Here is a 135,864-nt window from a genome sequence, read left to right on the forward strand (position 1 = left end):
ATTTTTTCAATGCAGTGACGTTTCCACCACTTTGCCAATAGCCATGCGGTCCAGTTGTCATTATTCTGTATAGCTAACATCACCTCATTGATAAAATAGGGTTCTGCTGTGGGCGGCCTTAGGCAGGTGTGAAAAAATGTTGTAAAGTGGAAACTAGAAATGTTAAGTTTATTTTTATTAAAGGGACAGTAAAACTTTCATGATTCACATATGCAATTTTAAACAATTTTTCAATTTACTTTTATCATCAAATTTGCTTTGTTCTCTTGGTATTCTTTGTTGAAGGCTAAACCTAGGTAGGCTCATATGCTAATTATCTACCATATAGATAGCATTGTGCTCACTCCTGTGGAGTTATGCACTGATTGGCTAAAATGCAAGTTTGTAATTAGCACCGAGATAAGGGGACAGTCTGTGGAAGCTTAGATACAAGGTAATCACAAAGTTAAAAAGTGTATTAAGATAAGTGTTGCTTATGCAAAACTGGGGAATGGGTAATAAAGGGATTATCTATCTTTTAAACAAAATCATTTTTCAAGTAGACTGTCTCTTTTATTAACAAAATGCAAAGTGAGTCAACAGAAGAAAAAAACTAAATCAAATCATTTGCTGTGACCACCCTTTTTCTTTAAAAGAGCATCAATTCTTTTAGGTACACTAGCACACACATTTTTAAGGAATTCTGCAGTTAGGTTGTTCCAAACATCTTGGAGAACTAATCAAAGTTGTTCTGTGGATTTAGGCCGCCTTATATGCTTCTGTCTTTTCATGTAATCCCAGACAGACTTGATGATATAAAGAAGCTGTGAATGCAGCTGTTTCCGTGCCAGCCATAGGGCTCGCCAGAAACAAAAGTTTAGAAGCAGCGGTCGTAAGGAATAAGAAAGATATACTTAACTTTTTGTTACGGTAAACATACCGCTAGCTAATCTTCCACCCACATTTCAGACTGTATTGAGCAGATTGATGACGAATCCAGCTTCCTCCAATCTTTGCGTGCCTCCTTTGGCGTCCAGCTTGGAGGGAGCCAGATTCATCATTGATATGCAAAATACAGTCTGAGATGCGGGCGGAGGATCGGCGGTATGTTTACCGTAACAAAAAGGTAAGTATTTAAAAAAAAATAAAAGTGTCATTGTAAGGTTTAATGATTTAACGTGCCCCTATTTTTAAGATTGTTTTAAATACTGGGCTTTAAAATTATTAAACTTTACAATCACTTTAAGGGTACAGATTATTGCAATCATTTTCACAATTTTTTTAGGTTCCATTGATTAATAGAAATATTAGCTATCTCATTTTTAGAATGATAGCTTCCAATTTTATATAAAACAACCAACATCACCAGTATTTGTTTTCAAATACATATTATTTCTCCAACATTGGTGTGTCCGGTCCACGGCGTCATCCATTACTTGTGGGAATATTCTCTTCCCCAACAGGAAATGGCAAAGAGCACAGCAAAAACTGCCCATATAGCCCCTCCTCAGGCTCTGCCCCCCAGTCATTCTCTTTGCCACTCTGAACAAGTAGCATCTCCACAGAGATGGTGAAGAGTATGTGGTGTTTAGTTGTAGTTTTTTATTCTTCTATCAAGAGTTTGTTATTTTAAAATAGTGCCGGTTTGTACTATTTACTCTAAAACAGAAAGGGATGAAGAGTTCTGTTTAAAAGAGGAGTATGATTTTAGCAGCAGTAACTAAAATCAATTGCTGTTCCCACGCAGGACTGTTGAGCCCAGAGAACTTCAGTTGGGGGGAACAGTTTGCAGACTTTTCTGCTCAAGGTATGACTAGTCCATTTTCTAACAAGACTGTGTAATGCTAGAAGACTGTCATTTTCCCTCTTGGGGATCGGTAAGCCATTTTCTTAGACTCTTAACAGAATGAAGGCTTATTATGGGCTATACACTGGTTGACACTCTTGTGGGCTAAATCGATTGCTTTATTTAAGTTTTTTATGAAGTTTGAAGTGATTTCTAAACTTTTAGTGTTGGGGAACGTTTTTAAGCGCCAGGCAGTCGTTTAGACACCTTCCCAGTCAGGAAGGGCCTTTCACTATAGTAGGCAGAGCCTCATTTTCGTGCCATAATTGCGCAGTTTCTTTTGGATGCAGTGCATGCAGCTGCATGTGAGAGGGTCTGGTGATCATTGAAAACGTTCCTGGAAGGCTTAATTTGGTATCGTATAACCCCCAAGGACAGGTGAAGTCGCAGCAAACGCTGTGGCTGGGACTGTAGTGGGGTTAAAATTGCTAATTGATTAAACGGCTCCGGTTTCCTCATTTAAGGGGTTAAAAGCTTGAAAATTGGGGTGCAATACTTTTAAAGCATTAAGACACTGTGGTGAAAATTTGGTAAAGATTGGATATTTCCTTCATAGTTTTTCACACATTCAGAAATAAAGTGTGCTCTGTTTAACATTTAAAGAGACAGTAACGGTTTTGTTAAAAACGTTTTTTTTTTGCATTATTAGACTGTTTAAGCCTTTCTAACATGTCTGTACCTTCAGATAGAACATGTTCTGTATGTATGGAGGCCAAGGTGGTCCCCCCTTCAAATGTATGTGATAATTGTGCCATGGCGTCCAGACAAAATAAGGACAGTACTGTCACATTTAATAAGGTTGCCCAAGATGATTCCTCAAATGAAGGTAGTGGGGATAGTTCTTCATCCTCTCCTTCTGTGTCAATACCAGTTATGCCCGCGCAGGCGACCCCTAGTACATCTAGCGTGCCAATGCTTGTTACTATGCAACAATTAACGGCAGTAATGGATAATTCCATAGCTAATATTTTATCCAAAATGCCAGCATTTCAAAGAAAGCGTGATTGCTCAGTTTTAAATACAGTGGAGCAAGATGACGCTGACGATAATTTATCTGTCATACCCTCACACCAGTCAGAAGTGGCAGTGAGGGAGGGTTTGTCGGAGGGAGAACTTTCTGATTCAGGAAGAATTTCTCAACAGGCAGAACCTGATGTTGTGACGTTTAAATTTAAGTTAGAGCATCTCCGCGCATTACTTAAGGAGGTGCTAACTACACTGGATGATTGTGACTCTTTGGTCATTCCAGAAAAATTGTGCAAGATGGACAAATTCCTAGAGGTCCCAGTGCACCCTGATGCCTTTCCGATACCTAAAAGGGTGGCGGACATAGTGAATAAGGAGTGGGAGAAACCAGTTTTACCTTTTGTCCCACCTCCTATATTTAAGAAATTGTTCCCCATGGTCGACCCAAGGAAGGACACATGGCAAACAGTCCCTAAGGTTGAGGGGGCAGTTTCTACGCTAGCCAAACGCACGACTATTCCCATTGAGGACAATTGTGCTTTCAAAGATCCTATGGATAAAAAATTGGAGGGTTTGCTTAAAAAGATTTTTGTTCAGCAAGGTTACCTCCTCCAACCAATTTTGTGCATTATTCCTGTCACTACGGCGGCGTGTTTCTGGTTCGATGAACTAGAAAAGTTGCTCAATAAGGAGACTCCATATGAGGAAGTCATGGACAGAATTCACGCACTTAAGTTAGCTAATTCCTTTATTTTAGATGCCGCTTTGCAATTAGCGAGATTAGCGGCGAAAAATTCAGGGTTTGCAATTGTGGCGCGCAGAGTGCTCTGGCTAAAGTCTTGATCGGCGGATGTATCTTCCAAGACAAAATTGCTTAATATCCCTTTCAAAGGTAAGACCCTTTTTGGGCCAGAATTGAAAGAAATTATTTCAGACATCACTGGGGGGAAGGGCCATGCCCTCCCACAGGATAGGCCTTTCAAGGCTAAGAATAAGTCAAATTTTCGTTCCTTTCGTAATTTCAGGAACGGACCGGCTTCTAACTCTGCAGCCTCTAGACAAGAGGGTAACGCTTCCCAGGCTAAACCAGCTTGGAAACCAATGCAAGGCTGGAACAAGGGTAAACAGGCCAAGAAGCCTGCTGCTGCTACCAAGACAGCATGAAGGGGTAGTCCCCGATCCGGGACCGGATCTAGTAGGGGGCAGACTCTCTCTCTTTGCTCAGGCTTGGGCAAGAGATGTTCCGGATCCCTGGGCACTAGAAATAGTCTCTCAGGGTTATCTCTAGAATTCAAGGAACTTCCTCCAAGGGGAAGGTTCCACATGTCTCGCTTATCTTCAGACCAAATAAAGAGACAGGCATTCTTACATTGTGTAGAAGACCTGTTAAAGATGGGAGTGATACACCCAGTTCCAACAGTGGAACAAGGTCAGGGGTTTTACTCAAACCTGTTTGTAGTTCCCAAAAAAGAGGGAACTTTCAGACCAATTCTGGATTTAAAAATTCTAAACAAATTTCTCAGAGTTCCATCGTTCAAAATGGAAACCATTCGAACAATTTTACCTACAATCCAGGAGGGTCAATATATGACTACCGTGGATTTAAAGGATGCGTACCTACATATTCCTATCCACAAAGATCATCATCAGTTCCTAAGGTTCGCCTTTCTGGACAAACATTACCAGTTCGTGGCTCTTCCGTTCGGTTTAGCCACTGCTCCCAGAATTTTCACAAAGGTGCTAGGGTCCCTTCTGGCGGTTCTAAGACTGAGGGGCATTGCAGTGGCACCTTATCTAGACGACATTCTAATTCAAGCGTCGTCTCTTTCCAAGGCAAAGGCTCATACAGACATTGTTCTAGCCTTTCTCAGATCTCACGGGTGGAAGGTGAACGTAGAAAAGAGTTCCCTGTCTCCGTCAACAAGAGTTCCCTTTTTGGGAACAATAATAGATTCTTTAGAAATGAAGATCTTCCTGACAGAAGTCAGAAAGTCAAAGCTTCTAAACGCTTGTTAAGTTCTTCACTCTATTCTGCAGCCTTCCATAGCTCAGTGCATGGAAGTAGTAGGATTGATGGTTGCAGCAATGGACATAGTTCCTTTTGCTCGAATTCATCTAAGACCATTACAACTGTGCATGCTCAATCAGTGGAATGGGGACTATGCAGACTTGTCTCCCCAGATTCAAGTAGACCAGGTAACCAGAGACTCACTCCGTTGGTGGTTGACTCAGGATCACCTGTCTCAGGGAATGAGTTTCCGCAGACCAGAGTGGGTCATTGTCATGACCGACGCCAGTCTATTAGGCTGGGGCGTGGTCTGGGATTCCCTGAAAGCTCAGGGTCTATGGTCTCGGGAAGAGTCTCTTCTCCCGATAAACATCCTGGAACTGAGAGCGATATTTAATGCGCTCCGGGCTTGGCCTCAACTAGCGAAGGCCGGATTCATAAGATTCCAGTCAGACAACATGACGACTGTAGCTTACATCAACCATCAGGGAGGAACAAAGAGTTCCTTGGCGATGAGAAAGGTATCCAAGATCATCAAATGGGCGGAGGATCACTCCTGCCATCTATCTGCAATTCACATCCCAGGAGTAGACAACTGGGAGGCGGATTATTTGAGTCGTCAGACTTTCCATCCGGGGGAGTGGGAACTCCACCCGGAGGTCTTTGCCCAGTTAACTCAATTATGGGGCATTTCAGACATGGATCTGATGGCGTCTCGTCAGAACTTCAAGGTTCCTTGCTACGGGTCCAGATCCAGGGATCCCAAGGCGACTCTAGTGGATGCATTAGTGGCGCCTTGGTCGTTCAACCTAGCTTATGTGTTTCCACCGTTTCCTCTCCTTCCCGGGCTCGTAGCCAGGATCAAACAGGAGAAGGCCTCGGTGATTCTGATAGCTCCTGCGTGGCCACGCAGGACTTGGTATGCAGACCTGGTGAATATGTCATCGGCTCCACCATGGAAGCTACCTTTGAGACAGGATCTTCTAGTACAAGGTCCATTCGAACATCCAAATCTAGTTTCTCTGCAGCTGACTGCTTGGAAATTGAACGCTTGATTTTATCCAAGCGTGGGTTTTCAAATTCAGTGATAGATACTCTGGTCCAAGCCAGAAAACCTGTGACTAGAAAGATTTACCATAAAATATGGAAAAAATATATCTGTTGGTGTGAATCCAAGGGATTCTCCTAGAGTAAGATTAAAATTCCTAAGATTCTCTCCTTTCTCCAAGAGGATAAAGGGTTGTCAGCGAGTTCCCTAAAAGGACAGATTTCTGCTTTATCTGTTTTGTTACACAAACGACTGGCAGCTGTGCCAGATGTACAAGCTTTTGTACAGGCTTTGGTCAGAATCAAGCCTGTTTACAGACCCATGACTCCTCCTTGGAGTCTAAATTTAGTTCTTTCAGTTCTTAGAGGGGTTCCGTTTGAACCTTTACATTCCATAGATATCAAGCTACTATCTTGGAAAGTTCTGTTTTTGGTTGCTATTTCTTCTGCTAGAAGAGTTTCCGAATTATCTGCTTTGCAGTGTGATCCACCCTATCTGGTGTTCCATTCAGATAAGGTTGTTTTGCGTACTAAACCTGGTTTTCTTTCAAAAGTAGTTTCCAACAAGAATATTAACCAGGAAATAGTTGTTCCTTCTCTGTGTCCAAATCCAGTTTCAGAGAAGGAACGTTTGTTACACAATTTAGATGTGGTCCGTGCTTTAAAGTTCTATTTAGACGCAACAAAGGATTTCAGACAAACTTCATCTTTGTTTGTTGTTTATTCTGGTAAGAGGAGAGGACAAAAAGCTACTGCTACCTCTCTTTCTTTCTGGCTGAAAAGCATCATCCGATTGGCTTATGAGACTGCCGGACGGCAGCCTCCTGAACGAATGACAGCTCACTCTACTAGGGCTGTGGCTTCCACATGGGCCTTCAAGAACGAGGCTTCTGTTGATCAGATATGTAAGGCAACGACTTGGTCTTCTCTGCACACTTTTGCCAAATTCTACAAATTTGATACTTATGCTTCTTCGGAGGCTATTTTTGGGAGAAAGGTTTTGCAAGCCGTGGTGCCTTCCGTTTATGTAACCTGATTTGCTCCCTCCCTTCATCCGTGTCCTAAAGCTTTGGTATTGGTTCCCAAAAGTAATGGATGACGCCGTGGACTGGACACACCAATGTTGGAGAAAACAGAATTTATGCTTACCTGATAAATTACTTTCTCCAACGGTGTGTCCGGTCCACGGCCCACCCTGGTTTTTTAATTAGGTTTGAAAAATTTCTTTCTCTATACACTACAGTCACCACGGCACCCTATAGTTTCTCCTTTTTTTTTTTTCTCCTAACCGTCGGTCGAATGACTGGGGGGCGGAGCCTGAGGAGGGGCTATATAAGCAGCTTTTGCTGTGCTCTTTGCCATTTCCTGTTGGGGAAGAGAATATTCCCACAAGTAATGGATGACGCCGTGGACCGGACACACCGTTGGAAAAAGTAATTTATCAGGTAAGCATAAATTCTGTTTTTTTTTAATAACTATAATTAATACTACACACCGAATATTATTATTATGACTGTGTTTCATGAAATGGTTTTGCTAGGGCTATACATGCTATTTCATTTTTGTGTCCCTTAAACAGATTATTAATTATTTGTGTATGTATTAATTACATAGATCTAACAGTTTACTTTAGTAATAATCCAAAAATGTTAACAAACTTGTTTCCTTAGCTTGAAATTAAAGATGAAATTGAGGAAGAGGAAAAGACTTTGCAAGAATATGTTGACAAAAAAATGGGAGATGTAGATCCAGATACACTAGAAACAATGTACACCTTAGCAAGTCAGTGTTTACATCAAATGAAGAACAAGAGACCAAACATTACAACGGTATGATTTTATATTTTTACTTCCTGATTGATTTTTATCTTAATAAGATCAGAATTAAACAAAGGTTTTGTTGTTTTGTTTTACAGGTTCAGCAAACTCTGGTGAAAATAAAATCTGCTTTAATTCCTGATAGTCAATGATGTTACAACTTCAACTTAAGTTATGTTGACACATACTAATTTAATTATGGTCACCCAGTTTGCAGTGATGGGCACATACTGTATATACTGCTCACAAAAGCCATACTGAAAATATAAAGATAAAAATAAAGTAAAGATATTGGTTTGTGTACAAACATTTACACATCAGTTACGGTAAAGTACTTATCACAGCAAAACCCTCTACCCCCACCACCACTATTGCCCCTTTAGCAATGGCATTCTGGAAATATAATGTAGAATGTTACTCAAATTATTTACTTTTGATCAAAATACAGCGTGAGGAGGGTTGATATTTTAACTGAGGTTCCATATCTGGTCTTCTGCTTTGTAAAAATGGGACATATGTATTCACATAATTGTTTGCAGGTTCCTGCACACATAGATTTATATGCCAGAGGATCAGCAGGGCGCCTTCCTTGAACCCCTCAAGCAGAGGCAAAGAAAACTTAAATTATGCTTACCTGATAATTTTCTTTTCTTCTGAACGGGGAGAGTCCACAGTTGCATTCATTACTTTTGGGAATACTGAACCTGGACACCAGGAGGAGGCAAAGACACACCAGCCAAAGTCTTAAATACCTCCCCCACTTTCCTCATCCCCCAGTCATTCTGCCAAGGGAACAAGGAACAGCATGAGAAATATCAGGGTGAAAAAAAGGTGCCAGAAGAACGAAGAAAAAAGAATTTAAAGCCGTCCACAGAAAAAACGTGCGGGAGCTGTGGCCTCTCCCCGTTCAGAAGAAAAGAAAATTATCAGGTAAGCATAATTTAAGTTTTTCTTCTTAAAATGGGGAGAGTCCACAGCTGCATTAATTACTTTTGGCTTATAGAGGACACTAAATACAAACGGGCGGCCCAATCTGAGTGCACCACAGCCTGACACAACCCGGATACCTGATAAAAAAACTACTTCAACAGAAGCAGGAAGAACAAAAATATGGAAAGAGAACAAGGTAACTGCCCATCAGTTAAAACCATAAGGATCCCAGTTAAACATCACTCAAAATTCTGGACTCTACTTGAGCACCATAGCCTCTGAGGAGACCAAAGTTCCAATCCCTAGTAGCATACAATTAAAAATCTCTCCATGAACAACGGCAAGGGGAACAACAAATCAAGTCCTACACCACATTCTCCCTAACTGAAGAAGGGAAGAATCAGACGGAAAAAAAGAACCTCCAGAATCAATCTCGAATATTCAAAGACAAAACAGAGAGAGAAGCCCCTAGCATAACTCGATAAAAAAAGAGCTACAAGTCCCGTACGGAGGAGAGCAAAGAAAGGGAAAATTCCAGATCACCTCCTACACGGATCCAAAAGGAACCAATGTAAAGCCTTAACCAGAACCGAAGTCCCAGAAGGACAAAAGGTAGAACAAGACTACCTTACCATATCAGCTAACTAGCGCAGAGAAAACTGAACACCCGTAGGTCAGAAAAAAACCCCGGGAGCAGAACAGGAACGGAATAGTAACATCCGTTTACTCCACAAAAACGAAAGCTGCAGGCCTCCATCGATAGGCAGTCAGACTAATTTTCAAACCATTGGAACTAGCCACCAAGTAGCTAGCAAACTTGCACCAGGGCATTTCTTGAAGGAACAAGAGAAAAAAACTCAGAAAGCAGGGGGGACCAACTCCCCCCCCCTGCAAGAAAACGGGATAAGGGAGGACAACACCCTGACCATAAGGAAGAACCGACTACCGCTAAGAGAAGGTTCCCGAACTCACTGCAAGGTCTCCCAACCCAAGGAAGGATCCTTCGGGAGACAAAATACCTGGTCGATGTCCAAACAGAGCAGTCAGAAATCCTGACCCCTACTCCGAACGAACAGTCCTATCACAGAAGCAGCTGTCAATATCCCAAAGGACAAAGAGATTAAAAAGAATCCCCCGCATCGACAAGGCTCAGAGATCAGACAACGAATCTCTAACCACGAGTATCTCAGAAAAAAAAAACCAGGAAGGAGGCACCGAAAAATCGGAGGAATAGGTGGGAATAATTGCCCCCTTCACCAGGTACTGGAGATTTCAATGCAGGAAACTACAACATACTGCCATAGCAGAATTCTTTACCCCAGCAAACCACGTAAGTAAGGCAGGGAACATCGGGCGCCCCACCAAGTTGATATAAAGTAGGACCATCTGATATCAAGGATAGAAGGGCCCCAATAACTTGTAGTAAACAAGAAACAAAATAACCTCGGAACTAGAGGAAAGCAAACTTAGTACCCAAAACAGAGCCAGCCTGTTGTCAAGGATACAACATGTCTGATATAACCTCAGCGAACAGAGTGAACCAGTACCCAACCAGGACCAGCCTGCTGACTAGGGTACAAACAAACTGTTCAAGGGTTAACCAAAAGTTTGAAATCTTAACAGGTCTCGAATAAACAACAGACAAACAGCAGCCAATAAAAGCTCTAAGGCTCAAACCTTGTCTTCTTAACCTTTTTATTTAATTATTGCTTTATTCGACAACCATCGCGACCATACATTGCTAGTATCAAAATCCCAGAAAGAAAAGTTTCCGTAAAGGAAAGATACAAACAGTCTCAAGCTCTGGAATTAAAATAAACACATCCTAACCGGATCAAAAGAAGTAAGGCCGCACCCACAGGTGAATGCCAAGAAAAGGAATAGAAAAACTAACAGGGCCAGCCTGTCAGAGACCTGATTCCTAAAAACTCATAACTGGGAATAGATACACAACAAAGACAATTAGGAGTATGATCCACATTCCTCCACTCGTCTAGCGCTGTTCGCCATCAGAATCAGAATATTGAGGATCCGGTGGCAAATGAAGACTGAAGTCCTCCAGGACCTGCCTCAGCAGTACACGCAGGCACGTCAGACTGATTCTAAAGGCAAAACTCATCCTCGGCGGTGCATCGGAGGGCTCTGATCCCGACTGCCGTACCCCTGAAGCCTCAGAGGGAACCGCTCCCCCAAAGGAAAGGCCCATCTCACCTGGCGCCCCCAGTAAAAGAGGGCACGGATAAGCTCTACGCTAGCCATCAAGAAGCTGTAAATGCGCCAACGCCACCAATATGGCTATGCGCAACCGAGCAGCATCCTCTGGTGGAAAGAAACCTCCTTCCGGAGAAGGGGTAACAGCATTTGGGACAACTGCCTGTGTAGGAACAGAAAAGAAACAGGCAACACACCTCATGGAACACAGAATCCTCAGAGGCTGACGGCTTAGTGGTCTCAAATCTTGCCCCAGAGGGAGAGAAGAGCACTCTATTACGGCACACGGAACATAAATGATTGGGCTGGATTACCCGGGCCTCCGTGCAATCTAAGCAGGGAACAGAATCTGAATCCGAGAAATCCTCTTCAGAAAAATCAGAATCCCCCATAACTTGACCAGGAAAATTTGGACAAAGACAACTGGCACCTCACACCCCCAATGGCTGGGGCACTCACCACCTCCTATGACCCAGACAAGTAGAGAACAGACCCTCTCCACCGACACTCGGGCAAAAATACGGAAATGGAAAACAAAACATGACCACTCCCGGTCACGAGGTGCAACCCACAGGCCAAGGAAAAGCACGCCAGTCCTATCCAAAACTGCATAGCTGTAAAATCCTATATGTTCCGTAAAAGCCATGCGCCAACATCACTACACATACGCAGACAGAATCACATAACAAACATGATTAAAGTCCCCCACTGTTCAATAACCCCCCTCAGGAGATATTAACCCTAGATTCCATAAAGATAAAGGAGTCCCACTGAGACCCTGTGTTCTATCATTGCATTGTATTCCCACAGAAAAAGGAAAATGAAACGATCTTACCGGAATCTATGCCGTGGAACAGTAACACGGTCCTTCAAGTTTGACAGATAATAGCGTCACTTCTGACATGGACTTGAGTGAAGAAAGCAGGCAGCCAAACTCGTCAACACCGATTGCTTATTGAGCTGTTAATACGAGTCGGGATGGCTTCACAGAAAGACTCTCCCTGCATCTCTGGACTCTAACTTTCATCCATGCTCTCACTGAGAGGCTGACAGGACTACTTAAAACTCCCGTCCCATCTCGAAGAGTACTGCTCCGTAATCTTCTGTCACTTTTCTGCCAACCTTCTGTGACGAAAGGCAAAGAATGACTGGGGGATGAGGGAAGTGGGGGGGGTATTTAAGCCTTTGGGTGGGGTGTCTTTGCCTCCTCCTGGTGGCCAGGTTCAGTATTCCCAAAAGTAATGAATGCAAGCTGTGGACTCTCCCCACTTTAAGAAGAAAATAGTGTAGATGGCAGAGTAACAGTACATTAGGCTTTACCCACAGCAGCTTGGGTAATGTCCGTTTTACCCAGGTAATCCTAGGATTACCCGGATTTCTTACATTACCCATAACACACACACACACACATATATATAAAATCAAGCATGTTAAACATTTTTTTTACCTTTGTATTATAGTGTGCAAAATACATTTCTTCTATTTTAATCAAAAATATAACTTTAAATTTGTCTAACCACTCTTTTAAGTGTTATGTTATAAATGGGTCAGGATCAACTCTTTGTTACAGAATGATTCAGTCTACACCAATAGTGCCACAGTGTTTTGTTTTTTTCCCTCTTTCTGGGCCGCTGAACTTTTTTTTTTGGACATTATAATAAAAAGGACAGTATACTGTGATTTACATACTATTATATTTGTAATAATATAAGGGCTCAAAATTCCCATTTTCTCACTCGCCCTGGGCGAGTAAAAATTGAACTGGAATCAATAGAAGGGAGATAAATGCTGAATATAAACTGTGCAAAATGACCAGTAAATTTATATATTTGTAATAGTTCTATTAACCCTTTCATGACAGAGGCAATTGTCCAAGTTCTGAACGTAAACAAAACCTTGAATTTCAGCTATATGTCTTTTCAACCATAGTTTACCCCTTTCACATTAAGTGCACCCACACTAATTATATATTGTTTTTTAGAGGACAGATAGGGCTTTCTTTTGGCATCTAATATTTATTTCTAAACTATAATTTTATATGAAAATAATCTAAGTGTGAGAAATTAAGAAATTGTAAGTTTTCCAAACGATTTTATTGTGAATATCATCACCTTGATATATATTACTGCAATAAAACACCCATACTTGTGTTCAGCGATGTCCCATGAGTATAACGATAACCCCCATGTACAGGTTTTCTGAGATTTCTGGAATTTACAAGGCCCATTTACATAGAAATCTGGCACATTCATTTTCTGGGCTTAAGTCGCCATTCATACATTATAGCAGCCCAGGAATGAAAATTACCCCATCATGGCATACCATTTACAAAAGTAGACACCCCAGGGTATTCCAAAAGGGCCATGTCACGTCTTTTTGTGAAGCCCCTTAGTCACAACATCTGGCCAAATGTATTGGTCATTTTTGTTGTATGCAGGTTTTTTTACACAAACACTGCACTTTGGCTGTTTCTGCCATCAACCTTTTATGTTTTGCTGCTTTAAAACACACATATTTGTGTTTGTCAATGTCCTATGAGTACAACAGTACACCCATGTATAGGTTTTATGGGGTTTACAGAAGTTACAGGGCCAAATATAGTGTCAGCCCATTTACATGGAAATTTGGCACATTCATTTTCTGGGCCTATGTCCTCTTTGAGACATTATAGCAGACCAGGAATGAAAATTACCCCATCATGGCATACCATTTACAAAAGTAGACACCCCAGGGTATTCCAAAAAGGCCATGTCACAACACCTGGCCAAATGTATTGGTCATTTTTGTTGTATGCGTTTTTTACACAAACACTGCACTTTGGCTGTTTCTGTCATCAAACCTTTATGTTTTGCTGCTATAAAACACACATATTTGTGTTTGTCAATGTTCTACGAGTACAACAGTACCCCATATGTACAGGTTTTATGGGGTTTACAGACATTACAGGGCCAAATATAAGGTCTGCCCATTTAAATGGAAATTTGGCACATTCAATTTCTGGGCCTATGTCCTCTTTGAGACATTATAGCAGCCCAGGGATGAAAATTACCCCATCATGGCATACCATTTGCAAAAGTAGACATCCCAGGGTATTGAAAAAGGACTATGTTTAGTCTTTTTTGTAGCCACTTAGTTACAACATCTGGCCAAATGTAATGTTCATATATATATGTTTATATCACCCTTCTATGTTTTACTGTTATAATACACCCATATTTGTGTTCAGTGATGTCCCAGGAGTACAACAATACCCCCCATGCACAGGTTTTATGAGGTTTCAGGAAGTTACAGGGCCCAATATAGGGTCTGCCAATTTACATGGAAATTTGGCACATTGATTTTCTGGACCTATGTTGCCTTTGAGACAGTATGGCAGCCCAGGAATGAAAATGACCCCCCTCATGACATACCATTTGCAAAAGTGGATAACTCAGGATATTCTAAAAAGAGTATCTTAGTTGTTTTGTATAACTTATAATGGCCTTAACATATAAAGGGGCAGGACAAGGTCAGGGGATTTATGAAGTTAGGAATACAGCATAATAAAATAAAATAAATTAGGAACACATACAGGTTGCTTTTAAATTAAAAGTGTAACTCTGTGTGATAAATTCGAAAGCAATTAGTGATACAGAGGCCAGGTAGAGAGGGGCAGTCAGGGAAATGGTAACTAGAATCCCTCCTCCCTCCTTTTTTATAGCAGACTCTGCATCTTTTCTGGGGTGTTAATTTGCAGGCAGAGGGGGGGATCCTAGAGGGAAAATGCCTACCGCAGAGTCACTCAACATTTTCAGATTGAACAGTGGGAGGATTAGGGTTGTGGTTAAACAAAATATCAGATCTTACATTTAACACAAATTCCAAAAAAGTATAAGGTTTCCCTGTGCTTGATTTTTTGTAGAGCACATATGCATTATATACTGCGATCTGCTTAATTTAAAAAGCTACTTTTTTGTACCAAGTTCTAGTTTTTCTTTGAATTAGATATGGCTGCAGGCACCGGTCAGCTAAATCTACCCCCCCCCCCCATGTTTTTGTTGTTGTCCACAATGCACTTTGGCTTTAGGATCTGTGCAGATCTTCCCTTCACAGAAACTGGCACTGTTGCTTCATTGTGCATTGTGGAGAGCATGTACACATCTTTTTTATCAGTGTACCGAAGGGCCAGTAGTTCATTGTGGCGTAAAGCCCCTACTTTTTTTTTTTTCCATACGTCAGCTTCTGGGGGAAACCTTGCGATTTTTTTCTTGTTGTGCCACAGGACACGGTTTCAAAATAAAATTAAAAATGTAATAGCTCTGTGCTGGTGTAAAAATTATCGAGCCACAAATGGTACCCTTTATTTAGTAGGAGATCCCACACAATTTTCCCACTTGTGCCAACTGAATCTGGGCAGCCAGGTGGATCCAAGTGGCTATCTTTTTCCTGGTAGATGCGATATGCCCAGGTATACCCAGTACTGCATTCACAGAGTTTATAAAATTTTACCCCATAGCGGGACCTCTTGGATGGTATATATTGCTTGAAAAGCAATCTTCCCTTAAATTTCATGAGGGACTCATCAATGCAAATGTCCTGCTCAAGGATGTAAACGTCTTTAAATTTTTGGGACAGGTGGCTTATCAGGGGCCTTAGTTTACATAACCTGTCATGCAGGGGGGGCACTGGGTATTATCATTAAAATTGAGAAACCGCAATAACTGTTCATATCTGTCACTCTTCTTTACGCCTGGAAAAAGAGGGGTAGCCAGGATAGGGTTCTGGCTCCAGTATGAACGTATGCTGGGTTTCTTCACAATCCCCATTATTCATGTCAGGGCCAAAAACGTTTTAATCTCCGGTATGTCAGTGGAGTGCCAGGTATTTTTTCTGACATACAGAGATTGGGGATTTTTTTGACAGATACTGGCTGGCATATAAATTTGTTTGCAACTATATGCTCAAACATGGTATCTGTCAGAATCAGGGATATATAGTTTACTGGCTCACATACTGGAACATCAGTTGTGATACCAGGAGTCTCAGTAAATTCTGGCATTTCTGGGGCAATAAAATTTGGGGTAGCCAATTTTGTTCATTTGTGCAACACCTCCTTTCAGGTGGCCTGCTGGGAGCAACAGCATTACATGCATCACTCAGGGGCTCTATATCTGATGCCGTAAGGGTTGCGCTGTCAGACATTGCAGAGAGGGTTTCACTCCCTGAATCTTCAGCAAGAATGGCATAAGTATCTTTTGCTGAATAGCGTGCCATAAGGGATTCTTTTCAATACAAATTCCCACTTCACCACCACCAATTCCCACTTCACCTTCCCCAAAATCCCACTAAACCACCCCAATTACCACCCACCCTATTCCCTCAGATTTTTTTTTTTTATAAAATAAAAAAAGCACTGGGAAGGGTAGTAATTGTGAACAGCAGGGAAGGGGTTAACAATAACTAAAGATCCCCACAAATAAACTTTTGCACACTGATCAAAGTCCTAACAGGCTAACCAAAGTTATATTAGGCTGATCACAGTAGCAGCTCTGTGATCAGCAGCAAAAAAATATGTATTTTGTTTGTATTTATATTTTTTTCTCTCCTCTCTAGCTTTCTACAGCACACACCCCCAGAGACAGAACTTTTTTTCACTTTCTGCAATGAGATTTTTTTTTTTAGTGAAAAATTTTCTGCAGCTCATTTTCAAATTTAATTTTAAATTAGGCAGTTACACTAAAGCACCAGTTCAATTGCAACGTGTTAGTTAAATGGAGAATAAAGCAATATTTAAAGTTTTATAATATAGTGCAGTAGTTGAAAATTGCATTGCAAATTAGAAGTAGTAATAAAAAAAGGTGCATTGCTCATACAAACGTCTTACATTCAGAAAAAAACAGCTTTGCAGACAGTTAAATGCTAGGGGATGGGCTTGAGACAATATCTGAGAGCCAGTCAGTCAATGCTCTACTGCTTTGCAGCGCTACTGCATATTTCACTGATCACTTAAACCAGCACTTTGCTCTGGATGAACTGTGATAAGGAAAACTTACACAGACAGAGAACAGATCTGTTTGAAAAGAACAGCCTAATGTGGGGCAGCGCTGAAAAGTTAAATCGCTAAGAATTCCTGCAAGTATCCTGTTCTTTCTGCAGACATGCTGCATTTTCTGCGATGACATCTCAGATCACTGGATGTTCTGCCTTGGGGCACACACCAACACTAAACTGTCTTCCTCTCTCTCTCAGATCGCACTGAGGGAAGAGAGGAAGCGGATACCCTTGTAACAGCTAATGATTCCACTCATTGGCTGCTACAGTGTTACAGGGGACAATCGATACACCCCCCCCCCCCCCATGCTGATTGGATCCTGGGGGAGTGCCTGAGGTGCTAGACACATCCCCCAACCGGATCCAGAACTAAAAAAATAACGGAGGGGTCACATGAGCTACAAACCGTTATGACGTTCTATTCCGTCATAACGTCTCTAAACCCCAGTGTAATTATGACGGAATAGAACGGCATAACGGCGTTAAAAGGTTAAGATGACTTAACTTGTTATGTTTAAAATAAAAAAAGAAGACGGCATAATAAGGTGTTTTACAAAGGCTAAACATATGCAAAGGGAGGGGTGGGGAAGTGGGTGTGGTGTGAACAGGATCAGAGGTGTAATTTTGGCATGGCTATTTGCTTAGGATTTGAAATTTTAAGTCCTGATAATTATCTTTAAATAAAATATCAGCATTTAAACGATACTTGGCTCTGGTGTTGTCAGCAGTTTACAAAACAGATCAGCATCAAAGCTTACCAGGGCAACACTATTGTCTTTCCTTGAAAAGTGTGCACCATGGTCAAGCACAAGAAAGCCTTAGTTGTGATATAGATCTCATCTTACTAATGGAGTATGTAGAAACGAGTCCCATAAATCCAGTAATGGGTGAATCCCCATATATTCCTCCTCTTCCTGATTGATTTCACATAAAGCCATTCAACAACTTATCAATAGGAGGGGCAAAACATTTGACTGTGAAAAGTCAATAGTTATGCTGGGGCCTGACATTTCATTACCAAAACACACTTTTTTATGAAGTTAATTACTAAGATATTACACGAAAAACAGAATTTATGTTTACCCGATAAATTTCTTTCTCCTACGGTGTGTCCGGTCCACGGCTTCATCCTTACTTGTGGGATATTCTCTTCCCCAACAGGAAATGGCAAAGAGAGCACAGCAAAAGCTGTCCATATAGCTCCCCCTCTGGCTCCGCCCCCCAGTCATTCGACCGACGGTTAGGAGAAAAAGGAGAAACCATAGGGTGCCGTGGTGACTGTAGTGAACAGAATAAAAAAATTTAAACCTGACTAAAAGCCAGGGCGGGCCGTGGACCAGACACACCGTAGGAGAAAGAAATTGATCAGGTAAACATAAATTCTGTTTTCTCCTACATTGGTGTGTCCGGTCCACGGCTTCATCCTTACTTGTGGGAACCAATACCAAAGCTTTAGGACACGGATGAAGGGAGGGAACAAGTCAGGTTACCTAAACGGAAGGCACCACGGCTTGCAAAACCTTTCTCCCAAAAACAGCCTCCGAAGAAGCATAAGTATCGAATTTGTAAAATTTGGCAAAAGTATGCAGAGAAGACCAAGTCGCTGCCTTACATATCTGATCAACAGAAGCCTCGTTCTTGAAGGCCCATGTGGAAGCCACAGCTCTAGTAGAGTGAGCTGTAATTCGTTCAGGAGGCTGCCGTCTGGCAGTCTCATAAGCCAATCGGATGATGCTTTTCAGCCAAAAAGAAAGAGAGGTAGCAGTAGCTTTCTGCCCTCTCCTCTTACCAGAATAAACGACAAACAAGGATGATGTCTGTCTGAAATCCTTTGTTGCTTCTAAATAGAATTTTAAAGCACGGACCACATCTAGGTTGTGTAACAAACGTTCCTTCTTCGAAACTGGATTCGGACACAGAGAAGGAACAACTATCTCCTGGTTAATATTCCTGTTGGAAACCACCATTGGAAGAAAACCAGGCTTGGTAAGTAAAACTACCTTATCTGTATGGAATACCAGATAGGGAGAAGTACACTGCAAAGCAGATAATTCAGAAACTCTTCTAGCAGAAGAAATAGCAACCAAAAACAGAACTTTCCAAGATAGTAACTTAATATCTATGGAATGCATGGGTTCAAACGGAACCCCCTTAAGAACTGAAAGAACTAAATTTAGACTCCAAGAAGGAGTCATAGGTCTGTAGACAGGCTTAATTCTAACTAACGCCTGTACAAACGCCTGTACATCTGGCACGGCTGCCAGACGTTTGCGTAACAAAACAGACAGAGCAGATATCTGTCCTTTTAAAGAACTAGCTGACAAACCTTTATCCAAACCCTCTTGGAGAAAGGAAAGAATCCTAGGAATTTTAATTTTACTCTAAGAGAATCCCTTGGATTCACACCAACGGATATATTTTTGCCATATTTTATGGTAAATTTTCCTAGTTACAGGTTTTCTGGCTTGAACCAGAGTATCTATAACTGCATCTGAAAACCCACGCTTAGATAGAATCAAGCGTTCAATTTCCAAGCAGTCAGTTGCAGAGAGACTAGATTTGGATGTTCAAATGGACCTTGTACTAGAAGATCCTGTCTCAAAGGTAGCTTCCATGGTGGAGCCGATGACATATTCTCCAGGTCTGCATACCAAGTCCTGCGTGGACATGCAGGAGCTATTGGAATCACCGAGGCCTTCTCCTGTTTGATCCTGGCTACAAGCCTGGGAAGGAGAGGGAACGGTGGAAACACATAAGCTAGATTGAACGACCAAGGTGCCACTAATGCATCCACTAGTGTCGCCCTTGGATCCCTGGATCTGGACCCGTATACAGGGAGTGCAGAATTATTAGGCAAATGAGTATTTTGACCACATCATCCTCTTTATGCATGTTGTCTTACTCCAAGCTGTATAGGCTCGAAAGCCTACTACCAATTAAGCATATTAGGTGATGTGCATCTCTGTAATGAGAAGGGGTGTGGTCTAATGACATCAACACCCTATATCAGGTGTGCATAATTATTAGGCAACTTCCTTTCCTTTGGCAAAATGGGTCAAAAGAAGGACTTGACAGGCTCAGAAAAGTCAAAAATAGTGAGATATCTTGCAGAGGGATGCAGCACTCTTAAAATTGCAAAGCTTCTGAAGCGTGATCATCGAACAATCAAGCGTTTCATTCAAAATAGTCAACAGGGCCGCAAGAAGCGTGTGGAAAAACCAAGGCGCAAAATAACTGCCCATGAACTGAGAAAAGTCAAGCGTGCAGCTGCCAAGATGCCACGTGCCACCAGTTTGGCCATATTTCAGAGCTGCAACATCACTGGAGTGCCCAAAAGCACAAGGTGTGCAATACTCAGAGACATGGCCAAGGTAAGAAAGGCTGAAAGACAACCACCACTGAATAAGACACACAAGCTGAAACGTCAAGACTGGGCCAAGAAATATCTCAAGACTGATTTTTCTAAGGTTTTATGGACTGATGAAATGAGAGTGAGTCTTGATGGGCCAGATGGATGGGCCCGTGGCTGGATTGGTAAAGGGCAGAGAGCTCCAGTCCGACTCAGACACCAGCCAGGTGGAGGTGGAGTACTGGTTTGGGCTGGTATCATCAAAGATGAGCTTGTGGGGCCTTTTCAGGTTGAGGATGGAGTCAAGCTAAACTCCCAGTCCTACTGCCAGTTTCTGGAAAACACCTTCTTCAAGCAGTGGTACAGGAAGAAGTCTGCATCCTTCAAGAAAAACATGATTTTCATGCAGGACAATGCTCCATCACACGCGTCCAAGTACTCCATAGCGTGGCTGGCAAGAAAGGGTATAAAAGAAGAAAATCTAATGACATGGCCTCCTTGTTCACCTGATCTGAACCCCATTGAGAACCTGTGGTCCATCATCAAATGTGAGATTTACAAGGAGGGAAAACAGTACACCTCTCTGAACAGTGTCTGGGAGGCTGTGGTTGCTGCTGCACGCAATGTTGATGGTGAACAGATCAAAACACTGACAGAATCCATGGATGGCAGGCTTTTGAGTGTCCTTGCAAAGAAAGGTGGCTATATTGGTCACTGATTTGTTTTTGTTTTGTTTTTGAATGTCATAAATGTATATTTGTGAATGTTGAGATGTTATATTGGTTTCACTGGTAAAAATAAATAATTGAAATGGGTATATATTTGTTTTTTGTTAAGTTGCCTAATAATTATGCACAGTAATAGTCACCTGCACACACAGATACCCCCCTAAAATAGCTATAACTAAAAACAAACTAAAAACTACTTCCAAAACTATTCAGCTTTGATATTAATTAGTTTTTTGGGTTCATTGAGAACATGGTTGTTGTTCAATAATAAAATTAATCCTCAAAAATACAACTTGCCTAATAATTCTGCACTCCCTGTAGAGGAACCTTGAAGTTCTGACGAGACGCCATCAGATCCATATCTGGAGTGCCCCATAGTTGAGTTAACTGGGCAAAGACCTCCGGGTGGAGTTCCCACTCCCCCGGATGGAAAGTCTGACGAATCAGATAATCCGCCTCCCAGTTGTCTACTCCTGGGATGTGAATTGCAGATAGGTGGCAGGAGTGATCCTCAGCCCATTTGATGATCTTGGATACCTCTCTCATCGCCAAGGAACTCTTTGTTCCCCCCTGATGATTGATGTACGCTACAGTCGTCATGTTGTCCGACTGAAATCTTATGAATCTGGCCTTCGCTAGGTGAGGCCAGGCCAGGAGCGCATTGAATATCGCTCTCAGTTCCAAAATGTTTATAGGGAGGAGAGATTCTTCCCGAGACCATAGACCCTGAGCTTTCAGGGCGTCCCAGACCGCGCCCCAGCCTAAGAGACTGGCGTCGGTCGTGACGATGACCCACTCTGGTCTGCGGAAACTGATTCCCTGAGACGGGTGATCCTGAGTCAACCACCAGCGGAGTGAGTCTCTGGTTACCTGGTCTACTTGAATCTGGGGAGACAAGTCTGCATACATTCCACTGTTTGAGCATGCACAGTTGTAATGGTCTTAGATGAATTCGAGCAAAAGGAACCACGTCCATTGCTGCAACCATTAATCCTATTACCTCCATGCACTGAGCTATGGAAGGGTGAGGAATAGATTGAAGAACTTGACAAGCGTTTAGAAGCTTTAATTTTCTGCCCTCTGTCAGGAAAATCTTCATTTCTACAGAATCTATTATTGTTCCTAGAAAAGGAACCCTTGTGGACCGGGACAGGGAACTTTTTTCTACGTTCACCTTCCACCCGTGAGACCTGAGAAAGGCTAAAACAATGTCTGTATGAGTCCTTGCTTTGGAAAGGGACGACGCTTGGATTAGAATGTCGTCTAGGTAAGGTGCTACAGCAATGCCCCTCGGCCTTAGAACCGCTAGAAGGGACCCTAGCACCTTTGTGAAAAATCTGTAAGCAGTGGCTAAACCGAATGGAAGAGCCACGAACTGGTAATGTTTGTCCAGAAAGGCGAACCTCAGGAACTGATGATGATCTTTGTGGATAGGAATATGCAGGTACGCATCCTTTAAGTCCACGGTAGTCATATATTGACCCTCCTGGATTCTTGGTAAGATCGTCCGAATGGTTTCCATTTTGAATGATGGAACTCTGAGGAATTTGTTTAGAATTTTTAAATCCAGAATTGGCCTGAAATTTCCCTCTTTTTTGGGAACTACAAACAGGTTTGAGTAAAAACCCAGACCTTGTTCCACTGTTGGAACTGGGTGTATCACTCCCATCTTTAATAGGTCTCCTACGCAATGTAAGAATGCCTGTCTCTTTATCTGGTCTGAAGATAAGCAAGACATGTGGAACCTTCCCCTTGGAGGAAGTTCCTTGAACTCTAGAAGATACCCCTGAGAGACTATTTCTAGTGCCCAGGGATCCGGAACATCTCTTGCCCAAGCCTGAGCAAAGAGAGAAAGTCTGCCCCCTACTAGATCCGGTCCCGGATCGGGGACTACCCCTTCATGCTGTCTTGGTAGCAGCAGCAGGCTTCTTGGCCTGTTTACCCTTGTTCCAGCCTTGCAATGGTTTCCATGCTGGTTTAGGCTGGGAAGTGTTACCCTCTTGTCTAGAGGCTGCAGAGTTAGTAGACGGTCCGTTCCTGAAATTGCGAAAGGAACGAAAATTAGATTTGTTCTTGGCCTTGAAAGGCCTATCCTGAGGGAGGGCATGGCCCTTTCCCCCAGTGATGTCTGAAATAATCTCCTTCAATTCCGGCCCAAAAAGGGTCTTACCCTTGAAAGGAATATTAAGCAATTTTGTTTTGGACGACACATCCGCCGACCAAGATTTTAGCCAAAGCGCTCTGCGCGCCACTATTGCAAAACCTGAATTTTTCGCCGCTAATTTAGCCAGTTGAAAAGCGGCATCCAAAATAAAGGAATTAGCCAACTTTAGTGCGTGAATTCTGTCCATGACTTCATCATATGGAGTCTCCTTTTGGAGCGAATTTTCTAGTTCCTCGAACCAAAAAGACGCTGCCGTGGTGACAGGAATAATGCAAGAAATTGGTTGAAGAAGGACAATCCTTCCAATTTTTTATCCATAGGATCTTTGAAAGTGCAACTGTCCTCAATGGGAATAGTTGTGCGCTTGGCCAACGTAGAAACTGCCCCCTCAACCTTAGGGACTGTTTGCCATGCGTCCCTTCTGGGGTCGACAATGGGGAACATTTTCTTAATATAGGAGGTGGGACAAAAGGTATACCTGGTTTCTCCCACTCCTTGGTCACTATGTCCGCCACCCTCTTGGGTATCGGAAAGGCATCAGCGTGCACAGGGACCTCTAAGAATTTGTCCATTTTGCACAATTTCTCTGGAATCACCAAAGAATCACAATCATCAAGAGTAGTTAGCACCTCCTTAAGCAGGGCGCGGAGATGTACTAACTTAAATTTAAATGCCACGATATCAGGTTCTTTTCCTGAATCAGAAATTTCTCCCTCAGACAGACCCTCCCTCACTGCCAATTCAGATTGGTGTGAGGGTATAACAGATAAATTATCGTCAGCGCCCACTTGCTCATCCTCTGTATTTAACACTGAGCAATCACGCTTTCTGGGAAATGCTGGCAGTTTGGATAAGAGATTTGCTATAGAATTATCCATTACTGCAGTTAATTGTTGCATAGTAACAAGCATTGGCGCGCTAGATGTACTAGGTATCGCCTGCGCGGGGAAAACTGGTGTTGACACAGAAGGAGAGGATGATGAACTATCCCCACTACCTTCATTTGAAGAATCATCTTGGGCAACCTTATTAAATGTGACAGTACTGTCCTTACTTTGTTTGGATGCCATGGCACAATTTGAACATACATTTAAAGGGGGAACCACCTTGGCCTCCATACACACAGAACATATGCTATCTGAAGGTATAGACATGTTAGACAGACTTTGGCAGGCTATTAATGCAATAAAACTGTTTTTAAACAAAACCGTTACTGTCTCTTTAAATAATAAAAAGAGCACACTTTATTTCTGAATGTCTGAAAAACTATGAAGGAATTATCCGATCTTTATAAAATTTGCACCCTAGTGTCCTAATGCTTTGAAAGTATTGCACACCAAATTTCAAGTCTTTAACCCCTTAAATGATTATTCAATTTACCAGTTTAAACCCACTACAGTCCCTGCCACAGCCTTTGCTGCGGCTTTTACCTTCCTTTGGGGGTTATTCACCACAGAAATAAGCCTTCTGAATTCGTTTTTATGGCCACAGGACCCTCTCACATGAAGCTGCATGCACTGCTTCTAGAAGTAACTGCGCAACTGAGGCGCAAAAATGAGGCCTCCTCCCTCTGCATACCAGAGTGAAGGGGCCTTCCTGACACAATTAGGTGTCTAAACAACTGCCAGGCATAATAACAACGTTCCCAAAAGTGTTTGAAAGTCACAAAACACTCCAAAAGTCATATAAATAATATATAAATCAATCGATTTAGCCCACAATAGTGTCAACCAGTATAGAGCCCATTTATAAGCCTTCATTCTGTTATGAGTCTAAGAAAATGGCTTACCGATCCCAAAAATGACAGTCTTCTAGCATTACTATGTCTTGTTAGAAAAGAGACTAGTCATACCTGGACCAGAAAAGTCTGCAAACTGTTCCCCCCAACTGAAGTTCTCTGGTTTCAACAGTCCTGCGTGGGAACAGCAATGGATTTTAGTTACTGGTGCTAAAATCATACTCCTCTTTTAAGAGAAATCTTCTTCACTTTCTGTTGTAGAGTAAATAGTACAAACCGGCACTATTTTAAAATAACAAACTCTTGATAGAAGAAATAAAACTACAACTAACACCACATACTCTTTACCATCCCCGTAGAGATGCTACTTGTTCAGAGCGGCAAAGAGAATGACTAGGGGGCGGAGCCAGAGGGGGAGCTATATGGACAGCTTTTGCTGTGCTCTCTTTGCCATTTCCTGTTGGGGAAGAGAATATTCCCACAAGTAAGGATGAAGCCGTGGACCGGACACACCAATGTAGGAGAAAACTGTCAAGCATTCAATTTATAGGTGGGCCGATAAAATTCTTCTGTGAGTGCTGAAAACACTTTTTTGTTAAGCAAAAAAAAAAATATTGTTTGGGGGTGTTTGCCGTAGACTTTGGATAGTTACGCTGTTAATTTATATTGACATTTACATATGGCAAATTACCAAATCACTATAATCAAATCAGACAAAGGATAGGAAGAATAAAAACAAAACAAATTCATTCAAGTGGCTTTATTTGTATCAGGTATTGAAAGACAGTCTACATACAGAGCATTTCACAAAATCAAATCACATTCTGAAAAGATTATTGTATAGAAGTAGTGTCTTGCATAAATTTGTCATATAAATTCATTTTAACATTCACGTTTTATGAAAATGTCTCATAAAAATATAAAGCGTTTTGTAAGAATTTGCAGAATCTACCAATAGATCTGGTTTTACAAAATATTTTCTTGAAAGATCTATTTAGAGTATAGAAACCTATGACTGGTTCCAAGACATCATTATGTGCTGTGAACTTATTCATGCAAATGTCATATTCATACTGGCTTTAAGGCTTAAGGTTTATGTGAATAGACTTGCAAACATAAATATCTCTTTTCCACCATATCTTAGCATTGTGCAGAATGGTTGGGAGACTGTGTGCGAATTTCAGCTCAGTGTACACTACAGATTTCATCCCCATTATATAACATAGAAAGTGTTTTCATAGATCCGTTTTTACTCACTAACAAAGTGTAAACATCAGACAGACAAATATGATGATAAAACAACGGTTTTGAAGATGCTACATTTTCATTTAATATCTCCCAATATTTCAATTTTTTTAATCAGACACCAGCATTAAGGGGACAAGATATCCGAAATTCTCACACCAACATGATACATATGTTTAATAAAAAAAATGAAAAATCATCAATGTTAAAGCTGATATGAAACCCAAAGTTTTTCTTTCATGATTCAGATAGAGCTTGGGATTTTAAACAACTTTCTAGTTTACTTCTATTATCAATTTTTCTTCATTTTAATTGTATCTTTTGTTGAGCAGCAAGGACATTTCTGCAGCACTACATGGCAGTTTTGCAAGAATCTTATTCATTTGCAAAAGCACTAGATGGTAGCACTATTTCCTGCCATGTGATGCTCCAGATGCCCATCTAGGTATTTCTTTAACACAGAATATCATGTGAACTAAGCAAATTTGATAATAAGTAAATTGGAAAATGGTATGCTCCGATTTAAGACAGAAAATGTTGGGGTTTCATATCCCTTTAATTATTTTGTAATTAACCTGTTTGTTGAATGGCATGATTGCACTTTACATATGAAATGACCCAGGACACAGAACAAAATAGTTCTTATTCTAGAGCAAAATCTCTCTTCCACCAAAAATCTATTGTCCTACCAACAAACGAGAACAGAAAGGTCTCAGCTATGTTCTCCAAGCTACTGATCTAAAGACATTAAAGCAAGCACATCAGTAATGTGGGATATTCTGAAGCTTGAGAAAAACCAATAAGACGGCTCTCAAGCTTTTTTGTTATCAAATATGATATAATCATTGTGCTAAATAATAGTTAACACTTCCAAGTTTAGATTGGGAAGCTTAATTCTTGGTTACTTCAATGCACTAAATATGTATCTTGTTTTTCTAAAACACTAGACAAATACATCATGAACTAAAACGCATTATATGGCTTTTTATATTTATTGAATTAACTTATACTCGAGAGCCAACATATCAATTGGAAAACTAGTAATGGCAATCTTCAAAGTCAGCTGCAAGGGTTAAAAGATGCATAGCTTTAACAGGTTCAGAAATGTGCTTAGCTAAAAAAAGTATAATGCCACAGCATTCCAAAATCACAAACAACAACTCACTTTCATGTCATTAGAAAATGTATCTGATTGGACTGCAAGTCACAAAACTGACTCCTCTAATTGTTTTACATTTGAATTACATTTTAAAACTTCACATTACTACTTACCAAAGCTGCACAGCTAAACATTATCTGTCAACAATGATTCTATTGCTAGTGTTTTCTCACCTAGTAACAATACAATTTAATTTATATACCACCATGTTTTATTGCCATTTGTCTCTAAATCTTCCCTTTCCACAACCCCTTCCAACACAGCCTGGAGTTGACAGAGTAACTGGCTGGAAAATGTAAGTTCTCTTTATCTAGGTGATCTACCTGAGCTGCATATGTAGATAAGAGTTTGTATAGTGTAAAGAGAGAGGTAGTGTGATCATTTTGCTGTCTGGGGAGGTTTCTCTTTATGATGGTAAAAGGAAATAAAAAAACAACATCAAATAAAATGTGTTTATTAAAACTTTGCTTTTATGTCCATGTCTCCACCACTGTCACTTCTAGTGTAATATCCATAATTCCCATTAAAGCTCAACCTTTCAGGAATACACATTCACTTAAAAGGATAGTCTAGTCAAAATTAAACTTTCATGATTCAGATAGAGCATGCAATTTTAAACAACTTTCTAATTAAGTCCTATTATCATTTTATCTTTGTTTTCTTGGTAAATTAGAAAATTGCTAATACGACACAACAAACGTGTTACTGAGGTTGTAAAGAAACAGGGACTTATGTCCATATGTGGTGGACTTGCTCAGAGGTTAAAAAACTGTGGACCCAGACTAATAAGTCTTTGACAGTCACGCAGATTTGAGTATGGAGCAAGCCCTATTGCACTTTCCAATAGAAGGCCTCTCCAGAAAATTGATTACATTAGTGGGTATAGTTTGTACAGCAGTCAAAACAACTATAGAAAAATTCTGGAACATCACTACCACATTTTGATATAATTATAAACAAAATTAAATATTACCACCAGATTGCTTTTATTGCTTCCACAATATTAGATCAAAGATCTGAATATATAGAAATATGGAGGAATGGATAATCTGGTAAGATAAACAAAGGATGCTAAATAGACAAAGCATAAGACGACAACACCAGAAACCTCTCTCACTTGGACGGAGAACACAAGTGACCACCCCTCTCTCTTTTTTCTTTATGCTTGATTCACCTCTGCCACTTTACATTTCTACCTTTTACCTACTACTTTATCTTCTATTTCTTGTCCTTTAGACTCTTTGAATTTAAAGAATCCTTTTTTGCAAGAGTTTTTCACCTTCTTCTGTCTCTTGGGGAAAGATTCCCCGATTTAAAGATATATATTTAAGATCTAGCAACAAAAAAATATTTTTAGTATGGTAGTATTTACTCTTGCCATTTCACAGAAGTGATAACATTTTATTATGTATGTTGACTTTCTTCAATTTGTTTGTAATGCTATCTCATTGAAAACTCTAATAAAAATATTTCAACATAAATTAGAAAATTGCATGCTCTATCTGAATCATGAAAGTTTAATTTTGACTAGACTATCCCTTTAACAACTTAATCATTCAATACGTGATTACAACCAAGTAGAAAAAAAACTTGTTGTTCTGGCTGTTTGCTCAAAACATACTGAAGGGTCACAACCCCATAACTGCCCTGAGAGCAAAACTGTAAATTTTGCTAGCAAACTATTTTACATGCTTATAAAACTTTTTTTTGAATGCAAATATTTTGCCATTTTAATTGTTGATAGCTACAGTAAAAAAAAAATAGTACACAATGGTTAATGCAGCTATTTCATGCATGACAATCAAATGACAATACCTATTCAAGTTCACACATAACTTGTGTCCCCTAAAGTTTTCACACAGTTCAAGTAATTTCTGTAACAAGAGCCTTACATGTCATATATAATATTGGACTTACAACTGGCCTCAAAAGAGTAATTGTATTTAGAGACTCTCCATTTCAAAATGATTAAATCAGATTAGATATAGTTGATAATAATGTTCTAAGCAACAAAATTATTCTTTCATTTTTTATGCCTTTTGCTTAGCAGCAGAGAGGCAGATACTGACTCGCATTGAATGCTGACATTTCACCCAGCTGCACCAGGCAGCCTAACATTATATTACATTTTATATTTTTTATCAATTGGTTGCCAACATGGGCAACACATGAGATATTCCTTCCCTGGCATCCAAGGGTTAATTCTAGTTAGCAGATTATGCACAAATATATTAAGTAGTGTAAAATGCTAATTTTATGATTCCTATGTAGTGACATTGTTTATCCACAAGTAAATGCTGTAAATTATTTCATTTCAGATATTGCTTATCTGCCAGAAAGTAATGAAAATCGCTGCCTGTTATTTTATGTCCATTAACTGAACTACACAGTTCAATTTACACAATTATGCATAGACACAGCAAATCTTATACAACCTAATATGGTGTGTAACCAAGGCATCAAACGTTACGGTTATAGAACACACAAATCCCTTTCCAAAAATCTTTCAAAACCATGAATCACAGACCAGACAACTGTATATTGGAAATTCCCAGCATTTTTTAAAAGTAATTAAAAGTCAATCAAATCAATGATCCTCTCAATATTTGTGTAGGTTCACGTGCTTAGAAATACTTCTTATAAAATTACTTCAATGCCACTTATACAGACACTTTGTGGTAGTTTGTTGTAAAATTATTTCTGCTACAAAGTTTAAAAGAATTAGACAGGACTACAAAACTACACATAAAATCCAAAAAAAAAAATTACATTGTCCACTTATTTCATCCAGACAATGAATCTTGAAAACAACTTGTGTGGTGTCTTTTCCAGAAGTGCTAATACTAAATCTAAGGATGCATCTAGATTTCCGCACCTCTGCTCTAGAGCAGTGTTTTTCAACCAGTGTGCCATGGCACACTAGTGTGCCGTGAGAGATCCTCAGGTGTGCCACGGCAGACATATTTTTTAAACTTTGCTTGTTTTTTACTCCCAGTGCAGGGGTAGTTTGTAGGAGGCATGGCATAACAGCACAATACATACAGTATGTGTGTATTTGTGTGTATGTGTATATATATATATGCTGTATTAGGCTACAATGTGTGATTTTTTTTAATTTTGGGATGGTGGTGTGCCACAGGATTTTTTAATGTAAAAAAGTGTGCCACGGCAAAAAAAAGGTTAAAAATCACTGCTCTAGAGCAATACTCATTTGCAATGCCTAATGTGACATAACCATTATATGAAAATACCCCTTCCTTAACTCAGCATTTTGTATAAAAGTACAATTACTGTATTTCTAAGTTTTTCTTCCTTCTGACAAATATTATTTCATAGCCTTTCTGGACTACTGGGGAGTTACAAAAAAAACAACAACAAAAAACACGTAAAACGCATTTGCAGAAAGTGGCCAAAATAACTTATAGAATATGCTAAGACACAGGTGTTCGTAAAAACAAATGTTTCTCATAACCCCTAAAGTATTTCCAAATGTTTTCTCTTACTTATTTTATTTGCGTATCTCTGTTATATTTAATATTGCTTGGCCTAACCCTAGATGTATTGCACCCAGTTTATAGAGGTATGGATTTTAATTATCTATGTGGTAATTAAAAAGCTATGTCATCACAATCTACTGCTTCTATGTACAATTTGTTGCAGAATAATAGTTGCAATATTTGATACTTAGCTACACCCATCCGACTACTAGTGGGTGCATAAGTGGCAAAACTAGTATCTAACAGGAATGTTAAATTGATAGAATCTTTTGATATTTTTTTTCTCCATTCAAGAACACAGGCATGGAATGATTACAGTTTGTATTCTCAGCATGATGTGTGGTGTGGGGCTCTAATCATTAGCCGTTTCAGCTTCTGCTGGTCCTCTGATTAGTCGCCGGATGCCTCTTTTCCCATTTGGACCCTTTGGTTTAGCAAACTGCTGTTTATGTGCATGCTGCTTTGGGTGTACTTCATCATACAGAAATTCTGAAGTCAGCTCGTCTCCATTATCGATTTCGATCTGTTGAAAAAAAAAATATATATATCAACAAATATAATATGTTTAGGACATATCCCAATGTTCCTTTAAAACATGAGAGAGCTGAGAACATATTGTTTACTATTACACCTTAGATAACTCACATGTGACATAGCTGGAATGGGTAGAAGTGAAAGGAAACAAAAATAAGCCAACTGGTCACAAGCAAGGATGGATAAAGTAGGTTTTAGAGATGGTCTTACTCAAGGAATATTGGTATCAAACACATGTTTTTATAGACTTATAAGCATTTTTTTATAAAGTGCCCTATTAATCCTCCATTGGTATCTTAAATACAAATCACAATATAATATACAACAACATTCTTTGGGTTTTCATATTCATTAACAATAAGATCTTTATTACATCTATTTTAGTGTTTAATGTCATTAAGCAATGTCGTTACATTTGGTAGGCATGGGAAATACATTAACACATGTATAGGACAAGTACATCCACTATCCCTTCTTCTCTCACAGATTAACCTTATATACTTCTACTTTCAGACGTATATAAATCAGTCCAAGCATTTAGAAAACTAACTACATTGTACGTTACAGAAATCCACATTGAACACCTCTCTGATGCAGTTATGATCAAATGATAGTGATAGTACTTTTATAGTTATATATAGATTCCTTTCTCTGTTTAGATTTACTGTGTTTATATAACATGCTCAAAAAGTTATCGAACTTGAAAGAAATTAAAACAAAAACATACTAACAACAACATTTAAATAAACTAAAAAAGGCTTGGTATTAAAAATGAGTTACCCCCTGTTCTGTGTACTACAGAAGACAAAATGTGTGTATGAGATATACGTACAGTAGCAGAAGGTCGAGTAAAAGCAGAATAGGACTAACCTTTTTTACTACTTCCATATTGAGTTGATTCTCAATAATATTTAGTAGAGGGTTCTTGCAGCTGGAATAAAGCATCCGTTCCCTTATACTGCATGTGTATCCAGGCATTGAATAAATAAACACTGGGGGTGAAAAAAATGCATTTAGTATTGAAAAGTAAGGTATATTATACTCATTTAAACTATTATGGAATCAGACAAATTACATCTATAAAACTAGTACAAGTTGAAAATTTGGATGTCTAATAAAAAAAGAAAATTTATGCTTACCTGATAAATTTGATTCTTTTTAGACACAATGAGTCCACGGATCACCATCCTTACTTGTGGGATTACACCTCCTGGTCAGCAGGAGGAGGCAAAGAGCACCACAGCAGAGCTGTTAAATAGCTCCTCCCTTCCCTCCCAATCCAGTCATTCGGCCGAAGTTAGGAAGAGAAAGGAAAAGACAAGGTGCAGAGGTGCCTGAAGTTTACAAAAAAATAACCACCTGTCTTGCAAGAACAGGGCGGGCCGTGGACTTATTGTGTCTAAAAAGAAACAAATTTATCAGGTAAACATAAATTTTCTTTTCTTTTTAAAGACACGATGAGTCCACGGATCATCATCCTTACTTGTGGGATACAATACCAAAGCTTAGAGTACACGGATGATAAGGGAGGGACAAGACAGGGAACCTAAACGGAAGGCACCACTGCTTGAAGAACCTTTCTCCTAAAAGCAGCCTCTGCCGAGGCAAAAGTATCACATTTGTAAAATTTAGAAAAAGTATGAAGAGAAGACCAAGTTGCAGCCTTGCAAATCTGTTCTACAGAAGCTTCATTTTTGAATGCCCATGAAGAAGCAACAGCCCTACTGGAATAAGCCGTAACTCTTTCAGGAGGCTGCTGTCCAGCAGTTTCATATGCAAAGCGGATGATACCTTTCAACCAAAAAGAAAGAGAGGTAGCCGTAGCTTTCTGACCCTTACGTTTTCCCGAGAAAATTATAAACAGAGAAGAAGACTGACGAAAGTCTTTAGTAGCTGGTAAGTAAAACTTTAAAAGAACGAACTACGTCCAAATTGTGCAGAAGACGTTGCTTCTGAGGAGGAGGATTAGGACACAACAAAGGAACCACAATCTCCTGATTAATGTTCCTGTCTGAAACAACATTAGGAAGTAACCCTAGTCTAGTACGTAAGACTACCTTATCCAAATGGAAAATAAGGTAAGGCAAATTGTATTGCAGCGCCGAAAGCTCAGACACTCTTCGAGCTGAAGAAATGGCAACAAGAAATAAAACTTTCCAAAATAACAACTTAATATCTAAGGAATGCATAGGCTCAAACGGAGCCCCTTGAAGAACTTTAAGAACTAAATTCAGACTCCATGGAGGAGTAATTGGCTTGAACACAGGCCTGATCCTAACCAAGGCCTGACAAAAAGATTGAACATCTGGGACATCTGCCAGACGTTTGTGTAACAAAATAGATAAGGCAGAGATCTGACCCTTTAGGGAACTTGCCGATAAACCCTTCTCCAAACATTCTTGGAGAAAAGACAAAATTCTGGGAATCCTAACCCTACTCCATGAGTAGCCCTTGGATTCACACCAATTAAGATATTTACGCCATATCTTAGGGTAAATCTTTCTAGTTACAGGTTTACGCAACTGAATTAAGGTCTCTATGACCAAATCAGAGAAACCCCGCTTGGATAGGATTAAGCGTTCAATCTCCAGTCAGCTTCAGAGAATCTAGATTTGGGTGAAGGAAGGGTCCTTGAATGAGAAGGTCCTTCCTCAATGGAAGTTTCCAAGGTGGCAGGGATGACATGTCCACCAGATCGGCATACCAAATCCTGCGAGGCAACGCAGGAGCGATGAGGATCACTGATGCCTTCTCCTGTTTGATTCGAGCAATGACCCGAGGAAGAAGAGCAAACGGGGGAAATAGATATGCTAGGCTGAAGGACCAAGGAACTGCGAAAGCATCTATCAGTTCCGCCTGGGGATCCCTGGACCTGGACCCGTATCTTAGGAGCTTGGCATTCTGACGAGATGCCATGAGATCTAACTCCGGCCGACCCCATTTGAGAATTAGGTTGGATAATATTTCCGGATGGAGTTTCCACTCTCCCGGATGAAAAGTCTGCCTACTCAGAAAGTCCGCCTCCCAGTTGTCCACACCTGAGATGTGGATCGCTGACAGATGGCAAGAATGGGCCTCCGCCCACCGGATTATCTTGGCTACCTCGGTCATCGCTAAGGAACTCCTCGTTCCTCCTTGATGATTGATGTAAGACACTGTCGTTATGTTGTCCGACTGGAATCTGATGAACTGCATTGAAGATCGCTCTTAGCTCCAGGATGTTTATAGGAAGAAGAGACTCCATACTCGAGTCCATACTCCCTGAGCCTTTAGAGAGCCCCAGACTGCTCCCCATCCTAAAAGTCTGGCGTCCGTTGTCACAATCACCCATGAAGGTCTGCAAAAGTATGTCCCCTGGGATAGATGATCCAGAGACAACCACCATTGGAGCCCCTCGTCTCCTGTTCCAGGGTTATTCGAGGAGACAAATCTGTATAATCTCCATTCCACTGCCTGAGCATGTTTAACTGCAGAGGTCTGAGGTGAAACCGAGCAAACGGTATGATGTCCATTGCCGCCACCATCAATCCGATTACCTCCCTTCACTGAGCCACTGACAGCCGAGGAGTGGACTGAAGGGCTCGACAGGTATCCAGAATCTTTGATTTCCTGACCTCTGTCAGAAAAATTCTCATGGATATAGAATCGATTAGAGTTCCCATGAAGGTCACCCTTGTCTTCGGAATTAAGGAACTCTTTTCCAGATTTACCTTCCACCCGTGAGTTCTCAGGAAGGATAGCACAATGTCGGTATGGGACCTTTGCCTGCTGACAAGATGACGTCTGGATTAGAATATCATCCAGATAAGGCGCCAACGCAATGCCCCGCGGTTTTAGAACCGCCAACAGCGACCCCAGAACCTTTGTGAAAATTCTGGGTGCCGTGGCCAGACCGAAAAGGAAGAGCCACGAACAAAGTGTTCATCCAGAAAGGCAAACCTTAGGAACGTGTGATGATCTCTGTAGATAGGAACATAAAGATATGCATCCTTTAAATCCACTGTTGTCATAAATTGACCCTCCTGGATCAATGGAACGAATAGTCTCCATCTTGAATGATGGAACTCTGAGAAACTTATTTAGACCCTTGAGGTCTAAGATAGGTCTGAAAGTTCCCTCCTTTTTGGGAACTAAAAACAGATTTGAATAAAAACCCTGCCCGTATAATATATAATATAATATATTCCTGTATAGGAACGGGACAAATTACTCCCATGGAGGAAAGGTCTCTTACACAATGTAAGAACGCCTCTCTTTTTATCTGGTCTGCAGATAATCTTGAAAGAAGAAATCTCCCTCGGGGAGGAAAATTTCTTAACTCCAGTTTGTATCCCTGAGACACTATTTCTATAGCCCAGGGATCCTGAACATCCCGCACCCAAGCCTGAACGAAGAAAGAAAGTCTGCCCCCTACCAGATCCGGTCCCGGATCGGGGGCAAACCCTTCATGCTCACTTGGAATCAGCAGCAAGCTTCTTGGATTGTTTATCCTTGTTCCAAGACTGGTTGGGTCTCCAAGTAGACTTAGATTGCGAATAGTTTCCTTCCTGTTTAGAGGAAGAAGAGAAGGAATCGCCGTTGAAATTTCGAAAGGAACGAAAATTACTTTGTCGTCCTTTCTGTTTGGTTCTTTTATCCTGAGGAAGGAGATGACCCTTGCCTCCCGTGATGTCAGAGATAATTTCCTTCAAGCCAGGCCCAAACAAGGTCTTTCCCTTGTAAGGAATTGCCAGAAGCTTAGACTTAGATGATACATCCGCAGACCAAGGTTTCAACCATAAGGCTCTGCGGGCTAGGATAGAAAAACCTGAACTCTTGGCAGCCAATTTAGTAATTTGCAGAGAAGCATCTGTAAAAAAAAGAATTGGGTAATTTCAGAGCTTTAATCCGATCCTGGATCTCCTCTAAAGAAGTCTCAGTCTTAAGAGACTCGGCAAGAGCATCAAACCAATAAGCTGCCGCACTGGTGACCGTAGCAATGCACGCAGCCGGCTGCAATAGCAGACCCTGGTGAACATAGATCTTTTTAGGTAGACCCTCCAACTTCTTGTCCATGGGGTCTTTGAAAGCACAACTATCCTCAATTGGAATAGTAGTTCGTTTGGCCAAGGTGGAAATAGCCCCCTCCACCTTAGGAACCATTTGCCAAGTTTCCCTGACAGCGTCAGCTATAGGGAAAATCTCCTTGAAAATAGGAGAAGGAGAGAAGGGAATACCTGGTCTCTCCCATTCCTTAGAAATAATCTCAGAAGTTTGCTTAGGAACTGGAAAAACATCTGAATAAGAAGGAACTTCGAAGTATCTGTCCAACTTACTCGATTTCTCAGGAACGACCACTACCGTGGAGTCACAGTCGTCTAAAGTCACTAAAACCTCCCTGAGTAACAGGTGGAGGTGTTCTAGTTTAAACCTGAAAGAGACAACCTCTGAATCAGTCAAAGGTAAGGAACTCCCTGAGTCTGAAATTTCACCTTCCGACAGAACCTCTATACCTTCCATCTCAGATCCCTGGGAGGGTACATCTGAGACTGCCACCATAGCATCAGAAACCTCATTAACCACATAGTTGTCGTCCTTTTTACGTTTGCCTTGCTATGTCTTTTAACGTAACTCCAGCAGAAGCTAGAGAAGAAGTACAGGGCACTGCTTGAGCGGGCGTTAAAGGTTGGGAAGCTTGGGGAGAAAGCTGCGGCATACTCTGCATCTCATCATTAGACTCCTGAGAAGCATCCGCCTTTGACAAATTTTGATCATGAAAATTTTTTCTCTATAGCTTAAAGCCCTCTCAATACATGAGGGAGGGACAAAAAGGAACTGGAGGTTCCACATTGGCATCCAAACACATGGCACAAGTAACATTTTGCACAGCTTCTAAATCCATGTTATAGAACAGACAATAATGAAATAAAATAAGAATTTTTTGTCCAAAAATCGATACTGGCCCTTTAAATAGACACTGGCCATTTAAATTTTTAAATCAAAACACTTTTACTGAATGAGAAAAAGCATGTTGCAAAAAGAAAGCCCAATTTTTAAAATTAATACTTATAAATCCTGAATGAATAACAGGATACTGTGCCTTTAAATAGTAAATGCAACTATTTTACTGTGTTAAGCAAAAAAAACATCTCACATTTAAACCGATTAAAAAGTGTTTTGCCCCACAATCAGACACCTCTCCGCCTCAACAGCTCTGCTGAGGCGCCTACCTGCCGACCGGTCTCCAGACCGCTCCTCCCAGCAATGCTTCAGGTCAGGCTACAGAGCGCTAACAACCGCTTGCTTTCTTAACCATGCGGTTCTAGCGTAATGCCCGATGTCCTGCAAGCCTAACAGCAGAAATTTCTCTAGTCAAAACCGGAACTCTGGAAAGGATGCCAAAAGAAACTGCGCAGCGTCTCTAGTTAAGTCTAAAGCAAGAGAAAATAGCCCCGCCCATCATGGGCGTCAACATTTACACTGCCCTTACCGGTTAAATCCAATAAAAAATAACCAATAGAGCCCAGCTTTTTACTCCCAGTACCAGTGCCTGTACATATGCCGTCACTATACAAAACCCCTCCATACATGGAGAGTCGTATGTTCCCAAGTCCAAGGCTCCATTAGCCCCAAGAAAAATAAATGTATAAGTGCAGAGTCCTCTCTGAGTCCTTTGAATTGTGCCCCAGAATAACAAAGACTGCACTTACCTTAATGCTGTCCGACAGCAGGGCAGCTCCAACAGATTTAAGAGGTCCTCTCCCTCCTATAGCCCTGTGGAAAATGATAGGGCCTGAGATAGAAATTGCTTAGGCCATCATGAGAAGGGCAGCATAACTGTATGGGAGGTGCAGTGAGAATTATGTCCCGCCAGTTCCCATTGCTCTAAAGCCACCAAGAGCTCTACTGAAGAGACTGATATGGACTACGGCTACACCCTAGAACAAGCAGCACAATCTTGCACTACTTTAAAAATAATAAACTCTTGATTGAAGAATCTAATCTAACACCTCACTTTACCTCTTCCTATCCCTAACGTAGGCAAAGAGAATGACTGGAGTGGGAGGGAAGGGAGGAGCTATTTAACAGCTCTGCTGTGGTGCTCTTTGCCTCCTCCTGCTGACCAGGAGGTGTAATCCCACAAGTAAGGATGATGATCCGTGGACTCATCGTGTCTTTAAAAAGAAAACACCAGTTCTAGAGCAAGGAGCAATGAGTTGGACAATCATAGGTAGAGGAGTAATTTGTGTAGACATCTCTATTAAAGGTGGTTGACTCATGAAACAGACTTCACATAGAATTCTGTCATTCAATTCTGTAATTCTGGTTCTTATATGCAGTAAAAATGTATGTTTCTGTTGCCTTACAGATGTAATAATTCTGCACATTTGTAGAACACTCAATATGTCTTTTTGATAAAGAAATTAAAATAAATTGTAATAGAATTTTACAGAAATGAAAATAATAATATTTTCACAAACAGATGTTGAAGACAGATAAGACCTATCTGATTAAAGGGACAGTCTAGTCCAAAATAAACTTTCATGATTCAGATAGGGCATGTAATTTTAAACAATTTTCCAATTTACTTTTATCACCAATTTTGCTTTGTTCTCTTGGTATTCTTAGTTGAAAGCTTAACCTAGGAGGTTCATATGCTAATTTCTTAGACCTTGAAGGCTACCTCTTTTCAGAATGCATTTTAACAGTTTTTCACCACTAGACTGTGTTAGCTCATGTGTTTCATATAGATAACACTGTGCTCATGAACGTGAAGTTATCTGGGAGCAGGCACTGATTGGCTAAACTGCAAGTCTGTCAAAAGAACAGAAATAAAGGGGCAGTTTGCAGAGGCTTAGATACAAGATAATCACAGAGGTTAAAAGAATATTAATATAACTGTGTTGGTTATGTAAAACTAGGGAATGGGTAATAAAGGGATTATCTATATTTTAAAACAATAGAAATTCTGGTGTAGACTGTTCCATTAAGTCTAAGAGCAACAATGCACTACTGGGCAGATGAACGCAAGTGAGCCAATGACAAGAGGCATATATGTGTGTGCACCCACCAATCAGCAGCTAGATCCCAGTAGTGCACTTCTGCCCCTGAGCTTACCTAGGTGAGGTTTTCAAGGAAGTATACTAAGAGAACAAAGCAAATAAGAGATGCAAATTTGGAAAGTGGTTTAAAAATGCACGCTCTATATGAAGTTTAATTTTTACGGTCTCTTTACAATTACCAATTTTAAACAAAAGTATTTTTTCTGAGACAAATTGAAAGTAATATGTATATAGTATACAGTCATCAAAAATACTCTAAATTATTTTACATCCTTTAATAGGTAAAATAGTGATTTGATTTAAAAAGAGCATACAAGGAATGAAATTAAAGTAACAAACATTTCTGAAGCTTCAAATTAAATGTTAAAAATTTCAGGTCTTAAAGGGACATTTCTTTCACGATTCAGATAGATCATACAATTTTCAAACAACTTTTCAATTAACTTCTATTATATAATTTGTTTCATTCTCTTTGTATCATTTGTTGAAGGAGCAGCATTGCACTACTGGTTTCTAACTAAACACATGGGTGAGCCAATGACAATCGGTGTATATATGCATCCACCAATCAGCAGCTAGAACCTAGGTTCTGTGCTGTTCCTGAGCTTCCTTAGATAAACCTTTCAGTAAACGATATCAAGAGAATGATAAAAAGAAAGGGGGTGGATACAGCGCTGGAACTTAAAAAATGTCAGAATATATGCAAACAAATAGGTAAGTAAAATCCCTAAAAGATTTACTAAAAAGACCATAAAAAGAAAATATTTGCGCTAGTGTAAACACAAAGAGAACACAGCTGAAGCATATACCCAGCAAATTTAAGTAATGAGCAAGTAAGACTCAGGATCAGAAATAATTAAATAAAATTCAAAGCTTATGCTACCTATAGTATAGGACAATAGAGGATAAAACACTAAGTTGTACTTAGGATATGTATGTAGCTATTTAAAGAAACTGTTGAAAATACACAAATAAAAAGTATATCATATATTTAATACAACAAAATGTATGTTATATCATATATGGTTATACATCATTAAAATGGGTGTCCCAAACATATAACAGAAAACCGACAAGTCACAAGAGTAAACCTAACGTAAGATGAAACCCACAAGGTGCAAACAGGAGATACTTACAGGTGTGAGAAAATAAGAGACTATAAGATTGGACACATACAGGACTAGACAAAAAAACGTTAAAAGAAAAAACACAATGAAATATCACTATAGTGAAACAAAATACAACCGCAGTTAATGCAATACAAATACAGAATCAAAAACAGAATTTATGTTTACCTGATAAATTTCTTTCTCCTACGGTGTGTCCGGTCCACGGCTTCATCCTTACTTCTGGGATATTCTCTTCCCCAACAGGAAATGGCAAAGAGAGCACACAGCAAGAGCTGTCCATATAGCCCCCCTCTGGCTCCGCCCCCCAGTCATTCGACCGACGGTTAGGAGAAAAAGGAGAAACTATAGGGTGCCGTGGTGACTGTAGTGTATGGAATAAAAATTTTTAAACCTGACTAAAAGCCAGGGCGGGCCGTGGACCGGACACACCGTAGGAGAAAGAAATTTATCAGGTAAACATAAATTCTGTTTTCTCCTACATTGGTGTGTCCGGTCCACGGCTTCATCCTTACTTGTGGGAACCAATACCAAAGCTTTAGGACACGGATGAAGGGAGGGAACAAGTCAGGTTACCTAAACGGAAGGCACCACAGCTTGCAAAACCTTTCTTCCAAAAACGTCCTCCGAAGAAGCATAAGTATCGAATTTGTAAAATTTGGCAAAAGTATGCAGAGAAGACCAAGTCGCTGCCTTACAGATCTGATCAACAGAAGCCTCATTCTTGAAGGCCCATGTGGAAGCCACAGCTCTAGTAGAGTGAGCTGTAATTCGTTCAGGAGGCTGCCGTCCGGCAGTCTCATAAGCCAATCGGATGATGCTTTTCAGCCAAAAAGAAAGAGAGGTAGCAGTAGCTTTCTGCCCTCTCCTCTTACCAGAATAAATGACAAACAAGGATGATGTCTGTCTGAAATCCTTTGTTGCTTCTAAATAGAATATTAAAGCACGGACCACATCTAGGTTGTGTAACAAACGTTCCTTCTTCGAAACTGGATTCGGACACAGAGAAGGAACAACTATCTCCTGGTTAATATTCCTGTTGGAAACCACCTTTGGAAGAAAACCAGGCTTGGTACGTAAAACTACCTTATCTGTATGGAATACCAGATAGGGAGAAGTACACTGCAAAGCAGACAATTCAGAAACTCTTCTAGCAGAAGAAATAGCAACCAAAAACAGAACTTTCCAAGATAGTAACTTGATATCTATGGAATGTAAGGGTTCAAACGGAACCCCCTGAAGAACTGAAAGAACTAAATTTAGACTCCAAGGAGGAGTCATAGGTCTGTAGACAGGCTTGATTCTAACTAACGCCTGTACAAACGCCTGTACGTCTGGCACGGCTGCCAGACGTTTGTGTAACAAAACAGACAGAGCAGATATCTGTCCTTTTAAAGAACTAGCTGACAAACCTTTATCCAAACCCTCTTGGAGAAAGGAAAGTATCCTAGGAATTTTAATTTTACTCCAAGGGAATCCCTTGGATTCACACCAACGGATATATTTTTGCCATATCTTATGGTAAATTTTCCTAGTCACAGGTTTTCTGGCTTGAACCAGAGTATCTATAACTGAATCTGAAAACCCACGCTTAGATAGAATCAAGCGTTCAATTTCCAAGCAGTCAGTTGCAGAGAGGCTAGATTTGGATGTTCGAATGGACCTTGTACTAGAAGATCCTGCCTCAAAGGTAGCTTCCATGGTGGAGCCGATGACATATTCACCAGGTCTGCATACCAGGTCCTGCGTGGCCATGCAGGAGCTATTAGAATCACAGAGGCCTTCTCCTGTTTGATCCTGGCTACCAGCCTGGGAAGGAGAGGAAACGGTGGAAACACATAAGCTAGGTTGAACGACCAAGGCGCCACTAATGCATCCACCAGTGTTGCCTCGGGATCCCTGGATCTGGACCCGTATCGAGGAACCTTGGAGTTCTGACGAGACGCCATCAGATCCACATCTGGAGTGCCCTATAGTTGAGTTAACTGGGCAAAGACCTCCGGGTGGAGTTCCCACTCCCCCGGATGGAAAGTCTGACGACTCAAATAATCCGCCTCCCAGTTGTCTACTCCTGGGATGTGAATTGCAGATAGGTGGCAGGAGTGATCCTCCGCCCATTTGATGATCTTGGATACCTCTCTCATCGCTAAGGAACTCTTTGTTCCCCCCTGATGATTGATGTACGCTACAGTCGTAATGTTGTCCGACTGAAATCTTATGAATCTGGCCTTCGCTAGGTGAGGCCAGGCCAGGAGCGCATTGAATATCGCTCTCAGTTCCAAAATGTTTATCGGGAGGAGAGACTCTTCCCGAGACCATAGACCCTGAGCTTTCAGAGAGTCCCAGACCGCGCCCCAGCCTAAGAGACTGGCGTCGGTCATGACGATGACCCACTCTGGTCTGCGGAAACTCATTCCCTGAGACAGGTGATCCTGAGTCAACCACCAGCGGAGTGAGTCTCTGGTTACCTGGTCTACTTGAATCTGGGGAGACAAGTCTGCATAATCCCCATTCCACTGTTTGAGCATGCACAGTTGTAATGGTCTTAGATGAATTTGAGCAAAAGGAACCACGTCCATTGCTGCAACCATCAATCCTATTACCTCCATGCACTGAGCTATGGAAGGCTGAGGAATAGATTGAAGAACTTGACAAGCGTTTAGAAGCTTTAATTTTCTGACCTCTGTCAGGAAAATCTTCATTTCTACAGAATCTATTATTGTTCCCAGAAAGGGAACCCTTGTGGACGGGGACAGGGAACTCTTTTCTACGTTCACCTTCCACCCGTGAGACCTGGGAAAAGCTAAAACAATGTCTGTATGAGCCCATGTTTTGGAAAGGGACGACGCTTGAATTAAAATGTCTTCTAGGTAAGGTGCTACAGCAATGCCCCTCGGTCTTAGAACCGCTAGAAGGGACCCTAGCACCTTTGTGAAAATTCTGGGAGCAGTGGCTAAACCGAATGGAAGAGCCACGAACTGGTAATGTTTGTCCAGAAAGGCGAACCTCAGGAACTGATGATGATCTTTGTGGATCGGAATATGCAAGTACGCATCCTTTAAGTCCACGGTAGTCATATATTGACCCTCCTGGATAGTTGGTAAGATCGTCCGAATGGTTTCCATTTTGAATGATGGAACTCTGAGGAATTTGTTTAGGATTTTTAAATCCAGAATTGGCCTGAAAGTTCCCTCTTTTTTGGGAACTACAAACAGGTTTGAGTAAAACCCCAGACCTTGTTCCGCTGTTGGAACTGGGTGTATCACTCCCATCTTTAATAGGTCTCCTACGCAATGTAAGAATGCCTGTCTCTTTATCTGGTCTGAAGATAAGCGAGACATGTGGAACCTTCCCCTTGGAGGAAGTTCCTTGAACTCTAGAAGATACCCCTGAGAGACTATTTCTAGTGCCCAGGGATCCGGAACATCTCTTGCCCAAGCCTGAGCAAAGAGAGAAAGTCTGCCCCCTACTAGATCCGGTCCCAGATCGGGGGCTACCCCTTCATGCTGTCTTGGTAGCAGCAGCAGGCATCTTGGCCTGTTTACCCTTGTTCCAGCCTAGCAATGGTTTCCATGCTGGTTTAGGCTGGGAAGCGTTACCCTCTTGTCTAGAGGCTGCAGAGTTAGTAGTTGGTCCGTTCCTGAAGTTGCGAAAGGAACGAAAATTAGATTTGTTCTTAGCCTTGAAAGGCCTATCCTGAGGGAGGGCATGGCCCTTTCCCCCAGTGATGTCTGAAATAATCTCCTTCAATTCCGGCCCGAAGAGGGTCTTACCCTTGAAAGGAATATTAAGCAATTTTGTTTTGGACGACACATCCGCCGACCAAGATTTTAGCCAAAGCGCTCTGCGCGCCACTATAGCAAAACCTGAATTTTTCGCCGCTAGCTTAGCCAATTAAAAAGCGGCATCCAAAATAAAGGAATTAGCCAACTTTAGTGCGTGAATTCTGTCCATGACTTCATCATATGGAGTCTCCTTTTGGAGCGAATTTTCTAGTTCCTCTAACCAAAAAGACGCTGCCGTGGTGACAGGAATAATGCACGAAATTGGTTGAAGAAGGAAACCTTGCTGAACAAATATCTTTTTAAGCAATCCTTCCAGTTTTTTATCCATAGGATCTTTGAAAGCGCAACTGTCCTCAATAGGAAAAGTTGTGCGCTTGGCTAACGTTGAAACTGCCCCCTCAACCTTAGGAACCGTTTGCCATGCGTCCCTTCTGGGGTCGACAATGGGGAACATTTTCTTAAAAATAGGAGGTGGAACAAAAGGAATACCTGGCTTCTCCCACTCCTTAGTCACTATGTCCGCCACCCTCTTGGGTATCGGAAAGGCATCAGCGTGCACAGGGATCTCTAAGAATTTGTCCATTTTGCACAACTTCTCTGGAATTACCAAAGAATCACAATCATCAAGAGTAGTTAGCACCTCCTTAAGCAGGGCGCGGAGATGTTCTAACTTAAACTTAAATGCCACGATATCAGGTTCTGCCTGCTGAGAAACTTTTCCTGAATCAGAAATTTCTCCCTCAGACAGACCTTCCCTCACTGCTAATTCAGATTGAAGTGAGGGTATAACAGATAAATTATCGTCAGCGCCAACTTGCTCATCCTCTGTATTTAAAACTGAGCAATCACGCTTTCTGGGAAATGCTGGCAGTTTGGATAAAAGATTTGCTATAGAATTATCCATTACTGCAGTTAATTGTTGCATAGTAACAAGCATTGGCGCGCTAGATGAACTAGGTATCGCCTGCGTGGGCAAAACAGGTATTGACACAGAGGGAGAGGATGATGAGCTATCCCCACTACCTTCATTTGAGGAATCATCTTGGGCAACCTTATTAAATGTGACAGTACTGTCCTTACTTTGTTTGGACGCCATGGCACAATTTTCACATACATTTAAAGGGGGAAACACCTTGGCCTCCATACACACAGAACATATGTTATCTGAAGGTACAGACATGTTAGACAGAATTTGGCAGGCTATTAATGCAATAAAAACGTTTTTAAACAAAACCGTTACTGTCTCTTTAAATAATAAAAAGAACACACTTTATTTCTGAATGTTTGAAAAACTATGAAGAAAATATCCGATCTTTACAAAATTTACACTGCAGTGTCTTAATGCTTTGAAAGTATTGCACCCCAAATTTCAAGTCTCTAGACCCTTAAATGAGCAAACCGGAGCTAATTGTTCAATTTACCGGTTAAAACACACTACAGTCCCTGCCACAGACTTTGCTGCGGCTTTTACCTTCCTTAGGGGTTATTCACCACAGAAATAAGCCTTCCGGAGTCTGTTTCTCAGCCACAGGACCCTCTCACATGAAGTTGCATGCACTGCCTTTGGAAGTAACTGCGCAACTGAGGCGCGAAAATGAGGCCTCCTCCATCTGCATACCAGAGTGAAGGGGCCTTTCTGACTAGATTAGGCGTCTAAACCAATGCCAGGCATAATTAAAACGTTCCCAAAAGTGTTTCTAAGCTCATAAAACACTCCAAATGTCATAAGAATATGATATAAGCAAATCGATTTAGCCCACAATAGTGTCAACCAGCATAGAGCCCAATTTATAAGCCTTTAATCTGTTACTGAGTCTAAGAAAATGGCTTACCGGTCCCATAAGGGAAAACTGACAGTCTTCTAGCATTACTATGTGTTGTTAGAAAACTCCTCTTTTAACAGAACTCTTCATCACTTTCTGTTGAAGAGTAAATAGTACAAACCGGCACTATTTTAAAATAACAAACTCTTGATAGAAGAAATAAAACTACAACTAACACCACATACTCTTTACCATCCCCGTGGAGATGCTACTTGTTCAGAGCAGGCAAAGAGAATGACTGGGGGGCGGAGCCAGAGGGGGGGCTATATGGACAGCTCTTGCTGTGTGCTCTCTTTGCCATTTCCTGTTGGGGAAGAGAATATCCCACAAGTAAGGATGAACCGGACACACCAATGTAGGAGAAAGATACATTTTAGAAACAGTATGATCCGATAAAACATGTGCAATTGCATAAAGAACTTCCTTTATAAGAATGCCTTTTTGAAGGAAGTTATTTATGCAATTGCACATGTTTTATCATATCATACTGTTTCTAAAATGTATCTTTTGATTCTGTATTTGTATTGCATTAACTGCGGTTGTATTTTGTTTCACTATAGTGATATTTCATTGTGTTTTTTCTTTTAAGGTTTTTTTTGTCTAGTCCTGTATGTGTCCAATCTTATAGTCTCTTATTTTCTCACACCTGTAAGTATCTCCTGTTTGCACCTTGTGGGTTTCATCTTACGTTAGGTTTACTCTTGTGACTTGTCGGTTTCCTGTTATATGTTTGGGACACCCATTTTAATGCTGTATAACCATTTATGATATAACATACATTTTGTTGTATAAATTTGATATACTTTTTATTTGTGTATTTTCAACAGTTTCTTTACATACATATCCTAAGTACAACTTAGTGTTTTATCCTCTACTGTCCAATACTATAGGTAGCATAAGCTTTGAATTGTATTTCATTATTTCTGATCCTGAGTCTTATTTGCTCATTACTTCAATTTGCTGGGTATATGCTTCAGCTGTGTTCTCTTTGTGTTTTCACTAGCGCAAAAAAGTTTCGTTTTATTTTATCAAGAAAATGATGCAAATTAAAGGGACATTAAACCCAAATATTTTCTTTCATGATTCAGGTAGAGAATGCAATTTTAAACAACATTCCAATTTACTTCTATTATCTAATTTGTTTCATTCTGTAGATATTCTTTGTTGAAGAAATAGAAATGTACAAAGGTGAACAAATCACATGAGGCATCTATGTGCAGCCACCAATCAGCAGTCACTGAGCCTATCTAGATATGCTTTTCTTTTCATCAAAGGATATCAAGAGAAAGAAGAAAATTAGATAATAGAAGTCAATTAGAAAGTTGTTTAAAATTGCTTGTTCTATCTGAATCATGAAAGAAAAAATGTGTGTTTAATGTCCCTTTAAATAATAGAAGTAAATTGGAAAGTTGTTTTAAAATGTATTCTCTATCTAAATCATGAAAGAAAATGTTTGGGTTTTATGTCCCTTTAAGACACAGATATTAGACTAAATTAATTTTCTGATTAATAAAGAAGCATAAAATTAGGCCAAAACATTTTTTTTTACAATTTTTAAATGGCTTTGGTTAAAGCTGAAATAATGGTTTCTTGGGACAAAAAAGAAATAATGAAAAACCGGCAGAAGTTTTGTAAATTACACAACAAAACAATGAACAATATACCTATAGAGTTCAAATAATCTCCTTCATGTGAGTGCTTATAAAGGAAGAAGTGGTAGCGAGCAACATCTTTTGGAATCCTTTTCGGTAGATCCTTCACTTCCGTGCATGTTGTGTCCGCCAAAACAATGGTTTCATCCTTTATATCTATTTTCTAAAGAAGTAATATGAGAATAAAAATAATGCATCAAGTTTACATACACACAAGAATCAGTGTTCCTTGCAAACCTCTTAGATAGTTGTGTCTGCAACAGCTCAGTTTAGGAATCACTTGCCAGAAATGATACAGCGATCAACAAATCCTCCCTCATCCTTATTGAAACGAGAGGTAGATAGCGATATATAAACCTCTAATGAAGTGAGCAGAGGCTCAGAAAACCAGTCAGGTATTTAATTTTATTCACGACTGGTGCACCACTTTGGCTGACGCCAGTATCCACTGAATGTGCTGTAAATCTATTATTGCTCTAAAGGTGAAATTGAGAAAATTGTGAATTTACTACCTACCATCTCAATAATGGAGGAGGATTGACTGTGGTCCCTGCCTTACTACCCCCCCCCCCCCCCCCTTTTAATATTCTTACATCTCAATAATGGAGGAGGATTGACTGTGGTCCCTGCCTTACTACCCCCCCCCCCTTTTAATATTTTTACATCTCAATAATGGAGGAGGATTGACTGTGGTCCCTGCCTTACTACCCCCCCCCCCCCCTTTTAATATTTTTACATCTCAATAATGGAGGAGGATTGACTGTGGTCCCTGCCTTACTACCCCCCCCTTTCAATATTTTTACATCTCAATAATGGAGGAGGATTGACTGTGGTCCCTGCCTTACTACCCCCCCCCCCTCCCACCCTTTTAATATTTTTTTTTATATATATATATATATATATATATTTATTTATTTATTTGCACTCGTGAGATTGCAAGATAAGTGACTTGCACCATTTTGTTACGCGCAGTTCAATCTGTTTACAGCATTACAGTGCAATCTGTGTCTCAGTGTTGTAGTCTGACAAATATTACTACAGTAATTGTCCCTATTTTACAGGTACAGTTTTTATTGAATACTAATTGAATACTGTGCTAGTGTTAAACTAATTATAGAGCTATTGCACCCCTAATATATGTTAGTTCAAACATGTTTTCAAGTTTTTAAATACACTGGCAAGTAAAAAGAACGCTAAAACCGCGTTGTTTCACATTAAGGCGGTTTTCACTTTACAGCGAGGCTCCGGTCCCTAACCCGCTGTATGAGCGAGGTATATGTATGTGTATGTATATATATATATATTATTTTTTATTATTAAATTGAAAATGTAGAATACCTAGATAAAGAATTATTTGTCTTTAAATCTTACAACTGTATAAATGTAAGGAAGTCTGCATTTGCCATTTTGGCTTAGTAAAAAACAATCGCCTAGATTACGAGTTTTTGTCGGTAAGGCTGTGCGGTGCTAACAAGCCTTTTTTACTTACCGCTCACTTAAGCCAACGCTGGTATTACAAGTTTTCTGCAAGCCAGCGTTAGCCTCAGAAAAGTGAGCGTTGAGCAAAATTTAGATCCACATCTCACTGCAATACCAGTGCTGCTTACGGTAGCTGTAAGATGGCAAAACGTGCTCGTGCAAGATTTCCCCATAGGAAACAATGGGGCTGAGCTGGCTGAAAAAAACCTAACACCTGCAAAAAAGTAGCGTTCAGCTCCTAACGCAGCCCCATTGTTTCCTATGGGGAAATTAATTTTATGTCTGCACCTAACACCCTAACATGAACCCCGAGTATAAACACCGCTAATATTACACTTATTAACCCCTAATCTGCAGCCCCCGACATCGCCGACACCTACATTATATTATTAACCCCTAATCTGCTGCTCCAGACACCGCCGCCACCTTCATTATACTTATGAACCCCTAATCTGCCGCCCCCAACATCGCCGCCACCTACATTATACTTATGAACCCCTAATCTGCCCCCCCCCCAACGTCGCCGCAACTATATTAAATTTATTAACCCCTAATCTGCCGCCGCCGCTGCCAACGTCATCACCACTATAATAAATTTATTAACCCCTAAACCTAAGTCTAAACCTAACACCCCCTAACTTAAATATAATTTAAATAAAACTAAATAAATTTACTACTATTAAATAAATTATTCCTATTTAAAACTAAATAGTTACCAATAAAATAAACCCTAAGCTAGCTACAATATAACTAATAGTTACATTGTAGCTATCTTAGGATTTATATTTATTTTACAGGCAACTTTGTATTTATTTTAACTAGGTACAATAGTTATTAAATAGTTATTAACTATTTAATAACTTCATAGTTAAAGGGACAGTCTAGACCAAATATTTATTCTTTATAACTTATTGATACATACCAGACAAGCAGCTTGCAAATGGTGCCACTTCTATAAGCTTGTAGGAAGTACATGAAACTTTTAAATAATCGTTTGTTAGCAACTGAAAATGGCCACTAAGCTCCACCCACAGCTTTCTTCTTGTCCACTTAGCTTTTTTCTTGTATGACAGTTTAGTAGTGCACGTTTAATATTTTTCAGTTATCTATTTCAAATTGCACTTGTGCAGTGTTTTTTTTCTCAACCAGAAATGCAGAGGACATTTATTGCAGGCGGACCGGCATCATTTCCTGCAATTAGTGATAGTTTTTGTGGCTTTCTGTTTGCTTTTTAATTGTGATTTTTTTTTCTACTGCAAGTGATAATTAAAATGTAAATAATCTTTATATTCTTGTGGTAAAAAATTGTATCTTACTCAGTTATTGATTTATGTCATTGTTAATAAAGTGTAATAATGTTTAGCTCCTCATTACTTATGAATGTTATAAACCACCGTTGTCCTGACCTCCTAGTCTGTTCAGGCAGACACATCTCTGCACCTTCCCCTCATATAGGACCAGATTATGAGTTGAGTGCTAATGTAATTGCGCTCGTATTACAATTTTAACCCCTTAACGCCCTTAGGACGTTCTATGCCGTCCTAACCGCACTGGGCTTTAACGCCCTTAGGATAGCATAGAACGTGATAGTCTTTTGGCTGTACTAAAGCCAAAGGCGCTTCCCGAATGGGATTGCGTGTTGGAGGTCGTGCCTAGCGTCATAGGCACTTCTCCCAGACACAATCCCATCATTGAAATAACACGATCGCATGGACGATTGCGTGATTTCAATTTTTAATTTATATGTTTTAATCTGAACTTTGTCCAGCCGTTAAGGGTTTTAAGTAAATAACACTTGAGGGCAATCACGATTTACGCTAGAATAATTACAGCAACCTCAGAGGTCTGGTTAACTGTTTTGAAAAACTAAAAAGTTGCAAAAAACACATAAAAAATACATTACAAAGTATAGTTACACTTAGAACAACACCATCTAATAAAAATTATTCACAAAAAATATTGCACAAAAAAGTTATAAGGGCTCAAAGAAATGAGGTTGCAGGTGTTAGAAAAAAAAGGCAGGCAAATGGCTTTAACAAAGAAATACATACAGTACATACATACATTTGTTTAAATATTTATTTTTATATACATATATATATATATATATATATATATATATATATATATATATATATATATATATATATATATATATATATATATAGTAAGTGATAAGCCTGCCCAGAGGGCAATCTATTTTTTTAAAGTAAGGTCCATCTATCCCTATCCCTCTGTCCCTCTGTCCTTCTCCCTATTCCTCTCTCCTTTGTCCCTATCCCTCTATCCCTATTCCTCTGTCCCTATCCCTCTGTCCCTGTCCGTATACCTCTGTCCCTGTCCCTATACCTCTATCCATATTCCTTTATCCCTGTCCCTCTGTCGGCTCTGTATATAAATAATAACCAATAGAGGGCACTGTATATCACTAACAACCAATAGAGGGTGCTGTATATCACTAAAAACCAATAGAGGGCACTGTATATCACTAACAGGGTGCTGTATATCACTAACAACCAATAGAGGGTGCTGTATATCACTAAAAACCAATAGAGGGCGCTGTATATCACTAACAACAAATAGAGGGCTCTGTATATCACTAACAACCAATAGAGGGCACTGTATATCACTAAAAACCAATAGAGGGCACTGTATATCACTAACAGGGTGCTGTATATCACTAACAACCAATAGAGGGCGCTGTATATCATAACAACCAATAGAGGGCGCTGTATGTAACTAAACAATCAATAGAGGGCTCTGTATATCACTAACAACAAATAGAGGGCTCTGTATATCACTAACAACCAATAGAGGGCACTGTATATCACTAACAGGGTGCTGTATATCACTAACAACCAATAGAGGGCGCTGTATATCATAACAACCAATAGAGGGCGCTGTATGTAACTAAACAATCAATAGAGGGCTCTGTATATCACTAACAACAAATAGAGGGCTCTGTATATCACTAACAACCAATAGAGGGCACTGTATATCACTAACAGGGTGCTGTATATCACGAACAACCAATAGAGGGTGCTGTATATCATAACAACCAATAGAGGGCGCTGTATGTAACTAAACAATCAATAGAGGGCTCTGTATATCACTAACAACAAATCGAGGGCTCTGTATATCACTAACAACCAATAGAGGGCACTGTATATCACTAACAGGGTGCTGTATATCACTAACAACCAATAGAGGGCGCTGTATATCACTAAAAACCAATAGAGGGCGCTGTATGTCACTAACAACAAATAGAGGGCTCTGTATATCACTAACAACCAATAGAGGGCACTGTATATTACTAACAGGGTCCTGTATATCACTAACAACCAATAGAGGGCGCTGTATATTACTAACAGGGTCCTGTATATCACTAACAACCAATAGAGGGCACTGTATATTACTAACAGGGTCCTGTATATCACTAACAACCAATAGAGGGCGCTGTATATCATAACAACCAATAGAGGGCGCTGTATGTAACTAAACAATCAATAGAGGGCTCTGTATATCACTAACAACAAATCGAGGGCTCTGTATATCACTAACAACCAATAGAGGGCACTGTATATCACTAACAGGGTGCTGTATATCACTAACAACCAATAGAGGGCGCTGTATATCACTAAAAACCAATAGAGGGCGCTGTATGTCACTAACAACAAATAGAGGGCTCTGTATATCACTAACAACCAATTGAGGGCACTGTATATTACTAACAGGGTCCTGTATATCACTAACAACCAATAGAGGGCGCTGTATATTACTAACAGGGTCCTGTATATCACTAACAACCAATAGAGGGCACTGTATATTACTAACAGGGTCCTGTATATCACTAACAAATAGAGGGCGCTGTATATCATAACAACCAATAGAGGGCGCTGTATGTAACTAAACAATCAATAGAGGGCTCTGTATATCACTAACAAATAGAGGGCTCTATATATCACTAACAACCAATAGAGGGCACTATATATCACTAACAGGGTGCTGTATATCACTAACAAATAGAGGGCGCTGTATGTAACTAAACAAACAATAGAGGGCTCTGTATATCATAACTAATAGAGGGCTCTGTATATCATAACAACCAATAGAGGGCGCTGTATGTGACTAACAACCAATAGAGGGCGCTGTATATCACTAACAACCAATAGAGGGCGCTGTATATCACTAACAACCAATAGAGGGCGCTGTATATCACTAATAACCACTAGAGGACACTGTATATAAATAATAACCAATAGGGGGCGCTGTATATCACTAAGAGGGTGCTCTACATCATAACAACCAATAGAGGGTGCTGTGTATGTAACTAACAACCAATAGAGAGCGCTGTATGTAATTAAACAATCAATAGAAAGCTCTGTATAACATAACAACCAATAGAGAGTGCTGTGTATGTAACTAACAACCAATAGAGGGCGCTGTATATCACTAATAACCACTAGAAAGCACTGTATATAAATAACCAATAAAGGGGTGCTGTATGTATCAACAAATAGAGAGCTCTGTATATCACTACCAACCAATCAAGGACGCTTTATGTAACTCACAAAACTCCCATCCCTATATTTCTTTGTTATTGATATACAGCAACCTCTATTCGTTGCTAGTGATAACACTTAAAATTTAATTTATGTGTGCTGCTGATATTAATTATATACATGCTCACTCCTTATTCTACTTGAAGAGACTTATGGAATGAATAGATATCAGTAGCAATAGGATAAATTTGAATATGCAAATTAAAACTACCCCAAGATGCTTTGCATGTAATAACAGGCTCTAAAAACACGCAATTTGATAACATTTATCACAGATGTACTATCTGAATATCATCAATAAATATTTTGAGTGATAAGAAGCACACAATAAAAAAACAACTTAAAAAAAAAAAACAACAACATAGTTTTGATAGAACATGCAAGCTAAAAAGGGGGAGACCAGCAGCAAGGTTTTGCATATTTTATAGTTTTAATATTTTATAGTTTAACATTTAATGTATTAATTACTGTAAAAAAAAAAAAAAGAAAAAACATGAATTGCGATAATCCAAGAATTCTTTCTTTCTTTATTTATTTATTTAATCTGATAGTTGTGATCAAGAAAGAGAGGTGCAGTGGTGCACTACTAGATAATGATATACTATCACTTCATGTATAAATTATACTACTAGTGTTGAATTAGACTTTAAAGATATTGTTAACCGCCATATCCAATCCATCCACTTTAAAAAAAAAACAGAACAAGACTCCAGGAGAATGAAGTTTGGATAACTTAATATAACATATCTATTCACTCTGTATTATACTTAAGGAGACTTTTAGAATGCATATAGATTACATATCTATGTACATTTTTAAAACTACCAAAATTAAAGGGGCAGTCTAGTCAAAATTAAACTTTCATGATTCAGTTAGGACATGTAATTTTAAACAACTTTCCAATTTACATCTATTATCTAATTTGCTCAGTTCTGTAGATATCCTTTGTTGAAGAAATAGCAATGCACATGTGTGAACCAATCACACAAGGCCTCTATGTGCAGCAACCAATCAGCAGCTACTGAGCATATCTAGATATGCTTTTCAGCAAGTGTTATCAAGAGAATGAAGCAAATGAGATAATAGAAGTAAATTAGAAAGTTGTTTAAATTGACATGATCTTTCTAAATCACAAAAGAAAAAAAATGGGTTTCATGTCCCTTTAAGCAAGGTTTTTTAGAAATATTAGTTTTTTGTCTCTATCATTGATTATATTGCAGTCTATTACAAACAACATCTTTCACAGTCTAATACATAACTGCAAACTAAAGAAATATAAATAAATTTAATATTTGTTCACTATTTATTCTACTTGAAGAGACTTTTGGAATGAATATATTGCATATATTAGCATAGATTTGAATATGCAAATTAAATTACCCATAGATACTTTGCATGTAAAAACAGTCTCTTCTTAGACTCTTTTAGAGCTATTTAATAATGTTTGCCAGATTTGGGAGTTGAATGTCCTTAATAAATATTCTGTCTGATATGAATCACCAAAACGGATTAAAAAAAAACAAACAAAAAAAACTTTGATATGAGATCTGCAAGTTACACAAGGGGAGCCTAATATCTAGTACAATGTTTTACACATTGTATTATCAATTTATTAATCAGTGTCATTAACTATTTGGCGAGGTATTAAAACCAGTATAAAAAAAGAGTTTTTTAAAGCTTATTTGATTTTCTTTTACATTTCTACTAATCGCAGCAAGTCTGTGCTAAAAAGTTTTTGAATATTTTTTACGAAAGGTTTGTAGTGCTGACTTGCGATGTTAAGATTAGCAAGTATTAATCAGTGTGACCAGGTTTTATTGAAGATTTAGATTATAACATAGAATTTGGTACGGGCAAGAGGAGTAGTGAAAATGTAGCAAGAGGTCAGGAAAATAAACATGCCCTGCTAAAGATAAGCTTAGGCAGATGTTGATGTTCATGCAGCCACCAGCAGAAAGACTAAGAATAAAAATGCTGCATAAAACACAATATGAGGGATGAAGCATCAAATTATATATTTTAAATATAGTATAATATAAATATAGTAGGCAAAATAAATTATACTAACTAATTAATTTCAATAACATACCGCAATGCAAATTCAGGGCTATGCAAAGCAGTGCTCAATGATCCTTACCCGGAACGATAGTTACAACCTAAAGCATTAGGGACTGATAAAGCTGCAACACTTCAGTGGGTTAACTGCTCATATGCAAAATAGTATGTGCGTGCATGAGAATTAATTTACGAGTCGATCGTCATTGGAAAGTAATACACATAACCAAAGACAGGTAAAGAGGTGGGAGGAGCTTGGCAGCCATTTTAGACTGATTTTTTTTTTTAAGTTTTCACAATTACTGTTACTGTTTTCTAGCTGGTGTACCATTGACCTGATTCAGGACACTTGTTTAATGTGTTTGAGCAGGTAGGTCAAAATTATGATAGGGTGTAGACTGTCCCTTTAAAATAAGTACAACTTTACCTGTAAAATAAATCCAAACCTAAATTACACCTAACACTACACTATAATTAAACTAATTACCTAAACTACCTACAATTACTTACAATTAAATAAACTAAATTACGAAAAAAACAAACAAACACTAAATTGCAGAAAATAAAAAAAGAATTACAAAAATTTTAAACTAATTACACCTAATCTAATCGCCCTAATAAAATAAAAAAGCCCCCCAAAATAATAAAATTCCCTACCCTATACTAAATTACAAATAGCCCTTAAAAGGGCCTTTTGCCCCAAAGTAATCAGCTCTTTCACCTGTAAAAAGAAATACAATACCCACCCAACATTAAAACCCACCACCCACACACCCAATCCCCCCTTAAAAAAACCTAACACTACCCCCTTGAAGATCACCCTACCTTGAGACGTCTTCACCCAGCCGGGCACAAGTGGTCCTCCAGAGGATCCGAAGTCTTCATCCTATCCGGCCAGAAGAGGACCTCCAGACCGGCAGAAGTTTTCATCCAGGCGGCATCTTCTATCTTCATCCTTCCGGAGCGGAGCGGGTCCATCTTCAAGACATCCGACGCGGAGCATCCTCTTCATCCGACGGCCGACCACTGAATGACTGGTCCTTTAAGTGACGTCATCCAAGATGGCGTCCCTTGAATTCCGATTGGCTGATAGAATCCTATCAGCCAATCGGAATTAAGGTAGGAAAAATCCTATTGGCTGATGCAATCAGCCAATAGGATTGAAGTTCAATCCGATTGGCTGATCCAATCAGCCAATAGGATTGAGCTTGCATTCTATTGGCTGTTCCAATCAGCCAATAGAATGCGAGGTCAATCCTATTGGCTGAGTGCATCAGCCAATAGGAGTTTTCCTACCTTAATTCCGATTGGCTGATAGGATTCTATCAGCCAATCGGCATTCAAGGGACGCCATCTTGGATGATGTCACTTAAAGGACCAGTCATTCAGTCGTCGGCCGTCGGATGAAGAGGATGCTCCGTGTCGGATGTCTTGAAGATGGACCCGCTCCGCTCCGGAAGGATGAAGATAGAAGATGCCGCCTAGATGAAGACTTCTGCCGGTCTAGAGGTCCTCTTCTGGCCGGATAGGATGAAGACTTCGGACCCTCTCGAGGACCACTTGTGCCCGGTTGGGTGAAGACGTCTCAAGGTAGGGTGATCTTCAAGGGGGTAGTGTTAGGTTTTTTTAAGGGGGGATTGGGTGTGTGGGTGGTGGGTTTTAATGTTGGGGGGTATTGTATTTTTTTTTACAGGTAAAAGAGCTGATTACTTTGGGGCAATGCCCCGCAAAAGGCCCTTTTAAGGGCTATTTGTAATTTAGTATAGGGTAGGGAATTTTATTATTTTGGGGGGCATTTTTATTTTATTAGGGGGATTAGATTAGGTGTAATTAGTTTAAAATTCTTGTAATTCTTATTTTATTTTCTGTAATTTAGTGGGGGGGGTTTTTCGTAATTTAGTTTATTTAATTTAATTGTAATTAATTGTAGGTAGTTTAGGTAATTAGTTTAATTATAGTGTAGTGTTAGGTGTAATTGTAATTTAGGTTTGGATTTATTTTACAGGTAAATTTGTAATAATTTTAACTAGGTAGTTATTAAATAGTTAATAACTATTTAATAACTATTGTACCTAGTAAAAATAAATACAAAGTTGCCTGTAAAATAAATATAAATCCTAAGCTAGCTACATGTATATATATAACTATTAGTTATATTGTAGCTAGCTTAGGGTTTATTTTATCGGTAAGTATTTAGTTTTAAATAGGATTAATTTATTTAATAGTAGTACATTTATTTTGTTTTATTTAAATTATATTTAAGTTAGGGGGGTTAGGGGTTAATAAATTTAATATAGTAGCGGCGACGTTGGGGTCGGCAGATTAGGGGTTAATAAATGTAGGTAGGTGTCGGCGATGTTAGGGACGGCAGATTAGGGGTTAATAAATGTAGGTAGGTGTCGGCGATGTTAGGGACGGCAGATTAAGGGTTAATAAAATTTAGTGTTTGCGAGGCAGGAGTGCGGCAGTTTAGGGGTTAATAAATTTTCTAAAGTGGCGGCGATGTCAGGTCGGCAGATTAGGGGTTAAACATTTTACTTAAAGTGATGGTAAACTCTCCCCTTTTTAAAATCAGATCTGGAATGTACGCGCTATTTTAGATGGAGTTTTATTCATCATGTGCAATGAAGATGCGCTATAACTTAGTTATTAATATAGATATAAAATTAAAAACATAATTTATGTAAGAACTTACCTGATAAATTCATTTCTTTCATATTAGCAAGAGTCCATGAGCTAGTGACGTATGGGATATACATTCCTACCAGGAGGGGCAAAGTTTCCCAAACCTCAAAATGCCTATAAATACACCCCTCACCACACCCACAAATCAGTTTAACGAATAGCCAAGAAGTGGGGTGATAAGAAAAAAGTGCGAAAGCATAAAAAATAAGGAATTGGAATAATTGTGCTTTATACAAAAAAATCATAACCACCACAAAAGGGTGGGCCTCATGGACTCTTGCTAATATGAAAGAAATTAATTTATCAGGTAAGTTCTTACATAAATTATGTTTTCTTTCATGTAATTAGCAAGAGTCCATGAGCTAGTGACGTATGGGATAATGACTACCCAAGATGTGGATCTTCCACGCAAGAGTCACTAGAGAGGGAGGGATAAAATAAAGACAGCCAATTCCGCTGAAAATAATCCACACCCAAAATAAAGTTTAAATCTTATAATGAAAAAAACTGAAATTATAAGCAGAAGAATCAAACTGAAACAGCTGCCTGAAGTACTTTTCTACCAAAAACTGCTTCAGAAGAAGAAAACACATCAAAATGGTAGAATTTAGTAAAAGTATGCAAAGAAGACCAAGTGGCTGCTTTGCAAATCTGATCAACTGAAGCTTCATTCCTATACGCCCAGGAAGTAGAAACTGACCTAGTAGAATGAGCTGTAATCCTTTGAGGCGGAGTTTTACCCGACTCGACATAGGCATGATGAAACAAAGATTTTAACCAAGATGCCAAAGAAATGGCAGAAGCCTTCTGACCTTTCCTAGAACCGGAAAAGATAACAAATAGACTAGAAGTCTTTCGGAAAACCTTAGTAGCTTCAACATAATATTTCAAAGCTCTAACTACATCCAAAGAATGCAACGAGTTTTTCTTAGGATTAGGACACAATGAAGGAACCACAATTTCTCTACTAATGTTGTTAGAATTCACAACCTTAGGTAAAAATTTAAAAGAAGTTCGCAACACCGCCTTATCCTGATGAAAAATCAGAAAAGGAGACTCACAAGAAAGAGCAGATAATTCAGAAACTCTTCTTAGCAGAAGAGATGGCCAAAAGAAACAAAACTTTCCAAGAAAGTAATTTAATGTCTAGCGAATGCATAGGTTCAAACGGAGGAGCTTGAAGAGCCCCCAGAACCAAATTCAAACTCCAAGGAGGAGAGATTGACTTAATAACAGGTTTTATACGAGCCAAAGCTTGTACAAAACAATGAATATCAGGAAGACTAGCAATCTTTCTGTGAAAAAAAGAACAGAAAGAGCAGAGATTTGACCTTTCAAGGAACTTGCAGACAAACCTTATCCAAACCATCCTGAAGAAACTGTAAAATTCTAGGAATTCTAAAAGAATGCCAAGAAAAATGATGAGAAAAACACCAAGAAATGAAAATCTTCCAGACTCGATATCTTCCTAGATACAGTTTTACGAGCCTGTAACATAGTATTAATCACAGAGTCAGAGAAACCTCTATGATTGAGAATCAAGCGTTCAATCTCCATACCTTCAAATTTAAGGATTTGAGAACCTGATGGAAAAAAGGACCTTGCGATAGAAGGTCTGGTCTTAACGGAAGAGTCCACGGTTGGCAAGTGGCCATCCGGACAAGATCCGCATACCAAAACCTGTGAGGCCATGCTGGAGCCACCAGCAGAATAAACGAACGTTCCTTAGAATCTTGGAAAAATAACTATAGGCGGAAAGATATAAGCAGGATGATACTTCCAAGGAAGTGACAATGCATCCACTGCTTCCGCCTGAGGATCCCTGGATCTGGACAGATACCTGGGAAGCTTCTTGTTTAGATGAGAAGCCATCAGATCTATTTCTGGAAGTCCCCATATTTGAACAATCTGAAGAAATACCTCTGGGTGAAGAAACCATTCGCCCGGATGTAGTGTTTGGCGACTGAGATAATCCGCTTCCCAATTGTCTATACATGGGATATGAACCGCAGAAATTAGACAGGAGCTGGATTCCGCCCATACAAGTATTCAAGAGACTTCTTTCATAGCCAGAGGACTGTGAGTTCCTCCTTGATGATTGACATATGCCACGGTTGTGACATCGTCCGTCTAGAAACAAATGAACGACTCTCTCTTTAGAAGAGGCCACGACTGAAGAGCTCTGAAAATTGCACGGAGTTCCAAAAAATGTTGATTGGTAATCTCACCTCCTGAGATTCCCAAACCCCTTGTGCTGTCAGAAACCCCCATACAGCTCCCCAACCTGTCAGATTTGCATCTGTTGAGATCACAGTCTAGGTTGGAGGAACAAAAAGAAGCCCCCTGAACTAAACGATGGTGATCTGTCCACCACGTCAGAGAGTGTCGAACAATCGGTTTTAAAGATATTAATTGAGATATCTTTGTATAATCCCTGCACCACTGGTTCAGCATACAGAGCTGAAGAGGTCGCATGTGAAAACGAGCAAAGGGAATCGCATCCAATGCAGCAGTCATAAGACCTAGAATTTCCATGCATAAGGCTACCGAAAGGAATGATTGAGACTGAAGGTTTCGATAAGCTGAAACCAATTTCAGACGCCTCTTGTCCGTCAGAGACAGAATCAAGAACACTGAATCCATCAGGAAACCTAAAAAGGTTACCCTTGTCTGAGGAATCAAACAAACTTTTTGGTAAATTGATCCTCCAACCATGTTCTTGAAGAAACAACACTTATAAAAGACTGGAAAGGTTCTTTCTAGAGAAAATGAGCAAAGGGAATTGAATCCAATGCTGTGGCCATAAGACCTAAAACTTCTATGCATATATAGCAACTGAAGGAAATAATAGAGACTAAAGGTACCGATAGACGGAACCCAATAACATTATCCCTTGTCTGATAGAGACAAGGACAGTGACACAAACTATCTGGAAACCTAAAAAAGGTGACCCTTGTGTGAGGGATCAAGAGCTTTAGAAAAGAAGATCCTCTAACTATGTCCTGAAGAGTAAGTGAATCATATGAGATTCCGCATCCTCAGAAAATAATCTGAATTAAAACAGAAAAATGAAAATATGCATTTATTGTATCTAATGAAAACAAATAATGCTATCAAAGACCATAAAAAGGCAAAATAGTTTGAATAAAACTCCAAAACCCGGTTCCTCAAAAGAAACTGGAAGAAATACCCCAGAAGATTCCAGGTCTGAGCAGCGCTTGAACTCCATGGGTGCCCAGCCATGCTTCAACAGTACCCAAAATATATAGGACAGAAACACCGTTAAAGAAAGTGTTAGCCTTGCTGGAATAAAATCAAAGAAATTTTGGACAAAATACATTTCAAAGAAGCCTTAACCTGCCCCTTACCAGCCAAGCTGGAATACGGCACGTACATCGCAAAAATAGGGAGCTGATTTCGAACTCCAATTATAGACATGTTACTTGGGAAAGAACTCAGGAATTCGTTCCTTAATAAGAACAACCAAACTAGTATAAGCTTAAAGTTTTAGTCTTAGAACTCAACCTTGAAGCCCAGAGTAACAGTTAAGAATTGAATCCAATTATAAAACAAATAATTGATTATCTTAGAACAAAGGAAATATGGATTTATTTTTTTTTTTTTTTAAAAATCACAAAATTCTTCTAGCTAAAAAAGCTAAAGACATAGATTAACCCTCATTTGTGAAAATATTCAATAAAATGAAGACACAAATGAAATTATTAGCATGATAGTCCGGTTTAAAGGACCAGCCAATACAGTGGACTTGCATAATCAATAAATGCAAAACAACAAGACAAATGCAACAGCACCTAGTCTAGTAAATGTTGTCCCTTTAACAATGCTAAAATAAATCATAATCTGATACTTGATCTTAAAGTAAACAGAGAAAATGAAGCAATTGCAATATCCAAAAAAATCACAGGACCAAGAAAAGTACCTGAAACTAAATAATTTTCCATAAATAAGATACAACTATCTAAAGGAAAATAAATACTATTTTGCTATAGAAACAATAGCATAATTAGTAGAATTAGAGATAGCCCCAATAAATTGGAGAACCCTCCAAATTGAATTTGACTGCTGGCAAAGAATATAGTTTAAAACCTTTGAAGAAGGAATAAAAGAAAATTCTCAGCCTATTCCATTCCCTAGTATAGGGAATTGGAAAGAAAACCTCTAAAGAAATAAATAGGCAGAAATAATGTCAGCTAGTCTTAAAGAACTAGTTACCTTAATATCCAAAATAATCAACACCTTTTCAACAAAGAACAAATGTACTTTAATAATTGAAAAATAATAAAAAAGTAGATTTGTTAGTGTCAATATCTGATGAAGAAAATTTCTGAAAAAAACATCATCAGAGAAGGATAAATAATGAGACTTAAATATTGTGGAGACAACAATGACGCTCGAATTTTTTAGCGCCAAAAAAGCCGCCCACATTATTTGGCACGCCGACATTTTTTGGCGCAAAAACGTCAAAAAAAAATGACGCAACTTCCGGCGACACGTATGACGCCGGAAATGACAAGAAAATTTTTGCGCCAAGAAAGTCCGCGCCAAGAATGACGCAATAAATTGAAGCATTTTCAGCCCCCGCAAGCCTAACAGTCAAATTTTAAGGTAAGAAAAAATTGAATTATTCATATGCATTATCCCAAATATGAAACTGACTGTCTGAAAATAAGGAACGTTGAACATCCTGAATCAAGGCAAATAAATGTTTAAACACATATATTTAGAACTTTATATAAAAGTGCCCAACCATAGCTTAGAGTGTCACAGAAAATAAGACTTACTTACCCCAGGACACTCATCTACATGTAGTAGAAAGCCAAACCAGTACTGAAACGAGAATCAGTAGAGGAAATGGTATATATAAGAGTATATCGTCGATCTGAAAAGGGAGGTAAGAGATGAATCTCTACGACCGATAACAGAGAACCTATGAAATAGACCTCATAGAAGGAGATCATTGAATTCAAATAGGCAATACTCTCTTCACATCCCTCTGACATTCACTGCACGCTGAGAGGAAAACCGTGCTCCAACCTGCTGCGGAGCGCATATCAACGTAGAATCTAGCACAAACTTACTTCACCACCTCCACAGGAGGCAAAGTTTGTAAAAACTGATTTGTGGGTGTGGTGAGGGGTGTATTTATAGGCATTTTGAGGTTTGGGAAACTTTGCCCCTCCTGGTAGGAATGTATATCCCATATGTCACTAGCTCATGGACTCTTGCTAATTACATGAAAGAAATACCCCACGTTACACCACCCACTTCAAAAGTCAATTTTCCTGTCAGCTAAATGATTGAATTACTCTCCAATCAATGCTCTAGCTACAACAAAAGTGCCAGATGGGGAGAGCGCTGATTGGACAACAATTCAATCTGTTAGCTCACAGAAAACTTTACTTTTGAAGTGGGCGGAGGAGCATGCAGTATTTGAATTTCATATCTATATTAAAAAGCATGTTATACTGCATCTTCATTACAGCTAATGAATTAAACTTCATCTAAAATAGCGCTTACATTCCAGATCTGATTTTAAAAAGGGGAGACTTTACCATCACTTTAAGTGTTTCCGATGTGGGGGGGGCTCGGTTTAGGGGTTAATAGGTAGTTTATGGGTGTTTGTGTACTTTTTATCACTTTAGTTAAGACCTTTATGTTCCGGCGTTAGCCAATAAAACTCTTAACTACTGACTTTTAAATGTGGTAGGAGTCTTGCCAGTTCACTTTTTCAGGCGATCGTAATACCGGCGGTTAGGCAAGTCCCATTAAAAAGATAGGATACGCAATTGACGTAAGGGGATTTGCAGTATGCTAAAATCACGGAAAAAAAGTGAGCGGTAGACCCTCTCCTGCCTGACTCGTAATACCAGCGGGCGTTAAAAAGCAGTGTTGGGACCCCTCAATGCTGCTTTTTAAGGCTAACGCAAGACTCGTAATCTAGCCGATAGTTATGTGATAGCTGCTAATATACTAAATGACATTATACAAGCACACAGTGTATTTTTCCTTAAAAAAAGTCTACAAGGAACCCTGTATGGTCAAGTTAAAAAGGAATTGTGTAATGTAAACATCTATCCCTTATTTCCTTTTAAATGTGTTCCCAATTATCCATTCTACTGCAGGAGGGTAATAAATTGTTTATAAATAGTTCCTTCACCTTTTGATTTATGATTTGCAATAGCTGATTTTGCCTGCTGAAATTGCTGCCTATACTGTACAGTTATGTGAAAAAGAAAGTAACCCTCTTTGAATTCTATGTTTTTTACGCATCAGGACATTATAAACAATCATATGGTCCTTTGCAATTCTTAAAATTAGATAAATACAACCTCAGATAAACACTTGACATATTACACTGTGTCATGATTTATTTAACAAAAATAAAGCCAAAATGGAGAAGCCATGTGTGAAAAACTAAATACTCCTTATGATTCAATAGCTTGTAGAACCACCTTTAGCAGCAATAACTTGGAGTAATCGTTTTCTGTATGATTTATCAGTCTCTCACATCATTGTAGAATAATTTTGTCCCACTCTTCTTTACAGTGTTGCTTCAGTTCATTGAGGTTTACAGGCATTTGTTTATGCACAGCTCTCTTATGGTCCCGCCACAATTTCAATTGGATTGAGGTTTGGACTTTGACTGGGCCATTGCAACACCTTGATTCTTTTCTTTTTCAGCCATTCTGTTGTAGATTTGTTGGTGTGCTTGGGATCATTGTCATATTGCATGACCCCATTTCGGCCAAGCTTTAGCTGTCGGACAGATGGCCTCACATTTGACTCTAGAATACTTTACTATACAGAGGAGTTCATGGTTGACTCAATGACTGCAAGGTGCCCAGGTCCTATGGCAGAACAAGCCTAAATTATCACCCCTCCACTACCGTGCTTGACAGTTGGTATGAGGTGTTTGTGCTGATATGCTTTGTTTGGTTATGCATCCATTATGGCCAAATATCTCCACTTTGGTCTCTTCTGTCCAAAGGAAATTGTTCCAGAAGTCTGGAGGTTTGTTCAGATGCAACTTTGCAAACCTAAGCTGTGCTGCCATGTTCTTTTTAGAGAGAAGAGGCTTTTTCCTTGCAACCCTTCCATACAAACCATACTTGTTCAGTCTTTTTCTAATTGCACTGTCATGAGCTTTAACATGCTTACTGAGGCTTGTAGAGTCTGAGATGTAACTCTTATTAGTTTTTTTGCAATTTCTCTGAGCATTGCACGGTCTGTCCTTGGGGTGAATTTGCTGGGACGTTCACTCCTGGGAAGATTGGCAACGGTCTTGAATGTTTTCCACTTGTGAATAATCTTTCTCACTGTAGAATGATGGACTTTAAATTGTTTGGAAATGGCCTTATAATCCTTCCCAGATTGATGGACAGCAACAATTGCTTCTCTACGATCATTGCTGATGTCTTTCCTCAATGGCATGGTTTTAACACACACCTGAATGCTCCAGACTTTGGCTTTTATAGAGGTGGTCACACTTGCTGATGATCAATTAATCAAGGGCATTTGATTAGCAGCATCTGGCTGCTACTTAGCCTCTTAATTCCTATGGAAGCAGTAAGGGTGTATGTCATGTGTTGTTGTTTATCTGAGGTTGTATTTACCTAATTTTAAGATCTCCTAAGGACCAGATGATTGTTACACGTAAAACCATAGAATTCAAAGACTGTACATTGGGGTGGGAGAAAAATCAGCCCACAGAAATTGTGTTCCAGTAGCTGCTTTGTATACACTGTCCATTATATGACTTAGCACAGATGGTTAATTAGGTAGCATATTCAGAATTGCTTTGTGCAGGTTTACTGGGTTTCTTACAACCAGTGCTCTATTGGTAGCAGGGGAAAAAAAACACTGTATTTAAACAAAAGCAAAACAATAATATTGGAAATATCTAAATCCTATTTTGTAGTGTGTGACTTAAAAGGGACATGAAACCCAAATTTTTTCTTTCGTGATTCAGATAAAGAATACAATTTTAAACAACTTTCCAATTTACCTCTATTATTTAATTTGCTTCCTTCTCTTGTTATTCTTTGCTAAAATGTTTATCTAGGCAAGCTCAGGAGCAGCAGAGAACCTAGGTTCTAGCTGTTGATTGGTTGCTGTATATATATATATATATATATATATATATATATATATATATATATATATATATATATATATATCTCGATTGTCATTGGCTCACACATGTGTTCAGTTAGAAACCATTAGTGCATTGGTGCTCCTTCAACAAAATTATACCAAGAGAATAAAACAAATTAGATAATAGAAGTAAATTAGAAAGATGTTTAAAATGAAATTCTCTATCTGAATCATGAAAGAAAAAAATTGGGTTTCATGTCCTTTTAAGCTTATAGCTTTATGAATGCTAACAATAAATAAGTACTTGAAGTAGCCTGATGAATTGTAGCTGCGTTTCCTATGACAGAGGATTAAATCGGCAAAAGCATTTAGCTGCACTGTTCCCTCCTTTAGCTCAGATTTCACTTCTATCACTCAGCAACTTGCTCCCACGTTCTTCACATTACCTACAATTTGCCTTCTCTTATTACCTGCTCAAACTCACTGCACACTGTGGGCTAGAATACAAGTGGAGCACTAATTAGCGCATTCGCTAAAGTGCACAAAAAGCCAAACTTACAATATTGCACACAAGATAACCTAATCCTACATAAGAGTCAATAGAGGTAAAAAAATGGTTCACTTTAAGGCAATGCCCTACAAAGGCCCTTTTAAAGGGCCATTATACACTCATTTTTTCTTTGCATAAATGTTTTGTAGATGATCTATTTATAAAGCACATAAAGTTTTTTGTTTTTTTTTAAAATGTATAATTTTGCTTATTTTTAAAGAACATTGCTCTGATTTTCAGACTCCTAACCAAGCCCCAAAGTTTTATTTGAATACCGTCAGCTACCTTCTCCAGCTTGCTCCTGTTTGTGTAAAGGGTCTTTTCATATGCAAAAGAAGGGGGAGGGGGGGAGTGTCTTATTTCCCACTTGCAGTGGGCTTTTCAACAGAGCTAAACTGAAAGCTTCTAAGTACGTTTTTAAACCATTTTATACTGGATTTTTATAGCAGTACCTGTGCATCTTATTTTGTATAGTAGTGTCTATTACATGCAGTTATGTGAAAATGAGTGTATACTGTCCCTTTAAGGATTATTTGTAGCTAAGTGTTAGAATAGTTTTTTTTTTTTTTCCTTTGGGTTGTTTTTTTTTGGGGGGGGTTGAGAAAAAGGCATAACTGTTTTTTGGGGGATTTTTTTTGGCAATTTATTTTTTGTAATGGTAGGTTTTATTTTTTACAGTAATGTTAGGTTTTTTATTTTTTGTAATGTACTTTTTTATGTTGTTTTTGGTAAGGTTAGATTTTTTGGTAAGGTTAGATTTTTTTTTTTTTCACATGTAATTTTTGTAGATGTTAGTGGGTTAATTTGCATAGTGGGATAGTGTGGGCTGGCTGTTAGGGGTTAATAGTGTAGATGCTTACTTTGCAGTGGGGGGTGTGGCAGTTTAGGGTTTCAAAGTGTAGTTTAGTACAACTGTTTCCTCCTGACAAACTCTTTCTGGTTGCGTAAAAAGTTTGGGCGGTAAATGCGATTGCGTTTGTTCAATTGCGTTCACTTTCAACTTGTAATACAAGTGCATATTATTGCTCAAAGTTACCCATAGAAAATATGGGGAGTGTAAATTACCGCAATTTCGCAGCAAACAAATTTGTGGTAATTTAAACGGCATGGATATGAGCGTAAAAAACACTGCAATCTCGTGATCACGATAGCACTCCACTTGTAATCTAGGCCTGTGTGTTTGCTACAAATGATTCCTTATAACTCAGCCTTTAGAGAATGTTCATAAACCTTAATCTGACTACAGCACCATTTTAAATAATCAACTCATTAAGCTATTACCCCAGTGATCACCTGGCAAATAAAACTTACATAGGGGATTTATTTTAAAGAGGGGGTTTTATAACAAGGCATCATGTGGGACTTTAGGCCTTTTTAATGGATTATTATAAGTGTAAATGTATCTGACATTTGGTGGGAAGGTTTATTAAAAGACAAGTAGCAAAATGAATAGGAAACCATTAAATGTAAAAATAGATGGCATTTTGTGAAGTCCTGTACGTATAGGATGATTATTTTTTTTGTAATTATTTTTTTTTTTTTACTACAAACTAGACAGTGGATACACACATTCAAATGGGTCATACATATTTCAGTATTTCTGCAAAAAAAAATGCAACCTTAATTTGTGTGATTACCTCACAATAAAGTGCTGAAATTGATGTCTAAATGCAAGAAGTACAACAAAAAGCTTTCAGCGAGCACATCAATGTCAAATGCCTCAGTGAAGGGGTTACAAATGTTTTTATGTCTTAAATAAAGATTATACAGCTTTAAAGAGATGGTGCTGGTGACATTTTGTATATATCGTTATTTGGAGGGGTTGAGCAGTACACCCCAGTCACACGAGCACCGTACAGTTGTGCTGACCCAAATCTTGGTTCTCTTTGCCAGTAAAAGCAACAGCGCAAAACACTTTATTTCTGCAACTGAGGACAAACATTAAATAGACCAAAAGGCGATGTTATTTAAATGTATTACTTCCACTGGAAGTTCTGTTATTTTATCTTTTTTTTTTTTTCAAATCTGCATGCTATACTTTTTGTTTTCCTTTTTTTAATTAATCCTATAAATGCTTGCATTAACTGTTCAGCCCTATTATACCTGGCATCTGATTGGCTGTTCTGAACAAAAATGTGTACAGATTGAAACAGAGGATAAATATTTTCTTTTATTATATGTACATTAAATCAGATGAAAAAATGCTATGGTATTTAACTTACCAACTGTACATAATTCAACTTCATATGTTTCAACTGTTCCATAGCCTGCAATGCAGCTTTATCCAACGGGAACGTTATTCCCTGTAGTGTCTGATGTTTTGTATCTACACCGATATCTGTTTGGGTCTAAAAGAATCCACTTATTATTCTATAGCAGGGATGCCACATGTATATCATTATATAAAGCAAGATGATAAGGGAGCTTAAACACACTTTTGTAAGCAACAGACAACAGAATGAATAACCAAAAAAATGTAGATGTGTAAGAAAATTTTTAAAAATGATAATGCTGTGTTAAGAAACATATCAAATATTGTGGATATTGCCAACATTATTTTAATCATATTATTTTGATTAGTAGTTGTTTTGTAGATAAAATAATATCACATACAGTATATTACTACAATTATTAAGTAATGAAGAAAGCAGCCCAAAGTGATTTTTATAATTATACATGTTTAAAGGTTATTAATATGAATGTAACTAAATAAAAATACACTATTTTCATGTCAAAGTTTTAAGTTTTTAATCTAACACAAAAAATGAATTATTGAATTCCATAAAGTGAAAACTCAAACCAGTAATCTCCGCACCACCAATATTGCACCTTCTTACCCATGATCTCTTAATTTAACAGAAGGTTCAATATTTATTTATTTATTGGGAGGGGGGGGGGGTTCAGAATGCAGAGCTTGGGCCCCACGTACTAAGTGATGTCCAGATAAATTTGCAAACTGGAAAAACCTGTGCACACATCTTCATGGCAAGTGGGCAGCGGACACTGTATGTCTGCTCTTTGCAGTTATCATTTCACAAGAGAATCCTTATTGGACCAGTCGCTAAACAGAAGGGCCTGTCAATTTATCTCTGCCACCTCAGAGAGGTAACGGAGAGGTTAAGACGCATTGGTTAACTTGCAGTAAGCAGACACGTGAATTGCAGTACGCAAACGTGCACGTGTCTGCCCCACAGGTGCTCCAAAGCCTTTACCAGTTTGCCATTTATGTATTCCATAACATTTTTGAAAGAAAATAAAAAAGATAAACTCCTTTACCAAGTTTTGGTCATTTGTTTTTAAACAGACATGACAGGTAAACAAATATTTGCTGCCTTGAGTGTGTTTTTCAGCAATTGATAAGCTTTTTAGTAGTATTATATTACACTTACAATAAAGAAACAGAATAAATGTGTCAAGAATAAGACTCTCGTAAATTATTTTCATTATACAAATCATATAGTGTAAGCAAAATGAACTGTGGGTTTACAGGTTTTGGCCTTTTCAATTTAGAATAGTACTAATTCTTTAATGTAAAATAAAGCAACTTTTATGGACAGAATTTATTTCCAATCACTCCGTTTGTCTGGTCTGTTTAGTACCCAGAACTATGTATCTCAAATTTGCTGTATTTCTAAAAACAATTTGTTTATCTTCTAAATTAGTTAAAGGGCCATGATACCCAAATGTTGAAACACTTGAAAGTGATGCAGCATAGCTGTAAAAAGCGGACTAGAAAATATCACCTGAACATCTCTATGTAAAAAAGGAAGATATTTTACCTCAAAATGTCCTAAGTATTCACACCCCATTGTAAAGAGACTTTAAGCAGCAAATCAGTATGTCTGTCCCGGGACAGGCAAGGGAGTGAGCCTCATGCACACATGTTATTTCCCTATTCAGTTTAAGGAAGATTACTATGAAATCTCACAAGAATTAAATGAAATCTCAGGAGATCACAGTAAAAGAGTTCATGACCTCAGCACTGTTGATGCCGGTTGGCTGCAGTTCATTTCTTCATTTTTTATTACCTGCAGCTGGACAGCAACGGAAAAATAACTTTTTACACAGCACTTACTCTGCTGAGCTGAGGAGATTGTGAGGTAAAATATCTTTTTTTTTTACATAGAGATGCTCAGGTAACATTTTCCTCTCAGATTTTTACAGTTATACTGCATCAGTTTCAAGTGATTTAGCATATGAGTATTATGTCCCTTTAACCAAAAGCTCTCTGTGTTCCTTTAAGAAATACAGTCTAAAATGCTTCTTATAGTTTTTATTTTCAAAGTCTTAAATTATAATATAAAACAATAGAAAACAACCAAACGGACAAGATGGCACTATATGTATCTGGTAATCACGTGTGAGCTGATAAAAGAAAATTCTCACCTTGGAAGTAACCCAAGACTACATTGCATAAAATGATTATTACCTCGCTAATCTTTATTTGCCTCAGCTCTTCCTCAGCTGTTGTAAGAGGAGCAGGGGATGACTGGCAAGCCAAGTACTTTTTGTATCCTGTCAGTGAAACATCATCCTGAAGAAATAAAACACATGGTTATTAATACTTAATTATTATTTAAACCCTTTACAGACAGGTCAGGCAAGTGGAGGAAACCCTCTTGAAAAGACTCATGTTTCTGGCGTGGTGTTTATACGACCGTAACATGATTAGTAACAATTCAGTCGTACCCTGCATGCTCCGAGAACATTAACATAAAGCGCTCTCATAATGACATAAAAAAAATATATGCTATCACCTTTCAAGTATCAATGGATGCACTCTCACTTCCCTGAAGTGGAGGCTCAGGTAAACAAGGGAACAATATGCTGCTTTAGACAAAACACTATTTGTAGCAGTGTAGTATGTACAGTACATTAAAAGAGCCAGTAAATGCATTCCAGTGTGAAATATACGAGTGACAAGTGTTATTGTACTTCTAAAGTACATTTTCCTGCTCCATATCCTAATTACCTATCACTTATTATTATATTACTTCATTAGGAGGTGACTCTCACAATGTGAACCCTAATTATATTACATTACAAGGGGAACACACAAATCTTAAAAGTTCTTTGAGGCAACTGATTACGCTATGTAGCCGACCATCCTAATATGCTTGTGGCTTACTGCAAGTGGTGCAGAACCTTTACTCAAAATAAGCAGATTTCACACATAACAGCTATTCCTCTCAATGCAGTTACATGTAACCAGTTTAGACACAACTTACACCTTAGTACACTTTCTGACGTCTCAAAACACAGCCAGCCAAAAAGGCAATAAATCCTGTGATAGAGGCATATAATGCATAGCTTTAGATTAACTTGCAGTTAGAAAAAAGTAGTGAATACATAGATAACTATAAATGTGTTCATTTGTGTTGTGCTCTGCTTTTTTTCTTTTTAATGGGGAATATTTGTATGTCACCATCATAATTTAATTTTAAAGCTGTATAAGTAGGTATGTGCACCCAAGGCTGTGGTTTGTTCTTTCTTGTTTCAGATCCAGGGTAATTTCAGTATACCCCTACATAGAACAAATAACAAAAGATCTGATCATTTTAGTTTCATGTTGCAGAATAATGGGAAAAGGTAGGCGCTAATGCACTCAAGACTGTCTAACAAGGATTTTAACGGAGCCAGGAACACTGTTTTTGTTGCAATATCTAGCCACTGGTGACTATATATTTCTGAACACCTCAATTCTAGGAATTTTTTTTTTAGAAAAAAACATTAATAAGCAAAGCTGTCCTCTGATATTTACATTTTAGCCAACTAGGAACAGTTGTTCCCCAACACCGAAGATGTAGAATAGAGGTAGCCAAGATCACCCTAAAGTTGACCAATTGCCAAATGATAAAACTTCAGACTTGCCATGAGTTCATCCAAAATGTTGCTAACCACAACTATCCATGTTTATTTTACCAGAGAGAATCCAGACAATTATTTAATAAACTAAAGGTCCAATTATCAAAGACTGGCCATTGATGCTTTTTTTATTTTTTTAATAAACATTTTATTGTAATGTATGGGTTTCTCCTTCACATCCAGAACCTGGCCTAGTAAGAGGAACAGCTCTCTAACTAAACATTAGGCTAACATTATTTAAAGGAACTGTATTGACAAGACGTAAATATTCTCAAAAGACCAGAGAGCTTTAGAGAATCGTGCCCATAAGCTATTAAAAGGGACAGTATACACCAATTGTCCTATAACTGCATGTAACAGACACTACTATAAAGAAGAATATGCACAGATACCGATATAAAAATCCAGTATAAAACCTTTTAAAAACAAACATAATTAGAAGCTCCAGATTAAGCACTGTTGATGAGGTTAGGTAGGGACACCAATTGAATGGGGCTGAAGAAGCAGAAATCCCCTAACCCCCTCCCCTGTATATTATTTTTATTATCAGTTATTTGCAGAGTGCCAACAGATTCTGCAGCGCTAATGCATATGAAAAGACCAGTTACAAAAACTTGAGTCTGATACTATGAGTCTGATACTATGAGTCTGATACTATGAGTCTGATACTATGGTGCTTGGTTAGGAGTTTGAAATAACATACATACATTATTACAAAAACACCCATTGAAAGGGTTATAAAACATTAAAAGCAAGCAATTGAGAAATATATTCACATTGATGTGGAAAACACACAATAAATATATAGGATACAATATGACTATATTTATACTTTCATATTTAAATGTAATCATTTGTCACTCACTGTTGCAGCACTATAATGTTTTACTAAATCAGCAAAGACCCAATTTAGAGAAGTTCAATTTTAGACCTGTACCCATCAATGTCATTAAGAAACACCTTAATAATCTAAAAATGAAAAACCAGTCTGGACCTGATCAAATCCCAGCAATCCTGTTGAAGCTCAGTGCGCCAGCAATTGCCAAACCCGCCACAACCCTAATTAACGAATTTTTGGTGTCTGGATACATACCCAAACTTTGGAAAACTGCAAGAGTAGTGCCTATCCATAAAAGTGGGGAGTTAACCTTGGTTTGTAATTATGGCCCTATATCTTTGCTCCCAGTATTGTCAAAAATCTTAGAAAAATGCGTCCATACGCAACTATGTGAGTATTACCAACAATCTAACTATCTGACCCCTGATCAATCAGGTTTTCGCCCGAATCACTCCACTACAACTGCCCTCCTAAAAGTTTGCAACAACATACAAACTGGCATGGAACAAGGAGACCTAACTGGAGCCATTTTCCTTGATTTTGCAAAGGCCTTTTACACAGTAGTAGACCACAACATACTACTGCTCAAACTAAAAAAACTCTGGTATTGATGATCGTCCGTTAACCTGGTTTCGATCATACGTATGGGATCGATCACAATATGTCTCCATTTCTGACAGAGACTCCCTCTCACAGTAACGTGTGGTGTTCCCCAAGGTTCCATTCTCGGCCCCCTACTATTTACATTATTTATAAATTATCTGCCTAATGTCTGGAAATCCGCAGAGGACACAGTAATCTATGCAAACAATTCCGATCTGCCGCAGCTTGAAGCAGTGCTCCAAGACCAGTTCACAGAGCTAGAAAAGTGGATCTCAAAAAACAAACTCTTCCTAAACACTGACAAAACTGTCACAATGATCTTTGGAACAGGACCTAAATTACACAAATTACAAAATTCCCATCTTCGCATAAAAACAAAATCCAATTGCACGCTGACCGCAGTCCACTTTTTCAAATACTTCGGTATGTTGTTAGACCCCAATCTATCTTTTGGCTTCCACATAGAAAAACTTGCATCTAAATTTTATCCAAAACTAGGTGCCCTGTACAGAAACAAATCCTGCCTCAGCCCTACAGTAAAGGAAACGATTGTACAGTAAATGCTGATGCTTATCATGGATTACGGGGAGGTAGTATATGCACCTGCACTGCAAACTCACCTTAATAAACTTAATACATTGTATAACTCATTCTGCCGCTTTGTGCTACAATGTAACTACAGGACCCACCATTGTGACATGCTAAAAGAACTAAACTGGCTGTCACTGGATGCACCCTCCATCTTTCCTGCCTTGTGTTTAAGAGTTTTTCTGGGAAGCTCCCACCCTACCTGAGCAGAATGCTCTCCCCGGCTATTCCCACCTCCTATAACCTCCGATCCAATAACAGCACATTATTTAGCTTGCCTCAATACAAAAAGAAAGCAGCTCGATCCTCCTTTTCCTACAGAGCGCCACAATTATGGAATGACCTCCCTCACACTTTCAAAACTTCCCCAAGCCTTATATCCTTTAAGAGATCCCTCTCTACGGAATGCACCTGTCATGGTTGATTAAATATTTCCTACCTGTTCTATGTTAAATTTTTGCATATATTATGTATTATTATTGTTTTTGTATTTTATTGTACCCTATTGTATCAATGCAATGTTTTGTGGTCCCAGGACATATTTGAAAACGAGAGAAATCTCAATGTATCCTTCCTGGAAAAATATTTTATAAATAAATACATTTTTTAACTTATTTTTGTAATAAAGTTGTTTTTATCAAAATTCGGATGACACACTTCATATATATTGTCCAAAAAATTAGTGCTGCGGAATCTGTTGGCGCTCTACAAATACCGATAATAATAATAAAAATGACTTTAGTTTATGTTTCTGAACATTTGAGTGCTAAAAGTGAATTATATTCAGCCAAGTTGCTGATTTAACATAAAAGTACTACATTTTAATACACAGCACCATAAAGCACTAAAGCAGGATGTTTAAATTGATTCAAAATATGATAATATAAACATATAAAATAGGTAGCTCATAAAGAGATGTATGTATATGTAGTGCCATTGGTGCCTTCATATCTATACTATAATCGCGTTTGTAACGCGTCCGTCAGTGTCGCCAGTTGCGCGCACATCCTCAAAGGAATGTTGGCTGTGCGAGGCAGCCAAAAGAATGTTGGCTGCACATGCAGTCAAAAGAATCCACCTGCATCCTGGTGGATTCCGAAAATGGCAGGGTGGTAAAAGAATCCACCAGGATGCAGCGTAGGCAAACCGGAAGCCTTAAAAAAATTTAAAAAAAAAAACACGCAACTGCCCGCACGAAATAACGAAAATACACGTAACTAACCGCCAGCACGAAGTATAACAAAAAACCTAACCTCCCGCACAAAGTATTAACAAACACCGAAACCGCCAACCCCCACATCGCAAAATAATAAAGTAATTAACCTCTAATCCGCAAATGACAATAAAAATATTAAACCCTTAACCGCCAATCCCCCACATCGCAATAAACCTAATTAACCTATTAAACCCTAAACCGACAAACCCCCACATCGCAATAAATCTAATTAACCTATTAATCCCTAAACCGCCAACCCCCCACAACGCAAATAACTAATTACTAAGCCCCCTAACCTAACACCCCCTAAATTAACCCCAATACCAAGTTACACTTAAATAAAACTTAACATTAAATTACAAAAACATAATCTAAAATTACAAAAAATAAAAAACGCTAAAATTACAGAAAAAAATAAACAAAATTATCAAAAAAATAAAATAAATAAAACCTAATCCCTATGAAAATAAAAAAGCCTCCCCCCAAATAAAAACACCCCTAAACTAAACTACCAATAGCCCTTAAAAGGGCCTTTTGTAGAGCATTGTCATGCCGTCCGGCCGCCTCTTCGTCCGTTGCCATGGACGCTGCGGTGAGCTTTGAGTGCCGGCGATGACGTCATTGCCGTGCGCCTCTCTTCCTGATGCCGGTTCGGATTCCTCCTGTGGCACAAATCCTGCGGCTATGTAAGTACCTAACTTACATTCACCTGTGCCCAAGTATAGGTGTTGCTTTTTGTGCTCCTTGGTGCTGTGTTACTTTATGCTGGATTGCCATACTGTTATTGAACTCTGCCTGCCTGACCACACTGCTTGCTTAACACCTGAACTGCTGGATTGCCATACTGTTATTGAACTCTGCCTGTCTGACCACTCAGCTTGCTTAACCCCTGAACTGCTAGATTGCCATACTGTTATTGAACTCTGCCTGTCTGAACACACTGCTTGCTTAACCCCTGAACTGCTGGATTGCCATACTGTTATTGAACTCTGTTTGTCTGACCATTCTATTGGTTTACCCCTGAACTGCTACACTGCTGGATTTCTTTCCTGTTGTCCAGGTCAGCCCGTCTTGACCATTCTCTGCCTTCTACAGTGAGTACTGCTTACCTCATTTCACTAACTTACTCTTCTCTGGGATATTTCCTATGATACCACTTTATGCAGGGATAAGAAGACTACTGGTAAAGTTTGGTCTGATAGAGAGATATCCTATGAGCATTACAGGCATTGCCCTAAGTTAAACAGCTCTTTTACATTTAAAAATTACTAAATCCTCCCTAACAGTAAAAGAAAACCCACCACCAAAACCCCCAAAATAAAAAAACTAACACTAAAAGCCTAAACTACCCATTGCCCCTAAAGGGGCATTTGTATGGGGATTGCCCTTAAAAGGACATTCAGCTCTTTTACTGCCCTTAAAAGAGCAATCAGCTATTTTCCAGCTCATTAAATCCCTAATCTAAAAAAATCCTAACACTAAGCCCCAAATAGATACTCACCGTTCCTGAAGTCAGATGGAGAAGGTCTTCTTCCAGGCGGCTCCATTATCTTCTATCTTCACCCGGAGCGAAGGAGGCGCAGAGCGGAGGTATAGAGCTGGCTTCCCCGATGCGTGGATCCTCGGCGTGGTCCTTGGCAGCGTGGAGGTTCCACTTCATGCGATCGTCCGTCGCACACTGAAGATTAAATGCAAGATACCCCATATTTATTGGGGTACCTTGCATTCCTAGTGGCTGACATTTTGAAATCAGCCAATAGGATGAGAGCTACTGAAATCTTATTGGCTGAAATAAAAACAGCCAATAGGATTTCAGTAGCTCTAATTCTATTGGCTGATTTCAAAATTTCAGCCAATAAGAATGCAAGGTATCCCAAATTGATTGCGGTACCTTGCATTCAATCTTCAGTGTCCAACGGACATCGGATGAAGAGGATCCTCCATGCCGCCGAGGTATCTCGCCTCCGTTGGGGCCCGCTGCGGAGGATCCACGCATCGGGGAAGACAGCTCAGAGCTGCCTTCGTTCCGGATGAAGATAGAAGATGATGGAGCCCCTTGGAAGAAGACCTTCTCCGCCGGACTTCAGGAACGGTAAATACCAATTTGGGGCTTAGTCTTTGGCTTTTTTTTTAGATTAGTGTTTTTTTGGGCTGGAAAAGAGCAGATTGCAATGCCCATACAAATGCCCCTTTAGGAGCAATGAGTAGTTTAGTTTTTTTTTAGTGTTAGGTTTTTTTTTATTTTGGGGGGGTTTTACTGTTAGGGAGAAATTGGTAATTTTTGTAAGTAAAAGAGCTATTTAAAGGCCCTTTTAAGGGCTATTGGTAGTTTAGTATTAGATTGGGGGGTTATTTGGGGGGGATTTTTTATTTTTATAGGGGTATTAGTTTAGGTTTACATTTTTTGGATAGCTTTGTTTATTTTTTTTTCTGTACTTTTACTTTTTTATTTTTTGTAACTTTAGCTTGGGGGGTTGTATTTTTTAAACATAGACTGCCCTCCTGGCAGGCTTATCACCTAGTTTTAGTATATCTTAAGGATCTGAAACACTGTGAAAGTTTAATAGCCCTACTTTTCTAACCACCTCTGTTAGGATAGTATCCAGATAAGAGACCAATGAAATCTCAGATCTAATATTTTCTAGAGGCAAGACAAAGGCCTAGATAATGAATCTAAACTGTAAAAAGATTAAAATGGAGAGCCAAATAATTTAAAACAGAGGTGCTCCACAGTGAACTTAAAGGGACAGTATACACTCATTTTCATATAACTGCATGTAATAGACACTACTATAAAGAATAAGATGCACAGATACTGATATAAAAATTCAGTATAAAAATGTTTAAAAACAGAATTTATGCTTACCTGATAAATTACTTTCTCTTGTGATGTATCGAGTCCACGGATTCATCCTTTACTTGTGGGATATTCTCCTTCCCAACAGGAAGTGGCAAAGAGAGCACACAGCAGAGCTGTCCATATAGCTCCCCCTCTAGCTCCACCCCCCAGTCATTCGACCGAAGGTTAGGAAGAAAAAGGAGAAACCATAGGGTGCAGTGGTGACTGTAGTTTAAACAAAAACACTACCTGACTTAATAGCCAGGGCGGGCCGTGGACTCGATACATCACAAGAGAAAGTAATTTATCAGGTAAGCATAAATTTTGTTTTCTCTTGTAAGATGTATTGAGTCCACGGATTCATCCTTTACTTGTGGGATACCAATACCAAAGCTTTAGGACACGGATGAAGGGAGGGAACAAGACAGGTACCTTAAACGGAAGGCACCACTGCTTGTAAAACCTTTCTCCCAAAAATAGCCTCCGAAGAAGCAAAAGTATCAAATTTGGAAAATTTGGAAAAAGTATGCAGCGAAGACCAAGTCGCTGCCTTACAAATCTGTTCAACAGAAGCCTCATTTTTAAAAGCCCATGTGGAAGCCACTGCTCTGGTAGAATGAGCAGTAATTGTTTCGGGAGGCTGCTGGCCAGCAGTCTCATAGGCCAAACGGATGATGCTTTTCAGCCAAAAGGAAAGAGAGGTAGCAGTCGCCTTCTAACCTCTCCTCTTACCAGAATAGATAACAAACAATGAAGTTGTTTGTCTGAAATCCTTGGTTGCTTGTAAATAGAACTTTAAAGCACGAACCACATCAAGATTGTGTAATAGACGTTCCTTCTTCGAAGAAGGATTAGGACACAGAGAAGGAACAACAATTTCCTGGTTAATATTCTTATTAGACACAACCTTAGGAAGAAAACCGGGTTTGGTACGCAAAACTACCTTATCTGCATGGAAAACCAGGTAAGGTGAATCACACTGTAAAGCAGATAACTCTGAAACTCTTCGAGCAGAAGCGATAGCTACCAAAAACAAAACTTTCCAAGATAAAAGCTTAATATCTATGGAATGTAAAGGTTCAAACGGAACCCCTTGCAGAACTGAAAGAACTAAATTCAGACTCCATGGCGGAGCCACAGGTCTATAAACAGGCTTGATTCTGACTAAAGCCTGACTAAATGTTTGAACGTCTGGTACCTCTGCCAGACGTTTGTGGAAAAGAATAGATAAAGCAGATATCTGTCCTTTTAAGGAACTAGCTGATAATCCTTTCTCCAATCCTTCTTGGAGAAAAGACAATATCCTGGGAATCCTAATCTTACTCCATGAGTAACCTTTGGATTCACACCAAAAAAGATATTTTCGCCAAATCTTATGGTAGATTTTCCTGGTGACAGGCTTTCTAGCCTGAATCAGGGTATCAATAACCGACTCAGAGAAACCACGCTTTGATAAAATTAGGCGTTCAATCTCCAAGCAGTCAGACGCAGAGAAATTAGATTTAGATGCTTGAAAGGACCTTGTATTAGAAGGTCCTGCCTCACTGGTAGCGTCCATGGTGGGACAGATGACATGTCCACTAGGTCTGCATACCAGGTCCTGCGTGGCCACGCAGGCGCTATCAGAACCACCGAAGCCCTCTCCTGCTTGATTCTGGCAACCAGACGAGGGAGGAGAGGAAACGGTGGAAAAACATAGGCCAGATTGAAGGACCAAGGCGCTGCTAGAGCATCTATCAGCACCGCCTGGGGATCCCGGGACCTGGACCCGTAAAGAGGAAGTTTGGTGTTCTGACGGGACGCCATCAGATCCAATTCTGGAGTGCCCCATAGCTGAGTCAGCTGGGCAAATACCTCCGGGTGGAGTTCCCACTCCCCCGGGTGAAAAGTCTGACGACAGTTGTCTACTCCTGGGATGTGAATTGCTGAGAGATGGCAGGAGTGATCCTCCGCCCACCTGATTATTTTGGTTACCTCCGTCATTGCTAGGGAACTCCTTGTTCCCCCTTGATGATTGACGTAAGCTACAGTCGTGATGTTGTCCGACTGAAATCTGATGAATTTGGCCGCAGCTAGCTGAGGCCATGCCTGAAGTGCGTTGAATATCGCCCTCAGTTCCAGAATGTTTATCGGAAGAAGAGCTTCTTCCCGAGACCATAAACCCTGAGCTTTCAGGGAGTCCAAGACTGCACCCAAGCCCAACAGACTGGCGTCGGTCGTTACGATGATCCACTCTGGTCTGCGGAAACACATTCCCTGAGACAGGTGATCCTGAGACAACCACCAGAGAAGAGAATCTCTGTTCCCCTGGTCCAGCTGTATTTGAGGAGACAAATCTGCATAATCCCCATTCCACTGTTTGAGCATGCGTAGTTGCAGTGGTCTGAGGTGTATCCGTGCAAAAGGGACTATGTCCATTGCCGCTACCATTAATCCGATTGTCTCCATGCACTGAGCTACAGATGGCTGAGGAATGGAATGAAGGACTCGGCAAGTGGTGAAGAGTTTTAACTTTCTGACCTCCGTCAGATATATTTTCATATTTACCGAGTCTATCAGAGTTCCTAGGAAGGAAACTCTTGTGAGGGGGGAGAGAGAACTCTTTTTGATGTTCACCTTCCACCCGTGAGACCTCAGAAATGCCAATACGATTTCCGTGTGAGACTTGGCTCTTTGGAAAGTCGACGCCTGAATTAAGATGTCGTCTAGATAAGGTGCCACTGCTATGCCCCGCGGTCTTAGAACCGCCAGGAGGGACCCTAGCATCTTTGTGAAAATTCTGGGAGCAGTGGCCAACCCAAAAGGAAGAGCCACAAACTGGTAATGCTTGTCCAGAAAGGCGAACCTGAGGAACTGGTGATGATCTTTGTGGATAGGAATGTGCAGATACGCATCCTTTAAATCCACGGTGGTCATATATTGACCCTCCTGAAACATTGGTAAGATTGTCCGAATGGTCTCCATCTTGAATGATGGGACTCTGAGGAATTTGTTTAGAATTTTGAGATCCAGGATTGGTCTGAAAGTTCCTTCTTTCTTTGGAACCACAAACAGGTTTGAGTAAAAACCCAGCCCTTGTTCCGCAACTGAACTGGGTGGATCACTCCCATTGTATGTAGGTCTTCTACACAGCGTAAGAACGCCTCTTTCTTTGTCTGGTCTGAAGACAAACGAGAAATGTGGAACCTTCCCCTTGGAGGGGAGTCCTTGAATTCTAGAAGATATCCCTGGGATACAATCTCTAAGGCCCAGGGATCGTGTACATCTCTTGCCCAGGCCTGAGCGAAGAGAGAGAGTCTGCCCCCTACTAGATCCGGTCCCGGATCTGGGGCTACCCCATCATGCTGTCTTGGAGGCAGCTGCAGGCTTCTTGGCCTGTTTATCCTTGTTCCAGCCCTGGTAAGGTTTCCAGGCTGCCCTGGGTTGTGCAGCGTTACCCTCTTGCTTTGCAGCAGGGGAGGATGAAGCGAGACCGCTCCTGAAATTCCGAAAAGAACGAAAATTATTTTGTTTGTTCTTTGTCTTGAAGGACTTGTCCTGGGGGAGAGCATGGCCTTTTCCCCCAGTGATTTCTGAAATAATCTCTTTCAATTCAGGCCCGAAGAGGGTCTTTCCTTTGAAAGGGATGTTCAATAGTTTTTTGACGACACATCTGCCGACCAGGACTTTAGCCATAGCGCCCTGCGCGCTAAAATGGCGAAACCTGAATTCTTTGCCGCTAACTTAGCTAGTTGGAAAGCGGCATCTGAGATAAAAGAATTAGCCAGCTTAAGAGCCTTAATTCTGTCCATAATGTCCTCATATGAGATCTTCCAGCGCCTCGAACGAGAAAGCAGCTGCAGTGGTTACAGGAACAATGCACGCAATAGGTTGGAGAAGAAAACCTTGTTGAACAAAAATTTTCTTAGGTAAACCCTCTAATTTTTTATCCATAGGGTCTTTAAAAGCACAACTGTCTTCAATTGGTATAGTTGTGCGTTTAGCAAGTGAAGAAACAGCCCCCTCCACCTTAGGGACCGTCTGCCACGAGTCCCGCATGGGGTTAGATATGGGGAACATTTTCTTAAAAACAGGAGGGGGAACGAAGGGAATACCTGGTCTATCCCACTCCCTAGTAACGATATCCGCAATCCTCTTAGGGACCGGAAACACATCAGTGTAAACAGGAACTTCTAGGTACTTGTCCATTTTACACAATTTCTCTGGAACCACCATAGGGTCGCAGTCATCCAGAGTAACTAATACCTCCCTGAGCAATAAGCGGAGGTGTTCTAGTTTAAATTTAAAAGCCAACGTATCTGAATCTGTCTGAGGAGAAACCTTTCCTGAATCGGAAATTTCTCCCTCAGACAGCACATCCCTCGCCCCCACTTCAGAGTGTTGTGAGGGTATATCGGATACGGCTACTAAAGCGTCAGAATGCTCATTATCTGTTCTTAAAATCGAGCTATCACGCTTTGCAGGTAACACCGGCAGTTTAGATAAGAACACCGAGAGGGTATTATCCATAACTGCCGCCAAGTCTTGCAAGGTAAAAGAGTTAGACGCACTAGAGGTGCTAGGCGTCACTTGAGCGGGCGTAACTGGTTGTGACACTTGGGGAGAGGTTGACAGGCTAACCTCGTTACCTTCTGTCTGAGAATCTTCTTGGGCCACATTTTTAAGTGCAACAATATGTTCTTTAAAGTGTATAGACATATCAGTACAAGTGGGACACATTCTGAGAGGGGGTTCCACCATGGCTTCTAAACACATTGAACAAGGATTTTCCTTGGTGTCAGACATGTTTAACAGACTAGTAGTAATACAAACAGGCTTGGAAATCACTTTAATGAAGTAAAAACACACTTTGAAAAAAACGTTACTGTGCCTTTAAGAGATAAAAAAGGCACACAATTTTGCAAAACAGTGAAAAAATGCAGCAAACTTTTCGAAATTTTTACAGTATGTACCTAAAGCATTAGTAAGATTGCACCACTAGCAATATAAAACGATTAACCCCTTAATGCCCAAACCGGATCGACAGAAGCCAAAAAAAACGGTTAAAGAAACTTCAGCACCTTGCCACAGCTCTGCTGTGGCCCTACCTGCCCTTGGGAACCAGATTTATGGGGAAAAAGCTTCTTATCTTATAGGCCCTCAAACTGCAGCAGGACCCTCCATGTGAACCAGCCTGAACTTCTAGTCAAATTAACTGCGCATCTGAGGCGCGAAATTAGGCCCCTCCCACCTCACTCCGGTGCTTGTGAGGCCTAAAGAAACACTCCCAAGTGTTTTAGTAATAGCCATGTGGGTAATAACCCCTGAAAGAAACCCAAAGGAACCTTCAAAGTGTCTCAAAAAACGATATTTTCAATAAAAACCGTTTGCCCTGAAGTAGTGTCAACCAGCATAAACTAGCCCTGTGATGTAAGCTTGAAATTCCATACTTAGTCTCTGAATACAGCTTACCCTTCCCTCATGGGGATATTAACAGTCTTTTCTAGCATTATCACAGTCTTGTCTAGAAATAAATGACTGAACATACCTTATTGCAGCCTAACCTGCAAACCGTTCCCCCAACTGAAGTTCTCTTGTACTCCTCAGTCCTGTGTGGGAACAGCAGTGGATTTTAGTTACAACCTGCTAAAATCATCTTCCTCCCTGCAGAAATCTTCATCTACTTTCTGCTAGAGAGTAAATAGTACACACCGGTACCATTTAAAATAACAAACTCTTGCTTGTAGAAAATAAAAACTACAATTCTAACACCACATTCACTTTACCCTTCCGATTGCTTAGAGCCGGCAAAGAGAATGACTGGGGGGTGGAGCTAGAGGGGGAGCTATATGGACAACTCTGCTGTGTGCTCTCTTTGCCACTTCCTGTTGGGAATGAGAATATCCCACAAGTAAAGGATGAATCCGTGGACTCGATACATCTTACAAGAGAAAACTTACTTAGAACCTCTTAGTTTAGCTCTGTTGAAAAGGTAGCTGGAAAACCCACTGCAAGTGGTAAATAAGACACTCCCCCCCTCTTCTTTTGCATATGAAAAGACCCTTTACACAAACAGGAGCAAGCTGGAGAAGGTAGCTGACGGTATTCACATAAAACTTTGGGGCTTGGTTAGGAGTCTGAAAATCAGAGCAATGTTATTTAAAAATAAGCAAAACTATACATTTTTAAAAAAAACAAAAAAAACTTTATGGGCTATATAAATAGATCATCTACAAAACATTTATGCAAAGAAAAAATGAGTGTATAATGTCCCTTTAAAAGATATAACGTGAAAATACAGTAGTTTGAAATATGATCATATATGATGTACATGAACTGACCTAGTTCCAGGGCAAGGATGGCCGGATGAAAGGACATAGGTGAGATTATCTAAAATTCACTGTAATTCTCCCATAGTAAGATAAGGTAAACATTGCTTTGAGCGAATCCTATGAAAGCTCTTCTATTACTAAAGGATCTTTTTATATATTCTTGTGTGAGCATAAAGCTTTAAAAAAAACTGGGCCATAAGTTTTAAATTAAGTCAAATACTTGCTTCAAGACCAAAACTGGATGAAAATGGTATTTTTTTCTTTAGAAAAACAAAAGTCAGTAATAAAACAAAAAGATCTTTTGATGAAATAACTAGTCAGATAACTCATAGATCCAGAAACTCTTTCACAAGAAAATGGGTAGGTCAGTACCAAAGCTGAGCCATATGAAGAATAGGAAAGGAAGAAAACTTCAGCCTAGGGCTGATGAAGTACAGTCTGTAAGACATTCCTACCAGATTCTGGAACACATTTAACAGTTTATAGGGAGAAACACTGGCAATAAATATACAGGTACTCACGTTGGATTGTATTGAAGGTTTAACTGACACTGCAATAGTGTTAGGAGGAAGAGTAGAGTATCAGTTGGGATAATATGATTGTTCCTTTGTTCCTCAATGATACCTGCTATATAGGTACCTGTTTTCTCTGTAACAGTCAATTTGTGGCCATGTTTTATATGCATCTCTGCTGACACAAAGCTTTCTGTTTTTTAAAACTGCATTTTAGAACCATCTCCAAGATTTTGTGCAACCCTACAAACTTACCTTAGTGGTTCCAAAAAGTTCCTCTTTTATATGTCCTCCTCCAAATTCTTTTTTTACAGTTGCTCTTGTTGCAGCATACAACATCTTTTGACGTACCTGAAGTATTTAAAAAAGAGCACTTAATTATGTTTCCAGTAAACATAGGATCACAAAGATCTTAATACTCATAAAACAATTATGTAAAGTAGTATCCCAACGCCAGTCCTCAGGACGTTTAACCGGCCAGATATTCATTATATCTTAATTAGAGCACAGGTGAAATATTCAGTTGATGTGTGAACTGATTAATTTGCCTGTACTCTAGTTAAAAGAGTTTACCCCCAAATTTTCTCCCTTTTAATTTGTTCCCAATTATCCATTTTTCCTGCTGGTGTTTATTAAATTGTTTACAAAGTAGCTAGTTTACCCTTATTTCAGCTTTTGAAATAGCTGATTTAGCCTGTGGTGTCCCCACCTATACTGAAAGTTTCTATACTTAAGTCCAGGCTATTGGCAGGCTATGTAAACACAGCCAGCAAAAGAAATTACACTCCCAGTGGGGTGTAGGAGAGATAATGAATACAATGATAATTTTCCATTGTTCTCTCTAAATATTGGCCTTTGGTTTACAAACAGATATAAGATAAGGAAGTGTGTGCACACAAAGTGATAACATAATGAAATCTAATTTTACCTGCAAGCTCAACCCATTTCAATATGCTGTGGTTTCAAAGTGCAAAACCAGCAATTTCATATACACAAACCTGAAATAGCAATTTCTCATACATTCAATTCTCTGCAGCTGGTATAACTGGAAACACATTAAGGAAAATTTTTTTTACAGTTTACTGTCCCTTTAAGATATAATTAATATATGACCTAATAAGGGTCCTGAGGATTAGGTTTGGAAAACACAGATGTAGAGGTTACCTGTTGCCCTCTGAATGCACACTCCTGGCCTATCTATAGGCCAGATTACAAGTGGCCCACTAAATAACTAACTGTGCTCAAAATAAAATGTTACCCTGAACAGACAAGCGAACGTATTACAACGTATTGAAAGTAAAAAGTTAGCGCGAGAGCAGACTTTGGATATCGCAACCATGTTAACTTTTTCTATCTATGGACTTCATTGGGGCACATAGTTAAAAAAAAACAAAAAAAAAAACTAATACTTATCACTTGTGCGCTTACCCTACACTGCATAAGACCAACAGCGCTAAAGCGGAAGATACTTATGAATACTTTACATTCCAATGTTCTTCACATAAAATAAACTGTTTCAACTTGTAACATGCGCGTTCGTTAGTGCGGTCACAATATAGATTATAAAGTCCTGCGCTAACATTAGCGTGCTACTTGTAATATAGCTTATATTTGATAGAGCAGAATTTTACATGATCATGTGTTCAGGAGACAATGGAAAGCACCAAATGCAGCCTTTGTTTTGATGCTTACTGATTAAGAAACAAAGACTTCATAAATCACAGACAATTTAACACGCTCCAGCAGTTAAAATAAAGTATTAAAATTAAAAAAATTAAAACAAAAAGTCTCTAAGTCAAGGCTATACTCATTGTATGTATAATCAAAATAGACACAGGAAGACTAAAATTAGCAATAGGTAATAAAGGACCTCTTAAGCCTACTAGTTAATCCATTTGCCATCAGGTGTAAATTGAGAGGTACCAAATAGACACATGGACAGTATTTTCTTTCATTTACTGTTTATTTTTATTATCATCAGGTATTTGTAGAGCGCCATCAGATTCTGCAGCGCTATAAACATAGGCCGTATACAAGTTAACATTATAGGGATCAAATGGGTAGAGGGCCCTCCCGAGAGTTGGCTCTTATGAAGGTGATCTACAAACAGCTGGGCTCATATTGCTTACATCCTAGGAGCAGAGCTTTTTTTTCACTTTCTGCAATAAGATTTTTTAGTGCAAATTTTTCTGCAGGTCATTTTGAAATTAAGTTTTAAATTAGGCAGTTACACTAGAGCACCGACTAAATTACAGTGTGTTGTAGAATACAGCATTTTTTACGGTTTATAAAATATTGAAGCAGTTGAAAAATGTATTGCAAATTAGTTGCAGAGAAAAAAATACATTTTAAGTTTTTAAAATGTCTCTTAAATAAATATGTTTTCTTGCGGTTTGTCTAACATCATATAATTATAAGGTAAAATATATAGTAATAAAAAAGGTGCATTGCTAACAAGAACATCTTGTATTCAGTAGTCACAGCTTTGCAGGCCAGGAAAGACTAGATGGTGGGGTTGAAAAATCATAATCAATACCCTGCCCCATATTTGACTGTTCTTTTCAAACAACATGTCACTCTGGCTGCATTGTATTAAGGAAAACTTGCACACTGCAGCCAGAGTACAGCTCTGTTTGAAAAGAACAGCCTGATGTTGAACAGCACAGCAAAGTTAAAGCACTAACAGTTCCTGCATGTGTCCTATTCTTTCTGCAGACATGCTGCATTTTCTGCGATTACATCTCATATCACAGAATGTTCCGACTTGGGGGCTTACATGCTAAGGGGTTTAAGGGGATAGCAATGGAGTTAGGAAGGTTAGTGTAGGTTGTATGCATCCCTGAATAGTAGAGTCTTTAGGGAGCACTTGAAGCTTTCAAAACTATGTGAGAGTCTTGTGGAGCGAGGCAGAGAGTTTCATAAAATGGGAGCCAGTCTGGAGAAGTCTTGTAAATAGGAATGTGAGGATATAACAAGAGGAGAGGAGAGTAGGAGATCGTTAACAGAGCAAAGGGGATGGAAGGGAGATTATCTTGAGAAAAGGTCTATTATGTAGAGGGAAGCAGTGCAGTTGAGGGCTTTGAATGTCAGAGTGAGAATTTTGTGTTTAATCCTAGAGGCAAGAGGAAGCCAGTGAAGGGATTGGCAGAGAGATGCAGCAGATGAAGAGCGATGTGTAAGGAAGATGAGCCTAGCAGAGGCATTCATTATGGATTGTAAAGGAGCTAGGCGGCAGCTAGGGAGACCAGAGAGGATGGAGTTGCAGTAATCGAGGAGGGAAATGATGGGAGAGTGGATTAAAATCTTAGTTGTGTCTTGTGTAAGGAAATGTCTATTTTTAGAGATGTTTTTAAAGGTGGAAGCGGCAGGCTTTAGTCAAGGACTGAATGTAAGGAGTGAAAGATCTGAGTCAAGTGTGACCCCATGTAAGGGTGGAGTTATAGTTGCAGATTCATCAGGGCAGGAAAAAGAGGGGATGGAAGAGAGTAGAGGGTCGAGAGAGCTAGTGAGCTGTTGCGGATCTAATGACTTGATGCTTCTGTGAAGTTTGGTGTGAGGGGTAGAAGGAGGGCGAATTGTAGGGAGGAATGTGATGTTACAAGTGAGGAGATGATGGTCAGAAAGAGGAAAAGGGGAGTTCGTGAAGTTTGAGAAAGTACATCGGTAGCTGAAAATCAGATCAAGGGAGTGACCATGTTTTTGTGTGGGAGAGTCAGTCCATTGTGACAGGCCGAAAGAGGAAGTGAGTTGCAGAAGTTGTTTTGCAAAGGAGGCAGTGGGATTGTCAACAGGGAGGTTGAAGTCGCCAAGAATGAGGGCAAGGGTATCTGTGGAAAGGAAATAAGGTAGCCAGGCGGCAAAGTGATCTAGAAATAGAGTTAAGAAGCCAAGGGGGCGGTATATTACTGCAACGCGTATACAGAGGGGAGAGAATAAGCGAACCATGTGTGTTTTGAATAAAGAAAATGTGAGGGCAGAGAAGGGCTGTATTTGTTGAAAGGTGCAACAAGAGGAAAGTAAAATGTCTAGACCTAGGGGTGTGGCTGAAGTGGAGACTCCCATGTGACAGTGCAGCAGCGGAAGCTGTGTCTGAAGGAGACAGCCAGGTTTCTGTGAGAGCCAGAAGATTGAGAGAGAGTGGAAGATAAAGAGGTCATGGATAGTGAGCTTGTTGCAAACAGAGCGAGAGTTCCAGAGTGCACAAGTGAAGGGGGTGGTGGCTTTAGATGCAAGATGAATTAGATTAATGTTACCAGAGTTTTGTTTTTGATGTCTATTGAAATGCACACATGGGTATGCAAATCCAGGAAGTTGTGGGGGACCAGGATTAGGGGAGATATCACCAGCAGCTAGTATGAGCAAGAGGGAGAGTTTGCTTTCTATGTGTTTTAATTGCATCTTCCTTGTGCAATAAAATTATAAATCTTTTCTTTTTTATTCTCCTCTGTTCAATAATCAAATGTACAAAAAGTTAAATTAGGGAAAAGCACAAATCTCTTCAACGAGATAAACAAATCTGCAATTTAATACATTGTACAGAAATAAAGTAGGGCTGATGTGAGTAATCTTAACAGTGTTGTAAGCAATAACTCGGAAACATACATATTCATATATACTGTATATCAGACAGACTGAAAAAGCCCCCAGTCCTCCAGTCTATACTATTACTAGTTTAGATCTGAAAATATGCAAACATCAGGATTTAATTGGTGCCACTCAGTCATTTCAATAGTACCACATAGTCAAACAAAGCGGGGGGGGGGGGGGGGGGGGGACACAAACAACAACAAAACAAAAAAACTCTTATCTAGGCACCACTTTCCAGGTTTAAATTTTTATACCTTTAAAAACAAATTTTATATATTCTAAATATCAGAGAAACTCATTACATCTGCCTTAACATCTTTATGTCAAAGATTTTATACAATAAGGGTTCTGAATCGAACAATTCCCTGTCTAGAGACAACCATCTATTGAAACTTGCTTTTGTAACATGGTGTTCCTTAAACATCAGATTCCTGTAGGAGATTAGAATATCCCACAAAAGTAGAACAATTCCTTTTTTCAGATCCTCAGAGAGTTCTTTGCCATGAGGTGCCATGTTAAACTTCCAGTGACCAGTATGAGAGAGTGTGAGAGCGATAACACCAAATTTAACACACCTGCTCCCCATTTACACCTGAGACCTTTTAACACTAACGAATCACATGACACCGGGGAGGGAAAATGGCTAATTGTACTCACTTTTGTTGCCAACGGTTTAGAAATTAATGGCTGTGTGTTGAGTTATTTTGAGGGCACAGCAAATTTACACTGTTATACAGGCTGTACACTCACTACTTTACATTGTAGCAAAAGTGTCATTTCTTCAGTGTTGTCACATGAAAATATATAATAAAATATTTACAAAACTGTGAGGGATGTACTCACTTTTCTGGTATACAGTACTGTAAAAACAAAATTTATGCTTTACCTGATAAGGTAATCATAAATTTAGTTTTTCTTTCCTAAGATATGGTGAGAGTCCACGGCTTGAGTAATTGTTGGGAACCAATACCCAAGCTAGAGAACACGGATAAATAGGGAGGGACAAGACAGGCAGTCCTAAACAGAAGGTACCACTGCTTGAAGAACCTTTCTTCCCAAAAGAAGCCTCAACCAAGGCAGAAATATAAAATATGTAAATTTTGGAAAAAAAGTATGTAGAGAAGACCGAGTTGCAGCCAACTTATTGTCTATGGAATGCAACGGCCTTAAACTGAGCCAGCTGTAAAACTTTAAGAACAAGGTTAAGGCTCCAAGGAGGAACAACAGACTTAAAGTGAATGTCAATGTTGATGCTAAAGAGCCCGGTTTATAAAAATTTGATTACAAACAGGGGCACTTTAATTCATCAAAATTTACATTTCACTCCTGTTGTGAAAAAAAACGTACCTTTTAAACTTGACAGCATCTCCAGCTTCCTCCACCCGTCGCAAAGCCTCTTCCTGGGTCTAAAATGAGGAATCCGGCTTCCTCCAATCACAACGTTGAATCAGACACCGATTCCGCCGGGGGGAAGCCGTGATTGGAGGATGACCTATCCATCATTTCTGATGTCAGAAATGGCTTGCAACGACCGGAGGAAGCTGGAGCTGCTGTCAAGATTAAAAGGGAAGAATTTTTTCACAGCACGAGTGAAATGTAAATTTTGATGAATTAAAGTGCCCCTGTTTTTAATCAAATTTTTAAAAAATCGGGCACTTTAGCATCAAAATTGACATTCACTTTAAAGACAGGCCTGATTTTGACAAAGGCCTGACAAAAAGATTGCACGTCTGGCACATCTGCCAAACGTTTATGTAGTAAAACAGATAAAGCAGAAATCTGACCCTTCGGGGTACTGACTGATAATCCCTTTTCCAGGCCTTCCTGAACAAAAGATAACATTCTAGGAATTCTAATTCTACTCCAAGAGTAGCCCTTGGATTCACACCAATAAAGATATTTACGCCATATCTTATGGTAAATCTTTCTTATAACAGGTTTGCGAGCCTGAATCATGGCCTCAATGACCGACTCAGAAAAACCACGCTTAGAACGAATTAAGCGTTTAATCTCCAAGCAGTCAGCTTGAGAGAAACGAGATTTAGATGAAGGAAGGGACCCTGAATCAGGAGGTCCTTCCTCAGAGGTAGTCTCCAAGGTGGGAGGGATGACATCTCCACTATGTCTGCAAACCAGATACTGCGAGGACACGCAGGGGCTATTAGAATCACCAACGCCCTCTCCTATTTGATACGAGCAATGAGTAATGGAAGGAGAGCAAACGGAGGAAACAGGTATGCCAACCTGAAAACCCAAGGAACCGCCAGAACATCAATCAGAATGGCCTGCGGATCTCTTGACTTTGAACCGTACCTTGGAAGCTTGGTGTTCCGACGGGACGCCATCAGATCTAACTCCAGCAACCCCCATTGGAGGACTTAGCTGGAAAACACCTCCGGATGGAGTTCCCATTCCCCGGGATGAAAAGTCTGTCTGCTCAGAAAATCCGCTTCTTAGTTGTCTACTCCTGGAATGTGGATGGCAAATAGACAGCAATTGTGGGTCTCTGCCCACTGAAGAATCTGAGTAACTTACTTTATGGCTAAGGAACTCCGAGTTCCTCCCTGGTGATTGATGTAAGCCACAGAGGTTATGTTGTCTAACTGGAACATGATAAATTGGGCTGAGGACAACTGAGGCCAAGCCAATAAAGCATTGTAAATCACCCTCAACTCCAAGATGTTGATGGGAAGAGCAGACTCCTCCCGAGTCCAAAGGCCCTGAGCTTTTAACGAGTTCCAGACTGCTCCCCATGCCAGCAGGCTGGCATCCGTGGTCACGATCATCCAGGAAGTTCTCCGAAAGCATGTACCCTAAGACAGATGTTCCTGAGAAATCCACTACGGGAGAGAGTCCCTTGATGACTGATCTAACTCTATTCTCTGAGATAGATCCGCATGGTCGCCATTCCATTGTCTGAGCATGCACAACTGAAGAGCTCTCAAATGGAATCGAGCAAAAGGCATAATGTCCATGGAAGCCACCATCAGACCGATTACCTCCATACATTGAGTCACTAAAGGTTCAGCAGTAGCCTGAAGAGAGAGGCAAGAGGAAATTATTTTGTTTTTCCTGACCTCTGTCAGAAAAATCTTCATCAATTGAGAATCTATTATGGTCCCTAAGAACACTACTCTTCTAGCAGGGGAAAGGGAGCTTTTTTCCAGATTCACATTCCATCCGTGGGAACGAAGAAGAGACAACAATATCTCCGTGTAAGATTTTGCTAGTTGAAAAGATGGCACCTGAACCAATATGTCGTCCAGGTAGGGTGCCACAGCAATTCCACGAGAATGGATCACTGCCAAAAGAGCCCCCAGAACCTTTGAAAAAATTCTGGGAGCAGTGACTAGACCAAATGGAAGGACCACACACTGGAGACGTTTGTCCAGAAAGGCAAATCTCAGGAATCTGTGATGGTCCCTGTGAATAGGAACATGAAGATATGCATCCTTTAGGTCTATGGTTATCATGAACTGACCCTCTTGTACTATAGGAAGAATGGAGCGTAGTGTCTCCATCTTGAAGGATAGAACTTTGAGAAACTTGTTTAGAAACTTCAAGTCTAGAATGAGACGGAAAGTTCCCTCTTTTTTGGGAATCACAAATAGGTTGGAGTAGAACCCGAGACCCTGTTCCTGCACTGGAACAGAACTATCACTCCCAGGGAGCAAAGATGTTGTATACATTTCAAGAACGCCTCTCTCTTTATCTGATGAGATGAAATCTGCCTCTGGGAGAAAAAGTATTCAATTCCAATTTGTAACCCAATTTGTAACCCTGGGATACTATGTCCACAGCCCAGGGATCTGGGACATCTCATATCCAGGCTTGAGAGAACTGAGAAAGTCTGCCCTCCACCTGATCCGAGCCCGGATCAGGGGCAATGCCCTTCATGCTGATTTGGAATTAGCTGCAGGTTTCTTTGATTGTTTCCCCTTGTTCCAAGACTGATTGCGTTTCCAAAAAGACTTTGTTTGTTCCTGTATGGAAGAAGGGGAAGCCTTTCCTCTAAAGTTACGAAAGGAACGAAAATTCCTCTGACGTCCTTTAGGCCTATTCTTTTTATCTTGAGGTAGAAAAGACCCTTCTCCACCCGTAATATCAAAGATCATTTTTGCCAAACCGGGTCCAAACAAGGTTTTGCCCTTGTAAGGAAATCGCCAGAAGCTTGACTTTAGAGGGAACGTCCGCAGACAAGGATTTCAACCAGAACGCCCTGCGGGCTAGGACAGCAAAACTTAGCAGTTTAACTGTGGTGCTCTTTGCCTGCTCCTGCTGGCCAGGAGTGATATTCCCAACAGTAATTACTCAAGCCGTGGACTCACCATATCTTAGGAAAGACACATTTTTAATGCTTTTTTTTTTTCGGATAGCTTAGCTGTTAAAGCATTTTTAAATTTCCATAAACATAAAAAAGATTGTCTTGCATGTCGAATTTGAAGGCATAATATTTTTATACAGATTATCCATTTGTGTATAAAACACTTACATGAGAGTAGTCAGGAGACCAAGCTATGAAGATCCATTCACAGCCCTGTGCATTCTGGGAATCTAATCGATACAAAATATAGCATGGCTGCTTGTCTTCCAGTAAAGGTAGAATGAATGAGTCATAGTCTTGCTCCCAGGAACCCGCATGCTTTGCACGATTGCTGACAGTCAGTTGCTCTAAACCACAAAGAATACAATAATAGATTAAACAAGCTACTATACAACAGATTTTATACACACGGTAGCATACTTGTTATTTCAGCCAAGTAAATTGTGAATAAATACATAAAACATTTGTAAATAACTAGAATAATGTGTGCGTCACAAATGAAAGAACTACCTGTGCAGCTAAACAAGTTGTGGGATTAGATTATTAGTGTTTAAAGCAGTTCTGTAGTTTACACTTTACATTTCTGGCTTATAAAAACAGCCTCTTGTAGAGTATTGCTGGCACGTTACACCAAAGTATCAGCTTGGGAGAATTAAAATAGAGACTGGCAGAACTGCCAGATAAAGCTTTCCAAATGGATTTGCTCCACAGCTTCATATAAAACAATTAGCCAGCAATAAGCTAGTGTCAGGGTAACATTAAATAAACTACATATGTGTCACATAATTGAATAATTCCATTGAGCTAATATCTAACTGATATAAATTGAATTGGTTTCACTATGACCCCTGCCCCCCTCACTGCTAACTTGGGACAAGTGAGAACAAAGGGAAAACATTTGGTTCAATCAGTGAAGGCAGTTCATTTCAAAGATAGTTTCATGATATGGCTCTCTCAAGTTTGATTTCCTGATCTTTCCTCTATGTAATAAAAGTCATCAGATAAATGACCCCATATGGAGATCACAGTCGCACTGTCTATAATAAACCTTTGAAACCAAAGCTCTACAGTAAAAGTAAACATTACACTTGAATGCTAATCATTCCTTGAATCTTACCTACAATACACTTCTCCCAAACACTGAAAATGCAAATCTTGATTTTTCAAAGAGAAGTTAGAAATTCATCTATATGAACTGTATAATTCTCAAAGATTAAATTGATACTCAGACTGTATACATATCTATATATGGATCTGGGAAATGCAAAGATTTGTAATAGATTAAATAACAATTGTAATAATCCCATTCTAAAATATACAACATATTTTTGTTTTTCTATCTTCCAGACATCTAAGGGACAGATTGGGCTCCAGATGGGGCTAATAGATGCTGATATAGGATTGCCTGCATGGTGTAACCTACGTCATATCATATGGTTATGCACTAAATATTTATTTATTTATATATATATATATATATATATATATTATTATTTTTTATTTTTTTCTAAAATATTATAGGATTGAAGTATGCTCATGTTTAGTCTCTATAGATACACGATAAGTCATATTAGATGGGACAGATGTGTGACCAGACAGGTTTCTTAATATCAGGAAATAATACAATAATACAATTAAAAGATACATAGTAAACTGTACAAACTGTAGCAATATTTGATAGCAAAACTATTTTTCTGGTTGTCTGCTGCCATTTGGTGGTTTGTGCAAGAATTGCAACCAAGGGGTGTCTGATAGTCATGTATTCCCAGTAACCTATCACAGACAAGCACCGTGGGGCATATCCCAAAAAGGTTCACTAATGATTAGAATAAAAAGGGATTAGGTATATCACGTGATATAACCTCATGCAAGGAAAAAGAAGGGGTCTTTTCTGCTGAATTTTGACTGACAAACTGTTGCCTTGGAATCCAGTCTCTATAAAACAAATCTGGGCCTAACTTTCATCTATATTGCAAAAATACCTCTCTTAATTTATGAAGTGAACTGGACTTATTTGAAAAGAACTGAACTTCAATTTGGTGTATCTGGTAACATAAAAGTATGAAACAACCTTTTATACATTTAAATCAAAGGTATTTTGTTGCTACAGTTAAATTGCAGTTGGTAATTCAAAGAACATATTTGGTGTTTTAAGCTATATCCATAGTCCTGTGTAGTTTTAACTAGTCACAAATGTTAAATAATTTTACTTGCTAGATAAAGGTCTTTTGTATTTTATATCTCTAAGTGAGGCTTATTATTGTAAGTAAACCTCTTTGGTGTGCAATAAGTTATTTGCAGGTTATTTCAGGTCAGACATATTGGCATATACATTGGCGGTTTGCATTAATAATCTATACAACCTCTGGTATTTTATTGTGGAATTTTAATGCGATTCATTGTGAGTAAAGTTAATTTTAAAGGTATATATTTTATGATCTTTGTAAAGAATATTATAACAGCATAAGCATGTATAATTTGATTCATTCATAATCTGGTCTCTACATAAATATATTGCAATGTGTATATAAATTTTAACTAATCTAAAGAATTTAGGAATAAATATTAATTTCAATTGTTTCATATATACATTTTAATTGGGAATTATTTTAAAGAATAATAATAAATAAATTGTATTATAACCCTGGTATATACTGACACTAGTATACATCATTAATTGCAACTTTTTTCCACGTAATTTACATTAACATTTTATTTAAGGGACAGTATACTCTGGCAAGCAGCAGATAAGGGTGCATTGTATTTAAAGCAGTTCCAGAAACACCATCTTTAACCCCACATTGGGAGGTTGACTTGTTTTTCTTTAACATATCTTTTCTATAGCAATTACTTTAAAGGGACAGAAACCCCCAGCATATTCTTTCATGATTCAGATTGAGCATGTCATTTTAAACAACTTTCAAATGTTCTTCCATTATATAATTTGATTCATTCTCTTGGTATCCTTTTTTGATAAGCATACATAGGTAGGCTCAGGAGCAGCAATGCTAGCTGTTGATTAGTGGCTGCACTTGTAAACCTCTTGTCGTTAGCTCACCAAATGTGTTCAGTTAGCTCCTAGTAGTACATTGCTGCTCCTTCAACAAAGAATACAAATAAAATGAAGCAAATTTGATGATAGGAGTAAATTGGAAAGTTGTTTAAAATTGTATGCTCTGGCTACACCATAAAAGAAAATGTTTGCGTATTATGTCCCTTTAAATTTCAGTATAGGTGGATGTATCAGCAGGAAAAACAGCTATTTTAAATTAGAAAATAAAAGGTAAAGGAGCTATTTGTAAACAATATAATACACTGGAGCAGGTTAAAAAGACAATAGGGAACATTAAATTGAAGTAAAATTTACATCAGCAAGCCCCTTTAAGCTTACAAGTACACATGGGATATCCTGATACCTAGTGGAACTGAACATTTCATTATTTTTTAGATAAGGAACAAAGAACATTTTCTATGTCACTAGGTATTGTAAAGATTATAAAACTCACTTCTTCTGTTTGATGGCAGACTGTCAATTATCTTGTCTGCTCTTTTTACTTAAACTACTAGATACACAAGCCTAAACACAGAGGTGAAGGCAGGAACCAGACAAATAACTGGGTTTAAAGGGATATTAAACAGGGATCCTTTTGTAGAAACAAATCTGTTAAATAAAAGTAAACATAAAAATAAACCAATTGTGTAAAAACTTACTGGTTTTATTGCAAACTTAGCAGTGTAGCCCCTGCCCCCAGTGGATCATTTTTAAAACCTTAGTTTTATTCTGTCACTTCCGAGCGAGAGCAAATCTGACTTCAAATTATCTAGTCTATTACTTTATAATAAACCAGCCTAGAAGTTTTATGACCTCATGCTAGAGACCCCCACCTCCTTGTAGCGCTGAGACGGGAAATAATGGACACTACACAAAAGTAGTGTATATTAAAAAAAAAAAAAGGTATAATCCAAATAAATAGATAAATAATACATATTGTAATTAGTTTAATTAAAAAGACAGTCAACACCAGAATTTTTGTTGTTTTAAAAGATAGATAATCCCTTAATTACTAATTCCCCAGTTTTGCATAACCAACACAGTTATAATTATACATGTTTTACCTCTGTAATTACCTTGCATCTAAGCCTCAGCAGACTGCCCCCTTATTTCAGTTCTTTTGACAGACTTGCATTTTAGCCAATCAGAGCTGTCTCCATGGTAAATTCACGAGCATGAGCTCAATGTTATCTATATGAAACACATGAACTAATGCCCTCTAGTGGTGAAAAACTATCAAAATGCATTTAGATTAGAGGCAGCCTTCAAGGTCTAAGAAATTAGCATATGAACCTACTAGGTTTAGCTTTCAACTAAGAATACCAAGAGAACAAAGCAAAATTGGTGATAAAAGTAAATTGGAACGTTGTTTAAAATTACATGCCCTATCTGAATCATGAACGTTTTTTTCGGACTTGACTGTCCCTTTAAGTATAAGCCACTGCTTAGTGCTTTTTTTATTACAACAATGAAACAGACTGTTTAACATCCCTTTTATTATGTGTTACCTTTTTAAACCAGGAATAATTTTAGTAGCTTTTGTATGAACAGTTTTGAGCTTATTTATGGCTAGTGGGATAAGCACCTCACTTTTGCTATTGTTAAAGTCATATTTTTTTTCTTAGTTGTGTTTAAAAGTAAGAATTTTATTAAATAGACAGTTTACCCTATTTGCCCCCTTAAATTTGCTACCAATTATTTTACCAGTTGGTGTGTATTAAATTGTTTACAAATGTGATAGAAATGTGTTGATTTGTAATGCTCCTCTCATGCTATCTGTACAACCAAGTATTTATCTAGGGCTATGATAGTGTCCACAAAAGCATGTCTAAGGAGTCAGAAGTGTTTTTATTATAAGTTTAACAGTGATCTCTTTCAAAAAGAGAGAACAAATATATAGAGAGATATATACAAACCATCTTCAATATCCAGTTTCAGCATCCGGTACTTTCCATTTCTGGCTTGAGCAAAAGTATCTCTGACTTCGTCACTAGCTGTGAATGAGAAGAAAATTATTAAATGCTACATGTATATGCCCTACATAACACAGAATACTTGATAAATAATGTGCATGGACAAATTGCTCAAACCTAAAAGGACATTAAACAGTTTCAGATTGCAACATAAAATGTTTAATGATACGTAGTAAAAAAATATTCTCCACTTTTCCTGTAATTTAAACTTTGAAAAATGGTTGTTTTTCTCAATTCCACTGAGTTTCTATAAAAAAATGGGTGCCTCTTTTGCACTCTCTTTCATTGTCTGTTTTACATCTGTCACTAATTGTCTTCAGCAGAAAGGACAGATAAGGGGAAAACCTTGGTTTCAACATGGGAGTACCCATTACATTATCCCCAACCTTAAAAGGGATAGGAAAGTCAAAATGAAGCCTGCAGGATTCAGATACAGCATGTCATTTTAAGACATTTTCTTGCTATTTTGTAGTTCTCACTACATATCCCACTAGCAATGTAACAAATTTGGCCAGAGACTAGGGCCTCTATTTATCAAGGTCTGGCGGATCTGATCCGACAGTGCGGATCAGGTCCACCAGACCTCGCTGAATACGGAGAGCAATACGCTCTCCGTATTCAGCATTGCACCAGCAGCTCACGAGAGGTAACCTTGCTGTATAAAAATCTTTTTAAGCAAACCCTCCAATTTTTTATCCATAGGATCTTTGAAAGCACAACTATCCTCAATAGGAATAGTAGTGCGCTTGTTTAGAGTAGAAACTGCCCCCTCGACCTTAGGGACTGTCTGCCATAAGTCCTTTCTGGGGTCGACCATAGGAAATAATTTCTTAAATATAGGAGGGGGAACAAAAGGTATGCCGGGCTTCTCCCACTCCTTATTCACTATGTCCGCCACACGCTTGGGTATAGGAAAAGCGTCGGGGTGCACCGGAACCTCTAGGAACTTGTCCATCTTGCATAATTTTTCTGGAATAACCAAGTTGTCACAATCATCCAGAGTAGATAACACCTCCTTAAGCAGTGTGCGGAGATGTTCTAATTTAAATTTAAATGTCACAACATCAGGTTCAGCCTGTTGAGAAATTTTTTCTGAATCTGAAATTTCCCCATCTGACAAAACCTCCCTCATGGCCCCTTCAGATTGGTGTGAGGGTATGACAGAACCATTATCATCAGCGCCCTCCTGCTCTTCAGTGTTTAAAACAGAGCAATCGCGCTTTCTCTGATATGCAGGCATTTTGGATAAAATATTTGCTATGGAGTTATCCATTACAGCCATCAATTGTTGCATGGTAATAAGCATTGGCGCGCTAGAAGTACTAGGGGCCTCCTGCGTGGGCAAAACTGGTATAGACACAGAAGGAGATGATGTAGAACCATGTCTACTCCCTTCATCTGATGAATCATCTTGGGCAACTTCATTATCTGTGACAGTATTGTCCTTACATTGTTTGGACGTTATGGCACAATTATCACACAATTTTGAAGGGGGAGACACATTGACTTTCATACATATAGAACATAGCTTATCTGAAGGCACAAACATGTTAAACAGGCTTAAACTTGTCAATAAAGCACAAAAACCGTTTTAAAACAAAACCGTTACTGTCTCTTTAAATTTTAAACAGAGCACACTTTATTACTGAATATGTGAAAAAATATGAAGGAATTGTACAAAATTTACCAAAATTTCACCACAGTGTCTTAAAGCATTAAAAGTATTGCACACCAATTTTTAAAGCTTTAACCCTTAAAATAACGAAACCGGAACCGGTTACAGATTTAACCCCTCTACAGTCCCAGCTACAGCCTTTGCTGCGACTTTACCAAACCCAGGGGGGAATACGATACCAAATGACGCCTTCTAGGAACTTTTCCAACCACTTTCAGGTCCTCACACATGCATCTGCATGTCTTGCTCTCAAAAACAACTGCGCAGTAATGGCGCGAAAATGAGGCTCAGCCTACAACTGGGAAGGCCCTTCCTGACTGGAAAAGGTGTCTAACATAGTGCCTGACGTTAAAAAACGTTCCCCAAGTTTATAAGTGTGAATTATCAGCATAAACATGTATAAAATGTCCAAATAAAGCAATCGATTTAGCCCATAAAAGTGTCTACCAGTTTTATATCCCATATTAAGCACTTTATTCTGTTTGAGACTAAGAAAATGGCTTACCGGTCCCCATGAGGGGAAATGACAGCCTTCCAGCATTACACAGTCTTGTTAGAAATATGGCTAGTCATACCTTAAGCAGAAAAGTCTGCTAACTGTTTCCCCCAACTGAAGTTACTTCATCTCAACAGTCCTATGTGGAAACAGCAAACGATTTTAGTTACTGTCTGCTAAAATCATCTTCCTCTCACAAACAGAAATCTTCATCTTTTTCTGTTTCAGAGTAAATAGTACATACCAGCACTATTTTAAAATAACAAACTCTTGATAGTAGAATAAAAAAAACTACAACTAAACACCACATACTCTTAACCATCTCCGTGGAGATGTTGCCTGTGCAACGGCAAAGAGAATGACTGGGGTGGGCGGAGCCTAGGAGGGACTGTGTGGCCAGCTTTGCTGGGACTCTTTGCCATTTCCTGTTGGGGAGGAGATATTCCCTCAAGTAAGGATGACGCCGTGGACCGGACACACAAATGTTGGAGAAATCAGGGGTGTAAGCTCAGGAGAGTGCACATCTGAAGCACTATATGGCAGCAGTTTTGCAAGAATGTTATCCACTATTTCCTGCCATGTAGTGCTCCAGGCACCTACCTAGGTATCTCCTCAACAAAGAATACTATGGGAATAAGGCACAATTTATAATACATGTAAGTTGCAAACTTCTTTAAAATTGTATGCTCTGTCTGAAATCAAAGAAGAAAAATTGTGGGCTTCATATCCCTTTAAGGAAAATAGCACACAACTGAGTGTGTGTGTAACCATTGTTCTAAATCAATTTATGAAACCTAGAAGAAAATAAAAAGGTGATTCTTACGTTAAAAAGAGACTCAAGTTTACAAATATAAAGCGGTGATAAAACAGAACATTTTATTTTTTACACTAGAATGTCAAATCACGTTTATCAAATAAACCAAAGTAGTTTTGACAGTATTAATGCAGCATAAACAGGTATTGATTAAATCCCTCTGCAATGGTTTCTGGTTACTGATTGCACAACTCTTCAGTACTAAGTACAGCACATGCTTCTTATCAGCAATAAATAACTCATTTTCTACTCCAGCAGCAATTAAGAAATGTATTGATTATTAAAACTCTTTCAAGGTTTCCCTATTGAAAACACAAACTCCTTGTATTTTTATTTTCTTTCGGCTAAATTACAAGTTTTGCGTTATGGTGCGGTACGGCTATACCGCTGAAAAATTGGTCATTGCACGTGGAATGGCAGGTAACGCATATTACAAGTTGCAGCGGTATAGCTATACCACAAGCATTTTAGCCTTTACGCAACTCTCCATTCCTCACTCAAAAAAAATTGAATGCAGGATTTTTCATAGCACCGTATTACAGGTTGTGCGGTCCGGCTAAAATGCTTGCGTTACAGCCTATACCACCATGAGCCATTACGCGATCCGAGACCAGTAGTTATGGATTTTGCAAAACAAAAATGTTCCACAAAACTCAAAAGTTACAAAGTACAAGAACACCCATAAACTACCTATTAACCCCTAAACTGCCACCCTCCCGCATCGCGAATACTTTATTACACCTATTAACCGCATATATGCTGAAACATCCACCCACCCACATCGCTGACACTAAAATAAACCTATTAACCACCCAGAACGCAACTAATAAACCAATTAACCCCTAATCCGTCGCCCACATCACTACTACTATAATTAACCCCTAAACCGTCAACACTATAATAAAGTATTAACCCCTAAACTGCCAGCCCCCCACATCGTAACTAATAAACTAAACCTATTAACCCCTAAACCACCGCCCCCACATTGCAAAACACCAAATTAAACTATTAACCCCTAAACCTAACACCCCCCTAACTTTAAATTAAAAGTTACAATATAACTATCTTAAAATAAATAAAAACTTACCTGTGAAATAAAAAAAAAATAAGATTAAACTATAAAATTAACCTAACATAACTATTCTAATAAAGTAAAACTATTAATTAAAAATCCTAAATTACATGATTAAAAAAACAAAAAAAAATCGAACATTACAAAAAATAAAACAAAATTATCCAAAATAATAAAAATTACACCTAATCTAATAGCCCTATAAAAACAAAAAAGCCCCCCAAAATAAAAACACCCCCTAACCTAACAATAAAACTACCAAAAGCCTTTAAAAGAGCTTTTTGAAGGGCATTGCCCTAAGTTAAACAGCTCTTTTACCTTACAAAATTACAAAGTCCCCCCTAAAAGTAAAAAAAAGTAGAGGCGCGGAGCATCATCACCGGCGGCACCAACATCCAGCGTGGAGGATCCTCTTTATATGATCACACCGCCGTACACTGAAGCTTGAATGCAAGGTATGGGGTACCTTGCATTCCTATTGGCTGACATTTTCAAATGAGCCAATAGGATGAGAGCTACTGAAATCCTATTGGCTGATTTGAACAGCACTATACAGGGGTACAACAAATAGGGCTCGATTTATCAAGCCATTCTCCTCCTTTGACTGCAGGTTCGCACAAGAGAACCTGCGGTGAGGATTTATCAAGCAGTGGTCATCAGACCGCTGCTTCCCTACTCTGTTCTCCACCTCTTAGGTGGCGAACTTAAATTTCTCTGTCTCGTTTTGACCGGGGAGATTGAGATCTCCTGCCCGCGCGTGATTGGCTGTGCGTGGGCAGGGGGCGGGTTGCACGCAAGTGCAAAGGAGCGCTCACGTGCCAGAGGAGAGCTCGGGGCAGACAGGGGCAAATATGTCCGCCATGGATTGGTAAATCGAGCTCATGAAGGAAAGACAGTGCGAGCAAACTGAGGCCTAGGATTACAGGCCCCTGCTCCCTAGAGAGCTTGCAATCTAAGTGCTTTAATTAGGGGAGGCAAAAGCTGTATGAACATGAAAAGTATGCATTAAAAAGACACTCTTGCTTTTGTGTATATATTGCGTTTGCCCCACACTCCCTAGGAGGTCAAAAAGGAACCAAGCAATCGGCAGGATTTTGAAATTCTAGGTTACAGTTTTTGCTTCTTGTCTCTGCTCTGGGGAGATTACCGTCTCGACACTACAGGACCCTCAATTTTAGTAAAGCAAATTTTAGATTGAGAATTGTTTATCTAGCAAATGAAGGGTTCTGGGTGTGAGGGAGACACAAATACATTACAGTATAAAGCTACGAAAGCCCCTACAGTTTGTGCGCAATTCCTCTTCATGCCTATGAGGTTTTGATCCTCAGGTCCAGGAAGAGAGTGTACATGATGTTCAGGAGGGTGGGAATTAGTGTGGGGGAGGGGGTGGCTGGCATCCTGCAAACCTGTTTTAAGAAGGCAATGTTCCATGTTATAACTAAATTATTTCATAAGAACCTGCAACACCTTCAAAAGAAAAGAAAAAAAAAGATGCAATCTCCATTAATGATTAGTGAGAAGATGCATTAAAAGCATGTGTGAAAGCCATGCTGTAACAGTAAATTAGTGGTTGACAAATCCCAAGTGCCACGGCTGCCAACTTCTGAGAACCCAACATATACAAATACCATTGTGTGGAGGCTCATAAAATTCTAAGAGCTAGCATGACAGAACTATTTCAGGAATTTGTTTGGCAATATTATCAACATTCATTTTATTATTTTTTATTCATAACACTTATCACACCACTAATTTAGTCACTGTTACACAGTGCTATTAATATATTCTTCATATTTGCACTAGTCACAATAAACACACCATTAACATTTTATATATTATTTATTTTGTAATACTTAAAGGGGCAGTCTACACCTTGGTCATTATAAAGTTTTACCTTAGATTAAGCTGCAAATAGCCTTCTGCACCTTTTCTATATCATGCAGCAGGAACAGTAAAAAAGTTATTTTAAAATGATTTTTGTTTCTGGCCACTTTGAAATGGCTGTCAAGCTCAGCCCACTGATGACATCATTATCTGGGCTGCAAATGGCATCCAATAACAAAAGGCTCACTAGTTGTATTCAATGCTATTCAGTGAAGAGCCTAGATGCAGCCCAGATTGTGATGTCATCAGTGGGTGGAGCTTGGCAGCCATTTCAAACTGTTCAGAAACACTATTCATTTTAAAATAACTTTTTTACTGTTCCTGCTGCATGATATAGAAAGGGTGTAGGAGGCTATTTGCAGATTAATCTAAGGTAAGACTTAAGGAACACTAAGGTGTAGACTGTCCCTTTAATTATTTAACATGTATATCACCTTTTTATAGGATATCACCATGTATCTATCCTAGCACTATTAAATCATACGGAACAGTGATTACCACTTGTAATTTAATATATATGTTCTCCATGTGAACACTGATAGTTACTGGCAGCACAGGTCTAATCCCCTGGATAAGATATAAATGATTTAATAAAACAGAATATAGATAAGCACTTTAATGTTTTTCTTAATTGGAGAAAGAGGATTCACTAACAAAAAATTATTGTTTTGTTACTGAGTCTCTTAATAACTTGTTAAAATAGATTCACCAAATAGTGAATTAACAATGCACATCATATATTTTTCAATATGTTATACCTGTTTATTATTTACATAAAATATCATGCCTTTACAACTAAAAAACATTTTATAAATCCTGCATTTCTGCCCTCACCCTTAGCAATTGCAACTGTCTGTTCAATTCTGAGGTTCATTAATATGCACGATCTCAGTGTTTGACTGGCACTTATGTGGACCAATCACCTAACACTTCATATTAAAACACTTGATACACCCATTCAATGAATCAAGTGTGACAGGCAGCAAAGGCTTGTTTATACAAGTGATCTTATTGGGTCTTCTCTAGACAGCCTTTTAACACACTTCTCATGATAGGCTCATTGTTACTCTATCATGGATAGGATGTTTCTTGCTCACTTCCCCATCACAATTGACAGATCTGCAGCTTTTTAATATCTGCAGTCTGTTCCAGATTTCTATATCTAAAGCTGCATTCAAGACATCTGTTCACAAAACAGTTATGGCACTATTATTTTCTTGTTTAAGGAGTTACAGCTCTACTTTTGAAGTAATAGTACTAATATAAATATCAAATTAAACAGTTATGGAAAGTCTGCTCAAGACAATCATACGTTACCCTAATAAACCGTAAGTCAGCAATAATGTGTTATCTAACATTTGAGATCAATCAGTTAGTCTCAACAAGTGGCAACATTAATATTACGAGTATCAGACTCGCAGCATACTGAGAAACTAAGGAGATTTAAATTGAGAGAATGTATAGGCAGTTACTTTAGATGCACTTTGGGTTTATTTATATAGATAATAGCAATGGTTCTATGATTTATATTAATTTTTAATATGTCCTATTGAGATAGACTTTAGACAAAAATGTTATGTTTAATGTAGTTTTTTTAGTTATTTTGTATTGTATGTTTTTATACATCTATTTATACATTGTATTTGTAAGGAGGTTTAACATGTTTAAATATCATCTTACCTACATGTGTTTACAAAGGTTACCTTAACAACCACACAAAGGTGATTATAGTTAGGTGTGGTTTTTTTGCCAATTGTGTTTCTGCTAATTGATTATCCAATCACAATAGCCTATTTGTTTTTAGATTCCTGTTAAATAGCAAGTGTTTTATAATGTTTGTTATAGCCTGATGAAACAGCCCTGAGCAGGCTGAGAAACGCGTTGCTGTGTTAATAAAGACTTTTTATACACTTGCTATTGTGTGTGTTTTATCACCTCCTGTGATAAATTATATCATTTGATCCTGGTTCCTGTTGAGGATTGCTGTTTTAAGTCTACTGGGCGACGTTTTGGCTCCAGTTTGCTGAGATTGCACCTGCAGGTGCCCACCATCTTGTAAGTGCAAGCAATTGGTATTATTTTCCCCTTGTCTTGATGATATTGGGCCATGTTGTGTTGCTTTTTCCTTTATTCATAGGCACATATACAGGGAGTGCAGAATTATTAGGCAAGTTGTATTTTTGAGGATTAATTTTATTATTGAACAACAACCATGTTCTCAATGAACCCAAAAAACTCATTATCAAAGCTGAATAGTTTTGGAAGTAGTTTTTAGTTTGTTTTTAGTTATAGCTATTTTAGGGGGATATCTGTGTGTGCAGGTGACTATTACTGTGCATAATTATTAGGCAACTTAACAAAAAACAAATATATACCCATTTCAATTATTTATTTTTACCAGTGAAACCAATATAACATCTCAACATTCACAAATATACATTTCTGACATTCAAAAACAAAACAAAAACAAATCAGTGACCAATATAGCCACCTTTCTTTGCAAGGACACTCAAAAGCCTGCCATCCATGGATTCTGTCAGTGTTTTGATCTGTTCACCATCAACATTGCGTGCAGCAGCAACCACAGCCTCCCAGACACTGTTCAGAGAGGTGTACTGTTTTCCCTCCTTGTAAATCTCACATTTGATGATGGACCACAGGTTCTCAATGGGGTTCAGATCAGGTGAACAAGGAGGCCATGTCATTAGATTTTCTTCTTTTATACCCTTTCTTGCCAGCCACGCTGTGGAGTACTTGGACGCGTGTGATGGAGCATTGTAATGCATGAAAATCATGTTTTTCTTGAAGGATGCAGACTTCTTCCTGTACCACTGCTTGAAGAAGGTGTCTTCCAGAAACTGGCAGTAGGACTGGGAGTTGAGCTTGACTCCATCCTCAACCCGAAAAGGCCCCACAAGCTCATCTTTGATGATACCAGCCCAAACCAGTACTCCACCTCCACCTTGCTGGCGTCTGAGTCGGACTGGAGCTCTCTGCCCTTTACCAATCCAGCCACGGGCCCATCCATCTGGCCCATCAAGACTCACTCTCATTTCATCAGTCCATAAAACCTTAGAAAAATCAGTCTTGAGATATTTCTTGGCCCAGTCTTGACGTTTCAGCTTGTGTGTCTTGTTCAGTGGTGGTCGTCTTTCAGCCTTTCTTACCTTGGCCATGTCTCTGAGTATTGCACACCTTGTGCTTTTGGGCACTCCAGTGATGTTGCAGCTCTGAAATATGGCCAAACTGGTGGCAAGTGGCATCTTGGCAGCTGCACGCTTGACTTTTCTCAGTTCATGGGCAGTTATTTTGCGCCTTGGTTTTTCCACACGCTTCTTGCGACCCTGTTGACTATTTTGAATGAAATGCTTGATTGTTCGATGATCACGCTTCAGAAGCTTTGCAATTTTAAGAGTGCTGCATCCCTCTGCAAGATATCTCACTATTTTTTACTTTTCTGAGCCTGTCAAGTCCTTCTTTTGACCCATTTTGCCAAAGGAAAGGAAGTTGCCTAATAATTATGCACACCTGATATAGGGTGTTGATGTCATTAGACCACACCCCTTCTCATTACAGAGATGCACATCACCTAATATGCTTAATTGGTAGTAGGCTTTAGAGCCTATACAGCTTGGAGTAAGACAACATGCATAAAGAGGATGATGTGGTCAAAATACTCATTTGCCTAATAATTCTGCACTCCCTGTACATTGGAGTGTCAGAGGATTCCTGACTGTCTCTGCGCTTTGGATACAGTGTGCTGAACCACTGAGAAGTGTCAGCCTGCTCTACTAGCACCAGTGGGTTGCTTTATGTTTGTGAGTATTCACATTCTCATATTGCTGCTCATTTTTACCTGTACCGGCGATATTAGGCCATGGTGGCGCCTCTGTTTTTTATTCTTTTTTAATGTTTCTGAGCATACCACAGCTAGATGATGATTGGTGGCTACACAAAATATGTCTCATGTTCACCTACGTCTCAGTAGTGCATTGCTGCTATGCAGCTGGCTTTAACTATGTGTTTAAGTTCTTTGCAAGGGTTAAACACAAACAGTGCAATAATAAAATGAAGTAAGACATTACATGATTATCTTTTTGCACGTATGCCCATTTAAGCATTGCAAAATATGCATTGTTGTACAGCACATTTATATTATCACCTTTGCTGTGGTGAGTTCAGAACAGATAGAAATGTGCTCCTACACTAATCTAGAAATTACATTGAAACATGTAGCTAAGTCAGAGATCTGAAGTGTGCAGAATGTACTGGAACAAAAAAACACACATTTTTAGAATTAAATTACAGGGATTAAAAGAGTATCAAAAATGTTCTCCACATAACATTTTATGGCCGTTTAAACAGATATAAAAACACAAAAAGAAAATGCTCTAATATCTAGAGCATATTATTATTCTACTGTTGCTTAACCTTTGCAAAGGGATTAAAAAAACCTAGGTAAAACAGTGTTCTCCCCAGAAAAGTTGACCGGGGGACGGGGTCCTTATGAAGTAGCCGGGTGGGGGCAGTGTAATACACTATATAACATTCTTCTTTCTAAAAGCACAAATTGTGAAATTTAACTAAATATATTTATTGACAATTTGTGCAATAAACATTGAAAATAAATGTATTATCTAGTTTTACCTAAATACTGACTTAAATTTCAAAATCAGCCAGGTGGTAGACCTATTAAAAAGGCTTATGGGCACTGTTTACAGCCAGTTCCAGAGAAGCAATTTGCTACTGGGAGTTTGCTGAACACATCTGAAGAGTCAATGACAAGAGACAATTGTGTGTAGCCACAAGTCGGCATATAGCTCCCAGTACTGAAGGATATGTACATATTCCTTTTCTCAACAAAACATACCAAGAGAAAAAGTTAATTAGAAAATAGAAATTAATTTGAAATGGTCTAATCATGCAAGTTTAATTTTGACTTTCCTGTACTTTTAAGTGCAATCAGATTTTTGTTCCACCGTTTGTGATGCCATACGTTCTATTAATCTGCAAAATATGTTTCTCACAATGCTACACAAACTCTACTGTATAGCAGTGGTGACAAGTGCCTGATGCCAAATGACATACATAATTAACACCTTAATTATGCACACATTCATGCGCCGGAAAAAAGCTCTAGGATTCTCTATTTCAAATGCGCAAGTAGCGTAGGAGTTGCGCATGCACATTGCATCGCAATTAGTGAGTTCAGAGCACGGGAGCGTGCAGGTACATTTTAACATGGGGCGCATAGTGAGCCGATTATTGGCTAAAATATATGTCAATCAAAGCAGTAGCTTAGAAAATTTTCGAGGCTGAATATAAAACTGTAACGTTACCGTAATAAAATTGTAGTTATACTACAATATTAAAAAGCATATCGATATGCTAGTTAGGATAAGAGCTTTTAAAATATGTTGAGCAGTTGGTATAAATTTACCATCACTTTAAGGAGTTAACTAACAAAACTACCTGGGAGACAATATACAATATGTGACCTTAACAAAAGGAAATAGTTCCAAAATACCCTGCCACCCACAGAATTAAAAAAAACAAAGAACATTAGCTAAAAAGCATCAAATTTTTTCACTTCAAAGGGCAACAACAGTGTCCATTTCAGTATATTCAACAGCATGGTCTGGTTGTGAACTTCCAGTATTTATGAGAAGGGACTGGATATGGGTGGGCTAAATGTCAAATTCAGCCTACCCATTATGCATACTGTGTGGTATTGACATGGAATAGCTCACTTTTGGGGTGAGAATATTTTAACCTCTTCTGCCTATTGGATGTAGCTACTATATAACTGGGTATGTTGCTCAGCATACCCTGTTGACATAGCAGCTACTTCCACCCTCCTGCCTCATGTTGCAGTCCCGGCTGTCCAGAGGCAGAAGGCATCAGCTTTCATATGGTAAGGGAGCGCTGATTGCCAATGCAAACAGTGACACTGCTGGAATTGGCTTGCGGTGCTGCTGTTGGAATAAAGGAGGGATGTGGGCAGAGCATTGCGGGAGGGGGGATTCCCTAGCTAAAGAAAAATAAATGTTTAGTGAGGGAGGAAGAGATGACTTCCCTACACTACGGAAAGGGATGAGGGAGGGGAGAGGGTAAGTCCTCCATTCAACAGGGTGGGGGGGGGGTGAAAAAACAAATCGCTATACTACAAAAATGTATTTTTTTAAATAAATAATAATAAAAAACAAACAAACTGGGTACAGGCACACAGCTGCCAGTACCTAAAATGGCAGAACCTAGTGATGAGGGTTTCCTACACTACAGAAAAGGAAGGGATCTGTTTGGGAGGGATCAGGGGTGGAAGGTGTCAGGTGGGAGGGTAATCTCTACACTACAGCTAAAATTAACCTTACAAGCTACCTGATTAACCCCTTAACTACTGGGAATTTCAGAAGTCTGGTGCGCAGCTGCATATAGCGACCTTCTAATTGTCAAAAACAATGGCAACGCCACGCATGTCTGCCGTTTCTGAACAAAGGGAACCCAGAGAAGCTTTTACAATTTATGTGTCTTATGGCTGCAGTAGATGTGTGTAAAGAGTTTCAGTGAGAAACCAAAGTTTGTGACAAAGTTAACTTTTGTAATATGATCGCATTTAGTGGCGAAACGGTGGTATGAAATATACCAAAATGGGCCTAGATCAATTGGGTTGTCTACTAAAAAAATATATATATACTGTGTTGATAGGTAAATAAAAAAACAAGGTTTTATATCTGTTTAAATGGAGTGATAGCAAAAATGCTAACATTTTTTCTGGTACTTTGGGCAAGTTTTTATATAAAATTCCTGGTCCTTAAGTGTTGACCATGGCTAGGGTTAGTTGTGGAGGATACATATAGAAACCTGGGCCAGAAACTCACTGATAGGCAGTGAAAGTGATCAGCCATAAGGTGCAGCTACTATTTACTAACTGCAAGTAGAGGGCTGAGCATGTTTTGGTCACTTAAAGTGAAAGTCAATCCTAGCGAATGTGAATTGCCAGGATTGACCATTGAAACAAATAAAGGGGTCTTTTATTCATGAAATATAAGCAGAAAGATCCTTTATTTGTTTCAAGTGTTTCCACACTGAGCTGCTAAGGCAGCCCACGACAGAAAGCTATTTGCCAAGAGGTGACGTATCCACCTCTTAGCAAATAGCGTGAGGGAAATCCGGGGCCACAGGGAGACAAGCCGGATTTCCCGCACGGCTATTGGCTAAGAGGTGAAAACGTCAGCTCTCAAGCAAAACATTGATCTGCCGTGGGCTGCCTTAGCAGCTCAGTGCGGCAACGCTTGAAACAAATAAAATAGCTTTCTGCATGAAGTATGTTATACTTCATGAATGAAAGTCCCCTTTATTTGTTTCAATGGTCAATCCTAGCGTTTCACAAATGCTAGGATTGACTTTCACTTTAAATGGAAGAGGTACACCGTACACACAGTAAGAAAAAAAAAAAAAGTTATATTTTTGTGTAGCGACTCCATACATTTTGGAGCATTGCATGGGATATAGTACTTGGTGGGGCACATGGAGATCCTCTCCATACTAGGATTTCCTGTCCAGCTGAATAAAATTATTTCAGTTTTAATTTTTTTCTGTAGTGTAGCTGCCCCCCTCAATACCCTCCCAGATCCCTTTTCCCCAAGACTTATCCCCCCTACCTCTCCCTGCTTCCCTTATGTATTGATTGCACTGTACTCGATAGTGTGCACGCACTCCGTCCCCCTCACCGCACTACCGGAACAGGATCCAAGATCAGAGGAACTGTTCCAGCGATGGGCCGCCCACTCGCCTCCCTCCCTCCCACCCACCAACGATCAGCACCATCACTAGACGATGCAGAGAGGGCCACAGAGTGGCCCTCTCTGCATCGGTGTGCTTAAAAAGGGTATTGCATGACGCCTCAATATTGAGACATCGCTGCAAAACCCTGAAAGCGTTGAAAACACTGAGGACGTGCAGGGTACGTCCCTGGTCATTAACTAGCGGTTTTTGTAGAACAAACCCTGTACGTCCTTGGTCGGTAAGGGGTTAAATGCAACTCACATATGATGAGCACCTAATGGGTGCTTGATGATTAGACGAACTTCACAGTTGTCCAGCTGTTACCAGGTGTATCCGGGTCCCATGATATGATGCTGACCAAATTGAGGTGTGAACCAAATTCCTATAATTCAAAAACACACCACCACATGGCCCAGCACAGAACAACACTGATAGTGTATAAGGGAAAAGGAACACTTACATCACTGGTGCACAATCAGGTGCTATATGAGTAGACTGGGACTTCACACCCACCCAGCTGACTGTTCACTCCGGCAATATCAGGAATCAATTCAAATACAGGTGAGAGCAAATGTATATAATAAAACTCAAATTTATTAAAAAAAACAGTGACGTGTTTCTCAATCAACCTAGGGCTGTTTCATCAGGCTTAGTATAATCATAAAAATACACTTGCTATATAATCCTTCACCTACCATGTAATAGGCTCATGAGGGATTGCTAAAACCTGTTCTGAAGGTAACAACTCTTTAAATGGTGACTTAAAAATGTGATATGCGAATGCACAAATCATTGGTATGACCAAATTATACCCATTTACTCATATGGATCTATGGGTTCCAAAATTAGAGATGTGATAACCAATTATATAAAAATGTTTCTCAATGAATAATGGAAACACTCATAAATATAATAAGATACATAAACAAATGTTGTGTATACAATCATATAGACTAAGACTATTTACATGTGAGGACAAACAGAAATATGCTGAAAAATAATAAAGTGGCAAATTCAAAAATAAAAGAAATAAAAGATTGAAAGATTAAAACGAAAAAAGCAGACGTCCATATTTTCATTAAGACCATCCAGATATAGTCCTCAATTTGGAAATCCAATAGGTCCCTATGTCAAACATGCATAGGGAATGGACCTCGAGACCTGTTCAGTGGGGGTAACCTTAATCATATTTGTGTGTCCATAATGCAAATGGCCACAATGTCTAGGTACACTATGTGTCCTAGACTTCTTCTTGATATTCGAAAATGTTCACCCGATCATATATGATTGTATACACATTTGTTGATGTATCGTATTTAATTATATTTGTGAGTGCTTCCATTATTCATTGAGAAACATTTTTATATAATTGGTGGTCACATCTCTATTTTTAGAACCCATAGATACATATGAGTCGTCACATATCCTATTGGATACCATTCTTGACGTTATTTCGATTGTTAACACTCATATATGTCTTAGTTATATTCAAGAGTTTTATTGATATATGGCCACAATTTCACATAAATAGTTATTCACTTTAGTTATGCATTGGTTTTATCCGTGAAGACAACACACCATTTTACATTAATAGATGAGCAGCTACACTTAGCAATATAATTTATTCTACTGTTTTTCATATCACTAGTTCATTAATACACATAAATAGGTCACTGCACTACCAGTAATGCTACCACACTCGCATACATTATTACATTACAGGGTTTTTTCCCCCATTCATCATTTGTATACTTAATTCTCTTAGGGTCAACAAGGATTGGGTATGGTGACATACTTACACAGGATTTCTCTTATATCTGATCGATTATAGCATTTGCGTCACAAAGGGGGCGTAACACTTTTGGATACTTCTAGGTATGGATTGTCTCACAGTGAGCCAAAGACGTGTGGGCGGTTTTTACCGTTGTGGCTCAGTGTTATTCGGACCAAGCATGTATGCATTTTGGATTTAGTTCGGACTATGCGGCTCACCACCCTAATTGTTCCCACTTACATAGAAGGCTTATGGCCGATCGACTTTTTGACACATTATTTTATGGTAAAAGGGGATATAGTAGTATTATTTAAAAGATGACTGGTATGACCGATAGGGGCACATATTTGCCATATTGGATTGTGTTGTGTTAATACAACCTGGTGTACATCACCATCCAATATTAACAATGGAATTTATGGATCTGTGGTTTCATGTGTTTTTATAATCTTTTCTAATGCCATGTATATTGTGTATGCTTAATGCAGTCTCTATGGATACCAATTGAAGAGTTGTTATCTTCAGAAAAGGTGTAAGCAATCACTCATGAGCCTATTACATGGTAGATGAGGGTTTATATAGCAAGCCTGATGAAACACCCCTAGGTTGGCTGAGAAACAAGTCACTGGAATTATAGGAATTTGGATCACACCTCTATTTGGTCAACATCATACCATGAGACCTGGATACACCTGGTCCTGCTGCTCCTAAGCCAACCTAGATTCAATGAATGATACCAAGAGAACAAAAGTTAGATCATGGAAATAAACTAGAAAATTGTTTAATTGCATGATCTATCTAAATCATGAAATACTTTTTTGGGGGATTTTATGTCCCTTTAAGACTTACTTTATTGCTGTTTTTCCAATACTTCCCCCAGAGAGTACATACTCCAGAACCCTGATGCTAAAACATTCTACACTGTGACTGCTTGATCAGTTCAGGGACTCATTTATACCTCTCTCTAATTGTCCAGATGAAAAATAATAATATGTTCAAGAGTCATCAATGGACTGCTAACAGTGTTCTCCCCAGGCATTTTTTAACAGAAGCACCACCCAGCTGATTTGATCCCTATAATTGCCTCCTTGTATATCGCATATGTTTATAGCTCTGCAGAATCTGTTGGCGCTCTACAAATAACCGATAATAATAATTTTACCAACCACCAGGCCTTTAATGTTAGCCTAAAATAATGTAAAATTGGCTAATATTTTTTGGAATGTTTATTGCTCAAATTAGCATTAAATAAATTTATGTTAAATTATGCAATGTATTTTGCTGTGAATAGCAGAAAATGTTATAATATTAGAAAGTATTACAGTGCCCCACCCAGCTACTTATAATGCCATCCGGCTGGCAACATTTTCTGTGGAGAACACTGATGCGTAATACATAAATCTACCAGTCACAATATTTACATAACAAACAATGAATAACAGTTGTTGACAAGTAGGTTCTACCAATCTAAAAAATTATCATATAAACTGTTTAATTATGTCCAAAAAAAAAATCCAAGCAATCTTAATTTATTTTGTTCAGTTTACCTGTGATTTAAGTTTAAAAATTGTGGGTTTTCACAATTCTAAGAAACGTTAATGTAAACTGCAGACTTCACCACAAGCCTTGACCTGCCACATGTCTATACCCAATTAGCCTTAGCAGAGATTATCTGATAATGAGCTTCAGGAAAAAAAGGAATGCTTGCTAACAAAATGTATGTGGCTAGTTGTGTTTACCAGTAACAATATCAGATTGTCTCTTCCATTTAGGGCAAGAGGTGAGGGGAGTTGAGCTTGGTAGCAATTGGCTCCTAGAATTTTATCACTGGCTCCTAACTCTTTGGTTTATTCTCCATATATCTATATACAAATACCACTGTCTGGCTCCTAAATTTTAAAAAGATTTGTAGACTCCTGTTGATTAAATAGATAGATAGATAGATAGATAGATAGATAGATAGATAGATAGATAGATAGATAGATAGATAGATAGATAGATAGATAGATAGATAGATAGATAGATAGGAGATAGGAGTCCCCGCCGGACTTATACATGCACACCACCTGCATTATTTTACTGAACAATTGGCTAAAATTAGCTAATATTCAATGTTTGTTGCACAAATCATCATTATATCAATGTATGTTAAATTATGAAATTAATTTGTGCTTTGGATAGCCTATTAATATATTTATAATTAACAGAAAATGTTACACTATTGATAAGTATTACATTTCTCCCATCTGGCTGCCAAAATTTTCTGTGGAGAACATTGGATAATCGATATATGTATAATAGAAATAGTTAGGAGGCTGAATAAAAGGGCCATAATAGTATAATGTAATTTTAAGACTATTGACCCTAAACTACTGTGCGTTTAATCCCTGCTAAGGGGTTGAGCACACAGTATAAATACTGTTCAGGACTTGCAGAGCAGTGCTGGTTCAGAGAGTCAGGGGTTAAACACACACTTAGAGCTTGTCATTTTTCAACGATTATGGCCCTTTAAAGGAACAATCTCTCACTGGCTTTAATGCTTGGTTAAACTCTGGTGCAGGAGATTAGAAACAATGCACTGCGTAAGTGGAATTCTATTTATTTAAAAAATAAAAACACACACACACACCACAGCAGCAGCAGATGGCACAAGTAGTAAACAGGATTAAAGAGTATTGTGAATGAGGTCAGAACTGATTAATTATTAATTAACATATAATTACTAGCAGATATTCGTTCAAGTTTGTTAAGGTACAAAAAACATTTGGAACCAACACAAGTAAGCCATAAAACTACAAATATAATTTCTGAATTAGGAGTGGCTTGGCAACCTTAAAAGATTAACCAATACACGTTTTATTGACAAAATGTACAGGTTTGTAATCTTTTTCACTTTTTAACCTACAACTGAAAACAGCTATAACATCTAAAAATATAAAAGGAGCAGTGTAACTGTTCTGCAAGGGGTAAACAATCTGAATAATACACAGTAGTTTTTCTTTGTTACTATAGAAGCTACAATTTAAATATATGTGGAGATCAAATTACTGATTTATTGAGCTAGTGGAAGATGCTACTCTGAATAATAGTAACTGTGCAAATACCCCAGACAATGCAATAAACCAGCTGATGACAATGTTATAATACCGATGGGAGAAGCTGAATAGACCAGCAAAAATCAACTATAATAAAGCATCAGATGAGGTTGTATGTGCACATCAGATAATATACATAAAACTATGGTAGGAACTATAGGGGGGAAGCGAAGGAGCTATGGTATAATGGTTAGTAGTTTGCCATGCCTTGCATTTATCGAATGTAATATCCTATAGCAATTTGAAGGAACACTTTACTACATGTATTTTGTGACTGACACAGTTTCTCTCTCTGCTCCCTACAGGCATTACAGGTAAATATGTTTTAAAGAGACAGTAAACACCATGGATTTTTTATTTATATATAAAATGTTTAGCTATACATAGTAAAATACAACCATTTTTTTAACTCACCCCACTCTTTTTTTATGTAATTAAGCTCTGACATTTTCTAATTCTCAGAAATAAAATATTACCCTGCTAAGTTCTCAAAGCTAATCCTGCTACAGGGAATATATGGGCAAACAAAATGTGGACAACTGACCATTCATCACACCTATATAAGCTTGTTGGACATTATATTTAAAAAAACATGGGCACTAATACAGAATTGCATTGCCCTGCCGCTCCAACTTTGTGGCTATAACTGCTGCAAATCTTTTGGGAAGGTTTGACACAAGATTTTGAAGCGTGGCTATAGGAATTTGTGCCCATTCAGCCAAAAGAGAATTTTAGGTCATGAACTGATGTTGGCACTATGCATTCCAGTAAGCAGCATTCTACTGGCTTCCGCCACACCTAAACTCTTCCATCAGACTGCAAGATAGCGATACATCACCCCAAAGAACATGTGTCCACTGCCCCAGAGTCCAGTGGCTGCGTGCTTTACACCTCTCCAGTCAACACTTAGCTTTGCTCTAACGAATTACAGCATGCAATTTTATCAAAGTAATGGTCATTTAAGCTATAAAAAGTTAAGTGGCAGAATTAAAAAAAAAAAAAAAAATGTAAATTGCAACATATGATATACAGCATAAAATTATGCAAATTAATATTATCATCGTTTATTTGTAGAGCACCAACAGATTCTGCAGCGCTATAAACATAGGTGTAGCATGCAAAGGTAGCATTTATAGGAGACAAATAGGTAGAGGACCGTGCCAAGAGTTGCAAATCAGCTTTCATGAAAGAGATCTACAAAACAGCTGGGTTTGTAGGCTTACATGTAAATGGGTTAAATTGCCTTAACATAATATTGTTTTTGCGAAGGAATTTCCACCTGGTAAAGCGTATTAATATCTCTATACAGCAGTAATGAGATACAAGCACTGACAATTCTGTAGTAAGTAAATACAACATACATAACACTTTTACAGGTTTATCTTACCACATAATGATTTATGATATTACCACACACAGAAAAAAATCCAGATCAAAACTTTGAGATGTGCTGAAAACAAAAACATTTGTTAACCTCAAGCGGAAATAAGGAAATAAGTCTCCATAGGCTTTGGCCTTACAAAGATTAGCCTTTTGACAGATATAGTGCAATGTTTTCTTAAAATGAAGGTAAACTTTGATGAATCAGTGCCCTGTTTTTAAAAATATTATTAAAAACAGGGGCACTTTCATTCATCAAAGTTTACATTTTACCATTTTTGTAAAAATACTTACCTTTTATTCTGGAAGCCGCTCCAGCGCTTCCCCCGCCCGTCGCAAGTCTTTTCTTACATCACCAATGAAGAATCCGGCTTCATCCAATCACGGCATGGCCTCAGGCAATGTTTGCTCTGGGGGGGAAGCCGTGATTGGAGAAAGCCAGATTCGTCATTAGTGACGTGTGAAGAGATTTGCAACGTGTGGGGGAAGCGCTGGAGCAACTCCCAGAATAAAAGGTAAGTATTTTTACAAAAACGGTGAAATATAAAAACTTTGATGAATGAAAGTACCCCTGTTTTTAATAGTATTTTTAAAAACAGGGCACTGATTCATCAAAGTTTACCTTCACTTTAAGAAAAACAATTATGTTGTGTTTTTCTGCAGTAATAAACTTAGCTGATATGTGGTATAAGGGCTCTATGTATTAAAAGACAAGCCGATAAGCTTCTCAAATGGAAAATATACCCGCTCGCACCAAGTGAGCATGTAAAGCCCGCCCCTTCTCTTGCGTGAGAGAAGGGTCTGTCAATCACCACAAGTAAGCTTGGGATGCTTTCTCTTCGCCACCTCAGAGGTGGAAAAAAGTGTAAGAAGCAGAGGACTGCTTCTTACATTGTGGGAAGCAGGCTTGCATGTGTGAAGCTGCCCCACAAGGGCTACGGAGAAGTTTACGCTGCTTTGTACATGGAGCCCAAAGTCTCAATGATTTACTTTATAGAAGGATACTATTAAAGAGACAAAAATAGCAAAAAGAAAATTATTAAATATGTTATATGCAAACAATAGAACAATAATAAAATGCTGTGTGATTAACCCCTGTAAAGGGGTTAAATATATAGCTAAAGTCAGCTGAGTAGCAACGCACTTCTGGGAGTTGACTGATCACATCTGGTGAGACAGTAACCAGAAGCTAATGTGTGTAGCCACCAAATTACCAGCTGGCTCCCAGTATGATGACAAACCTGAACACGGATATGGATAAAAAAAAACACTAAACATGTGAGAGAAGCTCTTTCAAATCCCTTTCTAACATAGTTGGTAGAACTGCATTGATACTCTCCACACATATACAGAGAAAGCATTATTTGCTATACATAACATTGTCCAGCTTTTGGCCCTTTCGATCGTTTAAAGAGTTTTTAGTAGCGAGTGCTGCAGTCACAGTATCTCTTTAACCCCTCGGCTGCCGAAGAGAGTGTAAACACAGTCCGCTTCAGTCCTTACCAGAAGCCAAGAGGATAAATAAATATCAACTGTCAGTGTCTCCCAATCCCCGCACTCACCCTGGATACCGGTCTGGTGAGACATATTTGCTCAAGGAGCAGCCGACTCGCTCGAAGATCTGACTACCAGGAAGTGATAACCTGAACCAGGCTACAGCTGACTACAGTAAGGCGCGTCCTAGTTACATCATCGCTCAGCGCACTGGTTGCCTAGAGACCCAGTAATGCTTTCAAACTGAGATAAGTCACATCCTTTGGGGAACATTAGCTAAGAGACTTGTATTTCTCAAAGGGTATAAGATGTATACTGCTGAGATTAGTAGCTACTCAGTACCTGGGTTGCTAGAGCAGTTACCGAGCACTTGGTTATGTCTAAAACAAAAATCCTATCATCAAGATATTATGCAGAAAATAGTAGATGTTGAGGTAGCACTGTTACATTACTAACTAAAAATAAAAGTAACCAAAATAGTGGCATTTAAAAGCTGACATTATGAAGATTTACACTTGATGTGGATTTGGTTAAACAAATATAACTAGTAATCGTATTTTGTTTTATAGTTCCTTTTGCTAATGGTAACATAAATAAATAGATCCATGTTACTAAGGGTGTGGCATCTGCATGCTTCTCCACAGTTTAATTTTATTTATTTTTTTAACCGTTGCGATGCAGGGTGTCGTCTGGATAATAAATCCTTGGAGTTTTGGTAGCCTGGGTGTGCCATTTGGCTGGGTACTGCAGCAGGGGCAGGACTGAGGGAATGGGGCTGTGAATGCCTGGTGCAGGTTTTGGGATTTTACAGGTTTCTAAGAGAGAAAAAAAAGAATATTTGTGTGAGAAAAAAGGGCAGCAGGACAGAGCTCCCAATATATGGCAATTTAATTTCAGTTTAAGAAAAGGCTAAGTATTATTATTATTAGGACATATGATCTGTTGGCAATTGTTAAATATAATGGGTATTTAAAAAAAAAAAAACTTTTCCACAAGCATTTCTTTCAAAGTTGGCATAATAGAACTTCTAAAATTGAAAATGGACAATATCAATGGCTTAACCCCAAGAAATCATAGAAGTAGTCCTAAAACTGTATCTACTAATTATTTTTAAAAGGAGAGCGTGACCCTGGGCTGTTTGATTGCTGTAATAACAGTACAATACATGTACAGTATATTTTAACACTTCCTTGTACTACAATCCTTCTAGGGGGAACTAGGTCAAAGCCGGAACCATTAGCTCGGGGTATTAGAATGGCACGGATATATTAAAAAGTAAGCTTTTAAGCCATGTAAAAGTTTAGCATCACTTAAAAGGGACACTGAATCCACATTTTTTCTTTCGTGATTCAGATAGAGCATGCAATTTTAAGCAACTTTCATTGTGCTTTTTCTAGAGGAGAACTTTCCTGAAGTATTTCTGTCAGTCCAGCCCCGAAATACCAGGCAATCCTCCTCTGACCAAGGAACATGGCAACCCCAGACAATCAATTTGGCCTTCTGTGGGCCTCGTCAGTCTGGAAGAACCCAGATGTATGTGTGTAAAATATTGTTGGATCCAGAAGTGTTTAGATGTGCTTGTGTGGAAAACACTTACATTTGTGTGTGTCTAAATAAATCATGGATCCAACAGTATCCGACTATTTTTCTGTAGGATCCAGATTTCTTTGTATAATATAGCATTGCATCCAGTAGTGTCTGGATGTGTTTGTGTGGAAACAATTTAAATTTGTGTGTATCTGTATATCTGTATCTGTAAGCTTTTAAGCCATGTAAAAGTTTAGCATCACTTAAAAGGGACACTGAACCCACATTTTTTCTTTCGTGATTCAGATAGAGCATGCAATTTTAAGCAACTTTCATTGTGCTTTTTCTAGAGGAGAACTTTCCTGAAGTATTTCTGTCAGTCAAGCCCCGAAATACCAGGCAATCCTCCTCTGACCAAGGAACATGGCAACCCCAGACAATCAATTTGGCCTTCTGTGGGCCTCGTCAGTCTGGAAGAACCCAGATGTATGTGTGTAAAATATTGTTGAATCCAGAAGTGTTTAGATGTGCTTGTGTGGAAAACACTTACATTTGTGTGTGTCTAAATAAATCATGGATCCAACAGTATCCGACTATTTTTCTGTAGGATCCAGATTTCTTTGTATAATATAGCATTGCATCCAGTAGTGTCTGGATGTGTTTGTGTGGAAACAATTTAAATTTGTGTGTATCTGTATACATTAGAACTGGTTGAATCTGGTTGTTTTTCTATTACAAAAAAAAAGTTGGTTCTTGAAGGAACCAGATGTTTTTGCGTAACATATTGTTGGTTCCAGAAGTGTCTTGATGTGTTTGTGTGGAAACTGAAAATGTGCATCAGGAAACAGCGCAAACCCTAATTCAAGGTAATTTATTGACAATCTAAAAGCACACAATAAAACATTGCACTTACTAGCTGTAAGTTGATCAAATCTCCTAACATACAGTCCCGAATTACATGCAGATAATCTGTCGGTATTCTTGTTGATAGTCGCGATCCTCGTAGACATCTAAGTTTCAACTTGCATCCGTTACAGAAACCTTCTACGGGGGCCCATAGTAGACATAAAGCTCAACACATTTCGCCCATTTCTCAAGACTCCTTTATACAACATAAAAAGGTCTTATAGGCTATTAAATTCTTCCTTGACAGTTCTTGAATAAGACACAGTTTTGTAACTTTCTATTAAGAAATAAAATAGTTAGAGTTTCCTACTAACACACAACTTCTTTGAGTTTGAAGGGGTGTTCTACCTTCAGCAATGTGAGACAGCTATGGGGACGCCAACCTTTTTATGGGTTGGAGGGAGCTGTCCCACATCTTTAAATAGGGACACCACTTAAAATGAAATATCATCTATTATCATAGATACGTAAATGACCTCCTGTTTATATGGGAGGGAAGTTAATCGGAGGCCAAAGATTTTGTGTCTATAATAAATAATAACGATGAGGGAATTGAATTTATCTTTAAATTCGGATGTAACTCTATTACATTTTTAGATGTAACTCAAAGTTGAACTTTATAGAAAGCCAATCTCTGCTACATGCCCATAGTTGTCACCCTAAAACAGTGTTTAGATCTTCCGCTAGAGGGCTGTTTATTAGATTGAAATGCAACTGTTTAAAGGATGACAACTATAGGGCACAAGCGGATTATCTGATAGAGGCTATCCCAAGAAGTTAGTGAAAAACTCATGATCATGGGTTGACACCCTAGAAAGAGAGAATTTTCTTAGGGAAGATTTGGAAAAGAAACTCTTTTGAGGGAGTAACCTGTGTCACTCAGTACACAGCAATCGATACCAACAAATTTGTAGGATAATTAGAAAACATTTCTCTGTACTATCAGCAGACGATGGTCTAATGGAAGTAGTGGGAAAGGGATTAAATTGTGCCTTCATAAGGGATCGTCCATAGGAAATTTGGTGTCCCCAACACAATAAAGAAGCCCAATTGAATCTGGAAGCTACTGGCCACAGTACAAAAGAGTATATATGTGCAGAAATTTGGACTGCAAAGCTTTTAAATATCTTACATAAGGGGACTCTTTCATAAGTACAAACACTTGCGAGATTTTCAGACAAAAGATGTGTATGAACTGTAGATCAGTATATGTCACCTACCTCCTGACCTGTATAGATTGTCAAACTCAGTACGTGGGGCTTATTACCACAAGAGAGGTTCACACGAGAATACTTAAGCACCTCTAAAATATTAAGACTAGTAGCTTGACTACTCCCCTTGTCCATCACTTTAAGAATAGACACCAAAAAATAGCTGACACTTTGAGATGGACAATTTATAGAAACTGCAAGGGAGAAGGACAGGGTGGAGATATTGACATTTTGCTAATCAAACGAGAAGTCTTTTGGATACACAGTGTAAATAGGAGATCTTCAAGTGGTTTAAACTCGGATTATGATTTAATATATTTTTGGTACTAATAAATATTTTTTCAATATTTATATTATAAAGTCCTATTATGATCTTTTCAGTTTGTGTAGCATTTGACAGTTTATTCAGGAAACTTCATTATCTGAATTATTTTAATTCCTTTTTTGTGTTCTGTAGGGCAAGACCGTGCCTTCCAAACCCATAATAAGAAATACATTCGGGGTGGTCACTTTGTATTATCAATTGCAAACATAGTATATAGCATACAAAGTATAACACAAAACAAACTAGGACTAGTAATGATGAAGTTTTGTATAAAGTGATATATAAAATTTATGTGAAATGTGTAAATTCACTATTGTCCAAAAATGTGATTTCTTTCTGCCAGGGAACATAGGGGACAAAGATATTGACTACAATATATAAAAAATATTGAAAGGACATGTGTATCAATTTTAAATATGTACAAAATGCTAATCAGGGGCAATGTTGTTTTTAATGAATGATCAAGCACTAGTAGGTTTTCAAATGATTAATGCCAGAAGAGGAATCACAGGACTACGGATCACAGCCAAAATGTGTTGGCTGATTCCTCCAGCACCTAATAGCATAAGGCTTGAGCTAGCCTTTGCTTTATAAGCTATCTTTTGCTTCCTAAGCCTTACCTCTGTACAATGAAAGCAAAGTTTTATTTAGCCTGGTGCTCCTTGCATTTTTTTTTTCAGTGCAACCTTTGGAGCTTGGAGTTGAGCATGAAAATCTTTTACAGCAACGATCCTAAATGGTACCTCCCCCCTGGGGATTATTGGATCAGTCAAGCACGCTGTTACCAACGTCACCCAAATAGCGGAGCTTCGGAAAGAGGGGAGAAGCGGTGTCAGTGAACTGCCAACAGTGGCATGAGACAAACTAACCCTGGGATTCGTCTGCTCAGCCGGACTTCTCAAATGGTATCTTTCTGAGGCCTGGGTTGCTGCAGTACTCTCAGTGGGTGAGTGACATTTGGCTGTCTGTTTAGTGTAACTCTCGATTGATTCCTACTATTGTGGGGTGGAGGTAATTTTATGGACGCATATATTGAATAAGACTGCGAGAGCAATTTTCTATATCTAAACTAGACATGGATCTGGGAAGATCTGGCTTTTACCCTCAATTATCCTAGGCAATTGGAAGTGGTGCATAAAAAATAATGCAATGTCCTTTAAAAATTTGTCCGGTTTAGAATATGCTTAACATATATTTGAATACTAGCAACAAATCAATATAAATGCATAATTAATTAAGTCACAGTCTAACTGTTTTTTTCATTTGATAAAGCATTTTACAGGAATTATTTAAGAAAATATATTTGAATGAATGTTGAGCAATGGCATAATTTGTATCAGATTTACTTTTAAAGTGTATAGGTTTTATAGTTAACAGTTGTGTAAAGACAGTAGTCTGCTTCCCATCATACCTATAAAGCTCTATATACTAAGCAGCGTAAGCAGATGCAAGCCTGCTTCCTGCGTTGTAAAAACAACGCCACTTCTGTTTTGGCGGAGAGCAATCACCCCTGAACACTTTCGCTCTGGTTGATTGGCAGGCCCTTCTCACAAGCAACTGGTCACGCGAGAGAAGGGGGCAGCATTACACACTCGTCACAGTGTGTAATAATACATGCAGCAGCAGACAAACAGGTTCCGCTGCCCCTATGTTGCAAAGGCGCGTGGACAACTTCTCAAGTTAAGAACCTTCTCCGCACGCTTTTAGTACATAGGGGCCTAGACTTTCCATACCTATAGCCCTCCCTTTTGAGGGATGTGTTTTAAAAAAAATACTTTAATACCTTTTGTGGGGGTTAAACACACTTGGAAAGTTGTTTAAAACGTTGTGCTCTATCTGAATCATGAAATTTAAATTTTGACTTTACTGTCCCTTTAAAAATTTAATAATGGGGGGCAGAGCCTGGAGGAGCTGAAGAATCGAAGCCTAGGTGAAGAGCTCCATGCAGAATATTAGATATAAAGGCAAATAGTAGATGTAGGAGGCATGAAAACCAGCAAATAAGGGGCCACAAGCAAGAAGGAACATCTGACTACCTATGTGAACTTAACGGAAGAGCCACCTCTCAGACATAGGGACATTCATAACGGAGGTTTGTGCAGCGGTGGTCCAGACGCCATTTATACAGCCCACGTGGAGCTGCCTGTGCTGCGGCTGCCAAAGATAGTACACTGCTCAACGGAGGAGAACGGAGGAAAGAGCAGAGGAACTACCGCTGTGCACAACATTTGCGAGAGGGGCAGAGAGCAGCGGAAAGGGACTGGAGGACAAAGAATGATCATCTGATCGGCTTATGCAGCTCCTAAGCAGCGGAGCAACAGGTATGCATAGACGGCCTGATTAGGCCAGACCGACACAATAGGAGCTGCAATCGGACAGTATACAGAGGTCCTAAGGTGGGGATGAATGGTGAATAGAGACTGTACAGGCTCCCATATAACACAAAGAGGCCTGTAATGCAGGGATACACAACCCACACGTTGTGCAGAGATACAAAATACAAGGCGAGAGGCTTTACTTATTTTGAAGGCCCTGAATCTTACAACCCCTAAGCCACGGATCAACAGTTATGACACAGAGGCCCTAACAATCCGACTAGGAATAAGACTCTAAGAGTCCAGAGATGGCGACATGAAAGGTGCTGGCACTGAAATGGAGGTGCTGGAAGCAGTATAAAGTAAACGAGTGGGGCCACACAGCAACCATGAACCTTGTTATATAATAAAGATTCCTTGAGGGCCCATACTCCACACAAGACATAACTTGCCCCCTGATATCTCACCCTGCTCCTCTGATTTGAGGATATACCCTATATATTTGAGGGGACTTCTGTGACATATTGGCCTTTCTATGTATATTGGAGGGTAAATGAAGGAACACTGATTGCAACCTAGTTGAGAATTAAGGTTTGAACACCTCTATCTACATAAACCTAAATTGAGCTACTGGACACCACAATACTATGCGCTACATATAAGTGTAAGACAAGGGTAAGCTAGGATGGCTGCCAGGAAGAATTCCAAAATGAACTCACAAAATAAATAGTCCACGACTAGTATCTTCTTTAAACCTATGAGGGGAGATAAACTCTCTGACACACAAATGCAACACTCGGATGAAGAGAGGGATGTGGATGAGGGATCCAAAGAAAAAATGGATGACTCAAGGCCCATAACAAAAGCAGATTTGGATCATCTGGTCTCCAAGAAGGACATTAATGTAAATTTTGAAATACTGCTAGAAAAAAAGGAGAGCTTGCAAAACTCTGTGACTAACAGCATAGCAGAGTTAAAACAAGAGGTAGTTGATTTGGGATCACAAGTAAATTCCCTAGAAGAAATTGGCGACTCTATGGTAGAAGGTCTGAATGCAGTAACGGATAAGGTCACTTCTCAACAAACAGAAATAGAGGATATATACGACAAGCTAGAGGATCTAGAGAATCGTAGTCGCAGATCTAATCTGCGAATTAAAAGGAGTCCCAGAATCAATAGGTCCTAAAGAGTTGAATTCATATCTACTCAGCCTTTTCCAAAGTATTACTGGCTCGGGAGGAGAAGACAAATTTCAGATGGAAAGGGCGCATAGGGCACTTCGGCCTAAACCTAAGGGGGAAGAACCTCCCAGAGACGTTATTATAAAGATGCTACGTTTTCAAGAAAAGGAGGAAATACTTGCAGCAGCGAGGAAGAATCCCACATTCAAATATCAAGGGAACATCATTCAGTTTTTTCAAGACCTCTGCCTGAAGACTCTACAGAGAAGAAGTTCTCTTCTGCCTCTCACTTCTTTACTGAAGAAAAATCAAGTTCCATATCGGTGGGGTTTTCCTTTTGCTCTTCACATAACGTGGGAAAACAGATCATTCTTTATTAAAGAATCCCAGGAGATCCCGGAGGCATGTCACAGGATGAGGATGGACCCTCCGGCTCTCTTGCAGCAACCTCAGATCAAATTAATCATGGGGGAAAGCCCCGCCAGAAGCAATGGTCCAAGATACCGGAGAAGAAGCGTAAGACCTGAATCTACTGGATATCACAGAGGGTTTCTACAGATGGAGGAGTTGAATCTCTCTTCGGATGCAATTCGTCTGAAGCAGAGGAACTATTTGCGAAAACTTATGGCCCACAGAGCCATTGATCAGGGGGCAGATAAGTATAATACTGTTATATAGGCATTTTGAATTTTGTTTTTTGCTTTTCTCTGTCTAATCTGGCTTAAAAGGGGGGGCTGATTCTCTTCGTGGACCTTGAACAGTGGGCCAGCACCAAAAGCCAGGAAGCAAGGTTTGTGGAGATGGACATTTTTCTTTCTCTCCCCTTGCAGGTAGCATAAAAAGACACGTTATTTTAAGTTATATTCCTTTTTGAAATGTTCTATTGTTCCGATGTTTATATTTTTAGAGAAAGGTCGTACGAGGCCTCCTGTTGTTGATATTTTTGCTATGTTTGTTTTTATTTTTATATATACTTATTTAAGATATATGTATTGCCATAAAAATTAAGAGATGTTGGTAACTGCACTTAGGTATTCAATGTGGTGGAATCCTAATGGGATTAACAAAGTTCATGTTTATGTGTTTCTTTTTTGTTGTTATTTAATTTTTTTTTCTTTGAACCAGGTGTTTCCTTACAGGTATGTAGGGATGAAATTGGGGAGGAGACGAGGTGCTGGGGTGACGCAGGTATCAAGGGTTATTGATGTAAGGAGAGTTTTCCATGGTACTGACAAACTTTCTGAGACGGTACAGAAATGGAAGAAAGGGAAAGGTATAAGGAGTAACACTGATGTCACATAATATAAGACTAATCTCCCATAATGTTAGCGGACTGAATACAGACAATAAAAGACGTATAGCAATGAAACATTACTTGAAGTTAAAAGCAAACATTATATTTCTTCAGGAAACACATTTCATATCCCAGACAGTTCCAAAATATTGGTCACATCAGTTCCCCCATCACTTCCATTCTACAACGGATTAAAAAAAAAGGGGGGTGTCAATTTTATTGCATAAATCCTTAGATTTTATACTTGAAAGTGAGATTAGGGATAAAGAAGGCAGGTTTGTGATAGTAAGAGGCACAATTCAAAATACTAAAGTTACTATGTGTAATGTGTATGCACCTAACGAAACACAGAATGCTTTTTTTGGAGGAATATCGCAACACCTTACTCAGTGGTCACAAGATAGGGTGATTTTAATGTATCCATGATTTCTTTTTGGGGGGGGGACCCAGAGGACTATCAAGTAAACAGCACCGTCATAATGCCATTGTTAAGTCAATCAGGGAATCATTAGTAGCACATAATCTTATAGATTCTTGGGAGGCGGTAGGTAATTCTAAACATGATTACACATATTATTCACCGGCACATAACTCATACTCAACTTTAGATTATGTTTTTGTGAGTCAAATACTAACCTCTAACTTGGTTACCTCAAGCACGCAGCCATGTGTTTGGTCGGACCATTCACTAGTAATTTTAGAATTAACGGGTATTCTAAATTTCTCATGACCAAGATCATGGACATACAACCCAACACTCCTTAAGAACCCAGAAATATATGAGAGGATAAAAATAACACTGAGGGAATATTGGCAGATAAATGAAGGGACCACGAGTAACCCACTAATGACGTGGGCTGCACATAAACCTGTCTTGAGGGGTTTACTTATTAAAGAGAAATCGATACTGGTGAGACAATCGAGACAAGTAGCAAACACACTTCAGAGGGAGGTTGAGATACTTGAGAAAGATCATAGACGCACTCTATCCTTGGGGGTGTATAGGTCCCTTCAGTCCAAAAGACAGGAGTTGTCCAAAATCTTAAATGAATCCTCTATTCGAGCAGCTCTGAGGCTGTGAGCACACTACTATGTGTACGTGAATAAGCCGGATAAATATCTGGCATATGAATTGAGGGAGAGAACCAAGTTCTTTGCAATACCCTCTATTCACAGACAGAACGAGACTCCCACTTCAAATCCTCAGGAAATAACTGAAACTTTTGCTCAGTATTATGAGAACCTATATGATGGGAAAAAGGTGTCCTCAGGGGATCTCACTCTGCAGACAAACGATCTTTTAAGGCAGGCTAATCTACCGGTAATTCAGGATTCAGACCTCGCAAAAATTAATGAAGACATCACAGCCATAGAAATATTAACAGTAATTAAAGATCTTAAATCAGGAAAAGCTGCGGGCCCAGGCGGTCTTACAGGGGAATATTACAAGTTATTTAGGAAAGAATTAATGCCCCATCTACTAACTTTTTGTAATAAGATCCTTGCGGGAGGGGAACTGCCTCGGGACATGTTACAAGCTAAGATAGTGGTAATACCCAAAGCAAGGAAAAACCCGAAATGTTGTCAAAACTATAGGCCTATTTCCCTGATTAATACGGATCTTAAAATATTCACAAAAATTATGGCAAATAGACTTAAATTGATCCTGCCCTCACTGGTTCATAAAGACCAAGTGGGGTTTATTAAGGAGCGGGAGGCCCCGGACAATGTGAGGAGAATCTTGACCCTAGTAGATTATTTAACACAGACTAAGACGCCATCCCTACTTTTATCACTCGACGCAGAAAAGGCGTTTGATAGGGTAGATTGGAATTTTATGTTTAGGGTACTAGATAAAATGGGATTCAGGGGAGCCTTTATAAGGGCACTTACAACCATATACTCAAGACTGACGGCTGTAGTAGGAGCGGCAGGGTACATTTCAAGGTCCATAGATATTTTAAATGGGACCCGTCAAGGGTGTCCACTCTCACCGCTTTTATTTGCCATTAGCATTGAACCACTCACAGCACTCATTAGACAATCGGTAGATGTGACGGGGGTGCAGATAGCAAGTGAAGAATATTAACTGATACTATTTGCTGATGATGTCTTATTAACCTTGACCAGACCTTTGATCTCCTTACCTAACTTGTACAATATCCTGGGGAAATTTTCAGAGATTTTGGGATATACGGTTAACCTGGATAAATGCGAAGCTCTGCCGATCTGTCTTCCACCTCACACAAAAAAAACGGTAGAACTAAATTTCAATCTTACATGGGCAAAAAAGCCACATTACATACTTGGGGGTTAAGATTAACAGTACTTTCTCAGATCTATACAGTTTAAATTATGTACCTATTTACAAAGCCATTAGGAGGGACCTTAATAACTGGAAAAAAGGTAGATTTTCATGGTATGGGAGACTATCGGCTATAAAAATTAATGTCCTCGCCAGGATCTTGTACCTTTTCAGAGCTCTGCCGATTGGGATTCCCCTGACAGACTTAAATGCCTTGCAGTCAGATTTATTTTGTTTTCTAAGAGGAGATGGGAAAGCAAGAATAGCATCACAGCTGTTGAAACAGCATAGACAAGTAGGGGGAGTGGGAGTCCCGAACCTGGTGGAATATTACCAAGCCTCTAGGTTAGCACAATCTATCATCTTAGAGAAAAACTTACAGGAGGTCATCTGGCCAAGAATAGAAGCAGATATCGCGGGATGTGAGAGCCCGGCAGATGTCTTATGGGACCCCACATTGAAATTGAAAACAAAAACACTCGCATATAGATCACCAGCACAATGGAGACAATACATATTTGGCATAAGATTACCAAACAGATGGGATTATTTCCCCCTCAATCTTTGTTATTACCCTTGAAATTCTTGTTGCCCTTGGAACTTAGAAAGGTAGTGGGGAAATGGGAAAACAAGGGTTTATATAGGGTAGCGGATTTCTTAGATAGAACTACAATACTCACTTTTAATCAGATCAGAGATAAAATCCAACCATACACATTGCATTGGTTTCTCTACTTACAGATAGCATCAGCTATATCTAAATATACTTTTAACAGATTAAGCCAACCCTTGACCTCTCTGGAAAGGATTTGCAACATACATTCTAGAGGGAAGCATGTGATTTCTCAAATATACATGCTGTTGCAAAAGAGGAGAACTACCCTTAAGTCTCCCCTTATGGAGAGATGGGAGAAAGATGTAGGAGAAGTGAGGGAGAAAGAAATTTGGGAGGAAATTTTATTAGATGCCAGTGAGGGAATGCTCAGTGCAGATATGAAGGAAAACTGTATGAAAGTGGCCTTTAGATGGTATCTTATGCCAGAACGGACAGCTCACATTCCTTCCCTAAATAGCGTGGCTTGCTATAGAGGCTGTGGGGAGAGGGGGACGTATAGGCATATGTGGTGGGATTGCTCAAAAGTACAACCACTATGGGTGAGACTTTCGAAATTACTTAGCGACACATTAGATGAAAACATTGTGCTAACCATAACCCAGGCATTTCTGAATGAAAAGGTAAGACCGTTGAATTCAGCGATCAATACCTTCATCAAGACTCTTTGTACATGCTTACTAATCTGTATAGCTAGACATTGGAAGGTGGGTGCACCGGGTTGGTCAGAAGTAATAGATAAAATAAATGATACCTACACAATGTTAGAATTAGTAGCATGGACACAGGGAAATATTGACCATTTTCAAAAAGTGTGGTTTTACTGGATCATGAGTGAGGATACTCGACCATATATTACCCAGGGGGGAGAGGAGGGAGGGGGACCGGGGCAGTAGGGCAGGTAAGGAGAAAATAGAAGAAGTTCCCTAACATCTGATACTTATATACCTGGACATAAACAATATCTTTAGCATTATTACGATAGATGATCTTTTAATCTCCTGGAAGTCACCTGGAGATTTTGGAAACACCTGGTGGGGGGGGGGAGGGATGTTAAGTTTTCAGTTTACAATGTTTTGTTTACTATATGTTAACTCAAAAGGTAAGACAATTTAAAATGCACTGGATTAGGTACTTAGTATTGCTGATATCTGATGTAAGTGTGAAAGAATCTCAGTACTTGTCTACTTGATATATGTGTATATCCTAGGTCACCTTTATTCAATATGTATGATTTGTACTATGTTTGTAAGAAACTCAATAAAAAGTATTTCAACAAAAAATTAAATAATGCAGCCTATACAAGTAAGATTACTCTGGTTTCAGCGTATAGTGTCTTATAATCGCATCTATTTTCATATGCATGTATTTTTCCATTCGGGTATTTTTCGTATTGGAAAGCCATGAGTGAAATAAAACAGCAAGATCTTTAGGGGGAAAAAGTTTAGAGAATATACCAGACCCGAAAGAGAATTTTCACTGAAGCCCATGGAACACTCCTATTCAGCCCACTAGCAGATGGGGGGGGTGGGGGGAACTACTTTTACAACAAGAAAAACAATATGCTTTGAATTTTGTATAAGAAATACAAAATTGACAGGGTTTTTGCATGTGCAGTGTAAATTTTTAAATATTGTTTTGTTCAGAGATAAGCACAAGCATCATACAAATTTATAGTTTCACTGCTGCTGTCATACAGCAACAAAGATTGGGATGTGCAGATCACTTAACAAACAAATCAGAAACTGTTGGCATATCTGTGTTGCTCAGATCACTTGCCAAAATAAATACCTACAGATAATAATGAAAAACAAAACAAAAAAAACCCAATAAGAAATCATTTTAAACTTAGAGAAAAAAACAGCAGATATAAATACATCAAATCTGGGACTAAAGAGATACAGTAAGTTGGATGATCAGTTTTGGATCCATTAGACCAAAGTTCTACATGCATGGGGCCAAGTAACCAGTGAGCTAAGGGGCCCTTTTATCAAGCGCCGTGTTTCTGGCGAGCCTTCAGACTTGCCAGAAACACCAGATATGAAGCAGCGGTCAAAAGACCACTGCTCCATAACCTGTCCGCCTGCTCTGAGGAGGCGAACAGAGATTGCGTGAAATCAACCCGATCAGGTAGATTGACATCCTCTGCTAGTGGCCTATTGGCCGGGAATCTGCAGGGGGCGGTGTAGCACCAGCAGTTCACAAGAGCTGCTGGTGCAATGCTGAATGCGGAGAGCGTATTGCTCTCTGCATTCAGCAATGACTGATTCGAAAGAGCATGTAATTTTAAACAACTTTCTAGTTTACTTCTATTATATAATCTGCTTCATTCTCTTGATATCCTTTGCTGAGATGCATATCTAGATAGGCTCAGTAGCTGCTGATTGGTGGTTGCACATAGATGCCACATGTGATTGTCTCATTTGTATCTATTGCTATTTCTTCAACATTAAGCAAATTAGATAATAGAAGTATATTGGAATGTTGTTTGAAATTGTATTCTCTATCGGCTAGATTACGAGTCTTGCGTTATGAGTAAAAAAGCAGCGTTAAGCCTCATAACGCTGCTTTTTTACTACCGCTGCTATTACGAGTCTTGCAGATTTAGGGGCACAGCACACTTTTTGTACACAGCACACAATTTGCGTATAGTCTTTTTTCTGTGGGACTTCCATAGCGCCGGTATTACGAGCTTGTCCTAGGAGGCCAAAAAGTGAGCGGTACACCCTATCCTGTCAAGATTCATACCGCATTTTAAAGTCAGTAGTTATGAGTTTTACACTACAACGCTGTAGCATAAAACTCATAACTAAAGTGCTAAAAAGTACACTAACACCCATAAACTACCTATTTACCCCTAAACCAAGGCCCTCCCGCATCTCAAACA

The 135,864-nt window shown here is 39.0% G+C and overlaps 2 protein-coding genes across 2 annotated transcripts in view; one reads left to right on the top strand and one right to left on the bottom strand.

Moving 5' to 3' along the window:
- The window catches only part of IRAK4 (interleukin 1 receptor associated kinase 4), an 80,597-nt gene extending 63,060 nt beyond the window's left edge, over positions 1–17,537 (top strand). Inside the window, exons 11-12 of the mRNA XM_053716735.1 lie at positions 7,517–7,675; positions 7,762–17,537. Coding sequence (XP_053572710.1) covers positions 7,517–7,675; positions 7,762–7,815 — 213 coding nt within the window. The 3' untranslated portion in view covers positions 7,816–17,537. The remainder of the gene's footprint in view (positions 1–7,516; positions 7,676–7,761) is intronic.
- An 8,021-nt stretch (positions 17,538–25,558) lies between these two features.
- On the bottom strand, positions 25,559–121,459 carry TWF1 (twinfilin actin binding protein 1). The gene is made up of 9 exons (XM_053716736.1): positions 121,369–121,459; positions 99,775–99,852; positions 94,975–95,153; positions 86,151–86,246; positions 71,553–71,657; positions 69,346–69,471; positions 47,690–47,840; positions 32,119–32,240; positions 25,559–31,237 (listed from the first exon to the last, which is right to left on the bottom strand). Exons 1-9 carry the CDS (start codon positions 121,391–121,393, stop codon positions 31,067–31,069), a joined length of 1,053 nt encoding a protein of 350 aa, XP_053572711.1. The 5' UTR covers positions 121,394–121,459; the 3' UTR covers positions 25,559–31,066.
- Between the last annotated feature and the right edge of the window lie 14,405 nt (positions 121,460–135,864).

The sequence above is a fragment of the Bombina bombina genome, chromosome 6 (genome assembly GCF_027579735.1).
Source record: "Bombina bombina isolate aBomBom1 chromosome 6, aBomBom1.pri, whole genome shotgun sequence".
In the NCBI taxonomy this organism is placed as follows: Eukaryota; Metazoa; Chordata; class Amphibia; order Anura; family Bombinatoridae; genus Bombina; species Bombina bombina.

What these genes read in the sequence shown, in the direction of transcription:
- TWF1 (XM_053716736.1), bottom strand. Translation starts at nt 121,393, where the DNA reads ATGTCTCACCAGACCGGTATCCAGG. An exon ending in AACTTTTTGGAACCACTAAG is followed by an intron (nt 71,658 to 86,150) that starts GTAAGTTTGTAG and finishes TTATTTCTTCAG; the next exon opens with GATGATGTTTCACTGACAGG. An exon ending in AGTTGAATTATGTACAGTTG is followed by an intron (nt 47,841 to 69,345) that starts GTAAGTTAAATA and finishes TTACTTCTTTAG; the next exon opens with AAAATAGATATAAAGGATGA.